Genomic DNA, 107,267 nt, shown 5'->3' on the forward strand with positions numbered 1-107,267 from the left:
CCAGACAGCCTAGTTTCTTGCTCGTTTCTCCTATTCCTTCAGTAACAGAAGTCTGGGCATCCAATCTTCAAGAGTCTGTTTCAGTTGGATGAACTCTCTTTTTGGAACTTCAATAGTTAGTTGGGCATGTCCTCGCACACCAAGGCAGATGGTATAAGACAGGTCACATTTTGATAAGTAAAGTTGCGGGGGGAAATGGTGGGCACAACAGTAAATGGCTAGGTCCCGATGCTCTGCCTTCAATTCATGGGAGCAGTCGACTTTACAAATTAATAACGCGCACCTGGTTCCTCTATGGAAAACTTTAATATGATCAGGAGCTCCGCAGACATCTCAGCATTTCACCTAAAGCCCTAGACTCATTTGTTTAGAAGTGGCTTAGTACAGTAGTCTTTCCAGTTTCGGAAACAAGCCTTAAAAATGTCGAAAATTATTTTGTCATGAACAGGACATCTTTCTTTCTGCTCAAATATAGCTCTGAAATGTTGATGATTAGTATAAGTGGGGTGGAGTTTGGGCAGGAATGTGCATTACTAACATCATCCAACATCAAGTTCTGCTACCTGAGCCTATAATGTCCCTTTGGCTCACCGCAAGTTTGCAATTCACATAGTGCAATCGCTTGTCACTTTGAATGCGTTTCCTTTTTCTAAAGCTTGTATCCAAATCTCACTAGACTGTTCAGACTCAGAACCAGTAAACCCCATAAAAGCACCTCCTAATCACTTCCTTATCGCCAATGTCCCGCCTGTTCTCTGTTGTTAATAGATGAGCTGTTAGGAACGAAGAATCCTGACACCATCACGTGGAAAGGAAAGTAGTTCGAAGAAAAAACAATAGAACACAAAGTTCTTCAGTGAAATGCTGACTTTGAGTGTAACATAGACAAAGCAGTTATTCATAAATCTGAGGTAACATTCTTTTAGATTTTATTTAAAGAACTGCTGTAGTAGCTGAAACTGGTCTACAAGTATTTCCTTAACATGTCATTTTTTCCTCCAATTCCGATATATAGGCTTATTATTATAAAGTTCTTCAGCATTCATAAGGTTTTCCATTTTATAACAGCAAGGATTTCAACGTTTATTTTGGAAAAAAATGCTTAGAAAATGTCATGAATTTTTCTAGTAAGTAAACCAACCCTTAGGTCTAGGAACAGGCAGCGTACCCCTCTAGTGCCTCCCCTTATCCAACCCCCCTCCGAAATGTCCAAGTTAGTTTTCTTTCTTCTTCTGAATTTGTATAGGCATTTTGCTCAATGAGAAGGTAAGCGGAAAGGAAAGAAGTGGGGTACTCTTCTATAGGTCTATAAAATCTGGACGAAATCATCTTACTGAAAACTTACTGTGTGCTTGGCATCACGTTTCTGCTGGGCTCACCAGGGCAAGGAAGCAGAGAGGAAATGCCCACCCTGCACGTACAAGGACGTAGGAAGCCTAGGGAGACCACACCAAGTTTATGATCTGAATTTTGTCATTTGTAAACTTTTTGAGAATAGGAACTCCTTTTTAATCAAAGTGTCTTAAAAGGTGGCTCCCTACACAATAGCAATTATAGTTTCATCTGTCTTGTTTTCAGACTACTTGGGACCTGTGTGAAATCACTGACTGTACCATCACCCCACAGTCCCCAGAGGCAGGCGGTCCCTCCTCCTGCTTCAAGCTCTGAAGCCCAGAGTTCTTTTCTGTTCCTTGATGAAAAGCATTGTGAGTCACAGTGCAATTCTGTTGCAAATACGGTAAGCATTAGGGCCCTGAGTCTCACAAAAGAGTGGGTTAAATTAAGGATTTTCAGTCACCTTAGCGTAAGAATGGCAGCAAAGTGGAGAGGACTTAATGTCCAGACATTAGGGCAAATAAGATAAGGTTCAGCAAGGATGGGAAAAGAGTGACAGGGCAAGGAAGGAACTCTATGGCACCCTAAAGCCTGATTGACGTGAAAATTTACACACGTTGGGCAAGATTGAGGCAGGAGGGCAAACGGAGGAGGAGGCAACTCCCCACCTCTCTCCTATTCCACTACATCCCCAGGCCAGCCAAAGAACCTACTGGAAATGGCAGGCCATTGCTGCTCAGACTTTTTGTCTGATGCCCTGTCAAGGTTCCTTTTTCTTCAATTCTTTTTCACCATCGTGGAATGAGGTCAGTACTCTGCGATCGTCATTTTGTTCCAAATTCTTGAAATATTTTATTATTTACAAAAGATTTCCCTACTGACTTAGGACAGGAAAAAATATGAATGTGCAAACCCTGAGAGTCCCATCATAAAAACTTCAATTGTCACGGCTTTAGTTAAACAAAGATTATTCCTGAAGGACTTTTGAAGGAAAATATTTAAGAAACATAGTTTAATTTGTTTGTTTTTATTGACAAGTTTTATTTTGTTTGTATGTATATAAGTAACATATTCATTGTTAAAAATTCAGAAAAATACCACCAAAAAATGTGAAGAATAAAATGAAGATTATGTCTAATACCACCACCCAATGTTACTTTTGAAGTCTATCTTTCCAGATTTTTTCTACATTCTACATTTTCTACATTCTACATTTTCTACATCTATATTATCCTTTTTAATCATCCCATTATATTCGATTCTATCAAAGCACCATAATTTAGCTCCTTACTTATTAACATGTACTTGGGTTGTTTTCCATTTTTTTATTATCATAAGGAAGGTTGAAGTAAATATCTTTGAACACACACTTTCAAATATATATGTCCAACTATTTCTTCCTCTGAGCAGAATTGCTAGGTCAAACAGTTTGCATATTTAAAATTCCAATACATGTTGTTAAACAGAGTTGGGGGACACTTATACTGATTCTACTCATACTCCTAGTATATAAGAATTCCTCTGTCTCTACTGTGCCAAGGCTGAGGTGTCTCTTTCTCTAAACTTTAGGATTAGTCCACAAAAAAAAGAAATAAATGTCATGGTTTTTGAGTGAAATTGACTCTTGAGAATGAATTTATTTTCTTGCACTTATCGACCATTAGCAATACTTCTAAAAGCAATCTGTTTATGACCTTTGTCCATTTCCTGTGGGGTTTTAACCTTACGATTTTTAATAACCTTCTATATGTTAGAGGTAGTAACATTAGTCTGTAGAAACTGAACTCTGTTCAGTTCAGAGGGCCAAGACCATCTTCTTCAGGACCACTTAGCCAGCCTGTAGTGTGACCCCTGACACAGGACAGACCCTGCCCATCGTATATGTTGTAAGTAAATTCTCCCACTTTATGTTTCTTGTTATATTTTCTTGAAAATGTTTCTTCTACCCAAAAGTCTTTAAGCTTCACATAGTAAAAATCTATTGATATATTCCTTATGATAGATAAACATTGAGTCCTATATTTCTCATATGAAGATTATAAAAATAACAACAAATATTTTTATACACACTACATGTGTCAACAACTGTTGCAAATATTTTACATATGCTCATTCATTTAATCCTTGGAACAAGTCTTTTGTCCAGGAAAGTATGTCCCAGTCTGCCCCCCAATTACTCCTCCTTGCAAAAACTATTCTAGCTATTCTTCTCAATTGAGCTCATTAATTTTAATAAGCAATGCTTTCACATTTTCTAAATCAAAAGAAGGAGGAGGGACAAAAGGAGATTTCTTACTCTCTCCCCTTTACCTCAGCTGCCCTCATTCTCCTTCCCAGTGTGTGTGTGTGACTTTCCCTTTCCTTTACACAAATTGTAGCATGATACACACACCATTTTGCATCCTGGTTATTTGATTCATAAAACAAATAAATTAATAATAATTTATTGAAATTAATAAATTCATTAATTTGTTCAAATATTCAAATTCATTAATAAAATGTCAAAATGCTCTTTAAAATCACTTTGTCAGGGCACCTGGGTGGCTCAGTGGGTTAAGCCTCTGCCTTCAGCTCAGGTCATGATCTCAGGGTCCTGGGATCAAGCCCCACATTGGGCTCTCTGCTCAGCAGGGAGCCTGCTTCCCCCTCTCTATCTGCCTACTTCTCTGCCTACTTGTGATCTTTGTCAAGCAAGTAAATAAAATCTTAAATAAATAAATAAAATCACTTTGTCAGGGCACCTGACTGGCTCTGTCGGAAGAACATGGAACTCTTGATCTTGGGGTCATGAGTCTGAGCCCCATGTTGGGTATAGAGATTACTAAAAATGATAAACAAAAAAGTAAAATAAAATTACTTTGTCAACTTTTGATTGTGATTGAGTTAAATTTATGAGCTTAGGGACAATTTTCATCTTTAAAATATTGTCTTCTCCCTCAAGAACATATTATTTCTGTTTTTTTTCTTTCTTTCGTGTCCTTCAGTATTTTTTAATTTTCTTATAAATCCTATATATTTCTTAAGTTTGTTTCTGAATAATTAGTCTTTTCAATTTTTATCTGCTAGGCTGGGAAAAAAATGTCTCCTTTGTTTCTTTAACTTGTGTTTACATTATTACCAATGAGGTAATACATTTTCATATATTTATGGATCATTATAGTCTCTGTAAGTTGCACTTCTCATCCTTATCCATCTGAATGGTGGAGAAGGCTTGAGAGGGTCCCCAGGACAAATAAGATCATTGTTCAACACATTAAAATTTTAATGCACCGTTCCCACAAGAGCAATTTCTCCACCTTTCTTCTGTTTCTGTTATATGGGGATAACAATTCTGTTAAAGGGGAAAACAATTCCCCATTATTCAGGCTCAGAATCACATTGCCTTCTTTGATAACTTTGTTTCCTTCACCCCCTACTTTATCTCATTTGCCTAAAGTGATTTTTAATAATCTTCTATTGCAATTTCTCTTACTTCTGACTCTGCCTTTTCATCACAAGTTTGTTTAGGCTGTCCATCCCTTTGCCCAGAAATAGTCAGTTTTCTGGTCTCCCCACCTCCCTCTCTTCCTTCTGCACCTGAGAGAGGATAGATGGACGGCAGACCCACTTATATTACATTGTTCATAAAACTTGAACGGTGCACCACTGCCTCCTAAGTTTGTCTCCTACCACTATCTTACTTTTTTCCTACAGTTCAGCAAAACCAAACTAGGTTATATTCCCAAAATACTCTCTATGATTTACTTTTTCTTCCTCTATCATATGTGTCTGGAATGCTCTCCTTTTCCTTCTTTCTTTCTTTCTTTCTTTTTTCTTTTCTTTTTTTTTTTTTTTTTTTGGTTTTGTTGTTGTTGTTGTTGTTGTTCGTTTGTTTGTTTCCTTTTGCAAACCCGTGGTTTCCTCAAGGCTCATCTGAAACATCATCTCCAAGAAAACTTTCCTGTGATCTCCAGCTCTTCTGAACTCCCAGAGTAACTTTGTTTCTCTTAAACCTCTCACCCTATTATTATCACCACTATAAATTGCTTAAGTAAAGAGAATATGTCTTATATGATGGTATGATGAAAAAAAATTCTGGGTTATGTGGTCAGAGGATCTGTTGAAAGCCCCACTGCTCACTTACTAATTGTTTTAGATTGGGTATGTCATTTAACCTCTTACCTTAAGATCTTTAGTAGTCAGTTGTTAAGGATAGTAATAATATGTATAACAAAAGAAGCTGTGGAGAACAAAGAAGATAATAACATATGTGAAAAAAAAACTGTAAATTGTAAAACACTGTATAATAAATATTGGCTTAGAATTGATACATTTAGTGTGCCTTGAGTTCCCACCTCTTTGTTTGCACATCACACCATTGTATCAAGGTGCCATATTCCATATAAGGCAGTAGCAATTATTTTTAATAAGATTTTGCATCACAGGGTGATGGGTGGCTCAGTCGTCAAAGGTCTGCCTTCAGCTCAGTCATAATCCTGAGACCTTGGGATAGAGCCCCACATTGGGCTCCCTGCTCAGCAGGAATCCTGCTTCTTCCTCTCCCTCTCTCCCTGCTTCTGTTCCCTCTCTCTCTATGTCTCTCTCTGTCAAATAAATAAATAAAATCTTTTTTAAAAAACAAGATTTTGCATCACAATCTATTCTCAGAAATGGAACCTGTCATTAGTTGGTTGAGAAAATAGCAGGTTTTAAAAAAAAATTTTTTTATTAAAGGTAAAGAAGAGCCTTAAAAATACTGAACACCCATGCCCACGTTAAAGACAGGTAACCTTGTTACAGACTGTAGACAATTGCTAATCATGCTTATAGAAATCTTTCTGAATGAAACACATTTCTATTGAAGAGTCTATGATATATGGTGACAGGGAGCAATAAAGATGAGATTAGCTGTTCTAACTCCTGTTTTCAGGTCTAGTCTTGAGGCAAAGGGTAGCTGAGCAAATGAAGAAGACTATTGATATCCCATGAACTTCATTGTTATTATTCTCCTGAAAGAAGTTTTTAAATTATTCATAATAACAATGTCTGGTGCTTCTCCTCACAGTGGCATCACACAAAACATACACACCACATTTCCTACACCTAAGAGCATGTGCACGTAAACAACCTTACCTATCCTAAAAGAGACAAGACAAAAATGGATGAGTGACTCTCTCCCTTCATATCACTATCTTCTTTCCATGAATTTGTAATCCCTTATCCAACATCCTTACTCTGAGTAAAAGACCTTGCTTTCCACATATCTGAAAGGTATGAGGACCCCACAACCTTTCTACCATCCCTCTCTCTCTCTTTTTAAGATTTATTTATTTATTTTAGAAAGAGAGAGACCGTGAATGGGAGGGGTAGAGGGAAAAAGAATCCAAAGTGAACTTCGCACTGAACACAGAGGCCAATATACGGCTTGATCTCAGGACCCTGAGAGCATGACCTGAGCAGAGACCAAGAATCGGACACTTAACCAACTGTACCACCCAGGTGCCTCTGTCTCTCTCTTTGAGCTTAAGTTCTCTACATTGTCATCCATATATCTTCATTTTTGTAAATCTTTTAATTGAAGTAAAAAACATTTTCAGTAAAGTGACAAACTCACAATTAATTTTAGTTGTATAACTCAATAGATTTTTACATATTTTTGAATCCAAACAACCATCACCTAGATCAAGATGTGGAACATTTCTTATATCCCAAGAGGCTTATTCATGACTCTCCATAATCAAATTCCTTACCCAATATCCTCTAGAGGTAACCACTGTTCTGACTTATATCACCATCAATTACTTTTGCCTTTTCTTAAACTTCACGTGTACAGAATCATACAATGTATACTCTTGTGTCTAGCTCTTTTCCCTTCTCAGAATATCTGATATTCATCTATTTTGTTAATCAGTACTTCATTCTTTTTACATATGTAACAGCTTTATTAAATATAGTTCATATGCCATAAAATTCACCCTTTCAAAGTACAAAATCCAGTGGGTTTTGGTATATCCAGAATTATGAGACCTTCACAATATATAATTTTAGAACATCTTTATCATCCCCAAAAGAAATCTTATACCAGTTAAGTCACTCCAAATTCCTCCACTTTCTCTAGCTCCAGGCAACCATTAATCTACTTTCTATGTGTTTGCCTATAGTGGACTGTTCATATAAACAGGATCATACCGTATAGAATCTTTTGTGAGTGGCTTCTGTCAGTTAGCATAAAACGTTCAAGGATAATCCACACAGCAGCATGTATCAGTACTTCATCCCTTTTCATTGCCAAATGCTATTCCACTGATGGAAATACCACATCTTGTTTATCCATTTACAGACTTCAGAGTTGTTTCCACTTTTTGGCTATTATAAATAATCCTGCTATAAATATTTATGTACATGTTTTTGTGTGGACATAAGTTCTCATTTCTCTTGAATATAATCTTAAGTTTCTATTTTTTATGAAGCCCAATTTATCTGTTTTTTATAAGTGACAAAAGAAATAACAGTGATTATGGGGGCTGTCAAGTTCAAAATCTATAGGATGAGCTGGCAGGCTGAAGACCCAGGAAGAGCCAATGCCACAGTTTCAGTTCAAACGCCATTAGGCTGGAGACCAGGAAGAGCGGATGTTCCAGCTCAAGTCAGAAAGCCATCTGCTGGAGGATTTCTCCCCCTTGGCAGCGGGGGGGGGGGGGGGGGGGGGGGGGGGGGTCTTTTATTCTATTCAATAGTTAGTGATTGAATGTGGCCCATCCACATAATGGAGGACAATCTGAGAAACACTCAGAATAATGTTTGACTCAGACAAGTTGACACAAAAAGTACACTAATAACAGAGTTGGGTCATAGAGTGGGCATATGCTTAGCTTTAGCAGATCCTGCCAAATAATTTTCTGACAAGGATAAACCAATTTACACTCTCATCTGTAGCATGTGAGAGTTCAGGCTGCTCTCTGTCTTTCTTGGTCAACACTTGGGCACTGATAGTCTTTTAAACGCTAGCCATTCTGGTAATAGGTAATGATTTGTCATTGTGTTTATAATTTGCATTCCCCAATAAGAAATTATGTAAAACACTTCCCTATGAACCTATTGGCCATTTGGAGGTCATTTTTATAGTATACTCCTTCAAGAGATTTTCCCCCTTTAAAAAATAGCATTGTTTGGTTTTTCTTAATGATTTACAGAAGTTTTTTGTTTTTCTTTTACCCAGTCTAAATGTGAATCTATTGTCAATATATGAACTGAAATATATTCTCTCTTCCTTGCCACACTCTTGATAGTTTCCTTTGGTTAATAGATGCTTTTTGTTTGTTTGTTTTTATTTCCCATTTAGGTCTATGATCCATCTTGAAATAATTCTTATATGTGGTGTGAGGTAGGACTTGAGTCGCCAGTTGCTCCAGAACCATTTGTTGAAAATATTACCCTTTCCTCACTGAATTACAGCAGTGCCTTTGTCATAAATCAAGTTCTATTTCTGGATTCTCTATTATGTTCCTTTGGTGTATTCATGTATCCTGGTGCCAATACCACACTGTCTTAATTACTGAGTCTTTTCATAAGTCTTTAAATTTGGTCTTTTAACTTTGTTCCTCCTTGAAATTTATCTTGGTTATTCTAGGCCCTCATATTTCCATATAAATATTAGAATCAACTCAATTTGCATGCACATGCACATACACACACACTTTGGGGGAAATTTTTTCCTTTCTTATTTATCTTTGTCTCAAGAAATATCCCTTCTCCTAAAAAGTTCAAACTCTCTTTCTGTGCCTTCAGTGTTAATCCCCAAGGCTTCTCTTGCATGCTCAAGCATCATCACCTCATTCTTGCATCTTTAGTCTTTTACTGTCCTTTGAATTATTCCCCTCAGCAGATAAACACAGCTAAATATTTCTTATTTCCTGCTAAAGCAAACAAACAAGCAAAAACAAATGTTTTTCAGCCTTACCTTTCCCCCAGTTACTGTACTCTTTTATTTTTTAAATACATGCATATACATTTTTAATTGTAAAGTTGTTACAACATTACACAAAATTTGGAAAACTCATTGTTCAGCCACTCCAAGACAATTATGGTTATTTCATAGTATCTTTGTATACACATGCATGTATACCTTTTGTTGTTGTAATCTGTGTGTGTTTTTTAAAAGTTTTCTATCTTTTTCCTTCACTTAATATTACAAAAATTTTTTCCATACTGCTCCATAATCTTAATAATTATTTTAAATAACTGTGTCACACACAATTGATTACACAAATCCTAATTCTTAAAATAACAGTATGTTCAGAAATCTTTGTTCCTTCCAATTTTTAGTCATGTAAGTAAATATTGCTATAAACATCCTCATTCGTGTAGCTTTCCCTTTCATGACTACCAAACCTTTGGAAGGAATAGTCTGTACTTCATACTTCCTCCTACCTACCTATCTGCTCATTCCTTAACTCCTAAAATCTACCTGATCCTACATTACTAATTTAAAAAAAAAAAACCTCTATTAAAGGTCACAATGACCTTCTAGTCAGCAACCCAATGCCTCTAAGTCTACATCATCCTGAATCTCTTCATAGCATTAAACACTGTTTGCCTTTTTGAAACTCCATCCCTTCTCCTTCATTTCTGTCCTATATATAGTCCAACTTTGCTACTTCTCTTGCTTTCCCTGTTTCTACTTCATCCTCCAGGGTTGTGTTGTAGATCCTCTCCACTCCTCCTTTCCTTTGACAATCACATGGTTTCATTTATTCTCTCTTGCAAATGACATCCAGTGTATATCCCCAACTTTGATCTTCTTTCTGGACTCCAGTCTCATGTTATCAGATGCTAATCATCTCCATCTAGATATCTCTTTGACATCTCAAATTAGAAGGACTATCACAACAATCATCCTCTTTCCTTCCACAACTTTTCCTTTTCCTATGTACTGCAGTCATTTAGGCTTAAGCCCTGAGTCGTCTTTGACTCTCATCTCTCTGTCTTTGACTCCTCAATGCTTGTTCCATCATATAAACCAGGAACTGTTTCATGAATGGGCATGTGATTCAATTATGGCCTAGAAGATGGGGTCTGGGTTCTGGGATGGGGAAGTGGTTGTGGGAAACATTTTCCCTCTTTTAAGAAGACCCTTCTACTTCCTCTGGACATTATGACTTGGAGATACGATCATTGGAACCACCATTACCATCTTGCCATTAGCCAGACAATGATGCCTACACCCAAGACATCAGAACAGAGAAGGAAAGAACTTGGTGCTTGATGATATTATCAACCTTCTGGATCTTTTAAATCTGAAGTCCACTGTAGTTTACAATATCCAAATTTATGACATCAAAATTTCATTATTGTTTAATCTATTTGAAATTGAGATTTGTTACATGCTTGTGAGAGTATCCTTACTGACAGACTACTTTATATCAGTTCTTCATGATCTCTCATTTGGGCAATTGCAGGGCTATGTGATCTGTATGCCTTCAAACCTAATCTATCTCATATACTTGCTGCTAGATTATCCTTCCTATGAACTATTTGATCATGTCTTTGGTTTCATTCAAAGACCTTTGGTAACTTCCTATTGCCTAGAGAATAGTTCAGACTCAGCCACTCAGCATTTGTGGTTTTATGCTTTTCATACCTCATGGAACAGTTACACAGAATTAAGTGCTATCCCTCAAATGTACCTCTCCCTTTCCTGATTTTTTTCAGGTTTTCTCTCCAGAGAGTATTCTTGTTCTACCTACTCCTGTCCATATACAATTTTCTTCTTGAAGCTATCCCTTCCCTACTGCCACACCCCGCAAAGTAAACTCTTCTACCAAGTCAACTCTTCCCCTATATGTCTTTGGTCTTTATTACTACCTTGAATAAATAATAATAATAAAATATATTATTTATATAGTATGATCTCTTCTACTACCAGTGCTATGCCATGGAATTTTCTGTGAAGATGGTTAATGAGCACTTGAAATGTGGTTAGTGCAACTGGTGGCCTGAATTTTTCATTTTGTTTCAATTAATTAAGTGGAATATAAATAACTACAAGTAGGTAGTGGCCACTGTATCAGACAGCATAGTCCTAGACTAAAAGGCTCTTGAATGTAGCGGAGGGATTTTATCTCTTTTATCTCTGTAATCACTACAAAGAGCACTGGAAAGACACGGTATGTTTTATTCTCTCTTATTTTCTCCACAGAGCCTTGTGGCCAATAGACACTGAATATTCATTAGATCATTAAATTTGGAAATCACATTTACCAAATACAGTATATAAGTAAGGGCTCCAAGATATTTTTGTTCCAAATTCAAGTCGATTAAATGGGGGAGAAGGGTAAAACTTCTCCCCTGTTACTGAGACACAATAGCTAGCCCGTATTAAAAGGATCTTTCTATTGACCTGTGTACCTCACAACTTTACTCTCTTAGTCAAGCAGAACTCTGCAGTTTAAAGTTCTTTGTTTTTTAAAACTTCTAATTTTGCAATAATTTCAAACTTACTGAGAAATTGTAAGAACAGCACAGAAATTTCCATGTTTATCAGGTTTTTAACATACTTAAACATTTCTTAGAATTTAAAAATAATCCTGTAGTTGCCAAGGGCTGTGGGAGGGGAGAGGGAATTAGTGTTGAACTGGGTATAGAGTGTCAATGTTGCAAGGCAAAAAAGTTTACAACTCTGTTTTACAATAATGTGAATATACTTAACACTATTGAACTGCATACTTAAAAATAGTTAAGATGGTAAGTTTTATTTGTTTTTTTAAGATTTATTTATTTATTTGACAGACAGAAATCACAAGGAGGCAGAGAGGCAGGCAGAGGGAGAGGAGGAAGCAGGCTCCCTGCTGAGCAGAGAGCCCGATGTGGGGCTCGATCCCAGGACCCTGAGATCATGACCGGAGCCAAAGGCAGATGCTTTAACCCACTGAGCCACCCAGGTGCCTGTTACTTTTTTTTTTTTAACACACACACAAAAAATGCATACCACCTTCCAGCACGAGAACAGTTAAACCATCTTTGAAAAATAAGTTATAATTCTATTATAGACTCCAAAAAAATAAAATATCTTTTCTTTTATCCTCTGAATTATTCTTCTAGAAATCAATCTGTTCTTGTATTTTCAAATCCTCACTTTTTAAAAGTTCTTCCCTATGGCTAATTTTAAATTCCGTATTTTAGAAGGGAACCCCTTTATCATCATATTCCACCCTCAATAGAAATAAAATTGGTTCTTTAATAAAAATAATAACCTAGGTTCACCAATTTTTAAGTTTTATCAATCACTGTCTACATGTGTATGGGAGACATGAGAGATGTGTATGTGTGCATGTGTATATTTGTGTGTGTATGTAATTTATTTTTTCTGAACCATCTGGGAATAAATCCCATACTTAATGTCCACTTACCCTTTAATATTTCAGTGTTGTTTTCTTATGAATAAGGATATTCTTGGACATATCCTATTCAGGAAATTTAACATTGATACAGTAGTTTTATCTACTCAGCAGTCCATATTCCAATTGCATCAATTATCCCCATAATGTCCTTGATAGCAATTTTCTGCTCCAGTAAAAGACTCAGTTCAGGGTCACATTTTGCATTTAATTGTCATGTTTATTTAGTTTCATTTAATCTGTGACTTTGTTTTGTCTTTTATGATACTGACTGTTTTAAGAATACAGGTCAGTTATTTTATAAAACTTTTCTTCTTTTTGGGTTTGTCTGATTTTCTTCATAATTAGATCCAGGTTAAAGCTCTTCAATGTATGTTCACACCTATCATACTCATAAGTTTATAAAGCATTCTGTTTCTATTAAAATACACATTTATTTCATTAAATAAGTTTCTAAAAATACTTTTGTATAAAAGACACTTCTACCATTTCAAGACATTGTTGGTTTTGTGCTTTTTAGTGGTTTCAAAGACCAGTTGCAGTTTACTTAATAATAGATCCAGTTTCTCTAAACTCATTTATTCAATTACTTTAAGTATGGAAATAATTCATCAAACAGAACTACTAAAAGTATCAAGGTTTCGTGATTTTTTATTACTCACCAGTGAATAAATTAAGACTATAACATTTCCATTTTTTAATTTATGTCTACATCTGTTAATGATATCAATAGGAGAGAAAATACTTAAATTCTGATATTGTAAATAACAAGTACTTTTGGCTTTTGAAATGGTAAAGGTTTTGAGTTGGTTCTTTATTCCAAGAGTACAGCTATTTTTAAATGATGAGTGCGGTAAAAGGAACTGGGAAAAGTCCCTTAACTGTATAGAAACCTGTAATTCTTAAAAGACATTAAAAAAAATTCAGTATAGCTATAGCGCTCATTCTGGGAACAAATATAAAAATGGTCCTTCAGGATTTTTCTGGGGAATAAGAATGGTTTCAAGGAAGAAACTGGCAGGGATGTGGACATTTTGGACGGGGACAGAAAAATGCCGGAGTGTTTTGGACACCATAAAAGCACTAGAATCTTTAAATAAATATTTTACATTGTGAGAAATGTCTGAGTGTTAAACTCGTATTTCCCCCCCCCCCCCTAGGGGAAATTAAACAAATATTTCTTTAAGATGATAGAAACAAGTCTCCCCTTCTCCACCCCAAGTTAAAGAGTCTTTGGCTCTGCTTCTAGGACTTCTAGGAACGTGCAATTAAAATAAAATCGGAACAACAAAACTCTTGCAGCATTTAATTTTTTTTCTTTTTTTCCCCAACCGCTCTAGAAAACTCAAAGTCCGACTCTTTTCAAGTCTCATCGGTGGGAGTGCGGAGGCTTCCCGGACTTCTCCCACATACATTCTTCAGACTCCGGGCTCCAAGGGGGTGTGTCCCGGCCCCACCACGGCCAGACACCGCCTCTGACGCGTGCCCACCTGCTGCCCCCGGCGGCCCCGGCCGGCTGAGGGGCCGCCCCCAGCCCGGAGCACTAGGCCCCCACCCGCGGGCTCGGCCAACCCGGGGCAGGTCCCGCCGCCCGCTTCCGGACGGGCCGAGCAGATTTCAGCGCGAACTGCTACCGGCCCCCGTGGGGTGGGGGAAACTTGCACTTTCTCCGCACACACCCGCGCACGCACACGCGCGCGCTCACACGAACACACACACACACACACACACACACACAGCCCTCCAAAGTATGAGAGGTCGGGATTTGAAAACGTAGGCTCCCGGGCCCTCCCCGAACTCTTTGCGCCGGCTGCCCCTCTGGCACTGCCCCGGCGGCGGCCAGCGCCAGTTCGCGTCGCGGAGCCGGGCTCTCGCTCCGGCTTTCGCTAAGCGGGCGTGGAGTCTGCGAGTGTCGGGGGAGGGGTGCAGGGCGGAGAAAGAGCATCCCCACGCCGCCGCTGCCGCCGCCGCCGCCGCCGGCCGGCTGGGGGAGGCCTCGTCACAGCCGCCGCCTCAGCAGCGGCCGCAGATCTCGCGGTGTTTGCCTGCGGCTGCGCCGCCATATTGTGTGACAGTATTTTGATTTGCACTGGGCTGGCGGAGCCGCGGCGAGAGCAAGCGAGAGCTGGGGGGGTGGGGGGAGGGCAGGCGAGCGCGAGGGGGGTGGGGGCAGAGGGAGGTGGGGAGGCCGAGCGAGCCGGAGCCGAGGAGCGGGGAGCGGCGACGCCACCCAGCCAGCGTTTTTGATCTGCAGCAGCCGCCGGCGGGGCGACCCAGCCCGACCCCCTCTCCTCCCCTCCCCCTCAGCCACGAGCGGCGGCGGCAGCGGCCGGAGGGAGTTGGCGGCGGCGGCCGATCGGAGGGGCTGAGCGGGGAGGGAGGGAGGGCTGAGGTGTCCCCCCTGCCGGGTGGAATCGGAGGCGGCGGCTGCGGCGCTGGCGGCAGCCGTGGTGGTGGAGGCGGCAGCGGCGACGGTGGAGACGGCTGCCCTAGTGGGAGAGGCGGCGGCGGCGGCCGAAGAGGAGGAGGAGGGGGAAGCGGCGGCGGCGAAGGGTAAACGGACAGCACTGCCGGGCCTCGGCGGGATCCCCAGTCCCGGCTCTCCCCTCAACTCCCCGCACCCCCCTTCGTCTGGAAGGGGCTCTGCTGACTCGCTGGGCCCTTGCGGGGCGCCCGCTTCTTCCTCTCACTCTTCCTCCGCCTCTTTCCTCCCCCAGTGGCGAGGCAGAGTGGGAGGCCCCCCAAAGTCCTCCCGACCGAGTGGGGGTGGGGAGGCTCGGGCCGGGCCTGGGCTCCGGGGAGTATGTGTGTAGGGGGAGGGGGGCATTCATTGGAGTCGGGAGCCGGGGAGAGCCCCGGTTAGGGGAGGGTGCCAGGGGGTGGGGAGGGCCCCTGCCTGCACCGCTACCCCCGGCCCGCCCCTCAGGCATGTGTGAGATGGGGGTGGGGGAAAGGAAAACTCCTTTTTGGGGAGCCATGGTCCGGATAAAGATGACTTAGCGAGGGTGGTGGGGGGGAGAGAGTGAAAGAGATGTTTGGGGCCGGGGGGGCTGGGGGAGAACTTCGCTCTTCGTGTTGGTTTTCTGCAGCCTTCTTGAAATGGGGAGCAAGCCCCGCTGTGAAAATGTGGCCCCCTGATTTCACTGGGTAATTCTAGTGTTCTGTCCATACGAACTCCAACCGTAAGATTGTGCTTGTAGCTGGGAGGCTGAAAGGACCTGGGTATTGCTGAACAGGTGACAGGTGTATCTTTCTGTTGGTGATGCTGTCGAATTGCTCCGGCAGAGTTGTATATCAAGGTTTCAGAGAACGTGTGTTTGTATTTATGTGTTTGGCTACGTTTCATTCCATATATAGTATATTTGAGATGTTAGGTTTCCATTCTTCAAGTCCGCTTAATTGTTGTGGAGAAATTCTTCAAATATTTCTGATAAGAGGGGTTTCCAGGAGAGCGGAGGGAATTTGCAGCTTCACAGGGGTTTCTCAGTAGTTCATGAAATTCAGGTCCCCAGTTCGAGGCTGTTTTCAAGAGCATTTTATTCACTGGAAAGTTCTTGAACACTAAGGTCGTGTTGGAGGCAACAGTGAGGTAGTATAATTTTGCATCCATTTTGTCTGTTTTAGGTAAGATTTCAGAGTGTCAAATTTTAGGGTCAGGTTGATTCACTTTTTATAAAAGGAACTGGTCTGTGCTTTAGCTCACTCAGAATCTTGTTCATTATGCAATATCAGAGTTGGCTGGGAATTTTGGTGGGCATGGAATAGAATTTTTGCTTTCAGTTTTTACACTATTAACTGGTTGCCACACTTTTCTTCTTACAGTAGCAGAGTATTGGCCCCTTTTTTCTTGACAGTGAAATCGTGATTGGTTTTAATAAACCCTGCAGTTTGAAACTTTAGTTTTGAAACCGTTGCATTTTCTAATAAAAGAGGGCATGCTTTTCATCTTATTGTATGTTTTGGCTGAGCACTTAAATTAGAAACAATGGAAGGAATTGTCAGATAAATGAGCTACAAATTAAATTAGGGCCAAGTTAGTTTAAAAGGGATCCTGAAGCATTTAAAAACATATATGGAACAAATATATTGAGTGATGGTACCATCAGTGTGTTAACAGGAAATAGAACAAAAATTCCAGTGATTCAGAACTTCTGTTGGGGTTTTTTTGGTTTTTTCTTTTGTTTTGGGTTTTTTTTTTTCCTCCTTTTTATCTAATCAGTTTCTAATATAAGGTCTTACGATTTAAATCTTTAAAGGATCAACTGAAAGTTGAATGTGTTAATTAGATAAGTAAGTCATCCACTGAATATACTCCATTATTTCATATTTTTCTCTTGGGTACGTGGTATGATTTTCTGAGTTTAAAAGTATTCTCACAGGACACTGATGAACTGTAGTTATTCACCCCTCTTTGGTGAACTGATTAAATAGTAGTAGAGCCTGTGCTTTTTTAACTCATTAAGAACTTGGTAAATAAATGGGCATCTCATCTGATACCAGTTTCCTGAAAAATATATTTTGACTTAAATCAGTCCTGTTTGATTGAAATAACATCTATATTTGGTCCTCTCTTTAGTGGGAAGAAGTACTTGGCTTCAACTAAGGATTGTTTTAAGACTTGCATACAGTTATTATATCTAATGAAGTGAGGTTTTTAAACTCTGCAGTTAGGTAGACAGTACCCAGATCCCCAATTATGTTAATGAGTATTCCTTTAGTATTAGTAACGTGGGTAATTGTCTTAACATTATACAAGTAAAAGTTTATTCTATTTCTATAATTTTCTCTGTAAGGAAAATTCTTTTCTCAATACTGTTCAGGATGAAATGTACATATATATCTGTGAACACAGCGCATTTTGAAAAATAGGTGTAATGTAGATCATTTACATAAAACTATACATTTCATGCCACAAATTCCTTGAGGGATGTCTGAATTTTCTGAACATTTTTTAAGAAACATAAACTAATGAAGGCTAAAAGTTTATTTTTTTTAACAGTCATCAACATACTTGAAGAGGGAATTTTTGTCTTTTATAGATCGTTTAGAAAAAAGTGTCTGATGATCTTTCCAACATGTAAAGTTTGTAAATTAAACTGTAATTCACAGAGGCTTCAATTCCATTATATCTCTACCTGGCCAGGCTCCTATGACCCAGAGAACAGTAGTAGCACTTTTCCTTTGTTTCACGTATGCCATCTTTATTTGATCCATCTGAATTGGGATTGTCTCTAATAGAAGGCCTTATGAGGTAATTACAGAAGCAAACGCGAAGACTGGGGCAAAATAGTATTGAGGAGAAGATAAGGGATTATTAGATGAACAGTTTTGGGTAGCTAGAAATATGTAGATATGGGTAGTGGTGGCTGCCAAGCATAGGAAAATGATCATGCTGAACTGTACTAAGGAGATTTGCTCTGAATCTTTCAATAGACTCTGACCGTATGTATGTCATCTTATTTTAAACCTTCAGTCGGTTAAGCTTATGCCTTCAGCTCAGGTAGCGATCCCAGGGTGCTGGGATCAAATCTGCTTTGGACTCCTTGCTCAGGTGGGAGCCTGCCTCTCCCTCTGCCTGCCACTCCCCCTGCTTGTACTCTCTCTCTGACAAATAAATAAATATTTATAAAAAATGAAATAAATAAACCTGTATCAAAGTGGTAAGAATTTGGAGACATTTAAATTATGGGAATTTGGGGCGCCTGGGTGGCTCAGTGGGTTAAGCCGCTGCCTTCGGCTCAGGTCATGATCTCAGGGTCCTGGGATCGAGTCCCGCATCGGGCTCTCTGCTCGACAGGGAGCCTGCTTCTCTCTCTCTCTCTCTGCCTGCCTGCCTCTCTGTCTACTTGTGATTTCTCTCTGTCAAATAAATAATAAATAAAATCTTTAAAAAAAAAATTAAATAAATTATGGGAATTTGTTCATATTATTTACCTCTGGCTCATATTTTGAAAACACAGTAGTTTGACATTTCATTCCTTGTGATTCTGGTCCTGTAAAATCAAGGACACTTGCTTAATCAGAAAGCTAAAAAACCTGAGGAAGTACTCTTAGGGGTAGCTAGTATTGTACTTTCAGCATTCTCTTTTGTTGACCACTAAACCTGACTGTGATCTTGATAAAGTCATAGCTTAAGAATGGCTTTTTCATATGCTGAAAAAAATAAAAAAAAATTAAAAAAAAAAAAAAGAATGGCTTTTTCTTTGTTTTCTAAGTATTCCATCCCTTAAAACACAGTGTTTAGTACCAAGTAACCTTCTAGCATTAAAAAATTAAGCATTTCATTTAGCCTTTCACTCTGATTTTTATATAGTCACTTTATAGAATATGCTTAGTTTCTAATTTCTTAATCCTCAGAAGAGGAATGAGCTACTGTTAAAAAAGCACAGTAAAAAGTGTCAGGTGACAAGTTGATATTTCAGGAGATACAAGTCAGAATTGCCACAAACTAAAATCATAGATATTAATGTCACAAAACATAACCTATGAAAATCTATTAAAGTTTAGGCACTTAAAAGAGCATTTTTTTTTCAAAATATAATTTATGTAGACTCCCCCTTCTCTCATGATGTGTGGTATATTGCTGAATGTCTTTTTGATTTGCTCTGTAATATTTTTAATGTTAAATTTTAATAAATCTGTTGCACTTCTTAATCTGTTCCAGTTCAAAATTTGGTTATCAAGGGAACAATGAAATTTTTTTGACCTTTAAAAATTTAATATCTTTTTAGTGTTTCTTTCATAGTAAAGGAAAGAAAAAGACACTAATATTTACTAAATGCCTACTGGGTGTCAAGCTTTCATTTCACAAATATTTATTGAGCACTTACTGTGTGCCAGGAACCTTTGCGATGTTGGAGGTAACAGCAGTGACTGACATAGAATTTCTGTTCTTACATAGTTTACATTTTGGTAGTGAAAAACAAATGAGTAAAATTAATATGTCTTGGATGAAAAAGTCCTGTGGAGAAAAATAAAAATTTGTTGAGAATGGACATTGTTTATTGGCTGTTTTCAGAACTGTATGCTCAGTATTATCCTTGATTTCAAAAACAAAAACTTGCAATTTTTTTCTTTAAGAATATATTTTATAACTTTTGAAACACAATTATGTTTGTACTTTAGAGTTATAGTTTCCATTGATAGCAATTTCCTATTGTTCATACTTCAGAAAACTGCTTTGTTGCTCAATAGAAAATCTAGAGTCTGCTATCCTCGTTTTGCCACTGACTAGCTTTGTGATTTAGAGAGGATTACAATTTTGTAGCCTCTCTGAACTTGTTCTCTTCTGTCTAAAAGGAGTGTAATATCACTAAGGTTGATGTGATTATAAATTATACATTTTGTGTCAATTATCTGCTATATAGAAGGGGCTAGGTAAGTTGTAACATCTTTGTTTGCTACTTACCAGAAAGTTCTGTCAAACAAATATAGTTGAAGTTGGTGACCCTTCCAAGAAGCTCTGGTAACACTGGGGCACTGTTTAATATATATTTCATTTGAACAACTAAAGCATTCTTGTCTGATAGCAAAGGTTAATTAAAATGCACCTGTAACTTACAGTCCCTAGTACTGTCTGGGAAATTGGTACAGTTGCCAAGTCAATGTGATATCAGGTATACAGTGTTTTTCTGGTGACATAACATTGTGACATAGCTTATTAAGATTGACGAGCTGGATCTCAGCATTTTTGACAAATACAAATAGTGTGTTAAGATTCCAATTTATGCAATAGTTGTGAAACATTTAGTATAGCCTGGCATATGGTAAAGCATTTGATAAATGTTTGCTCTTTTCATTATTTATTACTCCTTTATTGTGTGAAGGGGTTAATCCAAAGAATTCACAAAGTATTAAGGAAAACTTTTACAGAGATAAAAGAGTACGAATTGTTGATGAGTTTTTTTGAGGGGAAAGTGGAATAGCCAGTCAAATTGAAGTATTTGTTTATCATTTTTATTCTGGAAGATCACTAACTGAGCTTCTCAGGGACAGACCATGGTTTATTTTCATTTCAGTTTTGACTTCACCATATCTTCAGTGGTTGGCCTCTGCTTAAGAGCTCAAGAAATACTGTGTGTTAAATGTTGAATGGTTTTTAGATTTTCTGTGTATCACAACTCAGTTTGGTGGTAAGCCACTTTCGAGTTTGAAAAGTCACTACTGGGCTGAAGTCTTTGAATCTCTAGTTTAAGCACAGACTGAGGTGTCAGGCAAGGTCTGAAAGTCATTTTTTAAAAATCTAGCCGAAAATTTGAAATATACCACAGAAATTGAAAGGAAGAAATCAGTAATTTGCAGCTAGATTGGCATTTATTAACCTATTCCTATGAAGTTGTTGACATTCAAGTGAAAAAGTGAATAGCAGTGTTTATAAGAATAGAAAAAATTTACACATACTTAGACTTACATGGTCTTAACTGTTAAAAGATAAGTTTATCTTTCTCTTTATAGCACTTTCAATGAAACTATAGATTTATACTGGCTTTATGAATTAAATGGGTTCAGTCACATTGTTACATGCTTATGATGTGGAGGAATATTCGTGTTTTCACAGAAAAAACATCCCTCCCCACCCTACTTCAACAGTAACCATTTTTCCTATGTTTAAATCTTAACATCAGCCAACTTTTTCCTGTTCTGTGGCAAGTTATCCTCTGCCTAATGAATAGTAATTTTAGCTTTCTTTCTTTCTTTCTTTCTTTCTTTTTTTTTTTAAGATTTTATTTATTTGACAGAGAGAAAGTAGGCAGAGAGGCAGGCAGAGAGAAAGGAGGAAGCAGGCTCCCTGCTGAGCAGAGAGCCCCATGCGGGTCTCCATCCCAGGACCCTGGGATCATGACTTGAGCCGAAGGCAGAACCTTTAACCCACTGAGCCACCCAGGCGCCCGTAATTTTAGCTTTCTTAAAACCTAAGATTTCCTCAAGTTCTAAGATATTTAGTCATTTATACAAAATATTTCTTGGGTTTTAAGAAAATGTTCTTCAAAGGTATATAGGAGCAAATTGTTTTATATTCAAATTTGGTGTATTCCAGTACTGTTTTAGAAATGAGATAGGAATATAATTTAATATTTCGATATTCTTACTTTCTTTTGTTGACTTGTTTTGAACTGTAACAACCTACCACTAAAAAGGAATATTCCCACAGTTTGGCTTCAGAAGGAAAGTCTGATTTATCCACAAACAGGTAGGACATAGATGAGAGCATGGTAAGAATTTGTAGTATTTTAATTGCATTGTTAAAGAAAATAACATTCTTGTTTCACTTAAGAAAAACAAAAACAGTCCTAGCAAAAGTCACAGAAGTCAAATAATAGAGGTTGGGAAGGTCCTGCAGAGAAAGAGACAGGAGAGAAGCAAGAGTAGTGTAAAATTTAACGAAGATTTTGGTGGAAATAAATGAATGTTGGTTGTTACTAAAAAATTATTCAAAAGAATTCATCAAAGTGTGTGATCCCTGCATCCGATCCCTCCACCCAACCTTGCCAAAACAGTAAGTCAAAGCAATGCCACATTCCTAGATACATTAGAGAGTTTAGTGCTATCAGCAAAGTCTTGAATATTTCTGGGGGGTAATTCTGACCGTTTAACTTGCCTGTTTGGCTGGTGCAGAAGACATGTTCTGGGAGAATGACAGCAAATTATTGCCCCTTCCCCAAAAGTGTGTGACAGAGTCCTTTCAGTTACTAAAATCTACTTATTCCCTGGTTTATTAACCATACTTCTATTTGAATTAATAGATAATGCTATTATTTTGAGTTTTAGTTTGAAGTTTTACTCAACATTTATATTAAAGAAAATTTCTTTGGGCCTATCTTAATGTTGACTGTTTTGGTGTCAGCAAAACTGAGCACATCACAGGTTTGCTGCTTGTCATCTTGCCAGCTGGGCAGGCTTGTTTCATCAATATAGAGCCAATGGCTGTTTAGTGGAATGATTTTCCATTCTCTTTATCAATGAGAGAAAATACTTGCCAATACAAACGAAAACTTGAAATCAGCAACTTGACCTTGTAGAAGACGATTCTCACACCAGGTGAGTTTTGCTTAAACAAATCAATAAAAACAGTAATTCTGATATGAACTGGAGAGATAAGAGATGAGGGGAGTTTACTTAGTTTTGATTCTGTCAACAACTGAAGAGAATATTACTTTTGATTTTGAGTTGGTCTCTCTTATCAACTTGTCAATCTCTACTCCTTTAACTAAATATCTTAGGTTTACCCTGGTGGGTTCACTCAGGTTTAATAAGAAAAGACCTGGGCTTTTAAGTTAGTGAGCACAAGTTCAACTCCTGGGTTGTATTGCTGGCTCTAAGTATGTGGCCTTAGATTGACCACTCAAACTCTTTGAGCCTAGGACTTTTCTTTAGAAAAATATTGTGTACTAATACTTATCTTAAATGGTAGTTTTAAGTACATTATCTGTATTTCTTATGTTACTTCATACTGTACTGACTTTGAACCTAATAGGCATCAATAAATAGTCCAAATGCAGAATATATCCTATGATAATCTTAGGCTTTTCAAGGCATCTTTTCTTCCCTGTAACTTTTTCATGTCAGCTTCATATTGAGTGCCTTCTGTTTAGTCAAGTTTAATTTTTTAAAGTATTAATCTTTCAAATAGAACAAGGCAAATTCTTGTAGTTACATAAGACATATAGCTTAAATAATTAGAAGTAATTTTACATTTGGAATTTTGTTAGGTTTTTCCTACAGGGTACTTTATTTTTCCTCAAAAAATAGAATGAAAAGGAAATATTTCTCTACTGTTTAATTTACTCTTACTCTTTGGACCAAGGATGAAATAAACAAAGCATCATCATTATTTTTTTTTTAAGATTTTATTTTTTATTTGACAGAAATCACAAGTAAGCAGAGAGGCAGGCAGAGAGAGAGGAGGAAGCAGGCTCCCCGCCGAGCAGAAAGCCCCATGCGGGGCTCGAACCCAGGACCCAGGATCATGACCCGAGCCGAAGGCAGCAGCTCAACCCACTGAGCCACCCAGGCGCCCCAAGCATCATCATTATTTTTTAATCACAAAATAAACGTGTGACTTCTTTGTATTTTCCTTACCCTTTCCTGTGAAGAAGCCTTTATTTTCAATTTGAAAGTAGCCCATGCTTGGGCGCCTGGGTGGCTCAGTGGGTTAAGTCGCTGCCTTCGGCTCAGGTCATGATCCCAGGTCCTGGGTTCAAGCCCCGAATCGGGCTTTCTGCTCAGCAGGGAGCCTGCTTCCTCCTCTCTCTCCGCTTGCCTCTCTGCCTACTTGTGATTTCTCTCTGTCAAATAAATAAATAAAATCTTTAAAAAAAAAAGAAAGAAAAAAAATGAAAGTAGCCCATGCTCATAATTAAGTTCTTTCTAATTAGAAAATTGCCACGGATCATACTTGAAAACACCTTAAATAATGAGGTTAAATATAATACCATAAAACTTGTGCTACTTTATATAAAATGATTTGTACCTTTTTTTTTTTTAAAGATTTTTATTTATTTATTTGACAGAGAGATCACAAGTAGGCAGATAGGCAGGCAGAGAGAGGGGGGGGGAAGCAGGCTCCCTGCTGAGCAGACAGCCAGATGTGGGGCTCCATCTCAGGACCCTGAGATCATGACCTGAGCTGAAGGCAGAGGCTTAACCCACTGAGCCAGCCAGGTGCCCCTGATTGTACCTTTTCTGTTTTAAGTTCCTAGTTAATATTTTTTAAGTTATTTCAGTAATACTCTTCTGTGTCTATTTCACATTTAAAAGGAATATAGTACTGATTTTCCCAATGTTTATTACTGATTAACTATGATTTTGTGCTTTGATCTCTCCTGTTTTTTTATCTTAATCTGTTGAGTGAATTAATGTGATTGTTGTAGAATATTTTACTCTACTAATTAGTATTAAGTGCTATCTGCATAAATAGTATTTTAACATATTAACAAATGCCATTTGTTTATTGATCACCCAGTAAACTTCAGAACTTTTCCTGCATTGTAAGTAATACAAGTAATTTATTACTAAAATAAAAATCCAATTACTGTGGTTACTGCTAAACAGTATGAATGAATGAATGAATGAATAAAAAGTATGTTTAGAACATTTTGTAGTGTGTATATGAAATCTCTAACCCTAGAGGTAGTAAATACACTTTACTCTTAACACGTACAGTTTGTGTGCAGTCTGTAAAATAAAGCCATGAGGCATTGGAAGTCTAGCCATTAATCATTAGATAAATAATAATATTGCAGAGAGGATTATGAAATCTATATTGGTCTTTTCAGTGTTGTTTCTATAGCTAAACAGTTTTTCTTTTGGCAAAGTCAATATGTAGTGTGTAGGATTATTTATGTAATTTTTGTTTTCTTCAAAGACCATTTTTGTTTTTCTCAAATGCCATTATTTTAGAAATTTAACATATTTTCAGAACCTTTCAGATGGGTCACTTAATGCCAGTAATAATTAGGTTAGCAAATTTTTGCTTTTTTGTCCTTTGCAGCAGAGTTCATCTTATATGTAACATCAGTAATCAATTACATAAGGATTTAAATTGAGGACGTCTACTTTAAAAATTAATTACATTCAGGGGCACCTGGGTGGCTCAGTGGGTTAATGCCTCTGCCTTCCGCTCAGGTCATGATCCTGGGGTCCTGGGATTGAGCCCCTCAGCGGGGAGCCTGCTTCTCTGCCTACTTGTGATCTCTCTCTCTCTGTGCATCAAGAAAATAAAAAAAAAAATTAATTACATTCAAATCTATGGTATAAAAATAAGATAGATACTTGCTTCCATATTCTTAACTTTCTATAGGCTGTCCTGTCTTTTTATACTAGCATTTCCTGATCATAGGTTTTTATTGGTGCTAAGTCATCCCTAGAAAAGAGTTCCAGCGAAGACAGTAATATAGGTAGAAACAAACAAAAAAAAACTTCGGTGGTTTTTTTTTAAAGGAATTTGACACACAATGTATGTTCCATTTTAATCTATTAAGCACAGATGGTATAGTTGCAATTAGTGACCCCATAAACATGGACATTTACTCTTTGGAACTGAAGCGGTTGTATGTAGGCATCACAGTTAAGTAGCTGCTGGAATTGAAAAGAAAAAGTACTTAACAGAGATATCTAAGATATCATTGTCAAACAAAAGTTGGTGGAGATACAGGTACTGTGTATTTGCATTGAAAGCAACTTGCTGTTTACCTTGTAACTAACATTTACCTGAATGGTACTTAAGTAAGTACTGTTTGCCACTTTATGATGATTTTCTAAGGAAATGGAAAAATAGACTTCCATTTCCACATGGACAGTTCTGCTTTTTTACATAGGAAAATGTATTGACATGTGCGGTTGAGCTTGCCATCCTGCCTTTTTTTTCCTTCCTTCCTTCCTCCCTTCCTTCCTTACTTGGAGGTTTCGTTTTTTGGTTTTCGTTTTCTTTTTCAGGGCTTTTGCAGGTGAAGTAATTGGTCAGCCTGAGTGAGACGTCTTCATTCTCTTCAGGAGATTTTCCCCTTGTGAACAATGGCATGAATTTACAGGATTACTGTTCAGAGCCATTCCCATATATCAGCAAGTGGAATAGGAAGTACTTTTGTGGGAAGGTAGCTGGTTCATGGGAAAATTGAACTGGTGATCTTAGCCAAACCAAGCTACAGGATTAGTACTTCAACTTTCGTAGACTGTCACGTGATCAAAAGAGTAGAAAGAAACCACAGAATTTGTTTCAGGTGCCTTCTGTGACACACCTGTGTGAAACAGTTGGCTAACCCAGGGAATCTTGCCTGACTCCTTCCACTGTGTCTTATCTCTACATTCTTTATTAGTCAACCTAATTCACTTATCTAATAGTTTTGAGTTGTTTTTGCTGTGTGCTAGGTACTTTGCTGGTGACAGGATGGAAAGATGAATAAGATCTAGGTCTTGCCTTCAGCAGACATGTATACAAACTGGTATGCTATTCTGTAACAAATGCTGTGGTAGTGGTAAAACATAAAGCCCTTAAGGACTCTATAGGAGGAGTGTCTGACTCAGTGAGGGATGAAGGGATACGACAAAGAAATCTTCATAGGAGAGATGATGCTTAATCTGAGCGTATGTCAGACAAGGAGTACAAGCTGGGAGAGGAGAGGCCATTTCTGTCCGAGAAAACAGTATGTGTGAAGGATGGAGGAAGGAAAGTCCACACACCTTAGGTAACTGTAATTTCATCATGCATAGGCACTATTGAGGGGTTAGTAGGAAATGAGGTGGAAAATTAGAAGACAGAGCACGAAAATACCTCTATGCTCTGTAAGGTAGATTTGCAGTAGTCTATAAATGATGAAAGGCAAGTGCTTAAACTAACATTCTAAAAAGATATTTCTGGGGGCACCTGGGTGGCTCAGTGGGTTAAATCCTCTGCCTTTGGCTCAGGTCGTGACCTCAGGGTTCTGGGATGGAGCCCGGCATCAAGCTCTCTGCTCAGCAGGGAGCCTGCTTCCTCCTCCCTCTCTGCCTGCCTCTCTGCCTACTTGTGATATCTCGGTCTGTCAAATAAATAAATTAAGGTCTTAAAGATATTTCTGGCTGTAGTGTACAGAATATTTAGAAAAGAGCCAGTCTTAGAAGGAAGGGGCAGGCCTTACAGCCATGTATTTGGATAAGGAACTGGATTAATGAATTAAGGTAATGATTAAAGAGAAGAGTACGTAATGAATTTGAGAAGAGAATACTGAGTGTGAAATAAAACAAGTAATGGTCCACATGCCCTGGCTTGAATACCAGAGCGCCTAGTGTAATGCGTGCCATTTACCGGCTTAAGAACATACCAGGGCAATAACGTGTGAGGAATATATTTGAGTTCTTTCTGTTCATTTCAAGGTTCCTAAAGAGAGAGTAGGAAGATACCACTTAATTGGGGACAGACTGGGAAGCCTTCTTGATTAGATGACCTTTGAGTACGTACCTGATGAAGTGATAAAGGGAACAGGCTTTCCAAATAGAGGCAATAGCACGTCTAGAGGTCTTTAGGTGGGGGCCTGCTAGCCATGTTCCAAGAGCAAGAAGGCCACTGTAGTTGGAGCTGAGAGAGGGGGGAAGGGTGATGAGATCCAAGTATGTATTTCATGTAATGTCTTTAGATCGTAGTAAAGACTTTAGATTTTATTCAGGATGTGATAAGAAGCCCTGAAGGGTTTTAAGACATGATCTATTTGCCTTTTTTCCCCTCGTTTTTTAGAACATGTTTGTTCACTTTGTATATGTATGGCTATATATCATTCATCATACATATATAAGATTCATGTAACCATCACAGTCAGGATATAGAACTAGAACTGTTTCATCACCACAAAGAAACTCCTTTGTGTTTTTTCCCCAACCTTAACCCCTGGCAACCACTGATCTGTTCTCTGTCACTATCATTTTGGTGCTTCAAGAGTGTTGTCTAAATGGAATCTCCCATTATATTACTTTTTGAGATTGGTTTATTTTACTCAGCATTATGCTCTTGATTCATCCAAGTTAATGCCTGTATCAGTAGTTGATTCTATTTTAATGTCAAAGAAGTATACCATTGTATGGATCTACCACAGTTTGTTTAACCATTGACTGACAGAAGGACTTTTGAGTTTCTAGTCTTCTATAAAAACAAAACTCTACAGGTTTTTGTGAAAATACATTTTCATTTCTACAGTAAGTCCCTAGGAGTATATTTGCTGTGTTGTATGATAAATACATGTTTGTAAGAAATTACCACTTTTCCACAGTGGCTATACCATTTTACATACCCACCAGCAATATATGAAAGATCCAGTTTCTCCACATCCTTAACCAGCATTTGGTGTTGTCAGTATTTTTTATTTCAGAAATTCTGCTAGGTTTGTACTGGCGTCTTATCAAAGCATCCATTTGCATCTCCTTAATGGTTAATGATTTTGAACATATTTTCATGTGCTTTACTCTCTGTATATCCTATATAGTAAAGTGTCTGTTAAGTCTTTTGCTCATATTTTAATGGGGATTTTTTTTTTCTTCTTGTTTAGTCTAGTGAGTTCTTTAAATATATTGGATACAAATGCTTTGTCAAGTATGTGATTTGTAAATATTTTCTCCTGGTCTGTGGCTTATCTATCTCTTTTTTTGATTGTCCTTTGCAGAGCAAAAAAATTTAATCTTGATGAAGTTGAACTTACCCATTTTTCCTTTTGTGGATTGTGCCATTGTTGTCAAGTCTAAGAACTCACTGTATAACCTTAGATCCCAAATTTTCTTCTGTAAGTTTTCTGTAACCTTTACATTTTGGATATATAGAGCTATGACCCTTTTGACTTAATTTTTATTTAAGATGTGGTTTGTTTCTTTAAGATTTTATTTTTTAAAAAAGATTTTATTTATTAGAGAGAGCACACACAAGCTGGCAGAGGGAGAAGCAGACTCCCTGCTGAGCAGGAAGCCCGTTGTGGTACTTGATCCCAGGACCCCAGGATCATGAACTGAGCCAAAGACAGACACTTAATCAACTGTGCCATCCAGGCACCCCTGAGATGTAAAGTTTAGATTCAGGTTCATTTTTGTCTATGGATGTCTAGATTGTTTGAACACCATTTGTTGAAAATTATATCCTTCCTCCATTGAAGTGCTTTTGTACCTGTGCCACAAATCAAATGGTTGTATTTGTAAGGGTCTGTTTCTGGGTTCTCTGTTAAATTCCATTGATCTTTGTGTCTTTCCCTCCATTAGTAACTATCCTGATTATTGTCACTATATATTTAAGTCTTAAAAACAGATGGTAAAATTCCTCCAGTTTAATTTGCCTTTTTCAGATTTTTTTCTTAGCTATTCCAGTTCTTTTCCATGTAAAATTTATAAAATTTTATAAAAATCCTGGATTTGGGTAGGAACTCCATTAAATCTATAGATGAATTTGAAGAAAATCTGTATTTTTACCTTGTTGAGTCTTTCAGTCTGTGAACACTGTATCTCTCCTTACATCTAGATGGTCTTTGATTTCTTTCATCAGCATTGTTTAGTTTCCAGCATACAAACCTTGTACATGTTTTGTTAGACTTATACCAAACACTTGTAAATGACTGTGTTTTAAATTTTGGTTTCTAGTTGTTATTGCTAGTTTAGGATTGACTTCTGTTAACTGACCTTGTTTCCTTAGACCTCGGTAAGCTAAACAATTTTTAGGAGTTTTTTTGTAGATCCCATGAGTTTTCTAATATGTCTGTGAATAGAGATAGTTTTGTTTCTTCTTTCCAATCTGTGTGCCTTTTATTTGTTTTTCTTGTCTTACTGCACTGGCTAGTACTTCCAGTACTGTGTTTAATAGGAGTGGTGAGATCAAACAAGCTTGTCTTGTGCCTGATCTTAGGAGTAAGCGTTCAGTCTTTCACCATTAAGTATATGTTAGCTGTAGGTTTTTTGTAGATGCTGTTTATCAGATTAAGAAAGTTCCCTTTCAATTTCAAAAATTTTTATCATGATTGGGTATTGAATTTTATAAAGTACTCCTTCTACATCAATTAATAGGATCATATTTTTCTTCATTAAACTGTTAAACTGACGGTAACTTTTCTTTCTTAGATTCACTGAGGCTGCTGTGTGGAATAAACTGTGGGAGTGGGGCAAAGTTATAAGCAGGGAAATCATATTGGAAATTATTACAGTAGTCCAAGTGAAAGATGATAGTGGCTTGGACCAGGGTAGTAACAGGAAAGGGTGAGAAGAGGTCAGATTTTGGATATGTGTCAAACCCTTGTGTGGGCAGGAATTGCTGATGAATTGGATCTGAGGCATAAAAGAGAAGTCATGGATGACTCTGAAGATTTTTGGCCCAAGCAATTGGAACTGTGGAGTCGCTGTTTACTGAATTGGAGGAGACCGTGAAGTAGCAGGCTTCAGCTGGACAGTCAAGATTTGTTTTTGGACATGTTAACTTTGAAAGGCCTGTTAGACTTGTAAATATCAAGTAGGTGATTTGGTATACAAAATAGAATTCCAGCAAGAGATCCAGGCTAGAAATGGAAATTTGAGAGTTAACAATTGGGTTGATATATGAGAAATTTAAGGTCTAGCAATATTTATTAAAAACTATACCCTGTAACCTTTTTCTTTTTCCTGTATCTTATCTAAGGTTTGTTAGCAAAATGCCATATTTTCCTACCACGTATAGAACTTTACCAGGTTCCAGTTTGGATTGGTTCTTTTTATCAGCCTACTATAGTGTATCTGATGTTAAGTGCACCAGAAATTATGTGATTGGGGGATATGTATTTCCTGTAATAATGTATTTAACCATGCTTATTTGACAGGAAGATGACTATAATAGTAGTATAGACACATGTGTCTATATTTTCAGAGGTTACTCCTGAACCTTTATTAACAGGAAGTACTTCTATGTGTATTGTGAAAAAGGTTTGGCACTATTATTTAAATGCCTTATAGGCTTTCTGTGGCAATATTTCTCTTGTAGGAAAAAACAACAGCCAGAGAGACAGATCAAAAACAAAAATTAAAAATAGGTATGCAAAATATCTAGCAAGGAAGAGACCTCGATTTCTGACTTAGACCCCAAAATAAATTGGTAAAGAGAGAGGTTGAGCCTCAATTTACAGAACTGGTAAAAAGATCTTCTGAGTTCCATTGAGATATGTTTACTTCATATAAAGGTATTTCAGAAAATACTTTTTAAATACCACAGTCTTTTCTGTTGTAACTAATTAACTCTAGTAATATTTTCTGATTGATAATTTCTGTATTTCTAGCACTTTGTTTTAGTTCTTCTGTTGTAGGATTTACTATATTGTGTTATAATAGTCTGTTTACTTTCCAGTTTCTCCCACTAAATGTAAGTTTTCACAGCATTAGTACAATGCCTTGGCACTTAACCTCTCTGTAAGTATTTGTGAATGAGTGAGTGAACACACGTATACACACTGATAAAGTTTAAAGTAGTAACCTTGCTTGCTTTTGAAAGTAAATGAGTTTTTGAGATTGCAGAGTATGGGTTATGGCCATATGTCTCTTCTGAGTATCACACTTTGAGTTGATGCTTTCAGACAAACATTATACTCCTACAGAATGCACATAGCAACAATACTAACCAAAGTTACTGAGGCACACATTTTGCCTATTGTTATCTGTTCTTTTTTTCCTTGTGGTAATGGATTTATGCAAAATCATCTAAACTTTGGCCCAGACTTCTTGTAGTGAAAGGGGAACACATTACAAATAGTAGGCTGAGCTTAGAATTTAGCCCGTAGTAGCATGTCTCATAGGAAATTCCCCGTGCACATTTAAAAAATCTTTTACTCGTCCTTCTCCCCATATCCAGGTAGATGGTAGAGTTATAGGCCAACTTTCTCTTTCGTAATAATTATACTTTCAAAAGCATTTTCATAAACCTTTATTTCTTTGAGCTTTACAAGACAAAAATACCCTGAGCCTTTATTGTTCCAGTGCAGATTTAAGTACCTGACAACATTTATTTTTGCAGCCATGTATTTTATTTCCAGATCCATATAGTGTGTTTGTACACGTATGTGTATATGTGTGTGTATGTATATATCTGTATACACATATATATGTCATGTGAGTCTATAACAGATTAATAAAGTTCATTGGAAGAAGCTTTCTCTGATATTGTTGATGCAGTAATAAATGCTTAAAAATGTTTATAGAAAATTTTTATATTCTAAATTAGCTATAAAATTATTACCAAAATAAAACTTAAAACTCTATAATCATTATTGTTATGCTTATTTTCATTTGGCTTTCTTGACCCCACTCCTTCCTGAATTTTGTCTAACTCTTCTCTTTTGCTGTAAGTTCTTGGTCTTCAAGTCTCTTTTCCTGCTTAGCACCTTTTCCATAATTCCATAGATGAGTGTTACCACCTTCTACTGATACTCAGTACTGTATAATTCTACAAAAACCTGTTAACCTCTGTTGGGGAGGAATGTGAGTGATCCAGTTATGTTTTAAGAGCTAGGAGGTTCGGGGTGCCTGGGTGGCTCAGTGGGTTAAAGCCTCTGCCTTCAGCTCAAGTCATGATCCCAGAGTCCTGGGATCAAGCCCCACATCGGGCTCTCTGCTCAGCAGGGAGCCTGCTTCCTCCTCTCTGCCTGCCTCTCTGCCTACTTGTGATCTCTGTCTGTCAAATAAATAAATAAAATTAAAAAAAAAAAAAAAAGAGCTAAGAGGTTTGTTACCACTCCGAAATACAGCTTAGCAAGGTCTAAGATTAGAATAAACCATCAGATAAGAGACTTGTGTTACTGTGTTTGTCCAGGTATCGGATACCTGAACAAGGACATTGTGGATATAAAGAGGGGGATGAATGCAAGAAATATTTGTGGGGAATAATCAGTGGAACTTTGCTGTTGATTGTGTGTAGCAAGGAAAACAATTGAAGACCCTGAAATTGCCAGCTTCAGAATCATGCTGTTATTAATAATTGACATAGAGGTACATTATTGGGTGGGAGGTAGTGAGATAAGTTTTAGACAGGGTAATTTTGGGTCCCTAGGATGGCATTGTCAGGCTATTAGTTTTACTCGTCCCTCCACACCCGGCCCTTGCTAGCCTTCCCCCTCACTCACTGTATTCCATTACTATTGGTCTAAGAACTTACTTTTAGGAAAAGTAATTTCTTTTTGGTTATAATCAACAGTAGAAATTGTAACGTGTGGAAAGCAATTCCTTGTTTCCTACCCACATTCCCTTTATCCTCATCTTTTGACCCTTCCCTCCAACAAGAAAGATTACTTAGAATGGTATTTACCACCATCACTCTTACCACCCCCACCCAACCTCTGAGATATGGTATGTAAGTTTTTTATATTTTTTGAAATAAGTGAGTCAACTGGGTAGAGATCTTTGAAGAAAAAACTTTATGAAGTGTTTGTGATTAAAACATCAATCAATGAATAGAGTAACACCTCATTTATCTGATTTCATTAGGTAATAAATAACTCTGCATAAGATAATTGAAACTTATCCCAAAATGTTTTTTTAATAGATTTTATGTATAGAGGTTTTTATATGATGTTTAATAATAACACTATGTAGGTTTTACTTATGTATATATGTGTATATATACGTCTAATAGTTCCAAATATGTTTCTTTATAATGTTTTATGTGATTTACTACCTTCTGAAGTAGGGAACATTCCCCTTGCTCCACACTTAACCTGTCCTGAAAGATAGAAATAGCTTTTTGTTTCAGAGCTTCAGAATGAGCTTCAGGAGCCCTAGGTTCTAGTCCAAGGTCTAACAGTAAATTCCTATGTGAGATACTTCGTTTTTTTTAATCATTGAATCTGTGGAATCTAGTATAGTGCCTGGCATGTAGTAGGTGCTTAGCAAATATTTTTTGAAACAAATCATTATTTTATGTCTACTTTACCACTCCTTTCCTGATTTATTACTTGGACTTCATTACTACCTAGTAAATAAGCTTCTGAATTTTTAATATAATAGGAATATCTAGGTTTTGATTGAAGTGAACTGTTAAACTTAATTTATGCTGCCTTTTAGGTGCTTAGTGGAATTTTTGGCCTTCTTGATGTTTTGTTGTTTTTAAAGTTGTCCAAAAAATGATCTTCTAATTTATTGAGAGTAGTTTGCTTACTGTGAGTACATTCTGTATGCCTTTATTATATGTAAGCAGTGTCTTATTTACAAGGATGCAGCCCATGTCCTCAGGGATTTTATAACCTAGATGAAGAGACACAGAAGTGGAACTAGAAGAGAAAAAAGTTGGATCTTGAAGCATTGACCCACCCACAGGTACAGTGGGAGTTCCAGGAATAGATCCATGTGGACTGAAGCAGTAAGAAAAGAATTCAAGGAGATGAAACTTGAATTGGTTTTGGGGAGTAGTTAAGATTTTGATAAGCATCAAGATGGAGAAATTACATTTTAAGTTCGGGCAATGGCGTAATCAGGAAAGAAAGCTGGGTTAAACATGTTCAGACAAGCCTGACTGGATTCCTATGGGTAAAAGGACTAGTGCGAAATGAAAGTAGGTGGACTTAGTGTGAGTTTTACTCTAGCTTCATGAACCTGAAGGGGTTTGAGGATAGACTTTAGAGGAATCCCTATGTTTAGATGAGTAAAAAACTCTAGATCTTTATGTTTTCACTAACAGGAACCTAAATGAAATTCAGTATTTCCTTCTATGGACAGCCCCTATTTACAGTGGTTCAACTTATAATTTTTCAACTTTCTGATGGTGCAAACGAGATATGTGTTCAGCAGAAATGATACTTCAAATTTTGAATTTTGATCTTTTCCTTGGCTAGCAGTATGCACTGCCAGATTCTTCTGTGTGCTGGGCAGCGCAGCAGCCCACAGCCTCCAGTGAGCCATGAAACTGTGAGGGTGAACAACCAATGTGAGCTTACAGAACCATTCTGCTCCCAAACAGCCATTATGTTTTTTACATTCAGTACACTGTTCAATAAACTACATGAGATAGTTAATACTTTATTATAAAATAGGCTTTGTGTTAAATGATTTTGCCCTTATGTAAGTGTTCTGAGCACATTTAAGGTAGGCTAAGCTAACCTGTGATGTTCTGTAGGTTAGGTGTATCCAATGCATTTTTGACTTAGTGTTTTCAGGTTACAGTGCTTTGGGGTGGAACCCCATCATAACTCAAGAAAGATCTGTATTAGGACTTTAAACAGTAAAGCACAGTAGTATTAGCAGTGGCTGTGACTTTATTACTAATGGTAAAGCACAGATATTTCCATATTACTTTATAATTATTGATATTTCTGAATATAATTTATGCAGATTACTATTTCAAAATTATGGTTATTAGACTTCTGCTAGATTTTATTTTGTTGAGTATTAGTAAAGAAGCATATATATTAACATATCACAAATACAGGTTTAAAAGAAACTTGGTAACTTTCAGTATTTTTTTTTATTTTCTTTGTGATCATTATGCATTTGTATTCATTATGCATTCTTTGTAATCATTTATGCATTTAAAACCATATTTTTTAAAAAAATTATATTTTTAGTAAAATTGACTCTTTGTAATCCTACATACTGTATTTAATGCATTTAAAAATATTATGAGAGGATATCTGTAGCCTTCAGACTGCTGAAGGGGTCAGTGACACCAGATCTAGTGAAACCAAGTGGGAAAAGGCATTGAAAGCCATACCAAAGGGTTTTAGTTGAAATGATAAGTAGAGGGAAAAGGCCTTGAAAGCCATACCAAAGAGTTTTAGTTGAAATGATAGTTGAAATGATAATAAGTTTTTTGTTTGTTTTAATTACAGAATAAATGCAAGTTAACTTAGAAAACATTTTTAATTTCATTAAGTTTAAAAAAGAGGGAGTTCTTTATTTCACAGCTATAAAGTTTACAAGGTAACAAAAACTTGTCTATCATTGCACATTCATTATCCTTATACTCTTCATGTATCTGTTCCAGTTTATTAAGTTCTTCTGCAAAGGAGTGAAATATTTATTAAAGTGATTATATAGGAGCACTTTTAATCTGCTGTACTGTGCTTCATAGGTCAAGTAGGAAAACTTTGGTGGCAGGGAGGTAAGCTATGGGTCTGGTCATTGGGATGACTGGGGTAGTGTGGTAGCTGTAGGGGTGGAGTAGAATTGGCGATTCTAAGAGCTATTAAGAACTGAAAGGGCTTGGTGGTAAACATGGGAGCTGAAATGCATGGAGTGGCATAAGGGAAAGTAAGGGAAAAGAATAGAGTACCTAAATTAGGATTCCTGGAATAATACTGTACAGGTTCACAGTACTTTATCTGTAACCCAAGGCCAACTGTTTTGGAATTCAAATTTTTTTGAATTTTAGAAAGGAAACATGGTATTTTTATTGTATACTATGTAACACCCCCAGTAAGGTCTGAGGCATCCCCCAGAGGGAACTCTGAACCAGGAGTTAGAAAGCCACAAATACATTTCTGGCCCTCAATCCACCACGGATTGAAGTTTTTGATAATTAATATATTACTTAATTTTCTGAACCTTGCAAAATGAGAGTAATGACTACCAAGCCTTCTCAGTGGTTTTTCATGAAGGTCAAATGATATGATGAATTAGAAAGTAGCCAGTAAAACTCAAAATATTCTAAGAAGTTTAGTTATTGCAATATGGTAGATGAGGATCCTGAAAAGGTTATTGTATTTGATCTGAATAAAACTCTTATCAAGGGGGGAAATTTGGAGGTCGGTTAAAACAAAATCGAAGCCACAGTATAACTACTCAATAGAGAAGTTTGGCACGGCATGAATGGTAAGAGACAGATGGCCCAGCATTGCATATCCATTCCTTACATTGCTATGACAGTTTTTTTTGTTTTTTTGTTTTTTTTTTTTTAATGTTTGTGTTTCTCACTTGATGAGGAGGCAGAGGGCAGGAACTACAGCTCATTCTCTTTGCTTAGTGCCTTGAATAAAGTAGCTATTTTCATAAATAGTTTTGTGAATAAATACCTGCTGGAGAAGACTTAACTGATAAGGAAATACTTTGTGGTATGAGTATATACATGGATTATGTTTAAGATGATTAAGACTTAAACATGTTCAAAGGTTGAAGGGAGAGATTGAGAAGAAAGGTAGGTGGCTGGATTCCTCAAGATGTGGGGGGGGGATAGCATCTGGAGCCATGTATGAAAATGCTGGTCTTGGGGCGCCTGGGTGGCTCAGTGGGTTAAGCCGCTGCCTTCGGCTCAGGTCATGATCCCAGGTCCTGGGTTCGAGCCCCACATCGGGCTTTCTGCTCAGCAGGGAGCCTGCTTCCTCTTCTCTCTCTGCCTGCCTCTCTGCTTGCTTGTGATTTCTCTCTGTCAAATAAATAAATAAAATCTTTAAAAAAAAAAAAAATGCTGGTCTTACTAGTAAGAGACTATTTGCGGCAAAATGCACCAGACCTTGAGGTTTTACTATTGAATTCATAAAACTTCAAGCCCTTGATAACTATTTCAGAGCATAGAGGGAAAAAAGGTAAACTCCCCAGTTCTTTTTACAAAGCCAGTGTAACATGATAATAAAATATGAGTGTAAAAGATTACACACCAATCTCACAAAAGTTGGTGCAAAAAATGCTTAATAAAACTATCAAATGCAAACTACCATTACGTTAACAGAATAATACTGTAATGAAGTAGAATGCAATGTAGAATATAGAAATGATAAATTCATTCATATGTTAGTAGGTAAGAGAGGGTTATGAATATCTTGAAGGGTAAAAAAGGGAGATCAACATTTATTTCTAATATTCCTTCGTGAAACAGGAATAAATGAGTAGACATAAGATTTGACATATCTTAGACCAGAAGTCTGCATTTTGTTATTAGAAATAAATACTAAATTCCTTTTTAAAAGTCATGAATCAAGAAAAGTCTGGCCAGCATTAACTATTCTATAATATTGTCTTTGGAATACTGCCCAATGTAATCAGACTAAAAAAATAATTATTGAAAGGGAGGAGGCAAATTAATCTATAGATGACATTGTATGTCTGGAAAAGACAAAAAGAATCTACTTACACTACTGTGTGTAATGAGATTTCATTATGATAGCTAGTTATAAATTTTTAAAAATCATTTAAAGTATTTTTCTTGATCTTTGAATGTCCATCTATATGGATTAATAAATGGGAATCCTCATTCTTAAATACTTTTATTTTTTTTTTTTTTTTGCCTTCTAGGGAATGCACAGACAATTTAATCTTACCATCTCTAAGTAAATTGCAGTGTGTTTTGAATGAGACACTTTCCATGTTAACTTTTTTTTTTAAGATTTTATTTATTTGAAAGAGAGAGAGACAGAACAAGCAGGGAGGAGGGACCGAGGGAGAGAGAGAGAGGGGCAGACTTCCCCCACTGAGCAGGGAGCCCAATATGGGGCTCCATCCCAGGACCCAGAGATCATGACCTGAGCTGAAGGCAGATGCTTAACCGCCTGGGCCACTCAGGTGCCCCTCTGTGTTAACTTTTAAACACTGTTTTGAAATAAATTTGTAGCAGTGAATAGTTATTTTTAATCTTTTTTAAAATTCTTGTTACTTTTGGTACTTGCTGTGTTACTTGGTAATGCTAGGGAAGGTGTAATCTGATCTTTGAGCCATATTTGGTAAATAATAATTTTGTATGGAACCCACAGTTCTATCAGTGAGAGGAAAATTATTGCCCAAATGTAAGGCTTTTCTTTGCCCTTAAAGCATTTCCTGACTCAAAGACCAAGTTATATCATGCATGGAAATAGTTTTGTTTTTTAAAGTATAGCATCTTTCAGATCTATAACTTTTTAACAAAAGTGTGTGGACGAAGGTATTTTCTCCTTTATTTGTAGGGAAAAGAATTCATGTCTCCTTCTTTACCACTGATTTTGTTTATATCCTAAAAGTAAATTGTTTTATTTTTATTCATCATTAGCTGACTTGAGCTCTCAAACATTCCCTTTATAGCTAGCTGTTCTGAAATCAGTTTGATAAATCAGTTATATCTCTTTTGATGTGATGCGGTTGAGTTATTTAAACCTAAAGCTTATCATATAGCTGTTGCTTTAGCATATATAAAAATGAAAACTTAAGTATACCCATATGTTTAGAATTAAAAAAGGTTGTTTCATTCTATAGTAATACAGAAAAATATATTGAATACCCACTGTATGCCAGGTTCTTCTACACTTCAGCTAATCCTCTTGACAGTCCAGTGACGTAGGGTGTGGTATCCCACTTAATAGAAAAGAAACTTGTTCAGAGTTTTAGTGTGAGGTCATCCTGAAACCAGATTTGAACCTGGATCTGTCTCTACAGAATTTTTTCACCAACAACATACCATCACGAAAGATGGGAAATTTATATTTTCTTAAAAACTGCTTTGATTCTGTTTCACTTTGCTGTGTTGCTGGTCACAAGAAATGCAAGGAGTTCTTTGAATCTTCACTGTGTGTGTTTTGTTGTTGTTGTTGTTGTTTTTCCTGTTACAGTTCTCACAGTCTGCCATCATTTGACACTTGCAGAGCATTCAGTTTATTTTGACTGCTATGACATTTGTTTCTTAGAGAAACTTCTGCAGGTGCCAATTCATCAAGCGTAAAGACATAGTTTCCAGGCCTTTGTACAACAGTCTACCATTTTTAATATCCTACATTTCTATAACCTTTGTAGTTACAGGGGTTTTTTTTTCCTATGGACCTAACAAATTTATACCAAAAAAATAAAAATTAAAAAAAAATTCAGTCTGTTTTGGTAATGGAAAAAAGAATTTCCAGTGTGGTTACGAACCACATCTTATGAGCTGTTCTTTGCCTCCTACTTTAAGGATTACCAAGTATTTTTAAAAAATTGGAACCTGAAATTCAGTTCATTGCTTGGATGCATTTCTTAAGAAACCTCTGAGAATTGATTGTAGGAAATTAGGGGAGAAGTTAGAAGATGACTGGAAATGAGATAGTGAGAGAAGAGCAAAATGACTGGAAGATGAGGACTTTATAATTTTAATTTTACCGGTGAAAGTAGATTTGTTGTTTTTCTCTTTCTGCTATACTCTGTGGTCCCATATTGGACAGTCTGTTGCAAAAAGCCTTTATAGATTTCATATAGGCCACTGTTTGAGTATCTGGAACTGGGAGTCTGTAGAGTAGAATTGGGTAAAGTAAGACAATGACTTAACTAATGTAAATAGCATCTTTTGGTAACTTGGAACTTAAGAGATCCTTTTTCCATCTCAGTATTTTATGTGAGATACACTGGGGACTAACTCGCTGCTTTTAGATCTCATAATGTTATCTGGTCACGTTTCTTATTCTGCCTACCTCTAGTTTACTCTAGTTTCTCTTCTGCTTTCAAGGCTCCAGTTCCTGGACCTGCCCTGGAAAAGAAGTATCCAGTAGAGATGAGCTCACTGCAGTTACTTAATTAAAAATTTGTAAGCTACAAAAATGGCAATGGGCCAATCAAGAACAGCTACAATTTGAATTTTTCTATTTCCAGGTATGCTAAAGTCCATGGCACCAGTTAAGCTTAGCCTGCGTAACTGCCTTACTATGACATTTATAATAACCAAAACTTTACTTTCAACATCTGTGGTCCTCTTGCTTTCAAGTTTAGTAACATTCCTAACATCTAGGTAACATGCAGCTACTCTTGACTTTAACATACCCTTTGCCTGAATATTTCTAATTTAACTTGTTTGCTAATAGTAGCAAACTAATACAAAAACAGTTAAAAATAAATTGGAATGCTATTGAGTTAGGCCCTGTACATGTACAAAAGATACTCTGGTCTTCATTGAGAAGTAAACACTAATGACAACAAAACTGTCTTCCTTTAAGAGGTTCACATATAGTATAAGGAGCACAGGGAATTAAATAAGTGATCCTAGTTCTCGCAACTATTCTATACTACAAACGCCTTCACATAGAGTTAATACATTCTTCAGTAATTGGAAATCATAGGATTTCTGAATAGAACCAGATAATGTATTATATAGTACTTTTTAACCTGAAGAATTTTAAATGTAAGTATATAATATTGCTATATTTTTACTTAATTGTTCAAAATAAATCAGGTAAGAAAGTCATAGTAGTTGGAATTGTCCTGGAATATAACAACACAACCAAAAACTGAGGTTTCTTGTTGCCTTAGATATTAATGGAGTAAAAACTACTTATGGATGGTTAGAGGGCAGAGGGCAATTAGCTTTTTAGGACTTTTATTACTTTTACCCGTTTGTATAGATTTAGAAACAGGATTAATTCATAAAAGGTAACTTTATTTACTAAATGGGCAGATAGCCATACAGATCTTTTGTTTTTATTTCTTTATTTTTTCTAAAGATTTATTTGAGGTGGGGAGCCGAAGGAGAGAATCTCCAAGCAGACTCCCCACCACACGTGGACCCCAAGAGGGGCTCAGTCCTTTGACCTTTGAGATCATGACCTAGCCGAAACCAAGAGTTGGACACTTAACAAACTGAGCCACCCAGGCGACCCTCCATATCTTTTGTTTTTAAAGTTCAAGTCAGAGGAATTGAACAGAGGAATTTTATATCCCAACTGTGATTTTGAAAGATGATTCTAAATCCTTGTGCTTTAAAAATTCTCTCCTCCATTGTTAATGTATAATGAATTTAATGTCAACCGGTGTATTCAGCATTGGGTCACTGATTATGTCCCACATGATTTGTTTGGTATTATTGAAAGGATTGTATCTCATGGAGTGTTGAATTAGGACTAGAAAGGAATCTGCTGCCAGAGTTACTGTAGGATCATAACTGCTGTCACAGGAATTGGAGGGGAGAAAGTGCATTTGAATTTCAGGTCTTACAAGTTATCACTGGGGCTATTGGTAATGATGAGATTTTTTCTACATTACCTAATGCAATTTTTGTATAAAACATTGTAGTAGGCACAGTAGGTATGTGGAAATGAATAAATCTTGCTTTCAGTGATCTTACAGACAAGTAATACCAAAAAAAGTACTGTAATAGAGGTGTAAATTGTATACTGGAGAGTACCAGAAAGAATCAGCTTTGTGGGGAAGGTAACATTTCAACTGCGCCTTGAAGAACAGATAAAATTCTTTTGAGAGAATGACAAGAATATTTCTAAGTTATGGAAATGAAAGTATATAACATGTCCTAGAAATTGTGAGCATTCCTGTGTGCCTAGACAACAGTGTATGGGATATGATAGAAGATGGATCTATGTCATGCGTGCTTTCAAATGTCACGTGAAAGAGTTGGGACTTCAGTAGTAGGTAATGGGAATTGTTGGAGATTTCTTAGCATTGGCGTACTTAAGTAGGTGAGTCTTTTGAAAAGCTGACTGAGGTAGAGTAAGCGTTGACTTGATGAAGTCAGATTAGGCGGTAGTAATACCTAATTAAAGACAACATTTATTGTTATATGTACCAGACGCTGTGTGTGAAGAGTTTATTTCTCATTTAATCCTCATTATGGGAATGTGAGAAGTAACTGAAATAGTACATACTGGGCATTTAGCACAGGACCTGGCCCAAAGTAATGATGAATCAGTAATGCTGAATCATGGCGATTATACTGTAAACTCAGAGAAAAGTGTTCTTGTCCACCTTTATGTGTGATAACTTTCTATAAGAATATTGTGTTTATTGAAGAAGTAACATAAACCTCTTTTTCTAATACCCCCTGCCTCTTTCTTTTAAGTTAAACTATCCCATTAGTGAATGAATACTTCAGTTGGACAGCTGCGCATTAGTTCACACTGAGTTAGCCTTCTGTTGAAAAAAAGGCGGGGGGGGACCTGGCTTTTTTGTTTTAACAGGACTGAGCATAGAGATAGTCATGCACCTAAACATAAAGGCCATACATAAGATTTAAATCAAAATGTGACTGTAGATCTCTACTGTCAAGCATCCGGAAAAGTGGTAATTGTTGCAGCTTAACTATAACAGTAACAGTTTTAGTATAGATAAATTAGCTTTAAGTTATTTGGAAGTATATATAGTTGGCTAAATACAGGTACTTTCAAATTATTCTACTCTTACTCTCCCATCCATGTATCAGAATGTATTCTGATGGATTGTCTTCAATCCATGTGTCCCTTTACCTAGCTCCCTCTCCAAAATAATTAGCATGTGTTCTTTTTCTTTTTTAATTAGTTAATTTATTTGGGAAGGCAAGAGAGAGCATGAGTGGGGGAAAGGGGCAGAGGGAGATGGAGAAGCAGACTCCCTGATAAGCAGGGAGCCTGAGGTCTCAGGACTTAATTCCAGGACCCTGGCATCATGACCTGAGCCGAAGGGAGACGCTGAACCGACTGAGCCATCAGGCACCCCAGTTAGTGTGTGTTTATCTTTCAGGACCTTTCCTATGCATTCATATAATAATATTTTTTAAAATCTATTTTTATGTCTTTTTTCTAACAACAAAGTGTATTCTTATACATGGATTCTGCATCTTTCTTTTTTCATTCATTAAAGTCTTAAAGGTCTTTCCATTTAATTGTTTGGATGTCTTATTCCACTTAAAAAAAAAAAAAAACCCAAACAGCTGGAGGGTATTCCCTCATATTACTGTATAATGTACTTATTCATGCCTCGATAGAGGTGGTTTTTAGTAGTACACACTAAGGTGCCTGTATGCTCCTCTTGAAATACCTGTGTTTCTAGATTAGACGCTTTAATTTATATAGACAAAGAGCTAGGCCACTCATGCTTTATTATTCGTGACAGATGGATTCAGCCCACCTTACAGCTGACTGCAGTAGCGCTGGGTGGCGACACCACCATTGGGAACCGCTGGCACAAAACACTGATCTGTGTGTCTGTCCATGATTCTCTTCCATTCAGAGGAGCCGTATTAGCAGTTGTCCTCTCTGCTTCACAAGCGAGGAGGATAAAGAGAGGTCATGGATATGTGCTTGTAGAAGTCCAGTATAAATCTGAATTCTACTGGATTGTAATCTTCACAAAAGCAGGAGCTGTATTTTATTCACCTTTAAATAGTTAGAGCGCTTGCCTGGCATATGGTGGGCAGTATTTATAGAGTGGGTCCCACACAGGAAGGTGACCAGAAGGTGGTTCAGGCCTGTAGAATTTTCTTAGATGTATTTTCTACATTATTAGGAATCTGTACAGTTTTCACTGCCACCTTTTCAACCTTACCTTACTTCTCTGCCCCACTCAGCCATAATTCTTCAAATTTATCATGTTCCTTTATGGCCTTTCCCCCAACACAAATAGTTGTCAGGGATACGCCGTAAGACCTTTATTATTCCTAATGACTAAACTGAAGCACAGCATTCTTTGTGATGTTTCGCCTGCCTTTTCCTTAGTTTCTACGTTTTAGGTACTTTTTCCTCTTAACCTTCACTACAGCTTATACACCTGTAAATGGCACAGTGTTTGCTGCTGTCTGAAGGCATGCCCGCCCCTGGGGCATAGCAGGGCCTGGAACTTCAGAGGGAAATCCCCTGTATTGAGATAATGAGAGGCCTGTTGTTTTTGCTGACTTGTGGGATGCAGCACTTTGATGCAGAGGAGGACCCTTCAGATCTTGGGTGGTGTGCCTTGCCCTGCTGCTTCAGCCTCATCTTTCATCACATGGTCTCCCTGTGAGTCTTTCTCCCTGCACCTCAGTGTTAGTCAGCGACTCTGGCTTCCTGAACTCGCCACACTGTTTCACTCCTTTAAATCTTTCCTTAGGTGACTACCTATGCCTGAAATACTCTTTCCCTCTCACCTGCCTGGTGAACACATTTGATCTTCCAAGGCCCGGCTTAGGTATCCCCTTGTTTAATGAATCCTTTCCTTAAATCCTCCCCTTCCCTCAAATCTGACTGGCCCCTCCTTTGTCTCCCCTGTTTACTGCACATTATATCTAACAACTCAGTTATTACATTTATTTATTTAATGTTTATCTTCCCCTACTAAAATGTGAATTTCTTGAACCTAGGCAAATGTGCTGTTATTAATTTTAATATTTTTGGCACCTACTATAGTGTACAGTAGTAGCAGGCACTCAACAAAGTTTGAGTAAGCAATATATAGAGTACATATGAAAAAATATAAAAATAAATTAGAAAATGGGTTATCATAAATAAAAATGTTAGGTAGATATAGTCACTTCTATGTATTTTTACAGTTCAGATATCCTATTAGGAAAGTCTATAGGTTTATGGATAAGTATTTGTCGGATGAGATTTCTGGTTCTTTATTTGATTACATTATACAATTAAAAATATTGAATATTCTCTAAAAGCATTTAAATTGGAGAATTGTGGAATAGATTTATATATAATAAATGTGCTGATGAAAGTTTCCGTACAGTTCTGAAATTATTCTTTTTTGTTTTTTTAAAGATTTTATTTATTTGAGAGAGGCATGGGGGGCTGGGAGAGGAGAGGGGAAAGTAGACTCCCGACTGAGCAGGGAGCCCAGTGCAGGACTTCATCCCAGGACCCTGAGACCATGACCTGAGCCAAATGCAGATGCTTAACCGACTGACCCATGCAGGCACCCCCTGAGATTATTCTTAACCATCTAATAAAAAAATTCATTCACCATAACTATTACAAGACTAATAGCCAACTATACAACAGTTTCACACTATAATATTTGAAAGATGGGCGCATACTAAACAAAATTATTGCATTGTGTTGTATTTTAGAGACTTGATTCAATTTAATACTGTTTTACAAATTTCACCTTTGCTCATTTTGAATTCTCTGTAATTTCTTTTTAAGGTTCTGAGTGCTATTACAGTAATGACATGTTTTATTTAAAAGCTGTTCTTTACAAATAATTTTTTATATAGTTTCTTCATTAGCAGGCATAGCAGTCTCCATTCATCACAGTTGTATTAATTAATTATTAATTAATCAAGTATAGGTGTATAATTTTAAAATTGCCAGTTTAACTTTTTGTTAGTTATTAAAACTTTTTGTTAATAAGAGAGCAATAACACCTACCTATTTAAACTATGAACATAATTAACACACACCCAGGGCTATAACACACACACACACACACACACACACATCTAGTGTGTGGCCAGAAGTCCACTCTGGGGAAAAGTCAGTTGAGGACCATGACATTTGAAGATGGGCAAAGTTATATGAGATGTACCATAAAAACATGGGACCAAGTAAGTGTTTGGAACTGCATGGGGATTAGTTGATGAAACTTCTCATAACTTTCTCTGCATCTTCATATTAAGATGCCATTTTAGATTAATATTTTAACCAGATTGTTATAATCTTCACATGCCATTGAGTTCATTAGTTCATTACAATTGTTTGTGATTGATACAAGATGTTAACTCGTCCTTCCGAGTGCTTTCATTTTCTTTTATCCTCTCTTTTTCCCTCTTACCCATAATAGGAACTTATTGTCATATCATTTATTTATATCATGTTTTCTTTTAAGGACATTTATACACAGGATGGATTATCCAAAAATTACAGTAAAAGGGGGGCACTGTTGGGACGCCTGGGTGGCTCAGTTGGTTAAGCAGCTGCCTTCGGCTCAGGTCATGATCCCAGCGTCCTGGGATCGAGTCCCACATCGGGCTCCTTGCTTGGCAGGGAGCCTGCTTCTCCCTCTGCCTCTGCCTGCCACTCTGTCTGCCTGTGCTCACTCTCGCTTCTCTCTCTATGACAAATAAATAAATAAAATCTTAAAAAAAAAAGGGGGGTGGGCACTGAAACATAACTTTGTGTGTCCCATCTTAAAGCCCTAATGTATTGGAAAAAAAATAGTGAGATACAAATTGGAAAATACATCCAAGGTAGTTAGTTATATAATATGTTTTGATGAATTATAACCATTCTGTCTTAGATTTATTGCGCTTTTCTTGATCCTTAGAAAATGGTAGCACTTACCACAAAACCACAGTACATAAATTGCTAAGTGGCTGACTTGCACATTCCTTTAGAAGAACTTATAACTGGTAAGCCTTTTAACTCTAAGAAATGGCCAACATTCATGGACTTGAGGCAATGTGTTAAATGAAAAAATTGGGAAGTTTTCTTTTTAGGAGGAGGTAGTATGGATCATTACATACTGCAGCCTTTGATGTTTATTTTTTTCCTTTACAAAGTAAATTATTGCAGGGTTATAAAGTTGAGGAATTGATTTTCTGCTAACATAATCCTTTGTTCCTTTCAAGCTTTTAAAAAGCTTGAACATGATAGCTAATTTAAAATTGTAACATTTAGGGGGCACCTGGGTGGCTCAGTGGGTTAAAATTGTAACATTTAGATGACTGATTTGGTATGTTTCCATTACTTTATTTTTGTAAATAACTGTGTAAAGTGATTCAATATTACAACTGTTTCATGCTAAAATTTATGCTGAAGTTGAATTATAATTATCTTGTTTTGAGGCTTCACTGGTGATAGTATTTGAATTTTAGATTTTCTAATTACATAGCTATAGTTACCACATTTTAACTCTTAGGAAAATAACTTGATATTGTAGATTTGGTGGAGGTAGGGTTTGTTTTGCCTTAGTAAAGTTGTAACGTCATGTTCCAAGAATTAAAATTCTAATAATTTGCTGTTAAATTTTTTTTTAATTTTTCATGTTCAGTTAGTGGCATTTGCAAATTCTTTTGAGGTTAAGCAGATGTTAAGTGCACCAACTATTACCTAATTAGAATTTGATGAGATGCTTAGATAATGTATCAGTAAAGTAAAAGGTATTTAAAACAGTGTATGTAATTAGACAGGGAATATATTTCTTTTTTTTTTTAAGGTTTAATTCTGAAATCATACTGAGGCTAAAAGGTTTCAAAGTTGGCTTTAATTTTAAAAATTATAGCCTCTTAAGCAAAATAAGTAATCAGAGAAAGACAATTATCTGATCTCTATGATACAAAGAATTTGAGAGACAGGGTTGGGGGTCGTTGGGGGGGCAGGGAGGGAAAAAATGAAACAAGATGGGGTCGGGAGAAAGACAAACCATAAGAGCCTCTTAATCTAAGGAAACAAACTGAGGGTTGCTGGGGGGTGGGAAGGGATAGTGTGGCTGGGTTATGGACATTGGGGAGGGTATGTGCTATGGTGAGTGCTGTGAATTGTGTAAGACTGATGATTCACAGACCTGTACCCCTGAAACAAATAATACATTATATGTTAATAAAATTAAAAATTTATAGCATTTATAGCAATTATATATATACATATAATACATATACATATATATAAACATATAGCAATTAAAGCATTTTTCAGCTATTCTTCCTGCATATCAATGCTTCTTTCTCTGATGAGGATACTCTTTAAGAATAACTCACTGCACGGTCTGATAATGTCAGCCAATACACAGAAGACACATAAATTGTAACTAGTTATGAGAAACTACTAACATGATTTTGACAACAAAGAGATAAGTTGAAACATTCTGTCTTCCTAGTAGACACCCTGGGGAAGTTAGTAGTTGCTGACGTCAGAGGGGCTTTGCAGCACAGATAGTTCCGTCAAAATATAACATAAGTGTTTCTGAAAATCACGGTGCTATGCAAATCATGAAAAAAAGAAAAGGCACAGGGCTTATGGAAAAAGCGGAATTTGGGATGAAACACTCAAAAACTTTATCAGAGAACACTAAAAAAAAAGATAGGAACCTTAAAAAATGACAGTATAGTTTTACACATGTTAAATGATTAAGACATATATACTCATACACAATATACAAGCAAATATTGTACTTTGAAAAAGTTCTGAAGTTTGCTTGTGGAAATGAGCATAGATGCGGCAGCTTGTTAATGAAGTGGTCCAAGTGGCTTGGGCCTCTGCTTTCGGCTTGGGTCGTGATCTCGGGGTCCTGGAATCGAGCCCCGCATCGGGCTCTCTGCTCAGCGGGGAGCCTGCTTCCCCCTCTCTCTCTGCCTGCCTCTCTGCCTACTTGTGATCTTTCTCTCTGTCAAATAAATAAAATCTTTTTAAAAAGGGGAGGGGGGTTCTGAAAACAGAAGGAAAGTTGTAACACAAGATGTGGAAAGGTGGGACCATGCACAGATATGGTGAACTGAGGTGGCTAGCAGATGTTTGAGGTATGTTCCTATTTATATTTTGTGTATTCACACAACTTGTTTCAGCTGAGTGGTTTTGTGTTCAGCTAGTGTTTCTTGCTGGCAGAATCATAGCAAAATTCACTTAATGCTCAAATTGTTCCCTGTTGTGTCAGTTGCATTAGAACAAACTTACAGTTTCAAAACAAGTACTCTAGCAGCACTGACTTAACAGCTGAGGGTAAGGGAAACACTTGTTTGGGTAGATCTCTATCTTTTTATAGTAGTCTTCAAAATCTAGGCATTTTCTGATGCATGGAAATTTACTGGAGCTAATATTTACTGAGCATCTAATATTTGGCATACTCTGTTTAAGTATTTAGGATACAGCAGTGAACAAGATAGTCTTTACACTTTGGGACTAAGAGGACTTGCGTAAAGAATTTTGTTTGTCATCAAGGGTTGGTTTTATGAAATAAAATCAGATAGATGGAAGAGAAGTCTAACAAAGGAGTATACTGGGCAACAGGCTTTTCTCTAACCTTTTAAATTACATACTTTCACAAGATAATTTCCTAGGATCCTGTCCCACTCAAGATTCCATTGTTTACAGAAAAAAAAAAAATCTCTCGAGGTTATTAGCCAGAATTAAATTTGGGGGTGGTGGGACACTAGGGTGGTTCATTCGCTTAAGCGTCTGGCTTCAGCACAGATCATGATCCCAGGGTCCTGGGATCAAGTCCCATGTCGGGCTCTTGGCTCAGTGGGGAGTCTGCTTCTCCCTCTGCCTGCTGCTCCCCCTGCTTGTACTCTCTCTCTCTCTCTCTGAGAAATTTATTTATTTATTTATTTATTTAATTTTGAGATGGTATATATGTTAAAATGGGAAGACTTCACCTTCTGGTCCATAAGCTAAAGGAGAATATATTTCATTCTGTTTCTTTTTGATATTCAACTTGAAGTGTATTTTCCTTTGTTAGAATAATTACGTGTATTCCAACAAAAATCATGTAAGAATGGGGCAAAGATAAAATATGTATATAGTTTTACATAATAATATTAAAACTTCATAGTGTTATTGTATCTCAAGGAAGGTCTTCTGTAATAATGGCCTTTCTCATCTTCTCCTGTAACTACTCCCCACCCCAAACTCCTGCTTCATAACCCCCTCCTCTCTTCTGTCCCTCCTTTTTTCTAGCCAGACAGATGACTGATTCACTGTCTCCAGAATCTGCCTCTTACTTGGTCGTCTTGCCTCATACTTAAACCTTTATTTTTAATGTTAGTTTAAGTTTAGTTATCATTACAGTTGCATTGGTTTCAGGTGTACAATGTAGTAATTGAGTAGTTCTGTACATTACTCAGTGCTCGTCAGTGCACTCGCTCCCTTCACCTGTTTCACCCCACCCCAGCCACTGCCCTTCGGGTAATTACCAGTTTGTTCTGTATCGTAAGTCTGTTTTTTGGTTTCTCTCCTTTTTTTTCTTTGTTCTTTGTTTCTTAATGAACACATACGAGAGAAATCATTTGGTGTTTGTCTTTCTCTGACTGACTTATTTCACTTAGTATTTTACCCTCCAGATCCGTCCATGTTGTTGCCAATGGCAAGATTTCATTCTTTTTTATTTTCTTAAACTTGCTAAGTACCCATGATTCAGAGCCTCCCAGTCTCTCTCCCTCAGCCCAGAGCGCCCTTTAAACACATACAGCACAGTTTATACCACTCATCTGGCCCTCACGGATGGCCTGGGACTGACTGACTGCTTTCGCAGGGATCTTTTCCCGAGTTTCCTCGTTACTTGGGTTATTTGTCCATATACGTGGAAAGCAAAGACTACAGAATTTCAGTCAGCTGTCTCTGTACTCTACAGCTAGGGTAGCCTGCAGCCCTGTTTTCTGCTAAGGTTTTGCTCCTTTGTACTTTGTGGGAATTCATGGTATTTAGAATAAATAATATTACTACCAGTGTATATGTTTTGCTACAGGGCGGGCAGGTGCAATGCAATTCACTTTTACTATGTTATCACTAATCCTTGAAATTCCTTGAGCTCTTCTCTCCATTTTACAACGAATGATAGTATTAGTGACTTGCACTTACATAAGCTACCTTATTTACTTGTGTACTTACTCTGTGCTCTTTTTAATTATTTTATATGTATTACTCATTTAATTTCATAATAATATATGAGATAGCTAGCCCATCATCACCATTTTATAGATGAGGAGACTGAGGCACAGAGAAGTTAAATGATTTGCCCAAGAAGATACTGCAAGTAAGAGGCAGAGTCAATTTCATAAGTAAGTGAGAAAAATTATAGAATCCTGGAATTTATACTTAAGCAGCCGCCACTCTGTGTCAAATACTGTACACTTTATATACATTATCTCATTTATTTATCTCATTAAATGAGACAATGCCCACTAATACAGAATTGAGGTTGAAATATTTAGCAGTGTTATCTCTGCTTTTAACCATTAACATGCTCTTTCACCAGAAAACTTTAGAAACAAATGGCTAAAGTGTAGAATGCTGTTTCTTGAAATTCTGTTCTTTGGGAAATTTTTAAGCCTATCTCAGAGTGGCATTTAATTTATTCACTGATTTCTTTTTTTGGTAAGACTATAATAGTAAAAGCCAATGCTTTGATTGTCAAGCTCAAATTATACAAGGTACATAACTAGTTACTCTTTTTATTTTAAAAGTTGGATCTTGTCATTTGTTCCTTTCATTTTAAAAGTTTGCTCCATCATTTACTTTGTATGGTACCTCCTGATCAGCAGCAGTCTTTGATATACTTTTACATATCTCCATAGTCATTGTTTAGGGTTTTGTGTTGTTTTTTTTTTTATCTTGGCAGTATGCTTGCGAAAGTAACATGTCTCATCTAAATCTGTAACTTCAGTAGAATGGTAGTGTCTCCCCTTCACCCCACTTCACCCATTTCACGTCCCTTTTCCTCATGTCCTGTGGAGTGAGAATTGCAAAGGCTTTGTTCATTGTACTTGATGGAAAACTAGCTTTTGATCACATATGATTAATATTCTACAGTTTTTTAATTAAGAACACTCAAACTTTTCTTCCCCAAATGCTAGTATAGGAAAGCACCTTGGAGATAGATCTCATTCCCCATAACAGACCAAGTGGCTAGGCTAACAGTATTTACAAAAAAAAAAAAAAAAAAGTAATATAAGCACTGAATACAGGTTTAAGCAAAAATTGTGAAATGAGTAATTGGGCCGATGGGCATAGGAGTTGAGAAGCATGGTGTATGTGTGTATTCGGGAACTGAATTACAAAGCTAAATCTTCATTTTCTGCAGTAGGAAATCCATAGATAATGTGTGAAATTGGAAAAATCAAGAAATAACCCCATAATCACTTTGTGTAGGAATGTGGAGAAAAAGCCCAGTGTTGACAGTGGTTTTCTATAGAATAGAATAAGACTAGGAAGGCATGAGGTGGGAAGTTGCTGGTTTCCCTGGTAAGTTTGGTAGTTCTCTTTTGGCTCTTAAACTGTGTAAATGTTTTTGTTTTTACAACTTTATTTAAATTTTTCAATATAAGATAGGTCATGTTAAAATATTTCCTGGACAAATAACTAGTAAGATTTTTTAAAATCATTTTTTTGTATGTACCATTCAGGTTTTTATGCTGGAAGGAATTTTGGCCTTTAAGGAAAAATTAATAATGACTGTATAATGTTTTATACATAATATAACCAAGAATCTTTTTCTTCAGGTGTTCTTAAGTTATATGTTAGGATTATCTACACTCAGGTTTTAATTAATGCCAGCACCGGAGATCCCTCTCTCGTGTTTCTCTGTAGCCCAGACCTGCTCTCTGAGCCCTAGACCCATCGATCTCTACTTGTTCTGTGATATATCTCTTTGGGTATTTTAAGGTGCCCGAGACTTAACATGTTCAACACCAAACCTGTAATCTACCCTTTGTTTTCTTGGTCCTCTTCTATCATTCATAGATCAGAAACTGACCTTGACACCTACTTCTTCACCCCAATGTTTAATTCATCAACAAGTTCTATTAATTTTATTTCCTAAATATCCCTTCAGTTTTTCCTTCTCAGCCTCCACTGCTGTTTCTGCAGGGACAACCTATTAGCATTTCCTGGCTAGCCTCCTGCAGTGGTTTGCCAATGGGGCTTCTATATTTTGCCCTTTTCTCTATACTATAGCCATTCTTCATACATACATGATTTCTTGATCAGGTCTCCCTCCCTGTCTCTGAGCTTAAATCTTCAGTGGCTTCCCATTACTCTGAAGATAAGACTTCCAAATTTTAATGGCTTCTAAGGCACATCAGGACTAGGGCCCCACATTTTTCTTGCTCTCCGCTCTCTACAGTTTTTCCTCATGTACATTGCTCCTTTCCAGTATCTTTCTGAATATGAAAGAGGTGGAACAAATATGGTAGCAACAAGCTAGACTGATAACAGGAGGCAGATAGAAGGTAAAATAGTGCACCAGTTCAAATAACTATCTGAATTATAAACCTGTGTCTGTGTGCCTCTAATCCAGGAATTCCTTTGACCTGGAGAGCAAGGGCACAGACTAGTACTTGTATCTTCAGCACAGAATCTGCTGCATTCTGGGCACTCCTTAAGTGTAATTAAGATAATTAGAGAATGATTGTCCAGTTTTAAACATTCTTTGTATCTCATTGCCTCATAAATGCCCAAATTTTGATCAGATCTGTAAGTCCATTTGCTTCTCTCTTTGTTGTTTTTTTAATTGGGGACCATGGTCTCTTCTTGTGGGTACAGTTAAAAAGTTAGCCATGCTGCCTACTCTTAGAGTCCTGGAAAAAATCACCGTGACAAGTGATGGTGAATGTGAAGACTTGCTAACTATCATGACTTGAGGTGTCGGTGAGCCCTGTTCTCATACTTGGCTCTCTGCACGCTCGTGATAATAATTGAGGGGTCAGAAATAAATTGTTCACATATTCTTTAAGAAAGGAAAGAATAAGGCACATTTTATAAGGCTTTCCAGTATATTTACTGTTAGATTCTGTAGTATTGTATATTTTCTGTTACAATTTAGAATCCTTAAGAAATTAATCCTCCTAGATCATTTGAGGTGGTGAGAGTTTGGTGCCAAATCTTTGCACCTGATGCTAGAAACATTTCTAGAAAGTATGGTTTCTTTATTTTCTCAAAAGAGCAGTCATGTTGCATCTTAACCATGGAAAATATATTTCCATTTATTGTTAGAAATAATTTTCCAGATTAAGTTATATTGCATGGCTTTCCTTTTAAAATTAAATACCACCTATTGTTTGTTTCCGAAATGAATTTAGTTGTTAAATTTATTTACTCACCACAAAGGCTACATTAAAAACAGTTACCTTGCCTTGTCCTTAAAGTTTACTCTTGCTGGATATAGAATGTGGGTTGGTGTTTTTTCTTTCAGCACTTACATGACGTCATTTGACTGTCTCCTGGCCTCCAAGTTTCTGATGACAAGTTGACATGACCGGAATTATTCTTCCCCTCTGTCATTTCTTTTGCCGCTTTCAACATTTTTCCTTGATTTTCAGCAATTGGACAGTTATGCCTTTGTGTGGTTTTCCTGGGCTTTTCCTGTTTAAGGTTTGAGTCTAACCTGTTCAGGCTTTGATATTCTTGAGTAGGATCTTCTTTTTGTTTGTTTTTGTGTTGTTGTTGTTGATTCAAACAGGCTCTGGTCAGTTTTATAAAACATTTTGCATTATTTACTTTTCACCGGTGTGTTCTAACATGCTTCTAGTGATATCAGAATCACCTGGATCAGTGGTAACCAGTCCATACTCGGCAAAATTTTCCAAATGCTAGGCCCAATACAGTACTATTTCCACAGTTTTTGGCCTGTGTGGCATAATACTGTTTCAGATTTCCTCAAAGCTGGGCAGTTGTTGGAGAGGGTGACCAGTTTTGCTTGGCCTTGTCTGATCATCTTTACAGGCTACTCCTGCCCCCGCAAGCACTTTCCACTTTTCAGGAGGAGTTAGAGCCTAGTGTTGATCTGGAGCCTAGAATTGATTGACTCCAGCAACTTTTTTTGTTGTCTTTGTAGCCACCATCTTCTGCCTTATGTGTGGGATGACCCCCCCCCCCCCAACCAAAAGCAGCCACCAGGGTGTCTGGGGAGGTGATTAAGATCTTCCTGATCTGTAAGTTTATATCTTTTACTAACTTGGGGAAATTTTTAGCCAGTATCTCTTCAAATAGTTCTTTTCTACCCCATTATCTCTCCGCTATCCTTCTGGATGTCCAGTTACAGGTACCTTACACTTTGTGATGTTTTCCCATAGGTCCCCGAGATTCTCTTCCTCCCCTCACCCACCCTACCGCCAGTCTTTTTTTTTTTTTCCACCATCCAGTTTGGAACAATTTCTTTTGCTTTGTCTTGAAGTTCACTGACTATTCTGTCATTTCCAGTATGTGGTTAAATCCATCCAGTGAATTTTTTATCTCAGACATTTTTTTTTTTCACTTGTTGAATTTGAATTTGGTTCTCTCTCTCTCTTTTTTTTTTTTTTAAATATAGTTTCTGGTTTGGGGGTTATGTGGTTTTTTTTTGTTTGTTTTGTTTTTTTTCTTTAACTGAGATCCAAGCATATTTGCCGTCTTATCTTTAAGCATAGTTAGAGCAGCTGCTTTAGAATCCTTATGCACTAATAATTCTAGTGTCTGGGTTGTCTTGGGCTTGGTCTCCCTGGGTTGCCTACTTTCTTAAGTATGGGTCAGTTTTTCCTGTTCTTTACGTGTATTTATGAAAATGACGTATAAAGATGCTAGATTCTATTGTGTTCGTCCAGTTGTGAGTATTGATGTTTGGTTGGTTTCCTTGCTTGCTTGCTTGCTTGCATTAGTAGGCAGTTAACGTTGCTGAACTCCCAGCTAGAGACTCTGAAATCTCAGTTATTTTAGCTTTGGCCGGGCTGCTTGGAATCCCACATGTGTGTAGTTTGTGGATCAGAGATGTGTGCAGAATTTATACACAGGATTGGGTGCTCCTCTCTTTCTGTGATTTACTTACTAGGTTTTCAGCTGTTGTGGTTATGCCAGAGTCTATCCTTTGGTTCATTAAACAAGTAGGCCTGTAGGTTTTCTGTCTAGGTTTCAGCTACCCAAACCAGCTGGGACCTGTTCTCTGGCTCAATTCCTTTAAAAAAGGGAAAATCACCCCATGCTGTTACCTTCTAAATACTGACTCCCTTCTCCCCACCATCCCTCTATTGTTATTGATGCTTTCTGCCTTCAAGTAGTTGTTTTTATATTTTGTTTAGTGTTTATAGTTGTTTATGAAAGAGTTGATCTAGTATGAGCTACCCGGCCATTACAGGAAGTGGAATCACTAAAATACAGTTGTACATTTGAACAATTTTCCTGTTTGTGCACTTGATGGTTTTTATAAGAAAAGCAGGTGTGATTAAGAGTTTTTCAAAGAATCTTGGAAATGTATATTTTAATAATGGAATCAGTCAAAAGTTATATTCGTGATTCATCCTCCTTTAATAAAGGTGGTCTAACTCAATTAGAATAAAAATTTATTTGCCTCTCCTCAAATTGTGTAAAAATTTCCAAATCTAGATCATTTTTTTTTAAAGATTTTATTTATTTATTTGACAGAGAGAAATCACAAGTAAGCAGAGAGGCAGGCAGAGAGAGAAGAGGAAGCAGGCTCCCTGCTGAGCAGAAAGCCCGATGTGGGGCTCGAACCCAGGACCTGCGATCATGACCTGAGCCGAAGGCAGCAGCTTAACCCACTGAGCCACCCAGGCGCCCCCAAATCTAGATCATTTTAAATGTGTTTTAGAAATAAAATAATACGAAGAAACTATACAGTAAAACCTTCCTTTCATCCAACAAATGTTGCATTTGATCTGCATCCTGAGGATGTAGCAGTGAACTTCAAAGTTCTTGATCCTGTGGAGTTAACGTTGTGGGAACAGATAGGTAATGAATAAATACATATCAGGTATTGACAAATGCTATGAAGAAAAGCAGGGTGTGAGGATGTGATGGGGCGGGGGAGGGGGAGACAATTGTGGCATTATTTTGGAGAGGTGGGTCAAAGAAACTGTTTCTGAGAAAGTGACATTTGGTCAGAGATGGTAATGAAGTAGGAGAGGGACCTGCTAGTGTCTGAGGGCAAAATGTTCCAGGTAGAGGGTGCAGCAAGTACAAAAATCCTGAGGGAAGAAAGAATGGCTTTTTTTGAGAACTAACCCAAATTGAGGGAACTGGGAGATTGATAGAAGTGAAGTCTGAGTGGTAGGAGTTAGCCGGGGGCCTTGTGTTGGAGGATCTCAGGCAAGGGATTTTGCCCTGATTTACTTTTCACAGAGATCACTTCGCTCAATAGAGTAAGGGGCAGGGGTGGAGCAGAAAGTGAAGGCAGGGAGGAAACCAGTTAAGGGACCTTTGCTGTGGCGGTCTAGGCGGTCTAGGTGACTTATAGGGGTGGCTCAGACGAGAGCAGTAACAGGTTAGGGAAAGTGGTCTGATTCGAAATACTGTTTACAGATAAAACCAACAAGACCTGATGCTGGATTAGATATGGGATGTGAAAGAAGGATCACCTGGATATATGATGGCACCATTTATTGGGATGAAGAAGACTGTGGAGGGATTGGTTGGATGGGGAGAGTTAAGAGTTTAATTTTGGGCATACTCAGTTAAAGTGAGTTTTAGATGTCCAGTAGGAGACATGAGGCAGGTAACTAACTGGCTATATTAGTGTGGAACTCAAGGGAGAGCAAAAATAAATAAATTTATTTATTTATTAAATCAGAAATAAATTTGCAAAGCCTCTGTGTAAAGCAGTATATTTGGATGATATTACCCTGCAGAGGAATATCAGTATCGTTGAAAAGAAACCCTAGATCTGAATTCCATTATCCACCAACATTAGATGTCCAGAAAAGGAAGAAGATCTGACAAAACTGAGAAGGAGCTGCCAGTGGGTAGGACAAACACCAGAAGAGTATAAATCTCGGAAGCCAAGTAGAGCCCTTGTTTAAAGAGGGATTGGACAGGGATTGGTTGACTGAGGACTGAGGACTGCTCCTTCGGTCTGAAGGTCTGACAGCTGAAGTTCTCCCCCAGCTTTGATAAGAATAGTTTCGGTGGCGAAAAACTGGGAAAGCCTGTTTGGGGTAGGTTTCAAAGAGATTAGAAGGGAGGAAAGAAAGATACACGTATAAACAGCCCTTTCAAGTAGTTTTCGCCCTGGAGAAGGAGGGGGCAGAGAAATGAGCTGATAGCTGAAGGGAAGTCCAGGATGGCCTTTTCAGGTTGAGCAGTACTGTTAATCACACTTTAATTTACTTTTAAGTATCATTTACTAATTTTCAGTCTCTTTTCTTCTGTAACCCACTATAGCTTTTACCTATGAAAAGTCACATAGACAAAAGAATTAAGGAATTTAATTAAATAATAAAAAGCTGAAAGGCTTTTTACTATGTATATCTAAATGAGCTTATATTCTATTGAGGACTCAGGAGTTCTTCCTTAACTAAATTTAATAAAAAATGCTTTAATATCTACTGTTCCACTGAACACTGAACACCTACACAGTGCTAGCTACGCAAAAAGGGACAAAAGAGACCTGACTCTTATATTTGTGGGGTTTACGGGTCTGTATTTTTTTTAAGCTTATGTTAAAATTAAAAGAGAAATACTACAGATAAGAAATCTGTTTTAGAGAGATGGTCTTGTTTGTTAAGTTTATCATAAACTGAAATGATTAAGAAACTAGCATGATAGTCAGATATTTTAATATGTTATTTAGGTTAAATATACTTACATACTCTTTATATCCCAAAGAGTTTTTCAAGATTAAACATGATTTGCATTAAGAATAAAAACAAGGTAGGTAGGTCTCAGCTTTGGCCACACATGAGAATTACTTGGGGAAGTTTTAAAAATCCCTATGCCCAGGCTACTCCCCAGCCAGTTAAATCAGGACCTTTGGGGTTGAGGCTCAAGCATTAGTATTTTTTAAATACCAATTTATTAGAAACGGAGTAAAATGCTGCTAACTCATTGCACATTTAAGGATTAAATATATCTGAAAATTAAGATATCAAATATAGTGGGTTATAGATCATTTTTAGACAAAGCATGCAAAGTCGTTTGTAGAACCAGACTTTATCAGGATCCAAACTTTAAAAATAATAGGTAGAGTAAATAAGATTATGCACCTCAGGCTGTCCTCAGATTATTAAGAAAAATGTTAGGGAAGTTATTCATTTTCCCCTTTTAGAAGAATGAGGGAAGACATCCTTGACAATAGTTTCTTAAAAGCTTTTGGAACAGCCATTATAAAGCATACAAATAGATAGGAATTAGTCTAAAAGTTTGCCAGCAAGAGTTACAAATTGAAAAGACAACAACTGTATGGAAAGCATTATAGGACTTAATAATATTTTGATAACTTATATTAAATGTTCGGTACTAAAGCACGTACCCTATGTATCGAAATTTTAAATCCACAACAATATTCATTCTCTAATCAGTTGTCATTAAAATTTTTTTTCTTTCTTTCACAGAAAATGCTTGGACAGAAGAGATGAGTACTATTTCCACTAAGGCCTAGAATTGCCTACTGTACAAATAGTCCTGATCAGGCAATATACGAATGGCCCAAGGAAGCCACCAAATTGATTTTCAGGTTTTAAATGACCTGCGACAAAAATTCCCTGAAGTACCTGAAGTTGTTGTATCCAGGTGCATGTTACAGGTCAGTGTGCATTGATTTCTGAACTCATTCATACAAACCTGGGTGGTGGTTTTTTTCACGTTGGAAGAAAGCTCTTACCTCTTGTTGGCATTAGTGTGCTGTGATGAAAAGAAACGTACTTTGGTGTCTGATCGTCAGGTGGTCTTTAATAGGTGTTTCAGCTCTGGCATACAGATGATACCTACCTTGTAAAGTAGGCGTGAGGACTAAACGGGAGCCCGGTAGAAAGCGTCCGTATGTGGTCCGTACTTACTGTGAGCTTGCTTCACTCCCCCACCGCACCCGCCTGTTTTGGCAAAATGTTTTTAATTCCACATCTCTATATAAAAGTGAGAAAGTCATTAAATAAGGAGTCAGGAAACATGGGTTCTAATCTCAGATGAGCACCCCAAGCCAATCTTGTAAGTAATATGCCTTCTTTATCCTCTAGTTTGCTTGTCTGTAAAGCAAAGGAATTGGACTTCAACAATGCCTTAGGTCAAAAATATATAAAAACAAAACATGTTTTTATATATTTTTCATTTGAACTGTAGGTTTTCCAATTAATATCACTAACCATCTAATAAATTTTTACATTTTTCTTGTATGCACAATTTTAGAAATCCATAATTCTAAATAATTAGTGATAGTTGTGTCTTCTCATTTGATAAACTAGAAATCTTTCAGCTTGTTAAAAATAGAGCTATAAAAAATAATTTTGGCTCAGATGTATTTACTTGACAAATTATTTTTAAAGTTTGAAGTTGCATGAAATTCTTAAAGGCTCAACATCTGTATTTGATGCCAAGTGACTACATTTTGTTCATACCCTCATCAGCTTTTATCTGTACATTTAATGACTTGCCTTTAGTCTGATCCGGTTTTGGTCTCTCCAGTCCATCCACCTCACTTCTGACAAAGTGTCTTCCTGAATGCAGGTTTTGTCATGTATTTACCTGCTTAAAAACCTCATGATTGTTTCCCACACCCTTCAGAATAAAGTTCATATGTCATGACTAGGGTGTACTAGGTCCGTGATCTGGAATCCTGCCTTTTGCTGCAGCCTGCTGTCTTGCCTCGTCCTTCCTCTTCACAGCCCATGCTGCAGACGTCTTCAACTGATTGGAATTCTCTGAACACGCCTGGCTTTTTCTATAGTACAGTGTTTAAGAGCATATGTTTTGAGTTAATAATACTGTATTGTGTCCTTGAAATTCACAAAAAGTGGATCTTAAGTGTTCTCGCCATCACTGAAAAAACACAAGGGGGTGGGGGAAGACTGAAGTGGTGGGTGCTTTGAGTAACTTGATTGTGGTGATCATTTCACAATGTATAAGTATATTAAATCATAATATTGTATTTACTTGTAAAAGAAAATCACATGTACAGCCTAAATATATACCATTTTTATTTTTCAATCATACCTTAGTAAAATTGGGGAGAAATAAATAAGTAAAAATAAAATTTAAAAGTAAGTAGTAAATAAATAGTGTATGTTTTGGTGATAAGCAGACTTGTGTTCAAGTTTTAACAGTTACTAACAGTAATTTAATTAACCTCGCTAAACCTCATTTTTCTCACCTGTGTAGTGGGAATAAAAAACTCCACAGTCAATTAATTATGATGATGCAGGTAAAACAACTGGTAGGATAACCTGATTCATGAGTGCTCGATAAATGTTAGCAGCCATTACTAGTAATAATAATAGTAGTAGAAGACCTATAATAAATATTTGGTGAATGAATCAGTAGTCCACATTAGTTGATATAGTATGTAAAAGGAAAAAATGAAAAGTCGGGGGAAAAAAAGTAGTAAGAGTAGAGTCAGAAGTTAAAGTATGCAGAGGAGCAGAGATGGTGCGGGAGGAGGGTCGGGGGAAGAGGTGTTTCCCTGTAGAACCCAGGTACCTCTTTCGAACTTTTCTAACTTTTTATGTTATAATAAAATAACATCATACCGAGAGAGTTCAGTGAGTCATTGAAAAATAGAAAAATAATATAGGTTCTTCAATAAAATGTTATAAGACTTGATACGAAAGAACTGTCCAGAACACTTTCCCAGTAGTACAGCTGTAGAGATTTTGAAGAACCTTAACTGGGAGCATTTTGTAGAATTATTGAAAATATTTTCAAAAAAATAAAGAATGCTACAGTATGGTTTTTAGGGTGTATTAAAACAGAATGCAGGATAGTATGTATAAAGGAGGATGGGGTGTGCCTGGGTGACTCAGTCAGTTAAGGGTCTACGTTCGCCTCAGGTCCCGATCTCAAGGTCCTGGGATCAAGTCTCACGAGGGGCTCCGTGCTCAGTGAGGAGTCTGCTTCTCCCTCTCCCTCTGCACAGCCCCTCGCGTATGCACACGCACACAGGCTCTCTCTTTCTCTTTGAAATAAAATCTTTTAAAAATAAAAATAAATGAGGATAGGGGAATATATAAACATATGTATATTTGCCCTTGTTTCCATAAAGAAATACCGGAAGGATTAAAAACAGAATAAAAGAGCAAGAGGGAACAGGCCAGATGGGGATGGAAGTAGAAGTGAGACATCTCAACATATATCTTTCTCTATTGTTTTGATCTGTATACATGAATTACCTGCTTTTTTAAATGTAATAAGTAAGCATGTATCCAATTTTACCAAAAAAAGAAAAGAAATGATTTTTAATTTCTTTTGGTCACCCGGTAATAACACTTTTACCGTGTTTAGCTGGTTTTACAAGGACAAACTTCCTTAGGGCATGCTTCCCAGTATCTAGTGATAACCAAAATGAAATCTGTTTTGCTTGTAAATTACCTGTGAGACCACATTCTTCTAAATTGAGTTGGTAATCATTCTGGGCATCCAAGTAATGCGGGTTTCAGCTGATATAACAAGAAATGTTAAAGAAAGGAATGGGGAAGGCTCCTCTGGGAATATGGCTAGGACATACATCTTTCCAAATTTGGGGAGATACTTTTAAAGTAAAGGTACATTTAGCTACCTGTAAATGTATTTCTAAACATCTCTTATTTGGTGACAGCCTTTTCTTTTGGGAGCTGCTGTCCCTTTCTCAATTGGGTGGGCTTCTGTCCTTTCTCTTGGGAGAGCCACCCTATAAATACTGGTTCAGAACTTTACTAGATGAAAAAAAAAAACATGGTAAAGACGATATAAGAAATTAGTCATCAAAGGATCATGCTATGCTGCCACTTTGTATACTTGCTTCTTAAGAGAACAGAATTTATCTATCCTCTTTTCTCTTCTTGACTTTATTTACTGCTCAGATCCATCTGTGTGGAGCTACTTATAGCATTTCCTTGTGCTGTGGATTCTCTAAGATGGCAATAATATCAGCAGGTGTTACTCCTATCTTTAAATTTTGTTTCTATTTGATAATTAAATCTTAGAGTAGTGTAAAAATATTGCATACTTGACACTGATTTTTCTCCTTTTTTTAACTGAATTTTTCAATTCTTTTAAAGTGACAATTGAATTTATAAGTTTAAAATATGCTCATTCTCTTCAAAGCAATGCAATAGCTGCGTTCATTCAGTATTTGTAATACTTAGTATTTAAGTACCATATCCTTAGTTGAAGACTTTTCAGATGACCTCCACCCATAGTCCTTATCCAAATTCTTATTAAAACACTTGTCATTCTATATTATATTTATTTGTGAACACATTAATGCCCTCTACTAGACCATGAGATCCTCCACAGCAGTTGTATTCCTTTCTACTCGCCTCATGGAAGTTCAGTAAATTGGTTGAGGGAGTGAATGAATCAGAGTTAGAGAAGGACGTTCATAGATATTTTGATACCATCTGTAATCTCCGTCTCTGTGCAAGAAGCTTAGGGAAAATGAAAGAGGAACTGGAAATAAAATGAGTCAGACCTTTTGTAACTTTGAAAAGAATAAATGCAGGTTTGCATATATACAAAAAAGCAATGATTTTCAACCTTTTGGAAACTCATCCCACGCCTTTTGTGACACTTAAAGGAAGTCTCACTGAAGGTAACTGGGGTGTATACAAGATGATTTTGGACTTCTTGTCATATCAGAAAACAAAGAAGCTACGAAAGACTACTAGGTTCATGCCATGTACACATGAGCCAACATGAAATCATTCCCACTAGTCTAAAGGTAGGATATAATGACCGCAATCAGTTGATAACACATCACATCAGAGCACCTGGTTGTCTCACTCAAGGTTAAGTATCTGCCTGTGGCTCCCTGCTCAGTGGTCAATCTGCTTCTCCTTCTGCCCCCTCCCTGCTTGTGCGCGCTCTCTCTCTCTCTCTCACTCGCTCTCGCTCACTCTCTCAAATAAATAAAATCGAAAAAAAAAAACTGATGCACATCAGGACATCAAACATACTGAAGTTTATGACGATACTGAAAATAAATCTTAGTAACCTTTAGACGTTGCTGAGGGCATCAATTCATTATTCTAAAAACCAGTAGACAGAGAATTATCAGAGAATTATTAAACTTATTAAACTTACCCTGTTTCTTCTGTGCAAAGAGTACTAAATAGTTGAAGAGAACAAGTTCTCTGAGGAAGAACTGCAGCTGATACATGAAGAACAATCTTATAATTGGCATATCACCAATATCACCATTTTGCAACCCTGAATGAGATAAAGATTCTAAACAGGGATTGTCAGTAACTGCTAGAAATTAGGCTGATAAAATCAGTATCTGCCAGGCAGCTTTAAGATCACAAAAGGACAGACAGACATTATTTTATTTCCCTGTGTGATGCAGTAAGAAACAGACCCAATAAAGAGTCTTGCCAAAAATTTGCCCATGCACCTACTTATACATAGAGTTACAACTAGGTTCACCATGAAATATAGCAGAACTTGACACCATAGAGTGCACCCATCCCGTCTAGATGGAAAATTCTCCTGCAGAAATGATCAAGTTTTTCAACAAACAAATGACTAGTAAGTTTTTAGAAGAGGAGAAGATTAATTATTATTAGAAATTTAGGAAGCACATCAGCCAAATTAAATATGTGGACCTTCTTTAGATCCTCATTCAGACTAACTAAAAAGACATTTATGACACAAATCAGGATTTCAACACTATTTAGATATTAAGCATTGAGTTTTTTAATCAGACTAACTAAAAAGACGTTTATGACACAAATCAGGATTTCAACACTATTTAGATATTAAGCATTGAGTTTTTTAATCAGACTAACTAAAAAGACGTTTATGACACAAATTGGGATTTCAACACTATTTAGATATTAAGCATTGAGTTTTTTAAGTAACATTAAGTATTGAATATTTTAAGGTATGATATTGTCATTGTGGTTATGTTTTTATAGGTCCCTATTTTTAAAAGATACATACTGGGGACGCCTGGGTGGCTCAGTCGTTAAACGTCTGCCTTCATCTCAGGTCATGATTCCGGGGTCCTGGGATCAAGACCTGCATCGGGCTCCCTGCTCAGCAGGAAGGTTGCTTCTCCCTCTCCTACTGCCCCTGCTTGTGTTCCCTCTTGCTGTCTCTCTCTCTCTCTCTGTAAAATAAATAAAATCTTTAAAAAAAAAAAAAAAAGAAAAGGATACTGAAGTATTTACAGATAAAAGTGAAATAATGTCAGAGACTTGATCTAGCTTGGTCGGGGGAGAAGCTGGGGCACATCTATTAGATGAAAAAAGATTTGCCATATGTTGATATTGTTAAAGCTGGATGAATAGATGAGTTTATCATATTTACCCTTTATTTTTTAATATGTTTAAAATTTTTTAAATGAATTTAGTTAAAAGTACATTTTCTTTTATCCTATTGTGGCTTTATAAAATCCCTGTACGTATACTACTTACCAGTATTTTACTAATAAGAAAATGATGTCTTTCTTAAGAAACCTAAGGGTGTCTGAGTTACTAGCATATTACTGGGACTAGAACATGTTGAATAATCAGATTTGATAAAGGATTGAAGGGATTTTTGAGAACTCAAGAGAATTAAGGAGGAAGACTTTGTAAATAATGAGTATCCACTTTCAAAAAGAAGTGTGGGATTGGCTAAGTAGACAATACACATTTTACTTTGGGGATGTAGGTAGAGAAGAGATGAGAAGATGGGGTCTTTGTAAGCTTTGGTTTAGTGGGGAGAATTTACAGGAATAGCAATTAAGTTAGCTTGAATCAAAAAGCACCAATTATGTTTGGCAAAAGATAAGATCTAACTATAATGACAGTAATTGGTTGATATAATGACAGTAATTGGTTGATAAAGATTGTGGTGAAGTTTTAAACTTTATTTGAAAAACTAATGTCTATCTATTCAGAGTTAGGAATAGGGTAATAGAATTTTTGTAGAATGAGAGATTTGAACTGTAAAGTTGGGAGGAAAAAAAGTCAAACCTTGCTCACTAACTTCGTTTTGGCATTACCCATTCAAACTGTGGACCACCATTTCTAAACTGTACCTCAGGATGCCTTTTGTAGTTCAGTTTCCTTTAATTAGATTTTATCTTCTTTCAAACCACCTATAGACATTTTAACTTGGTTATTCATCTTTTTTATGTCTAAAATTGACCTCTTTCTGTCAGGCTTCTAATCTTCCATTCCTCTTTGAAGTCATTTTCTCTCTTATAGCCAAATTGTTATTAATTGCTTATTTGTAGTCTTTCATAATTTGTGTCCACTGTCAAACAGTCATTATTTCATGTCTTCCAGTAGTGGTCTTGTCAAGAAATTTTCCCTCTCCTATTCATCTCGATTATCAACAGACTACCTACCCAAACTACTCTTGTGTCTTCACTTCTCCATTCATTCATATTCAGTGGCTCTCCCCATTGCCTATATCAGAGTCCAGACTTTAGTGTGACTCATTTATCAAAATTCTTAATTATAGCATACCTTGGAAATATTGTGGGTTTGGTTCCAGACCACCACAACAAAGCAAATGTCATAACAAAGCAAGTCAAGCAAATTTTTTGGTTTCCCGGTACATATAAAAATTATATTTACACTATACTATAGTCTGTTTACCGTGCAGTAGCATTATGTCTAAAAAGACAATGAACATACCTTAATTAAAGCATATTTTATTGTTAAAAAATGCTAACCATCATCTGAGCTTTCAGTGAGTAGCACTCTTCTTGCTGGTGGAGGGTCTTGTCTCCTTGTTGAGGGCTGCTGACTGATGAGGGTGGTCGTTGCTATTGGGGTGGCCGTGGCAGTTTCTTAAAATAAGACAACAGTGAAATTTGCTAAATCAGTTGCCTCTTTCACAAATAGTTTCTCTATAGCATGCTGTGCTGTTTGACGGCATTTTACCCACAGGAGAAAAAAACTTCTTTATAGATGGGAATCAGTCAAATCCTGCCACTGCTTTCTCAACTAAGTTTATGTAATATTCTGAATCCTTTGTTGTCATTTCAACAATCTTCACAGCATCTTCAGAGGTAGATTCCATCTCAAATAGGACCACTTTTTTTCATTCATTAGAAGTAACTCCTCACACGTTGAAGTTCTATCATAAGATTACACAACTCAGTCCTGTCTTAAGGCTCCACTTCTAATGCTCTTGCTCTTTCCACCACATCTGCAGTTACTTCCTGCACTAGAGTCTTGAACCCCTCAAAGTCATCCATGAGGGTTGGGATCAGCTTCTTCCTCACTTCTGTTAATGTTGCTACTTTGACCTCTTCCCATGAATCAAATGCTCTCAAGGTTTTCAGTTTACTTTGCTTGGATCTATCACAGGAATCACTGTCTGTGGCAGCTATAATCTTACAAAGTATATTTCTTAAATAATAAAGCCTGAAAGTCTAATGACCCCTTGATCCATGGACTGTAGAATGGAAATTGTGTTAGCAGGCGTGAAAACGACGTAAATCTCATTGTCCATCTCCATCAGAGCTCCTTGGGTGACCAGGTGCATTGTCAGTAAGCAATAATATTTTGAAAGGAATCTTTTTTCTGAGTAGTAGTTCTTAACAATGGGCTTAAAATATTCAGTGGATCATGTTGCAAACAGATGTGCTGTCATCCAGCCTTTGTTGTTCCCTTTATAGAGCAAAAACAGTGGATTCAGCATTATCGTTAAGGGCCCTGTGGTCTTTGGAATAGTAAATGAGCGTTGGCTTCAGCTTAGTCTCCAGCTGCATTACCTTCTAGCAAGAGAGTGAGCCTGTCCTTTGAAGCCAGGCATTGACTTCTCCTCTATAGTTATGAAAGTCATAGACGGAATCTTTTTCCAATATAAGGCTGTTTCATCTACATTGAAGATTTGTTGTTTAGTGTAGCCCCTGTCATTAATTCTCTTAGCTGGATCTCGTGGAGAACTTGCTGCTGCTTCCATATCAGCCCCTGCTGCTTCACCCTGCACTTGATGTTATGGAGACGGCTTCTCTCTTTAAACCTCATGAACCAACCTTTGCTAGCTTTAGCCTTCTCTTCTGCAGCTCCCTCACCTGTCTCAGCCTTCACAGCATTGAAGAGAGGTTAGAGCCTTGCTCTGGATTAGGCTTTGGCTCAAGGGAATGGGGAAACTGTTTTGCTGTCCTATCCAGACCACTAAAACTTTCTCATATCAGTGATAAGACAGTTTTGGTTTCTTACCATTCATGTGCTCACTGGAGTAGCACTTTTAATTTCTTTGAAGAACTTAAAATCCTTTGCATTTACAACTCTGCTGTTCGGCACCATGTTTACTAAGTTTAGTCCTAGCTTTTGATTGAAAATTGAGATATATGCAGCTCTTCCATTCACTTGAACACTTAGAAGCCATTGTAGGGTTATTATTACTATTAATTAGGGTAATTTCAGTATTGTTGTGTCACAGAGAATAGGGAAATCCAAGGAGAGGGAAAGAGGGAAACAGTCAGTGGAACAGTCAGAACACACACATTTACAAGTGAACATCACCATGTTACATGGGTATGGTTCATAGCACCCCAAAACAATTAGAGTAGTAACATCAAAAATCACTGGATTCAACGTCTAGATGCCTCAGTCTGTTGAGCATCCAGCTTTTCGATTTCAGCTCAGATTATGATCTCAGGAGTCATGGGATCAAGAACTGGGTCGAGCTCTGCGCTCAGCACAGAGCCTGCTTGAGATTCTCTTTCTCTCCCTCTACCCCACATGCTCCCACATGCACTCTCTCTCTCTCTCTCTCTCTCTCTAATATAAACAAGTAAATCTTAAAAAAAAAAAAAAAAATCAGTGGATCAGGGATTACCCTAACAAATACAATAGTAATGATACAGTTTGAAATATTCTAACAGTTAACCAAAATGTGGCACAGAGACATGAAGTTAGCAAATGCTATTGGAAAAATGGTACCGATAAATTCGCTCAATACAGGATTGCCACAGACTTTAAATTTGTAAAAAACAACAGTATCTGCAAAGCACAATAAAATGAGGTATGCCTGTATTTAATCCCAATCTGTTTTTCTTCATATTTGTTCCACCAAATCTCCAGTACAAATCTTTAAGTCTTTTGTAGTTAACCTTGTTTAGAATAGATACTGTCTAGAATTAGATACCATACTAATATCTGTCTTCACTCATGCCTTTTCCTTCCCCAGGAATTCTTTTTTTCCTATGCAAGTCCTGCATATACTACATATGAAGCCCATCAGACTAAGCCCCCATTACTAACCCATTTCTCTGTACAGTCGTCTGCAATACCAACTCTCTGTTGAACCTAAAAACCACTTACTATTGGCACATTGTCTTGTTTTAATAATGTTACTTTTTCATAAATCCATGGTTTGTCTCTAATTGAGTTGCAAGTCTCTTCTAGGGAAAATTTTGGTTTTGTATGTCATTATTGAGTTTTCCACAGTCTCGGAGTACTGTGCATATTTTAGGTGTTCAGTAAATATTGTTATTATGAGTTATGAGTAGTGATTGGTCAGTGTCTTGAGGATTCCTTAGAAATAATCTGGGTGCTTTTTTGGTTTTGTTTTCATTTCTGTGGAGTAGATTTGTATAGTGCTCTCTAAAGGCAGGGGTAAGCGTTCAGTTGCTCTAGGTGCTACCTTGAGTTTCTATTTCATATGTGTGGGAGATTTTTTTACACAAGTTAAAAGGAAGCATATAAGGAATTGAGATGACTTTGTTGTGTTATTTTAGGACTTTTTCTGTTGATATACTGCATAATATAATTTTTGAAAGAGCTTATTTATTCATTTGGAGAGTGCTTTTGCGAACAGGGGGAAGAGCAGGAGAGGGAGAGAAAATCCTAAGCAGACGCTGTGCTGAGCATGGACCCTGACACAGGGCCTGATCTCACGATCCTGAGATTATGATCTGAGCTGAAATCAAGAGTCAGAGGCTTAACTGACTGAGCCACCCAGGCACTCCCTACATGTATAATTTTTTAGACAGTCATTAGTTTAAGACAACTCATATAGCACTTGAATGTACAAAACATTTAATTATATAGTATTATATGCCTAATGAATATGATACTTGAATGGTTATATTTTGTTCAGCATTCAAATCGTGTTTTTAATTATGTTATAATTTTACTGTATTTGCATGAATCCATTTTACTGTAAAAAAGCTCCTGAAACATTAGGAACAGTAACTTGGTTTGCTGTCAGCTATTGCTAGTTAGAGAGCTTTTCCATCATGTTATTAGTGAGTATTTGTAATTCAAGCATTTACACAAAAAAATAGTTCTTCTCAAAAGGTTCAAAGGTCTGTTAGAATTGTATCACTTGTTAATCACGTAATATTTTAGTAGTGGTGAGAGTGTAAGCATTACCTTCTGGTTCTTAACATAAAACTTTTTATTTTGTTTTATAGAATAATAATAACCTGGATGCTTGCTGTGCCGTTCTCTCTCAGGAGAGTACAAGGTATCTTTATGGTGAAGGAGACTTGAATTTCTCGGATGACTCTGGAATTTCTGGCCTACGAAATCACATGACTTCTCTCAACTTGGACTTGCAGTCACAGAATGTTTACCACCATGGAAGAGAAGGAACTAGAATGAATGGAAGCAGGACTCTAACGCACAGCATTAGTGATGGACAACTTCAAGGTGGTCAGCCCAATAATGAACTCTTTCAACAGGAGCCACAGACAGCACCAGCTCAAGTTCCTCAAGGCTTTAATGTTTTTGGAATGTCTAGTACATCTGGTGCTTCAAATTCAGCACCACATCTTGGATTTCATTTAGGCAGCAAAGGAACATCTAACCTTTCTCAACAAACTCCCAGATTTAATCCCATTATGGTAACTTTAGCCCCAAATATCCAGACTGGTCGTAACACTCCCACATCTTTGCACATACATGGTGTACCTCCACCTGTACTTAACAGTCCACAGGGAAATTCTATCTATATTAGGCCTTACATTACAACTCCTAGTGGTACAACTCGACAGACGCAACAGCATTCTGGCTGGGTATCTCAGTTTAATCCTCTGAACCCTCAACAAGCCTATCAACCTTCACAACCTGGTCCCTGGACTACTTACCCTGCATCGAATCCAATGTCACATACCTCAGCCCAGCAGCCAAACCAGCAAGGCCACCAGACCTCTCATGTCTACATGCCTATCAGCTCACCTACTACTCCACAGCCACCAACAATTCATTCATCTGGTAGCTCACAGTCTTCTGCCCATAGCCAATATAACATTCAGAATATTTCAACAGGACCTCGAAAAAACCAGATCGAAATCAAACTTGAACCCCCACAAAGAAACAGCTCTTCAAAATTGCGTTCTTCTGGACCTCGAGCCTCCAGCAGTTCGTCTTCAGTCAACAGCCAGACCTTAAATAGAAATCAGCCCACTGTTTACATAGCTGCCAGTCCCCCAAATACTGATGAGATGATGTCCCGTAGTCAACCCAAGGTCTATATTTCAGCTAATGCTGCCCCAGGAGATGAACAGATCATGCGGAACCAGCCCACTCTCTTCATATCCACAAACTCTGGAGCATCTGCTGCCTCCAGGAATATGTCTGGGCAAGTGAGCATGGGTCCTGCCTTTATTCATCACCACCCTCCCAAAAGTCGAGCAATAGGCAGTAACTCTGCAACTTCTCCTCGAGTCGTGGTCACTCAACCCAATACAAAATATACTTTCAAAATTACAGTTTCTCCTAATAAACCCCCTGCAGTTTCACCGGGGGTGGTGTCCCCTACCTTTGAACTTACAAATCTTCTAAACCATCCTGATCATTATGTAGAAACAGAGAATATGCAGCACCTCACGGACCCTGCTTTAGCACATGTGGATAGAATAAGTGAAGCACGGAAGTTGAGTATGGGATCTGATGATGCTGCCTACACTCAAGGTAATAACACTGAAGGTGGGGTCTCGTTCCATGCTGGGCTTTTTGGTGTCCGTTTGATTTCACGTGTAGAAATGACTATCAGCGTTATTAGTTCATCTTTTGTAAGTGTCAAATCATACTACTTTTAAAACCTCTGAGAGTATTCGGACAAATTGTGAATTTCATTTTTACTGCCGTATAACTTAAAGTTTGAAGGATAAGGTTATCACATCTGCAGCATAATCCACCCTGGTTTGCTTACTTTCTTAATATTTTAAGACTTGCTTTTCAGTGAATTCTCTCCTCTGTGGTGGCGTTGACTTGCCTTGAAAATTTCTAGAGATAAAAATTCATAAAAACACATTTTAGTAAGAGATTTAGGGGCCTTGGATAGTCAGTAAATCTGCCAGGCGATTTCTCTATTCTTCCAGTACTTTCATTTTTCTAATATAATATTGTTAGTCTTATTTTATATCAAAATCTAACTTCTTGCAAGTCCTAGAATAATTTACCTTTAAGAGAGATTTTGAATTCTGTTTGCAGTATGTGTTTCTTTCAGCCTCCCTTAAACATCAACTAAAGCAGCCTTTCTTTTTATTTGGAACCATGGATAAAAACATTGGTGAGTCTATCTCACTTGATAATCCTTTTCTGAAATAAGCTAGTTGATATTGGCATAATACTAAATTACATCACTTAATTCAAGTAGAGACAATTTCTGTCTTATATATTTTATTTGATTCCTTAAGTTACTTCGTCTTCAGTAGGAAACCATTAAACTCCTTCATTGTGTGTTTTCTTGACTATTGATGCAGTTTTGTAGATTAGCTGGGAGTCCTTTAGAGCAACAACATATCGTGGTCATTTTTGGATCCCAGTGAGTTGTTCCAAGTATCGTAGGTTGGAAAATACTAGGTTATCACCCCTTTGCAACATGCAGCCCCATACAACCGCTAGTACCACTTGTCCTTTTAAAATCTTCTAAAAATAGTGGTTTTACTGCTGAGCTTCTCAGAGGAGCCAAATTGTTTGGGCTTATTTTGTGTTTTAAACTACTATATTCTTGTGATTCTCTACTCAAGCTGGGCTGTGATGCTTTCAGATTTCATAAAACACCTGTGGAGCTTTTCAGTAAGGATGCCCAAGGCTCATCCCAGACTTGCTCAGTTAGAATCTCTGAATGATGAAGTCTAGGTGTGCAGGTGTGTTTTAAAGGTCCATAGGTGATTCTGATTGCACTAGAAATTGTGCTAAAACTGGACGCATTTTTGTTTAGTTTCAGTCAGTACATGAATTTTAATACACCATTATTAATTTTCCTGATATTTAATTCCTGTTCTCCCACAGTCCTCTTCTCTTTCTCTCCTTCCATCAAAATAGCAGCTTTCCTGTATTTAGATACTTGCTGTTTCTTAAATGGAGAATAAATTGTTGTGTGAAGATAATTTGATATAGAGACTTTTCCACTGAAATGGACATCATCACATTTAACTAGAGTGTGAATATAAAGTGTTGCTTAAACTTGTTACCTCCAGTTTCTCTCATTGTCTTTTGAATCTACTCCAGGCAGGATTTTACCCACTATAGTTACCCAGAATGCTGTCAAGGTCATGAGTGACAGCATTGTTACAAAATCCATGGTCTCCTTTCAGCCCTCAACTTCCTTGATGTATGTATCAGCAGCATTTACCAGTCAAGCACCCTCTTCACTGTGAAACATTTTGTTCATTCAACTTCCAGGATACTACTGTAGAATTTCCACCGCTCTTTTTATTCTTCGCTGATTCTCCCTCCCTCATCTCTTACCTCTTTATCCTTCCACTTCTCAAAGAAACGAGCTCAAAACCTTAAAGCTTAATCCTTAGGCCTTTCTCTTTTCTGTCTGTACCATTCCCTAGGTGATCTCATTCAGTATCATGATTCTAAATATTATGTGCTAATGCTGGAGCACCTGGGTGGCTCAGTTAAGCATCCCACTCTTGATTTCTGCTCGGGTTGTGATCTCAAGGTCATGGGATCAAACCCCATGTTGGACTCCGTGCTCAGCGCAGTCTACCTAGAGATTCTCTCTCTTCCTCTATCCTTCCCATTGGCATGTGCACACACTCCCTCTCTCTCTAGATAAATAAAATCTTTTTAAAATAATAAAAATAAATAAATACCATGTGCTAGTGATTCCCAAATTTGTAACTCTAACCTGAACTTATTCCCCGAATTTCAAGCCAGTTGCTTTAACTATTTAATATTTAATATCTCCATTTGAATGTTTACTAGGCATCTCAAAATTTCTGTATCTGCAATACCTTCTGACATTCCACCAGCTTACTCTTCCTGTGATCAATCCTCCCATCTCAATTAGTGGCAACTTAAATTTTTTAGTGCTTAGGCCAGATACTTCAAAAACACCCTTGACTCCTTCTTTCTTTCATATTTCACATTTAATTTGACAGTAAAATATGTCAACTCTAACCTTTAAGGTGTATCAGAAGTTTTCTCTTCTTACCACCCCATGTCACCATTAGATCTGAGCTACCATCATCTCTTAAATGGATTATTGAGGTAGCCTACCTGCTTTCACTCTTGCTTCCTTGTGGTCTTTTTTCAGCTCTGCAGCCAGAGAGACTGTTAAAAAAACATGAATGAGATTATCTCACTCCTCTGCAGATGATGGCGGTTTCATTCAGAGTAAAAGCTATGAAGCCTTACATGACCCACTATCCATCCCTCATCTCTTTTCCTTCTGCTTACCACTTCACTCACTGTTCCAGCCCTGTTGGCATTCCTTAAACATGGTAGGCATGCCTTAGGCTCTTCATATTTGGCTGTTTTCTATGTCTCAAATTCTCTTCTCCCAGAATCCATGCTTATCTCCCTTCAGATCTTTACTCAAATGTCACCTTCACCCTTTCCATGAGATTATCTTTGATCTTCCTATCTTAATCTCCACCCGGCATTTCCTGTCTCCTTCCTTGCTTATATTTGCTTGGCGGGGGGATGAATAATATTAAGACACAATAGCTAATACCTGCTAAAAGTTTACTATGTGCTAGGCAGTTTTCTGAATGCCCATTCATTTCTCACAACCAAGTATAAAGTAGACACTAGTACTATTCCTATTTTCAGATTAAAACACTTAGGAACAAGGGCCACCTGCATGACTCAGTCAGTTAAGCATCCAGATCTTGATTTTGACTCAGGTCATGATCTCAGGGTCACAAGATCGAGCCCCACATTGGCCTCCATACTGAGCATGGAGCCCGCTCTGAATTATCTTCTCTCTTATTTATTTAATTTATGAACATACTGGGTAAGTAAGAACCTTGCCAAAGGACAAGTAACGGAGTCAACGGCATTGTAATATCTTTCCACATTTCCAAAATAAACCCTCTGGAAAGATGCTTCAAGTTTGTCTTGTAGCTTCACGTCACCCTTGGTACATCATTGTGGGGACCACATGTGCCCCAGTTTAAGAAGTGTGAAGCTAAAAGATCACTCAATGAAAAGTAAAACAAAAACAGGCAGCTATAGGGAAAGAAATCACAACATACGGTTGTAATTAGGAAAACAGTTTGAAAAATAAGTACCCTGGAGTGGTATAGGGAACACCTTCTAAAGGCATCTAAAGGTTAAAAAAAAAAAAAAAAAGATTAAAAAAATTGCTGATGAGTGCAGGCTCTGGTCTGAGAGCTCAAAGACTACCCAAATAGCAAATAGCAGGGTTCCTCAGAATCTGCCACTCAGATTACTTCTCTTCACTAACAGCCTTCAGAACATTTAAACAACCATGCGCTCACTTTCTTTAAACATATCTACGTGTGAAATTCTGAATTTCATAACATCCGTGTGGCCATGCACCCTTGTATTTTCTCCATGCGTGCACACCGTATTGGGGAGATACTGTTCTGCAGCCTTCCATCTCGTTTCCTTCTGTTTCGTATGGAACTACTGTTGTTGACCCAGATTTATGCATATCCAGTGACAAAGTTTTGATTGAGTGGGTTTTTTTTGACTCGGTTCTATTAGTACCAAAGGATTGTTCTTTTCTGAAAATGCATCTTTTTTTTAAAGATTTTATTTATTTGATAACAAGAGAGAACACAAGTAGACAGAGGCAGACGGTGGCGGGGGGCGGGGTGTGGGAAGCAGGCTCCCCACTGAGCAGAGAGCCCAATGTGGGGCTCGATCCCAGGACCCTGGGATCATGACCCGAGCTGAAGGCAGAGGCTTAACCCACTCAGCCACCCAGGTGCCCCAAAAATGCATCTTTTATGATGTTACATACATGTACATCTTTATGATGTACATGATGCTCTGCCGTTCCTGTAGCGCTCACTACCATACTACCAGAGAATACTGATCTTTAAGCAAGCATCTTTCCTCAATTCTGATTTCTGTGGTGTTGGCAATAAAGAGAAAAGCAATCTCTCTTCCTCCTGCAGTGAAATTGATCTTTCTATAGTTCCTGGAACATACTGTTTACAAGTAGGAAAAGAAGCTGAGCCAGGTACTAGAGTCATAGGAAAATATTTTTCTCAGACTGAGGAGGGAACATACACATAGATACATTTGGTAAACAAAATGCATTATTTTTTTCATTTGTATTTCATATAACATTTTAAATCTACAATAAAACATTTCAAAAATGAGAATTTATGTTTTAAAAAGATACATTGTTGGATATGCCCTCTGCTATAGAATGAGCAGAAGAAAAAGATGGAAATTAATGAAACTTCTACCACGATCCTATTTATTTCTCCACCAAATCTCCCACTGCCACTGCTAAAGGAAATAAATTGCACTTGGGTCTTTAAACTACCACAGGAACCAGAGACACAAATGATTGCCCAATAGAAAGGACAAATTCAGGTTTGAGAGAAGTTCCATTTCATAGTCTATGGATATGAAGAAGACTCTTATTTTACCTGCTAAGAAGAACAAAGATTGAAGAGAAAATTGCTCAGCAGCAGTAAGATTACTGTGTGACCAAATGGCTCCATTTACCCCCCTTCAGGGGGTATAGCTCAGTGGTAGAGCATTTGACTGCATTTACCCCCCTTCAGTTTTACTACCTGACTCTACCTAACTTCTGAAAGTACCAGTAAATACCTGATTATTCACTGTATTCTGAGGCTTTCTCGTGTTTTCTGTTCATAGAAGTATGCTCTTAGTAACACTGGCAACTGCTATGATGTGGAGAACAAATGCTTCACTCATTCAAACCAGTTTTCCTGGCCAGGGGAAAGACCTGCTTTCTAAGCTAGAAGCTCTTAGAAACTACCACTGCTGCCAAAACATGACTTCTTCTCTGTTACTTTACAGAAATCCGTCTGTGCGGTGTTAAAAGTTACATATGTAAGGCCATAAACATTTTTAATGATACTTCAGTACTTTACTTCCAGTTGTATTTATAGTCCTGTCATATTGTTAAAGCAGTAGCCTTGACTTTGAACCTAAAATAGAAAAACAAATAAGAAAATTTACGACGTGAAAATGAGCTTCTTGGACTTTGTATTTCTTATTCCTTGTCATTTTCTTTTTTATCAGTGCTTCTCTCCAAATCACAACACCTTTCTGTTTAATAAGATTTAATAAAAATGCTTAGTCATGATAAAAATTGAGAGAGCTAAGTATTCTTTCCAAGAGGAGATATAACTTCAGTTAGTTCAGATTTTTTATTTTGCCTTTTGCCTTTATTTTATGCACCTACTGATTAGAAATGCCTTTTTTGACTTACTGTGTTGACCTTGAGATTATGTTAAGTAATTAAATCAAAGTGAAGCTTTGATTTCAACCTGTACAGAATTTTCATAGTTTCTTCCCAATCTCGAGACTAACTACCTTTTTAAATTTGAAATAAATCTCAGGGTTGGAAGAGACTTTAAAATTCATCTCAGATTCTTCAAAGGTTATCTAATCCATTTGCTTATCCAACACCTTAATCCTACAAGGTCCCCAGTAAGTATGAATCCATTCTGTACATGCTTGCATAGCTGAAGAACACTGCAGTCTTCTAACAAGTTATTTCCTATATCAAACTGACCTTTTTAAAAAGTATTATGCGGGACGCCTGGGTGGCTCAGTTGGTTGGACGACTGCCTTCGGCTCAGGTCATGATCCCGGAGTCCCGGAATCGAGTCCCGCATCGGGCTCCCAGCTCCATGGGGAGTCTGCTTCTCCCTCTGACCTCCTCGCTCATGCTCTCTCTCACTGTCTCTCTCTCAAATAAATAAATAAAATCTTAAAAAAAAAAAAAAAAAGTATTATGCAACATACACATATGATAAAAGAAATTTCAACCCCCCAAAAAAGGAAGTTAGAATAAAAGTGGGTCTTCTTTCAGCCCCTACCTTAATCCTTCCACCAGCCCTCCCAGCGCTTAACTCTCAGTGGTAACCTCCGTTAGCCATCTTTATCCTCCTTGGCTTCATAATCACAGGCGCACACACACCCCATCTGTAATGGGGATACACTATCCACGTGTGGTGGATACATGAATACACATATGCAGGATTTTATCATCTGTACATACCCTTTGGTATATATAACGTTGTAGAGAGAGACGACACAGTTTTTGCTTAACATCTTAAGATCATTGCATTTTGGCATGTACAAATCTATCTCATTCTTCCTTAAAAAGTTTACTCATGGGGCACCTCGGTGGCTCAGTCAGTTAAAAGGTTTAGTTATTATTTTAGTAGCTTTATTAAAATAGAGTTAATCCCATGAAGTTCACTTACTTACAGTGTACAAATCAATGATTTTTGGTATCGTCGCTTACATGCCACCAGAAACAGCAACGACTGTTAAACATTCTTCTCCCCTCGGGAAGAAACTGCACACCCTTTAGCCATCGCCTGCCTGCCTCATTACCTCCAGCCCTAGTCCTAAGCAGCCACTCATCTACTTCTAGATTTACATCTTCTGGATACTTCATATAAATGAAATTATATAATACATAGTTTTCTGTGACTGGCTCTTTTCACCTAGCATAATGTTTTAGAAGTTCATCCATGTTGTAGCATGTGTTAGTACTTCATTCCTTTTTATAGCCAGATAATGCACTGGTGAAGAGAGAGACACTACACTTTTGTTTGTTCGTCCATCAGTTGATGGACATTTGGCTGTTTCCATCTTTCGGCTGTTACAAATAATGCTACTGTAAACATTCATGTACACTTTTTTGTGGACATTTGTTTTTATATCTCTTGGACATATACTGGGAGTGGGATTCCTGATTCACATGGTAATTCTCTGTTTAACCACTGAGGAACTGCCAGACTGTTTTCCAAAGTGACTGTACCATTTGGCAGATTCCACCAGCTGTATATGAGGATTTTGATTTCTCTACATCGTCAACAATATTTGCCATTGGTTGACTTTGAATCTTGCCATCCCAGTAACTGCAAAGTCCTATCTCCTTGTGGTTTTGAGTTGCATTTCGCTGATGGCTAATGACATTGAAGGTTACTACGGTGTTTATTGGCCATTTGTCTATTTTCTTTGGAGAAATAACCTATTTATACCTGTGCCCCCATTTAAATTGGGTAATTTGTCTTTTTTTTTTTTTTACTGACTTAGGTGAATTCTTTGTGCTTTCTAAATGTAAGTCTCTTATATGATTTGTAATTATTTTTTCCTATTCTGTGAATTTTCTTTTTTTTCCTTTTTTTAAGTAAGCTCTACACCCAACATAGGGCTTGAACTTACCACCCCCGCAATCAAGAGTTGCATGCTCTACCGACTGAGCCAGCCAGGCATCCCGTCTTTCTATTTTCTTAATAGTGCTTTTTGCAGCACAGAAGTTTTTAATTTAGCTACAGTCCAACTTATTTATTTTGCTGTTTGTCCTTTCATTGCTCATGTTTTCGGTGTCCTATCTAAGAATCAGTTGCCAAATCAGAGGTCATGAGAATTACTCCTATGTTTTCTCCCAAGAGTTTTATAGTTTTAATGCTCATATTTTGATCTTTGATGTATTTTGAGTTAATTTCTATATACTTATATGAGGTAAGGGCCTAACTTCATTCTTTCACATGTGGCTTATCCAGATATCCCAACACCATCTGTTGAAAAGACTTTTCTTTCCTCACTGAATGGTTTTGGCACCCTCATAGAAAATCAGTTGACCTTAAGCACATAGGTTTATTTCTAGACTCTTAATTATTTTTCATTGATCTATATGTCTACCTTTATGTCAGTACTATACTGATTGATTATTGTTACTTTGTGGTAAGTTTTGAAATTGAGACATGTAAATTCTGCATTGTTCTTTTTCAAGATTATTTTGGCTATTTGTGGTCTCTTGTTCCATATAAATTTTAGAATCAACTTGTCAGTTTCTACAGAGAAGTCAGCTGGGATTCTGATAGGAATTGCACTAGAATATTTTTCTACATATACTTGATTTAAAAAAAAAATACTATCAAAACAAAAGGGTATGTACTGAAAAGTTCCCCTCACCAGAGACAACCAATAGCTATTCACAAATATTTCATTTTGTATTTTTCTAAAAATTGAAACTGTCTACCAAGCATATATATATGTATATAAATGTATCTATATACATATATACACACATATTTACACCTCTTTTTGTACAAATACAGCATTTTGCTTTTTGTCTTTGTCATTTTTTTGTCTCTGTCTCTTTGAGACTATTCCATGTCAGCAGGTGCAGATCTCTTTTCTTAAAAAATGGCTGCGTAGTATTTTGTGCCATAATCCATAACCAGGCCTTTCTTGATAGATAGACCTTAAGGTCTTGTTTTTACAAACTGCTGCAGTAAAAATCCTGTACATACATATTTATGCCCGTGTCCAAGTATGTTGGCAGAAGAGATTAGATTACCAGGAGTGGAACTGCTGTGTCAAAGGATATGTGTATTTTTAATTTTGATAGATATATCATTTAGCCTTGGTTATGCTTCAGTAACAAACTGGCTTTAACAACCAAGGTTTATCTCTAGCTCACTTGCCACTATAGATTAGCTGGTGGGCTCTGTTCTGTATCATCCTCACTTAAGGACCCAGGTTGAGGGAAGCTCCATTCCATGCCCCCACGAGTGGTCAGGCAAGACAAAAGAAATACAGCAAATCGGTACTGATTCCTTAAGCTTCTACCCTGACATATTACTCTTTAGTAAAGCAAGTTACTGAGCCACATCTAACCACATCTGATTGCTAGAGAATGGGGAGGCATAATTCTACTATACATACCCGGAAGGCAGAGAGCCAGAAATATTTGGTGAAGGACACCAATGTCTACCACAGAACATGTTGCCAATTTCAAGACTCTATCTACCAGTTTATACTCTCATATTTGTAATTATGGCAACATTTTTTGGGGGGGCAACATTTATAAGGATGTTCCTTTCTTCCCTCCCCTACCCATCACTATGTAGGTGATTGAAAAATATGTATATATCTTTGTCAGTCTAGCAAGCTAAAATGTTGTTTTGGAATTTTAAAAAATTGCATCTTTAAATATGAGTGAGATTGAGCATCATTTCCTGTATTAATTTTTAAGCCATTTATATTTTGTGAACTTGCCTGTTTTTGTGGGATACCTGGTCTGTTTTTTCTAATACATGATTACTTTTAACTTGATGAATAAATTTTTTTGTTTTATAATTTTTTTTTTACTTTTGTGTGTTCAAATTTGCCAATCTCTTTTTCCTTTCTGGTTTCTGGGGTTTATGTCTTATTTAGAAACTAGCCCTTCAGGGCGCCTGGGTGGCTCAGTGGGTTAAAGCCTCTGCCTTCAGCTCAGTTCATGGTCTCAGGGTCCTGGGATGGAGCCCTGCATAGGGTTCTCTGCTCACAGGGAGCCTGCTTCCCCTCTCTCTCTGCCTGCCTCTCTGCCTACTTGTGATCTCTATCTGTCAAATAAATAAATAAAATCTTAAAAAAAAGAAAGAAACTAGCCCTTCACAACATTCCAGTATTTCAAAAGACCAGAAATCTTGCACATACCTTCTCGTAAATTATAGTGATAGTCTTTGAAACTATGTAGAACTGGCCTCATTTATCTTACCTGTGGCAACCCTTCAAAAGAAAATAACTACCATATTCCCACTTTAAAAGGATAAGCCTTTTTAAACTATAAATGTCCCCAGTTTCTTTAATGGTTCATCCATTTGTATTTCTTGGAGGCTCTTTTGGCTTCTCTAAGGCCTGGTTTTCTTTTTCTCTAAAACAAAAATTTTAGATAGTATCTGTATCTTAATGCTGTAAGATTGCATTTAGAATCTTACTTATGTACAAATTAGGCCAAAAAAGTGTTACCTAGCAGAAGTCTCCTACTCATCTATTACTAATATGAAGTATAAGTAATTTAAGATTCTTAAAAATAATTACAGGAGTTAAGCATCATTCCTCATAGTCTTGTTATTTCTGTTACCCAGATTACAGGCCTAGTTGCAGCACTGTTGAAAGATCTGATTTCAGACTCTCCTTAAAAATGGGAAAGTAGATGAAAACATCAAGATGTTTATTTTAATGAGTAATTGCCATCTTTGAATCCTTTATGACTCCATCACTAAACAAGTGACAATAATTACACATTAGCACATAAAACGAATACCCCTGCTGTCAACAGTTAGAGTCTAGAAAAGTCTTGATTTATTTTAGAAGCTGACATTGTACCTTGTTAGGTCCAGTCACTTAGGCATGTACCTGACTTAGGCATATAAAATCATTATGACAGACAAAAGTATAAAAGACATTAGGAATAAATATCTATTATGTTTCCAATGGCAAATTTCTCTCTCTCTCTTTTATAATAAGCCCAAGATCTTTGTATCCATAAATACCTGTTATATTTTCCAGTGGCAAAGGTATTCTTTTAATATGTGCACTGCATACTCCCCCACCCCTTTTGTTTTTTTAACTTTTGGAGAAATTAGATGTTATTTACAATATTAAATACCTAAAATTCGTAAAGCTAACATCATCTGAAACTTGAGGTGTGTTTTTCTAATTACAAATGAAGTTGAGTAGGAAAGTGTTTCCATCGCTCCCTGGAAGTTGACAAAAGCTGGGTAAAGACTAAGCTTTCTAAAACTGCTGCTTAAAAGAAATGCCTAGAGGGGTGGTTGAAGGGCCCTAGTATTTGAATTAACTAATAGTTATTTTAACAACCACAAGAGGGAGTCGCATGCTTAAATTACCTTTATCTACTAAAATGTAATTTTGACTGAAAGAGGATTTCAAAAGGTACTGAATATTTTTTCTCTGTTATTCATCTTCCCTGTTTTTGTATTTCAAAGGTAAAGTAGATAGGTTTAGAAAACAAAGTCGATGTGTGGTCGAGATGTTAAATACATAAGTTATTTTATTTTCTTGGTAGAACTAGCATATAAAAAAAAAGCTACCTTTCTGCATTGTGAGCAACCTAGAAATCTTGCCATATTTCAAATGTATTCAGTTGCACTGTGATAAATACTAAAGGTAAACATTCAAGGAAACTCTAAAATAAATTTCATGTTTTTGTTTTATTAATATTTTTATCTCTTAGACCAAAAATTAGTATTTTACTCTGTCATACATTGAAAGTCAAATTGTCATTATTTTACATTTAACAGATATTTATCAAGTGCCTACTTGATAGGTTGTCAAGGTTTAATACTAGATACCCCGTGGTACAAAACTGAATTCAGTGTTTACTCTCAAGGAGCTTGAGGTGTAGTTGAGACATGTACTTAATAATGAAAACTCAAAAATGCTGCATTTTTCCAAGTGTAAAATGAAGTGAACTAACAATAAAAGAAAGTTTCTCCTTTAGTGGGATATTGATTTATAAATACAAAGTAATACTATATAAGCTCTTGAAATAGTTCAACTTTGTTTCCTTCCTTGACATTTTACTCATGGTATTATTTAATGTCCTTTGAACAGGGAGTATAGAAATTGACTTAAATTCCTTAACTATTAAAATTATCTTGGGGGTGCCTGGGTGGCTCGGTTGGTTAAGCATCTGACTCTTCAGTCCATGTCTTCAGCTCAGGGTTATAAATTCAAGCCCTGCACTGGGCTCCACATCCAATCCAGAAAATCTCAGATTCCAGAATAGTAAAAATGTAATTAATGTGTTTTTGGATGAATGAAATACTGTTACAATGCAAACATCACAAATAAAATGAAAGCACAGTCTTTACCAATGCCTTATTGTTGTAACTACTCATGTATGACTGGATATTATTTTACCAAGGTATGCATGCTTGTATACATTTATATATATTTTATAGTATCTTACATAGTATAGTTATAGTACCTATATACCTATAGTATACTATAGTCTTATAAATATAGTTATAAAATATAAATATGTATCTAATATATAGAGACACAATTATGTATCTAGGTTTAGGTTTATCTTTAAATTATCCTTGTTCCACATTCAGTGAACTCCTTCAGTTTAAAGGCTAGTGTTTTCTTTCAGTTCTGAAAATCCCCTCCTGATTCCTGTTTCTCCATTGTTTCTTTCTATTTGACTTCCTAGACCAGCCTTCTCTTTCTCATCGTTAATCCTCAAATATTCTACCTCCTTATCTTTCCTGTTCTGTAATTGAGTATACTTCCTTAATTTTTGTTCCAACCCAGATATGACATTTTCATTTCTGCAAATGCTGTTTTTAATTTCTAAGAGCTAGTTATCTAATTCTTTTCTCACAGCAGATTGTTTTATGGGTATGTGAATATCACAGATCACTTAATGATGCTAATTAGGATTTAAGTTTTTGTCTATCTCCTAAATTATCTCTGCTTAATCTGGGTTTAATCTTTCTCTTTATCTAGATCTTTTACATGTCAAATGTTCCTGAAATATGTGGTGATCCATGGCTGTTGGTTTATATATAAGAATGAAGGACTCTGAAAGCTAACTCCCTTAGGAAGAGCCTGATTCAGACCAAAAGTGTCTTATTTATAAAAATACTGTAATTGGGGCGCCCAGGTGGCTCAGTTGGTTAAGCATCTGCCTTCAGATCAGGTGACGATCTCAAGGTCCTGGGATCCAGCCCCATATCAGGCTCCCTGCTCAGCAGGGAGTCTTCTTATCCCTCTCCCTCTGCCCAACCCCGCTCCCCTGCTCCCCAACTCGTGCTTTCTCTCACTCAGTCTTTCAAATAATTTTTTTTAAATAACTGTAATTAATTTTCTTCATTATGAGTCTGATAACAGTTCTTAATGTGATAGAGTGTATAATGGTTTATATGGTAAAAGTTAAAATTAGGAGATAGACTACAACTAGAGAACAAGAGTTCATTGGCTTTAGCTGAATTTTCATGATTTACCTTGACACCCCTCTTTTCTTTGTCATTCATCTTTCCCAGATTTCTATCTAAAAATCCCAAGCCACAAATGAAAGTGAACTAGACACATAAAAACCCAGGCCCTTAGAAGAAAGAATTGCTAAGAAAGAAAGAGTCGTGTATCTTTCCTGCTATCTTCAGAGCAATTTTTATTTTGTTTATAGTTGACAGACATACTTAAGAAATCCCGAATAGTCTATAAACTACATTTGTCACTTCTAAGTAATATAGTCATTGTAACTCTGCTCTAAGTTTTTTGTTTTCACTGGAAAGAAATCTCTCATAAATTCTCAGACTGTGGATTCACAATATTTTACTTTAGGGCTTCAGGCTAATCATAGGATATATCTTGCCATTTTCCCCAAAGGCAAGCCATGTCATTAGCCATTGTAAAAACGTCTCTCTTTATGAATGTAATATTTTTTTCTATTTCAGAAACATTCTGAAGAATTTACTCGTTAACTTCAAAATATCCCCACAACCTTTAGCAGCTCTGGCTCCTTCATTTTTCTAAATCTTTTTTGAATCAGATTTCTGGCTGTTGTTAAAAGATATCTCCTACTAACATTGGTCTTCTGTCTAGCTCTCAACTCTGTGGTTTACTTTCGTATTTTGATAGAAACATTAAAACTGTCATATTGGGGATTACTAATGGAGCTCTCTCTGACTGAAAGAGTGTTCAGCCCCTGTCCTGGAATGTATGTTCTGAGATACACTGGTTGGAAAATAAATTTGAATGTTCTTCTATGGTTTTCGAAACAAATTTGGATGCTAGCTACCCCCCTCCCCAAGTTTTATCATTAAGAAGCCTCTTCATCTCATAACATACTTTGCCCTAAAGTCATTTTTTTTTTTCCTGAAATGGGTATTACTACACTTGGTTTATTTTGATTTTATACTCACCTGGTATGTCACTTTCAAAACTTCTCTAGTTGGGGCACCTGCCCAACCAAGGGCAGCTAGCTTTCGATTTTGGCCTACTTCATGATCTTGGATCTTGGCACCTGGGGATCAAGCTCCCTGTCAGGCTTTGCGCTCAGCAGGGAGTCTGCTCAAGAATTCTGTCTCCCTCTGCTGCTCCCCCAAACCCCACTCCCATACATGCCCTGTCTTTCCAAAGTAAATAAATAAATCTCTTAAGGAAAAAATAAACACTTCTCTACTGGCCAAGATTTTCTCTATATCTTTGGTTTTCAGTAGTTTGACTATGGTATGTCTGGTTTGTTTTGTTTTAATACTATTTGGAGATCTCTGGGCTTCTTTAATCTGTGATTTGTTGTCTTTCCTTAATTTTAGAAGATATTTTCCCATTATCTCTTCAAATATTTCTTCTGACTTGTTTTTCATTGATTACATGTGTATTCTTAGACTGTTTGATATTTCCTGCATCCCTTGGATGCTTTATTCTTTTTTTTTTTCAATTTTTTTTTTTTTTGTGTTTGGGTAATTTCTGTCTCTCAAGTTCACTGATTCTTCTGTGTCCAGTGTGCTGGTAAGTCTGTTGAAGGAATCTTTTTTTTAAAGATTTATTTTATTTATTTGACAGAGAGCTGGAGGGGGAACCCAACAAAGGGGAGGGGCAGCAGGAGAGGGGAGAGCAGGCTTCCCACTGAGGAAGGAGCCCGAGGCAGGGCTTGGTCCCAGAACCTTGGGATCATGACCTGAGCCTAACACAGACGCTTAATGACTGAGCCACCCAGGTGCCCCTGTTGAAGGAATCCTTTATCTCTGATGCCATATTTAATTTCCAGCATTTGCCTTTTTTTTATAATTTACATTTCTTAGATTATCTCTTCGTTCCTGCCTGTTGTCCACCTTTTTAACTAGATCCTTTAACATATTAATCACAGTTATTTTTAAATTCCATCAGGTAGTTCTAGCATCTGGGTCATCTTTTAGCGTGGTTCTGTTGATTGCCCTATCTCTTGGTGATAAGTTGGGTTTTTCTCTTGCTTTTCTGTGTGTCTCATAATTTCTTGTTAAATGCCAAATGTTGTGTGTAAAAAAAAAAAAGAGACTAGATAAGTAGTATTTACACCCCAGAAACAAGAACACCTCTCTTTTCTGTGGGTTATTAAAGGGCTGAGTCAGTTCAATGAGGTGCGGAGCTGGGTTCAGGTGTTGATGTTGCCTTTAACGTACCACAGACTTTGAATATCCCCAGCAATTGACTCTTTTTATTTTGTGTCTCTTCGAGTGGTACCCAAAGCACAAAATATTTATTTTACTTTAGTCCTTTTACTCCTGACCTTTCTGTGCTATAATGAGTCCCCTTCTACTCAAACTTCCTAATATGATCAAGTCTCCACATGATCTGATAAAGGGCCAAATAGTAAATAAACTGTGTATGATTTTGCAAGCCGTGCAATTTCTGTCACAGCTCTTCACTTCTGCTGTTGTAACACAAAAACAGCTACAGACAGTATGTAAACAAGTAAGCTTGGCTGTACTCTGGTAAAACTTTTTTTCCGCAGAACAGGCAGTGGGCCGTTTTTGTCCAGTGGTCCACAGTTTGTTGACCACTTCTTTAGGGCCTTGTTCTTGCGCGCGCACACACACACACACACACACACACACACACGCATCTCTCCTATCTCTATAGTGTAAGCTCCACAAGGGCAGGAATTTTTCCTGTTCATTGATTTCATAAGTAGACTCTCAATATATTAAGAAAATGTGTGAATGAATTGTTTTAAATGTGTTCTTATGAACAGCATATAGCCAAATTTTAAAGAATCTAATGTGCAGATCTCTTGTATCTAAACAAATACATTTAATTAAATTACAGTTGTGATTACTGATATATTTGGAATTATTTTTGTCATGATTTTTTTATTTTCTTTTTTTTCCTTTTTTCCTTCTTTCCTGCCATCTAAGTTTAACCAGATAATAATAATAATAATAATTTCTCCTTTTGTTTGGTCTTTTAATTTAGAAACTGCATTCTATTTAGCTTTCTCTAGTAGTGATCCCTAAATATTTAACATGTGTGTTTATTTTTTTTTAAGTAGGCTTCACGCCCAATATGGGGCGTAAGGTCAATGACCCCAAGATCAAGAATCACATGCTCTACTGACTGAGCCAGCCAGGTGCCCCAACATGTGTATTTGGTTTAGCAACATTTGAGAGTATTCCTAAATACTTTTAAGACCTTAGAATGCTTGTCTGGTCTTCACATTTCCAATTTCTTGTTATTTTCTAAGGTTCTAGTTTTACTTTTTTCTAAGCAATTTATGCTACCCCACCCACTGCCATGGTCTTTCTCCATTGTTTTAGAGTTAGAACTTTATTTGAATTTATTCATCTGTTCTTTCCTTTTGTATTTCCGTCTTATCAAAAAACATTAGTAGTTCTTTCAGCTGCAATCTGTGGTTGGTAAATTCCCCTAAACTTTATCTAAAAATGTATTTATTCATCCATGCTCTGATAATCTAGATGATCAAATTATTGCATTATCTTCTGGATTCTGTTATTTCTTTTTTTTTTTTTTTTTTTTTTTTTTAGTTTTGGAACATTTTCAGCAAGCATCTCTTTAAATTTTGCCTCTCCTCCATTTTTTCTGTTATCTTCTTCTGGAACTCCATTTTAGACTTACATGAGATTTTTTAACCCCTTTAATGTTTGCTGTCGCTTTATCTCTGTGTGTCTAGGTAATGATCGTAGATTTATCTTCCAGGTCACTAACTGTCTTTGACTTTGTCTAATCTGCTGTTTCATCTGTTTGACTTTTTCATTTCACTGACTATATTTCTCATTTCTAGAGTTGTTTATGGTACTTTTCCTTTTTTTTTTTTCCTTTCCAGATTTTTATTTAAATTCTATTAGTTTAACATATAGTGTAATATTGGTTTCAGGAGTAGAATTCAGTGATTCATCACTTACGTAGAACACCCAGTGCTCATCACAAGTGCCCTCCTTAATGCCCATCACCCACTTAGCCCATCCCCCACCTACCTCCCTCCATTAAGCCTGTTTGTTCTCTGTTTAAGTGTCTCTGACCTTCTGTTTAAGGATCTTTTATGGTTTGCCACCCTCTTTCTCTGTCTTTTTTTGCTATCCACTTCTTTCTCTCATATGTTCATCTATTTGTTTCCTATATCCCACATTTAAGTAAAATAAGATACTTGTCTTTCTCTGACTGACTTATTTTATTTAGCATACATACCCTAGCTCCATCCAAATTGTTGTAAAAGCAAGATTTCATTCTTTTTGATGGCTGAGTAATATTCCATTGTGTGTGGTGTGTGTGTATGTGTGTACCACAGCTTCTTCATCCATTAGTTGATGGACACTTGGGCTCTTTCCATAGTTTGGCTATTCTTGATAAGGCTGCTTTAAACATCAGGGTGCACGTACCCCCTTTGAATCTGTATTTTTGTATCCTTTGGGTAAATACCTAGTAGTGCAATCTCCCTTTTTGAGGAACTTCCACACTGTTTTCCAGAGTGGCTACACCAGTTTGCATTCCCACAAACAGTGTAAGAGGGTTCCCCTTTCTTTGCATCCTCCCGCACATCTGTTTCCCGTGTTAACTTTAGCCATTCTGACATGTGTGGGGTGATACCTCATTGTGGTTTTGATTTGTATTTCCCTGATGGTGAGTGACGCTGAGCATCTTTTCATGTATCTATTAGCCATCTGGATGTCTTCTTTGGAAGAATGTCTATTCATGTCTTCTGCCCATTTCTTAACTGGATAGATTATTTGGTTTTGGGATGGTGAGTTTTATAAGTTCTTTGTAGTTTTCAGATGCTAACCCTTTATCAGACACATCATTTGTAAATTTCTTTTCCTATTCTGTAACCTGTCTTTTAGTTTAAGTGTGGGGCTCTTTCTGGGCCATTGATTCTCATGGTAGATCATTTTCTTGTTTGGTCATACTTTTCGATTGAGAGCTTCTCTTCAATTTTTCCGTATGGATCCCTTAGTAATAGCTCACTGGTAGTGGAAGTGGATTGCTGACAATCAGTTTGCATTTGCTTCTGGCAGACACTCCAAAGAAATCATTAGCCTGGGGATAATTGTCATAATAATTTCTCACCCTGTGGTTCACTCTCTGCCCTAAAATATAAATTTTGATCACTCAAATGTGTTATAAGTTGGGTTTCAGTTTCTTAGGAAATCTGTTCTCATCCCTGCTTCATAATGTAATATTGAAGAGTACCACAAATGTATCTCTTGTTTTATAATTTCAGCATAAATATAAGCCATCATTTAGTCATTAGAGAATATTGAAGGATTTAGTCATTAGGGAGAAATTTTTGAGTATTAATTTTAAGAAATGCTACTTATAAATAGTGACAAATTTGAACAAATTTCTAAATAATGCCACTTGAGACACATTATCAGTAAAATGAAGGAAAGTATATTATTCCTCATCTTCCTTTGCCTTGTCCTTCATTCTCACTACAGTCCTGGCTCCAGCTTTTCTTCTCTTTGTGTCCCAGTCAAAAAATAACAGCCTACATCCTCGTCTTCTTTTAGGAGAATGAACAAACCCTTATTTAGAATTATATTTTGGAGATAGATGGATAAAACTGCAGTTCACATAAATAAGCCAATTTGAATAAAAGCCTGACAAAACAAGCTTGATAGGAAAGTGACACGCAGTGAGTTTTCAACCAGGACCATGTTTATCTCCAAAACACCTCCCTGGAGTCACAAAATATGTATTAAAATGGGAGAAAGGAAAAAAAATAATAAATAATAAATAAAATGGGAGAAAGGTTAGCAGTGTTTTAGTGTTTATCAAAAAAGAATCCGCTGTGGTTTTTAAAACTTGAAACATTATGCTCTAGTATTTATTTCTTCCAATAAATAAGAAAGGAGAATTACAGATGAAGCATCTATGGATTATAACAGTGTCAGATTTTGGCAGGGGTGGGGGAGTGGGATTACCTACCATTTAAGGTTAATTTTGAAGTACTTGAGCCTAATAGCCTCCCCACTTCCATACCCCAATTCTGGTTCTAGAATACACTGCTAGATTGAATAGCCCAAATGTGCCATAGTCTTTTTCTTATTTTTTAGATTCATAAAATTTGAGATTAATTGAAGATGACTATTCAGCATTAATCTGTTTAATCTACTTGGGTTTTTCATTTTAATAATTTTCATTTTTAAAGGTTGTTAACTGTACTTTTCTAAATCCACCTGTTTTCTCACGATAGAATCATCCCAAGCTGACTTTTTACAAAAGTGGACACAGGTTATCTTCACTTCTAGTCCAGTACCCCAAAAAGGAGGCTTACGTTGTCCAAGGATTAATCATAAGAACATACACTGATTTTTATCACTTAAGAAAGTTTCCCATGCAGTTTATCATTCATGCTACAAGTCTGATTTACATAATTTATTTCTTTCAAAATCTTAGGAAAATAAGGGAACGTGGGTGTCAGTTCAGTATCCAACTCTTGATTTCAGCTTGGATCATGATCCTCAGGGTCATGAGATCGAGCCCCATGTCATGCTCTGTGTAGAGCATGGAGCCTGCTTAAAATTCTCTCTCTCCCTCTGCCCCTCCCCCTTAACCTGTGCCTGCACGCACTCTCTCTCTCTCTCTCAAAAAAAAAAAAAACAAAACCTTAGGAAAATATTTTCACAAAATATGAGTGATTTCTCTAAGTGGTATCGTTTTTACTTTGTGACTTGAACAATTTAATACTAACATTTCACAATTTGGAGCTGCCTAGATAGCTTAGTTGGTTAAGTGTCCAACTCTTGATTTCAGCTAGGGTCATGGTCTTGGGGTCTTGAGATTGAGCCCTGTATCGGGCTCTGCACTGAGTGTGGAGCCTACTTAAGATTATCTCTCTCCCTTTGTCCCCTATCCCCCACCCCCGCTCACATGGTTGCACTCTGTCTTTTAAAAAAAATTAGCAATTTAATGATAACATTTATATGTATTGAAATTGCTTTGTTTTATTTATTGCATACATCAAAATGGATTTAGCTTAACCCACATTCCCTTTTAAAATGTCCGCAAAGTGTTCATATTAGAATACCTTAGCAGAGTCCAACACATCAGGCTTCTTAGAGTTGAAGGTCTTAACCTTTCAGGGGGTCAGATGTGAATTAAATAGTAGTTACTAGAGTAGTTGACTAGACTGGAGCATTTAGAGAAGTGATAGCTACTAAAAATACTGTCCTTAGCCAGAAAGTGGGTTTATCCAAACACTTTTTTTAAAAAATTTTAAACAAGTAGCAATGTTTGTCTGCTTAAATAATTAAAATAATTTGCAAGTTAAAAATTTTGAAATTTTAAACATTTAAACTCAGAATAGTTTGTTTTAAGGTATCTTGGCATACTCTTGTTTGTTGCAGAAATATTTACTTGTTTTGTTTTCCCAAGGCTGCTTAAAGGTTAACTGACTAAAGTGGGTGGGTCCTCATGTTTACTAATATGTGTTGCAGCTCTGTTGGTACACCAGAAGGCCAGAATGGAACGACTTCAAAGAGAACTTGAGATTCAAAAGAAAAAGCTGGATAAACTAAAATCTGAGGTCAATGAAATGGAAAATAATCTAACTAGAAGGCGCCTGAAAAGATCAAATTCCATATCCCAAATACCTTCAGTAAGTCTGTAACTCTTGTGACCTCTGTGCTTAAACATGAGAATAGGCGATCTGTCGTAAGTGTAAAAAGCTGATCTGATTTTTTTAGAAGTGCTCTCAATTCATACTTGTTTCTTTGCCCTTACCCTCCCCTGCCAAACTCCACTTTTAACTAATAACAAGAGAATTCAATGTAGATCCTTCTCACACGGAATTATTTTTCAGCTCGAAGAAATGCAGCAGTTGAGAAGTTGTAATAGACAACTCCAGATTGACATTGACTGCTTAACCAAAGAAATTGATCTTTTTCAAGCCCGAGGTAAAGTTCAGTGCATATTCAACTGAAATTCATTGTATTAATTTACCAACTCTTTTCCTGTGGCTGAATACAAACTTAGCAGTTATAATCTTAAATTGTCTCAGGTTTGACTTTGGAGCCAGATAGTACTAAAAACCATTGTGTTTTTCTCCCTGCCCCCTCTTCCAGAAGAAATTATGTATTTGGCTTATGAATAATTTGATAAAATTTGTATTATTCAAACCTCTATTCTCATGTTAAGGGAAGACAGTGATTTTGGCTATGTTGTCAAAAGTATTGCTGTTAAATATTAGTAGAATGTATAATATTTATAATATTTTTATAATATTTAATAAGATTAAAATATAGGTACTCGTGTCTTTTTCCTATTTCCTTTTATCTTTTGAGAATCATGCTTTATCATGCCTTTTTTTTTTTTTTTTAGAATCATGCTTTTAAGAACATAGTTAAAAAGGCATCCCCACCCTAATGGCATTTTCTTAATTGATAAAACAGAGAAGGGAATAAAAATGTGGCTTACACATTTTAGAACAAGGATAGCTTATTATAAAAATTTGAGCTATTCCTGATAAGCAGTAGTTGGTTATTGTAGCAAAAAAAATCTTGACAATTTAAGTCAGAAGTCAGTTCCGTAGACAACTAACAGGAAATTTTATAACTTAAACCTAATGCTGAAGTTAGGGAAGTAATAGAAATATATGAAATGGAAAAGACAGGATAAGAGAAGGAAACCAACAAAAAAGAAGTCCTTAATTACTCTTTTTAAATGTGTGCTGAAAATCCATCAAGTTGAAAGACGATAATGTTGTATTTTCTTTTAAAACCTCCATAAGTCATGTATCTTGAAATACTCTCTGAAGATGCCGTAGTTTAAAAAGCGAGAAAAAGGAATTTAGTGCTGATCTAGCAACCATAATTCTTAACTTATTCCTTTTGTCATCTGAACCATTATATTTAATTAGTGCAAAGTTTTTAATATTTATTTGGGGCCAAGCTATTTATTTAGTTGCTTAAGATCATGTTTGATCATTTGAAATTATATTTTAAATTGTTAAATTGGAAGTTATTTTAACTTGGCACATAGAACAGTGGTCTAGTTGTAATTCTGTTACTGTCTTACTAACAGTTAAGTTTGACTTCTTCCCCCGTTTACCACTTAAACTTCTTTTGTGAGTACTGTATTATACCTTCCTCAGCTGTTTTGACATCCTTACATGTAATTTGAGATTAGAGGTACAAAATAAATGAAAGCATTTCTTCTATTTATACTGTGACATTTTTTAGAAAGAAAATATTTGCTTTTTAAAAAAATAAAATTAAATATTTTTGAGCTATAAACATTGATACATTTACTTTTTATATATTTCAGGACCACATTTTAATCCCAGCGCTATTCATAACTTTTATGACAATATTGGATTTGTAGGTCCTGTGCCACCAAAACCCAAAGGTTAGTGTATTCATTATGTGTGAAAACCATTACATTTTGAAAACCAAGATTTTAGAAAATTTTGTTCTTAGCAGCCTTCCATTCTATAAGTGCTTCCAACTTTGGCATTCGTGGATGAATTCATTAGGAAGATAGTTGCTTATTTTCACTTAGATGCTGGGGATGGGGGAGCATGCAGAAGTGTAATGTACTTAGCTCTTTAAAAGTAATATTCATGTCCTTAGGATTCATTATATACTCCTAAAATAGCAAGTCTTGGGAAAAAAATAATCAGCAAAATTCGTACTCTTTAAAATTTTAGATAACTGATGAGAACAATACTTTAGGGAAGTGTATTTTTCATGAGTATTTTGTTTATGTATAATTGTGTATAATCACAATACTCTGAATTTCAAATGAATGATTTTTGAAAATTATCACCTACTATCATTTTACATCATTGGTAATCAGATTTGTATACACATGTAATGAAGGTATGTCAAAATATGTGTGTGGATTTTTTTACTCTAGGAATTAAAATAGAGAAATGAGAAACAATAGGTATGTTACTAACTCTTTGGTTTGTTACCAGACTTTTCGCAGTCTCATTCAATATCCTGTTCTCTCCACTCCCTCATTTTTGTTTAAATATAATTCAATTAGGACTAGCCGTATCTTCATGGTGTGTTTGTTTGTTTAATATTTCTAAACATAGATAGGTGGAACACAGTGAACTATTATTACAGAAGAGCGAAAGTGAGATTATTTTGTCACAGTAAGCAGTGGTTAAAATACTAGATGCCATTTGGACTTTAATTGAATAAAGGGATAAAGAGAACAGTGGCATAACCTACCTCCTTAAAATAGGCAAAGTGGGTATTTCCAGACTCTGAATGAGAGATACTTTAATATGATCTTTTCACTCTCTCAAAAATTAACGGATTTTTTCTTATGAAAAGATTTCCTGTTTTGCTTCAGCATAATCTACTACTTACGTGTTGAGTGTAGGAGAAAGTATATGGAGGTTACGTGGAAAATAGATGAAATTCTTAAGATTGGTCTTGACAGTTTGAAGCAGGATAACATCATGAGGGTTTATTTCACTATGCTCTATATATAAGTGTGAAGTTTTTCATGGTGATAAAAAGTAAGAAAAGCTAGAACAGTAGAAAGCACAGATGGAAGCCTTTCCTTAAATTTATAATATGTCAAGGGGAGGGATCCAAGATGGTGTCATATGAAGAACCTAAACCCACCTCTTCCCATGGACATACCATATCTACACCTCCATATAGAACAGTTCCTCCTGAAGAACTGAGGGCTGATTAAACAGCTTCTGCATAATAAAGGGTGGAAGGACCACATAGCCATTGGAAGGAGAGATGGAGTCACAGTAACCGTGGGAACCCCAACCCCTACACTGTGAACTGCAGACAGAGAGAGAGCACTGAGGGACCCATGCACAGATCTGCCCACCTTGCCCCCCCCACCAACAAAAAAGCTGTGATTTAAAGGGCAACTAGAGGGGCACCTGGGTGGCACAGTCGGTTAAGTGTCTGCCTTCAGTTCAGTCATGGTCCTGGGGTCTTAGGATCCCACATCAGGCTCCCTGCTCAGTGGGGAGTCTTCTCCCTCTCCCTCTGCCCCACCCCCACTTGGCTCTCTCTCTCTCTCTCAAATACATAAATAAAAATCTTTTTAAAAAAATAAAATAAAGGGAGACATATTAGTGAAGAAAACCCATACACCAACTCTAGAGCTTCTACCAAACGGTGTTGAGAACTGCTAGAACTTACTCTGGAGTCAGAAGTGCAAGCAAGCACCATGTTTACCTTCTCCCACCTCCTTGATAACATAAATGGGAGCAGAGTCTAGTCACTGTAGCCAGCCTACCCTCTCAGCAGGACTTATGCCTCTTCCCCCCCCATTAGCTCCAGCCATCCTTCCAAAATAGCCCCTTGTACCCGTGCCCACCTGAGCTCTGGCCATCCCACCAAGGTGGCCCACAGTGCACTAGTGCACACTAGTGCACCCTTAGCCTATACCCAGTGCAGCTCCAGCCATCCTACCAGGGCATCCCTTCATGGAGTACCATGAGACTCAGCTCACACTTCCTACAGCTACCACCAGCCAGACAAAGCTGCCAGGCACATGCAGTCTATACAGGGACCTTCCTACATAGCGCCTCTCCTTCCTGACCAGGAGCGGTAGCTCCATTGCCTCATTCATAGAAACAAACACAGAAAGTCAAACAAAATGAGACAGAGGAATGTGCTACAAACAAATTCAGAAAAGGAGCTAAATGAAACAAACAATCTACTTGATAAAGAATTTAAAAGTAATGATCATAAAGATGCTCATCAAACTTGAGAGAAGAGTGGTTGAGTTCACTGAGAACTTCAACAAAGAGATAAAAAATATAAAAAGAATCAGAGTTGAAGAATACAAGTAGTGAAATAAAAAATACACTGGAGGGAATCAGCTGCAGATTAGAGGGTGCAGAGGAACCGATCAATTATCTAGAGCCAGGGTAATAGAAAGCACCCAAGCTGAATAGCAAAAAGAAAAAAGAATGTTAACAAATGAGGACAGGTTAAGAGACCTCTGGGGCATCAAGAATAATAACATTCACATTACTGAGGTCCTAGAAGGAGGAGAGAGAGAGAGGAAGGGGCAGAAAACTTATTTTAAGAGATGATTGTTGAAAACTTCCCTAACCTGGGGAAGGAAACATAAATCCAGGTTCAGGAAGCACAGAGAGTCTCAAAAAAGATGAGCCCAAAGAAGTTCACACCAAGACACAGAATTAAAATGTCAAAGATTAAAAGTAGAGAATCTTAAAAACAGTAAGAGAACAGGAACTAGTTTTATATAAAGAAAAACCCCACAAGACTATCAGCTGATTTTGCAACAGAAGCTGCAGCCAGAGGGGGTGGCATGATATATTCAAAGTTCTGAAAGGAAAAAAACCTACAACCAAGATACTATTCAACAAGGTTATCATTTAGAATTGGAAAGCTAGAGTTTCCTAGATAAACAAAAGTTAGAGTCCATCACCACTAATCCAGCCTCATAAGAAATGTTAAAGGGACAAGAAAAGGCCATAACTAGAAATAAGCAAATAATGAAATGAAAAAATTTTCCAGGTGAGACCAAACATATAGTAAAGATAGTTGATCAATTGCTTATAAAGCTTAGTATGAAGAAAAAAGTGGTAAACTCAACTATATCTTAAAAAAAATTAAGGGACTCACAAAATAAAAAGACATAAAATAGGACATTTACATAAAACACAGAGGAGAAAGTAAAAATGTAGTCCTTTTAGAGTGTGTTTGAACTGCAGTGATCATTTGCTTCATAGGGACTGCTATATACTTTGGATGTTACATACAAACTTCATGGTAACCACCAATCAAAAGCCTACAATAGATACACAAAAAATAAAGAGAAAGGAATCCAAGCATAACATTAAAGAAAGTCATCAACACATGAAAGGAACATAGAAGAACTACAGAAACAACCAGAAAACAACAAAATGGCAATAAGTACATACCTATCAGTAATTACTTTAAATGTAAATGGTCTGAATCCTCCAGTCAAAGAGATAGGGTGACTGGATGGTAAAATAACAAGGCTCATCTATATGCTCCCTACAAGAGACTCAATTCAGACCTAAAGATACTGACTGAAAAGAAAGGGATGGAAAAAGATACTCCATGCAGATTGAAGCAAACAAACTGGGGTAGCAGCACTTACATCAGACAAAGTAGACTTTAAAACAAAGCCTGTAATGAAACAAAAAAGGGCATTATGTAATGATAAGGAAGGAGATCAACAAAAGGATATTACAATTGTAAATCTCTATGCACCCAGCAAAGGAGCACCTAAATATATGAAGCAAATATTAACAGACATAAAGAGAAAAATTGATAGTGATACAATAATAGTAGGGAACTTGAACTGTACACTCACATCAATGGAGGGATTTTCCATACAGAAAATAAGGAAACAGTGTCTTATGAACAACCCATTGGAACACATGGACTTAACAGATAGATAAAGAGCATTTCATCCAAAAACAACAGAATATATAATGTCAAGTACACATGGAACATTCTCCAGGAGAGTTCACATGTTAGGCCACAAAACAGGTCTCGATGATCTTAAGAAGACTGAAATCATGTCAAGCATCTTTCCAACCACAGTGCTCTAAAACTAGAAGTCAATTACAAGGGAACAATTGGGGGGAAAAAAATATGTGGAGGCTGAACAACATATTTAACAATCAGTACATCAGTGAAGAAATCACAGAGGATATCAAAAAATACCTGGAGACAAATGAAAATGGAAGCACAGGTTCACATTCTCTGGAATGTAGCAAAACCAGTTCTAAGAGGGAGGTTTATGGTGATAGAGGCATACCTCAAGAAACAAGAAAAATCTCAGATAATCTAACTTTATACCTACAGGAACTAGAAGAAGAACAAGCAAAGCCCAAAGTTAGTAGAAGAAAGGAAATAATAAAGATCAGAGTGGAAATAAACAAAAATAGAGCTAAGAGTAGAAAAGAGCAATGAAAACAGAAACATAAACAGAATTGATAAACCTTTAACCAGACACATCAGGAAAAAAGAGAGGGCTCAAATAAATAAAAGATGAAACAGGAGAAATAATAACCAATACTACAGAAATACAAAGGATTATAAGGGATAACTATAAAAAGTTTTATGCCAAGACTTTAACAACCTAGAAGAAATGGATAAATTCCCAGAAATAAACACTGTTCCAGGACCGAATCAGGAAGAAATAGAAAATCTGAACAGACTGATTACTAGTAACAAAATTGAATCCAGAATCAAAAAAAAATCAAACAAAAGTCCAGGACCAGATGGCTCCACAGGTGAATTCTGCCAACATTTAAAGAAAAGTTAGTATCTGCCCTTCTCAAGCTATTACAAAAAATAAAAGAGGAAGGAAGACTTCCAAATTTATTCTGCGAGGCCAGCATTGCCCTGATAAACAAAACCGACAAAGATACTACCAAAAAAAGAGAATTATAGGCCAGAATCCCAGATGGACATAGATGCAAAAAATTCTCAACAAAATATTACCAAATGCATTTCAACAACACAGGGAAAGGATCATCTGCCACAATCAAGTGGGACTCATTCCAGGGACACGAGGATGATTTAATATCTGCAAATCAGTCAGCATGAAAAAAGGGGTATAGCTCGGGTAGAGCATTTGACTACAATCAGCATGATACACCACCACATTAACAAAGTGATGCAGAAAAAGTATTTAACAAAACTCAACATTACTTCATGATAAAAACTCAACAGAGTGGGTTTGTAGGGAACATACCTCAACAAAATAAAGGCCATATATGGTAAACCTGTAGCTAACATAATAATCACTGGTGAAAAACTGAAAGCTTTTCCTCTAAAATCAGGAAGCAGACAAGGATCCCCACTTTTGCCATTTTTATTCAACATTTATTCAACTGTAAGTTCCTAGCTGCAGCAATCAGAAAAGAAAAAGTATCCAAGTTGATAAGGAAGGAGTAAAATTGTCACTATTTGCAGATGACATGATACTATATATAGAAAAACCTGAAGACTCCACCAAAAAAACTATTAGAACTAATAAATGAATTTAGTAAAGTTGCAGGACACAAAAATTAATAAGCAGAAATCTGTTGCATTTCTATACACTAACAACAGTGTAGCAGAAGAGAAATTAAGAGAACAATCTCATTCATAGTTGCATCAAAGAAAACTAAAATACCTATAAATAAATTTAACCAAGGAGGAAAAAATACCTGTACTCCGAAAACTGTAAGACATTGATGACAGAAATTGAAGACAACACAAACAAATGGAAAAGATATACCATGCTCATGAATTGGAAGAACTGACACTGTTAAATGTCTACTACCAAAGCAATCTACACCGAGAGTGAGTGTAGTCTCTACCAAAATACCAATGATATTTTTCACAGAGCTAGAACAAATAAGCCTAAAATTTGTATGGAACCCAAAAGACCCCAAATGCCAAAGCAACCTGGAGAAAGAACAATGCTGGAAGTATCACAGTCCCAGATTTCAAGATACGGTGCTGGCACAAAAATAGACACATAGACCAATGAAACAGAATAGAGTGCCCAGAAGTAAACCCACACTTAAATCATCAGTTAATCTACAACAAAGTAAGTGGGGGGGGGGGGGGGGGGAACAGTCTCTTCAGTTAATTGAGAATATTAGACTGTTTCGTGCAAAAGAATGAAACTGGACCACATATATCATATATAAAAATAAGCTCAAAATGGATTAAAGACCTATAGGTAAGACCTGAAACCATAAACTCTTAAAACATAGACAGTAGTATCTTGAATATTGACCTTAGCAACATTTTTCTAGATATGTCTCCTCAGGCAAGGAAAACAAAAGCAATTGTCAAACTAAAAAGTTTTTGCATAGCTAGGAAATCACCAGCAAAACAAATAGGCAACTACTGAATGGGAGAAGATATTCACAAATGATATATCTGATAAGAGACTAATATTTAAAATATATAAAGAACTCCTACAACTCAACACCAAAAAAACCCCCAAATAATCCAATTTTAAAATGGGCAGAGGACTTAAATAGACATTTTTCCAACAAAGACATGCAGATGGCCAACAGACACATGAAAAGATGCTCGTATCACTCATCATAAAGGGAAATGCCATTCGAAACTACACTGAGATAACACCTCACATCAGTCAGGAGTGGCTAATATCAAAAAGACAAAAAAATCTTAAAACAATAAAAAAAAGACAAGAAATAACAAAGTACTGATGAGGATGTGGAGAAAAGGGAACCCTTGTGCACTGTTGGTGGAAACTTAAATTTGTGTAGCTACTGTGGAAAACAGTATGGAAGTTCCTCAAAAATTAGAATGCAGTGCAGTAATTCCATTGCTGGATATTTACCCAAAGAAAATGAAAACAGTAGCTTGAAAAGATACATGCATGCCTATGTTTTTTGCAGCATTATTTACAATAACCAAAATACGGAAGGAACCTAAGTGTCCATTGATAGATGAATGAATAAAGAAGATGGGGTGTGTGTGTGTGTGTGTGTGTGCGCACACGTGTGCACAGTGGAATATTACTGAGCCATAAAGAAGAATGAAATCTTTCCATTCACAACAGCGTGAATGAACCTAAACAGTATTATGCTAAGTGAAATAAGACAGAGATAATATACCATATAAGTTCACTTACATGTGGAATCCAGAAAATCAACAGCAACAACACAAACAACAACATCTGTTTTAGATTCAGACTAATAAATACAGAGAACAATCTAATGGTCACTGGGGTGGGGAGAAGGGGAAGTAGGTGAAGGGGATTAAGTGGTACACACTTCCAGTTATAAAATAGATTAAGTCACAGGGATAAAAAGTACAGCATAGAGAAAGAATATAGTCAATAATATTGTAATAACTCTGTACAGTGACAGATGGTAACTACATCATGGTGAGCATTGTATAGTGTATAAAATTATTGGATCACTCTGCTGTACCCCTGAAACTAATATAACATTGTGTGTCAACTATACTTCAACTTTAAAGGTTTATAACATGTCAAATTTGAAATATAGTAATTATTACCCAAAAAAGGAAAACAAGAAAAAAATCTATTAAAAGCTTTTCCACAAAAGATAGAAGCTTTTGTGTGCTTCTATCTATTTATGCTATTTTGGAGAAATATAGAATCAAACACTTTGCCTTCAGCTAAAATAAAGAATTATTAGTTTCATTTATAGAGATTTATTTAATTAGAACTGATTTTGCATTTCTGCTTTACACTGCAGTGTTTTGTTTTTTTAAAATAGCTAAAATTACTGTGGAAATCACAAGCCAACCTTTGCAGTCTAACTTCCTCTTAAATTCTGGTTTCCGAATACCTCTAATAAAAAGATTTGTAAGTTTAACCAGCAAATGAGATTGTGCAATAAGAAAAGCATTGGAGATTTTTCATTAAAAAAAAAAAAAAGTATATGTTAGCTATTGATTGCCTTGGATATTACTTCAATAATGAAGAAGGTGCTGATATTTAATAATAGATTAAAGTATTCATAGAAATGGTCTACCTTCCTAAAAACCTTTGTAGTTAAGTAGAAAAGGTAGACAGTTTTTTAAATGTGCCAGGTAGGAATATTTTCTAACATCTAAGTGAGACCAAAATTGTAGGAAGTAGGATGGAGCCCCAAATTAAAACAATCAGTCCATAAAATGTTTCCCAGGTATGAAATGTAAAATCATTTTATATGGTAAAAAGTCAAAACAAAATTTTAACTATTTTAATATGGCTTAAGAAATATTAACTAGTATTGTCAGAGTCTCAATTTTTCCAATATTTTTACTTAGATATGCCTTAGATATTTTCTTATTACTCAATTATATTACTCAAAAAAATTATTTTATTTTAAAAATAGCATTCTCAAGTTGCTCTTGAATGTGGCAAAAAGTGTCATGATCCCTAAAAATTGTGAACAGTGCCTAAAGTTGAAAGTTTTGCAATAAAGTGTTCCTTAAGACTAATCAGTAAATAAGATGCTGCTAAAGGGGGACAGAAGGGTGCCTGGGTGGCTCAGTCAGTTAAGCATCCGCCTTCATTTCAGTTCATTGATTTCTAGGTCCTGGATTAGGTCCTGGGATTGAGCCCTACGTTGGGCTTCCTGCTCAGCAGGGAGTCTACCCTATCTCTCTTTCCAATAATTTTAAAATATACATTTTTTAAAAAATAATGGGACAGAATACCAAACATCTCTCTCTTAATTATTTTACATTTGTTACAAAAGCTTGACTTCCTCTATTTTGCCTGCTAGATATAGTGAGTTTCTTATAGATTATCAGAAAAGATATCATTTAGTTACCAACTCAGTAGAGTAGGTGTAATTTGCAAATTAGTATACAATGTCTTAACATAGTTTGAGTCTTTACATTGTAAACCTTGAGAGCTCCAACAGTGCATGCTCCTTTTACTTTAAATCTCCCCAAACTAATTTGTAGGAATAATATCCTGAATTTCTAATGGGATCCTCCCTCCAAAAAAGTAGTTTCATAAATGTAATTTCATCTTAGACACAACCTTGGAGGAATGTAATCATTCCTTAAATTTAAGATACATTAATCCTTTCACACACTCTGGAACTTCGGCGTCTTAAAGCTGCAGTAGCTTCACTTCATAGGAAATAGTTAGACCTGAAGGGTGTGTGGTTTATCTAAGATCACAGAAGAGAAAAGTGAGAGAGTGAGTAGCAGAGTCAGGAGCAGAACTCCATTCTCACAAACCTCAATCTAGGGTTCTTTCTAACTGTTCTGTAATAAATATGATTTTAAAATAAAATGAGAAACAAAGGTAGAATTTTTACGCTGATAAACTTCTCCAAATCTATTGTTGAGATATAGTTAAGATTTCAGAAATTAGCTCATCTTTCTATTTTTATTTGTGTTGTTCACAGCTTACCTTTTTAGCAAGTAGAGAATATTTAACAAAAATGTCCACTCCTGGTAGAAAACAGAAATATAAGTTCTTCATCAGTGGGGAACGAAAATCTAACTTTAATGAGACACAGACTTACTGTCAGTATGGTGGTAGGATACCTTTTCACAGTCCTAAGGTGACATTATGGGAATCTTTGCTGTTGGTTCCCATGAGTTGATTTCCCTTTTCTCCTGCTATCAACTGGAGAAAATGATGCTCTTTTCCCCCCGAAGGAGGCAGTGAGGTGACCCCATCATGTCTGTGTCTGTGTTCCCCAGGGGAGAAGCACCAGCTTGCTGGAGGCGGGTGTGGATCAGGTGTGGGTGTCAGTGTCCGCTGGACGCTCATTGGTCAACAGGCTGCTTAGTGCTGTGTGGCCCAAATGGTGTTTCAAGTTGCCAGTAATTTACGATTTTGCAATTGTTTGCTTCTAAAACAATTCTTTTGCCTCCTTACAGATCAAAGGTCCACCATCAAAACACCAAAGACTCAAGACACAGAAGATGATGAGGGGGCTCAGTGGAATTGTACTGCCTGTACTTTTTTAAACCATCCAGCCTTAATCCGCTGTGAACAGTGTGAGATGCCAAGGCATTTCTGAGCCAAAAGGCCCTTTAGCCCTAAAACCACACCAGAAGTTCCAGAAACTAGTCTGTCATCAGGGGAAAAGTTTCACTGCTACGTAGGATTTTTGTCAAATTGAAGGTGTGACGAGATGGTGTTGTGCTAATGTTAAATGTCAACCCACAGAGCTAATAATACCTCAGTCTAATGTCGTGGGCAGTTGAAATTCATCACATGAAAGGGAATCTGCTGAGAGACTCGGTTGCCCGCTGCCTAACCATGTACAGTGTTACCAGTAGCCCATTGAGGATGATTCTCGGTATATTCATGCCCAGGTGTGCCCAGTACCTTTTCCCCCTCATGTCACTACTGAATTTTGACAAGAGGAAGGAATAGAACGATGGCTTTTTTTTTTAAAGCTTTCGGTGAAACACTACAAACATGAAGAAAAGGAATAAGGTTTAACTATTTAAAAACTGTTTGCTGCCGCATGGTGCCAACGGATAGGGGAAGAACTTCGTTAATCTGTGGTACTCTTGGCCTCGTCCTTGTCTTCCCTGAAAACGTCTCCACTCTGTGAAGCCAGCATCTGGGGTCTAAAGATGAAAAGGAAAGCAGCATGCATTGTCTGTACAAACATGCAGTGAAATGTCCCAAAGCTTTTCCTACTGTACAGATCTCTCGAGTCTGCTTTAAGTGATTTCTTTTCTTATTATTTTCTTATATTTGTATAGCGTAATAGTCTTTTGTTAACTAATTTTCTTTTCTCCTGTTAGTGATTAAGCACGATCATGTCTCTTTTTAAGCCTTACCTGAGAGAAGCAGTGCCTTAAAATAAAAAAGCATTAATGAAACTGTGCCCAAAATAACTCTCCTCCACTCACTCTGTACTTTGCCCTCCTGAGTGCCGACGTTCTGTGAAGACGTGCAGACGCTGCGCGCTGACCTGCAGGAAGTGCTACTGGCCGCGGGTCTCTCAGTCACACTCCGTTGCCGACTTGAGCAGTGGGTGGCGCAGCTCACTGACCTTCCACAGGGAAGCTTGAAACAAAAGGCATTTTTAATGACAGAGCTGACAGAGCACCGAGGTTAAGCTTGCTTCGTCTGCCTGGTGTCCCACAGAACCTCCGCAAGAGATCACTATGGGGAAGGTACGGTTCTCAGAAACCAGCAACAGCAGCAGTACCTACCGTCCCGATGCCGGGAGAAGTTTAAACGCTTTCCTGTCGGGGCAGTCCATCTCTAAACCTGACTTGGTGGCAGTATCATGTGTATTTATGAAATGAGGCTAGTCATATTTAGGACAACTGAAGGAAAGCTGGAAAAAAGAAAAACAAGCAAACTTGAACACTGAAGCAACCTCAAGCATCTCTTTATTTTGATTATATATTTTTATAAGGAAAATAAATATTCAGATGATCGGGAATGTATATAACTAAATGAAATCGAGAAAAAGAACAGTATGCCTTTTAAAAACAGAATTATGAAATTATATGTCAGTGCTGAGAATGAGGCTAAGGAAAGTGCTGAAACGTAGCAAAAGGGAGGAGATAATGTTGACTGTCACCCATTGTAAATGTCTGCAAATGGATATTTTTTAAATAAGCAGGATTATTACAGGTGATCTATACAGAGCCTTGACTTCCAGGCTTTGCATCTTGTATATGGGAAGAAATATGACAATCCTAGTTAATTAGACAAATAGACTCAAAGCCCTTACATTTGATGCATTTTGTTTTAAAACTAGGCCTTGTTTTTCAGCTTCATCTGCAGTTCTATGTGAAGATTGATAAATCAGTTTTTACTTGTTTTATTAATAAAACGTAATTTGGATATCTTGAGTTGATGGTTTTGTGATTTTAGCTGGGTAAACTATCTTTGTAACAGATAAGTTATTTATAAAAATTAAAAAAACTTATATTCTAATGTGGATTTTGTGACTTGTTTTTAAAAGTTGTGGGCTAGAAGACAAGTTATACCCCAGCAGAACATTTGATAGCTAATTGAAATCAGAGAAAACTCATCCTCCAGAGTCTTCTCGTGACATCCTAGCATTCAGCTGCATTTCTTGGATTGTTCTCAGTTCCCCCCAGCTTTTTAACTAATGAAAGAGAGTGACCACGCTTCAACTGAGCCCAAAAACAAAAACAAAAAAACGACAAATATTGTTTTTTCATAGTTACTGCTTTTCCTTTAGTTTCTTTTTGAGTTTTTTAAGTTTATCTTGTTGAAACCAGGACACGTTGGGTCATTTGGCCTGAGGAGTCATTCAGTTAAGATCTGATTTATTCCATAATGTGTAGGTGCTGTGGATCCCAGTGGTGCTTCTCTCGGAGAACCTTTATATTAAGAGTTTTCAAAAACATCACTTGGCTTTTCTGAGCTTGAAAAAGGCCAAGTAGCATTCA

At 36.9% G+C, this 107,267-nt stretch overlaps 1 protein-coding gene across 3 annotated transcripts; it reads left to right on the forward strand.

The window, feature by feature from the left end:
- The first annotated feature begins 15,118 nt into the window (after positions 1-15,118).
- On the forward strand, positions 15,119-106,791 carry TAB2 (TGF-beta activated kinase 1 (MAP3K7) binding protein 2). 3 transcript variants are annotated; one of them, XM_047732387.1, is made up of 8 exons: positions 15,131-15,263; positions 40,528-40,670; positions 59,728-59,918; positions 70,668-72,168; positions 92,871-93,031; positions 93,236-93,329; positions 94,699-94,779; positions 104,754-106,791. In XM_047732387.1, the coding sequence occupies exons 3-8, from the start codon at positions 59,817-59,819 to the stop codon at positions 104,894-104,896; spliced, it is 2,082 nt and encodes a 693-aa protein (XP_047588343.1). In that variant the 5' UTR covers positions 15,131-15,263; positions 40,528-40,670; positions 59,728-59,816; the 3' UTR covers positions 104,897-106,791. The 3 variants fall into 3 exon arrangements, with proteins under 3 accessions (XP_047588345.1, XP_047588343.1, XP_047588346.1); XM_047732389.1 differs by lacking the exon at positions 40,528-40,670 and having other exon boundaries at positions 15,119-15,263; XM_047732390.1 differs by lacking the exons at positions 15,131-15,263; positions 40,528-40,670 and adding an exon at positions 56,953-57,130.
- The last annotated feature ends 476 nt before the right edge of the window (positions 106,792-107,267 follow it).

The sequence above is a fragment of the Lutra lutra genome, chromosome 6 (genome assembly GCF_902655055.1).
Source record: "Lutra lutra chromosome 6, mLutLut1.2, whole genome shotgun sequence".
Classification (NCBI taxonomy): domain Eukaryota; kingdom Metazoa; phylum Chordata; class Mammalia; order Carnivora; family Mustelidae; genus Lutra; species Lutra lutra.

Bases quoted from the DNA above. Each gene is read 5' to 3' on its own strand.
- TAB2 (XM_047732389.1), top strand. From the start codon at position 59,817: ATGGCCCAAGGAAGCCACCAAATTGATTTTCAGGTTTTAAATGACCTG. The intron at 59,919-70,667 runs GTCAGTGTGCAT...TTTGTTTTATAG, and splicing joins TATCCAGGTGCATGTTACAG to AATAATAATAACCTGGATGC. The intron at 93,032-93,235 runs GTAAGTCTGTAA...ATTATTTTTCAG, and splicing joins CCATATCCCAAATACCTTCA to CTCGAAGAAATGCAGCAGTT.